General features: G+C 40.4%; 3 protein-coding genes across 12 annotated transcripts; 2 read left to right on the top strand and 1 right to left on the bottom strand.

The window, feature by feature from the left end:
• The first annotated feature begins 9,419 nt into the window (after positions 1 to 9,419).
• On the top strand, positions 9,420 to 52,610 carry LOC102683618 (V-set and transmembrane domain-containing protein 2-like protein). The gene is made up of 4 exons (XM_006639432.3): positions 9,420 to 9,776; positions 43,210 to 43,379; positions 44,876 to 44,920; positions 51,620 to 52,610. Exons 1-4 carry the CDS (start codon positions 9,659 to 9,661, stop codon positions 51,953 to 51,955), a joined length of 669 nt encoding a protein of 222 aa, XP_006639495.1. The 5' UTR covers positions 9,420 to 9,658; the 3' UTR covers positions 51,956 to 52,610.
• Positions 52,611 to 55,333: 2,723 nt separating this feature from the next.
• Positions 55,334 to 71,214, bottom strand: tti1 (TELO2 interacting protein 1). 2 transcript variants are annotated; one of them, XM_015364621.2, is made up of 8 exons: positions 71,126 to 71,214; positions 66,146 to 68,461; positions 63,347 to 63,520; positions 63,015 to 63,160; positions 62,008 to 62,148; positions 61,318 to 61,522; positions 58,930 to 59,017; positions 55,334 to 58,312 (listed from the first exon to the last, which is right to left on the bottom strand). In XM_015364621.2, exons 2-8 carry the CDS (start codon positions 68,424 to 68,426, stop codon positions 58,129 to 58,131), a joined length of 3,219 nt encoding a protein of 1,072 aa, XP_015220107.2. In that variant the 5' UTR covers positions 68,427 to 68,461; positions 71,126 to 71,214; the 3' UTR covers positions 55,334 to 58,128. The 2 variants fall into 2 exon arrangements, with proteins under 2 accessions (XP_015220107.2, XP_006639457.2); XM_006639394.3 differs by lacking the exon at positions 71,126 to 71,214 and adding an exon at positions 69,988 to 70,111.
• rprd1b (regulation of nuclear pre-mRNA domain containing 1B) lies at positions 71,145 to 84,999 on the top strand. 9 transcript variants are annotated; one of them, XM_006639395.3, is made up of 8 exons: positions 71,145 to 71,295; positions 73,967 to 74,096; positions 74,813 to 74,952; positions 77,524 to 77,574; positions 78,352 to 78,470; positions 79,117 to 79,243; positions 80,644 to 80,819; positions 82,850 to 84,999. In XM_006639395.3, exons 1-8 carry the CDS (start codon positions 71,145 to 71,147, stop codon positions 82,997 to 82,999), a joined length of 1,044 nt encoding a protein of 347 aa, XP_006639458.2. In that variant the 3' UTR covers positions 83,000 to 84,999. The 9 variants fall into 9 exon arrangements, with proteins under 9 accessions (XP_006639458.2, XP_015220113.1, XP_069035769.1 ...); XM_015364627.2 differs by having other exon boundaries at positions 78,349 to 78,470; XM_069179668.1 differs by having other exon boundaries at positions 77,521 to 77,574.
• The last annotated feature ends 44,864 nt before the right edge of the window (positions 85,000 to 129,863 follow it).

Genomic DNA, 129,863 nt, shown 5'->3' with positions numbered 1-129,863 from the left:
CTGTCTCCAGCACTTAGCTGGGGGAAGCAGGAAACCTGCAGGTGTCGTGTCCCTTTCTCTTCCCAGACATCAGCTTCAATTTAACCCACATCGCTACAGACTAAGTGCTGACACATCAGGAAGAAAAGGCTTTTCAGGAAAATTGTGAAAAGTGCATTAGGTTTCCCAGCACCTTTCCTCTCAAAGTAGAGAGACAAAGTGAGAAATTGCCTCTAAGATCTCTTAAGACACAGAAGGTCAGATTGTTTTTCTCTGTTTTATGTTTTATAGTTTTAGATTTTTCTAGTGTTAATTTGCCCCTCTTTCTATTCTTTCTCAGCTCGCCGATGTATCACTTTTTTAATAAAAGGAAAAAAGCAATGATATTAACATGATTTACTACCGCATGCAGCAGAATGGCAACACGAGACAACACACTCGTCTATTAAAGCCATAGCCAGCAGCCTGCAACTCACAGCTGGCATCCCACTGAAGCTCAGCAGGTGTGATCCTGGTCAGTACCTGGATGACAGACCTCCTGGGAAAGCTAAGGTTGCTGCTGGAAGAGGTGTTAGTGGGGCCAGCAGGGGCGCTCACCCTGTGGTCTGAGTGGGTCCTGATGCCCCGGTCTAGTGATGGGAACACTATACTGTAAATAGGCACCATCCTTCAGATGAGATGTAAAACTGAGATCCTGATTCCTGTGTTCACTAAAAATCCCAGGGTGTTTCCCTGTGGGGTGTTACCCCAGTGTCCTGGCCAAATTTTCCCATTTCCAGTCATGGCCTCCTAATAATCCCCATCTATGACCTCATCACTTCAGCTTCAGCTCTCCTCCCCACTGAGAGCTGGTGTGTGCTGAGCAGACTGGCACACCCTGGCTACTGTCACATCATCCAGGTGGGGCTGCTCATTGGTGGTGGTGAAGGGGAGTAGAGCACTTTGAGTGGAATGTCCAGAAAAATGCTATACAAGTACAAGGAATTACTATTATTAATTAAAGCTCACTTACATTCAGAAAAAAATGTGTACCAAGGAGCACACATTTTACAAATTAAACTGCACAGCTTCAGCATATGGAGTGAAAAATTCTCATGAAGTAGAAATCCATTTCTGTCTTTAAAATGCAAAATCTGCAAAAGGATTTGGTCCATGTTTGGTTTTGCAACACCATATTGGTAGAGCAATGGTGCTGGGTGCCACTTGCAGGAGAGTAACTGTAGATGCACAAGTATCTGTAAAAGGTTTGGCATGTGGTAGCAAAGATCTTGATCTTCCATTACTGCTCATTTGTATACAGTACTAGCAAATATTAGCCTGGTGAACATGAATTAAAAATCAATTGGCCCCTCTTTAAAAAGGTTTGTGATCTAGAAGTGAAAAGGCTGATGAAAACACATGGAAGTGGTATTAGAAAATTCATAACATTACACTGGCAACCAGCACAAGCAGGTATTGTACACTTTCAAGGTGGGTTTCTTTAGTTTGGGCAAAATGTTCCTTATTGTTAATGTACATTTACATATGAGAAAATACAAAGCAAATGAGCTTCTGATTTGGAGCCTCTGGATAATTTCTCATGCCTGTCCCTGAGTGAAAAGAATGAAAAAAAAATAGCAATTGTATGAGAAATGCACAGCAAACTAAAATTTATCTTCCCTGGGGGACCTGTGCATTAACTACAGCCTCCAGTCCTGCACAAGGACATATGAAAGCAAAATAGACCCATTTCTTCAGGTTGTATAGTGTTAATGCCTTAGTGACATTTACTTTTGAGCTTTCTTTGTAACCTTTGAAGCTGAAGATGGGAAGGGAGAAAGCTGTCAATCCGTATAATGGGGATGAAACAGCAAACAGAATTTGATTTCTAAATGAGAGGCCTATAGTTTCTGTACAGTATCTATACGTGTCTCTAAAATATTTGAAGATCTGATAAATGTAGCTGCTGTGTATGAGACTTCATTTCAGAATAAAAGTATAGATTACATCTTCATACTCAGATCTTTCTAGGTATCACTTATCTTTATCTCCAAACAGAATAATACACTACACAGTACTGATCATCCTGCACAAACCAGATGCTTTTCTATGTGTAAAGTCAGCTTTGGCATGCTTCTGAGATTTTCAAAGTCCTTTTATTTTATCTGCAGGAAGTGGTGGCAGTCGTGGGAGTTTGAGATGTATTGATAGAGATTTAATAGAGCACATGATTAATAGGAAAAAGACAACAAAGACCAAGGACATGTACGAGCACAGTACTCCTAGAATCTATTCTGCATTTGCACATTAAGGAACAGATTTCTGTCAGTAACAACATGGTTGTCACCTATTTTATATTCTGCAAGGTAAATTTAATTGCAATCCAAAAGCAATTATAATTACACACAAAAGCCATGTGTTTCATAGTGCTATGTGTGGTAGTTGTGTGATTTGTTGCAGTTCTGATGTGACTTTAGGTCCAGATTGTATCTCCCTGGCAATCTTTATAATATAAAGGGTGAGCTACATTATTCTCTAAGGTGTACTGTTATCTGATCGTGAAGCAGAGGCACAGTGTAAGTAGATGTTGCTCTTATTCATCTCTGAATAATCACAAAGCGAACCCTGAATGCAGAACTGGGGGTCGTTGCTTGTCTGTGCATGTGTTCCAGGGGTTTGTTATCTAAGGATGCCCATCATGCTTGCAAGTAGTCTGCTTAACAGTCACACTTGGTTGCCACTCTGGCATTTGTCAGAATCAGGTGGAAGCCACTGCCATGTGTATCCCAACAGATGCCGTATGAACATCCTGCATTCCGTTATAATAACGCTCATAAACAACAAATGGTTCTTGTTGCACACTCATTCCTTTTCTGAAGCTCTCACAGTACACGCCCATGATCACTGATTATTGCATTAACAGCAGTTGTACAGCAATTTCACAGCAGAGCAGTCATGGAACACATATCTTTGAAAATGATTGAATCAGGCACAGCATTAAGCAATTTCAGAGGTTTTTTAATACAGACAAGGCAGTGGCTTTTGCATTAGTGAGTAAAGAATTTCTCAGCAGAATAACAGTAGAAATTATGCTATAATGTTGATAAGTTACTGTGATGATGTGCCGGACTGCAGAGTATAAACAGCGAGGAGGTGATTAAGGATGTTAATTGGCAAGATGATCAAATCAGCCAGAGCTCTAATTCTCTGCTGATTTAGAAAGCCTGTTTTAATTAGTCAACCAAGTTGCTGCTTTTCCTTGTCTTGGGGGATAGTTTGGGGCAAAAGATGTGGCCTTTTTGTTAAAGTTGCAATTCATGTTCTTTTAAATCACTGCATTTTATTTGATGTTTGAACAGCGCTAAAACTAAGGTTGTTAAACTATACTATCATCTGACCTAGGACTTTTTTTTACAAATCTGCTCTGATGCCAGTAGAATTCATTAGTAGAAACTGATGCTTTCAGTGCCATTTCATTTTTTAAGCCACCTTAATGTATTCTGAAAACAAATTGTACTGTTTTACTAGGTTGATGTAATACACTAATTCCTGACTTATGTTATAAGTTTCCCTAAATATATAAGAATCGGAAAGCTCACAACATACTGGATTGTTGGATATTATGAGGAACTGATATCTAAAAATTGGGATTAGGTAAAAAAAAATGTCTTATATCTAAACTTGTTTTCTTGAATGATATTAGAGGTGACGTGCCACAGTGGTCCGCACTGCTGACTTGCAGTGCTGAGGATCCAGGTTCAATTCTATAACTGGGCAATATCTGTGTGGAGTTTGTATGTTCTCCCTGTGTTCACATGGCTGCAGTTTTCTCCCATAGTCCAAAGACATGCTGGTAAGGTAGTTGGCCTCTAGTAAAACCGGCCCTGGTGTGAGTGTGTGCATGTCAGTGTGTGTCCTGTGATGGACTCTCATGCTATCCAGACAGTATCCTGCCTTGGGCCCATTGCTTGTTGGGATAGGCTCTGGCTCTCCATGTATTGGATAAAGCAGTTTGAAAATGGGTGGATGAATATATATTCAATGTGACCTTTAACAGTCTGTTTAAACAGTGGAAAAACAGAATACACAAGGTCTCCAACAACCTGGGCAGTAAAGTGTTCCCTGACTTTGTGATATTGGGAGTGCCTCTTCTAATGATTAAGATAATTATCTAGCTAATGTCTTTTTGCTGCTGGCCTTCTCGCTCCACAAGGCAACAAAGACATTTTTAATATTCTCCGCATGAATATTCATTAGTTTCCAGGATGAGACTAATGTGGCAATCAGTTCCAGATAAACATCTTTAATGTAATTGGATGAATTGTATTAATCATGCAAACAATGGCAGGAAAGAAATACCTCTGCTGTCTCCGGTGTGATGAAAGTGATTGACACCCGCACTTGGTTTCTGGGCCACGGCGCCCTGTCACTCAGCTGTGAGATGTTTCAATTCCCTTAATGCAAAAGGTAGGTAATCCCAGGCAGTTGAAGAGTGGTGTTGACCCAGGCTTGAACCCATAGCCATCCAGCTCAGACAGTCCTCAGGCACCAGTTCCCTGGTGGAGTCACACAGGATGTCCACTTGTCACTCTTTTTATGGCCACTACATATGCAGCCAGCAGAAGAATCCTACTCCGTTGGGCCCCTAAGCAAAGCCCTTAACCCCAGCTGCTCCAGGGGCGCTGTACAATGGCAGACCCTGCACTCTGACCCCAGGCTCTCTCCCTGTCTGTGTGTCTCATGGAGAGCAAGCTGGGGTATGCGAAAAGAGAATTCCTAATGCAAGAAATTGTGAAGGGTTAATAAAGTGACGTTATTATAAATAAAAAAGGTATCCTGTCAATGGATATTAACCATCTTGAGTTACTGTGGGGAAAGACTGTTAACAGTCAGTGACTAATATCTTTTGTTTCCATAAGTGCATATTATGGTAGAATATCATCAGGCTCTGGTGATTTCTGCATTTATTGTTATTAATACCTGTGACACCTTGCTCTTTTCCATGCTAATACAGTTTAATATCAAACTTCATCTTCGCCCAGCCAAAGGAATTTTTTTCAATTTCTTCCTTGGTTAACACGTGAGTATTATATTACCCTTTACCTTTCATGGTCTAAAGGTTTCCATTACTATCTCGCAGAAACTTAATTGTTTACAGCTCTTTTAGAAATGGTCAATTCCAGCTGCCATAATGGAAAGAAAAACATTTATTTTAGCTTTCATTGCAATATTCACTTCTCTTTCCTTGTCTTTTTCTACCTGTGTTTGCAATTTATTGTACTGTACTTCATTTGTTTAAATAGATCCTACTTTTCTAAAATGGTTTTAGTTTTCCTGCTCCTTTTAGTTTGCTTTGTGATTTATTAAGCCATTTCAACCAGTGTTTCTGCCTTGGATTTAATTAGTGTAGGAATTAATATTTTGCTTTTAAAGCAGAATCTTTAAACTGTTGCCATTTGTTCCTTGTGGATTTCATATCTATCTCCGTATTCTACATGTCTTAAGGTCTGCATTCTCGAAGAATGCTTGTGGACTCCAGCCATAGAGTTTCAAAATATACTTTAAAACATATCATGTGCTTACAATATCGGTTCTGTATTAGTCCTCTAATTTCTCTTTTTGTTACTCTATCTTAATTAAAAACCAAATCTTCTTTTATGATTCATAGTGCTATATCTCCACCTCTTCCATCTTTACTGTCTGTCCAGAATACTGAATATCCATTAATGCCATTTTCCTCACTAGCTCTCTGTTAGCCATTTTTCTACACTACTTCAGATTTTCAGGCTGATGAAATAGGTTCTAATTCTTAAATTGTGTTCCTAATTCTCCTGGCATTTAGGTTCAGCCACTAACTTTCTTGTACCTTGATGGTTTGGTTTACAACTGTGTTCCCTTGTGGACTCTACTGTACATATTGACACTGTCAGAACAGTCAACATGTTCTAATCAGAGTTACAAACTTTTGTCATTTTGTTACATGTTTTATAGTTTGTATTATTTGTCATAAGGTTATTAATTAAATGCATCTAATGATCTCATAAACAACATTACAGGTTGAAATGTTACATCATAATTGGAATTTGTGAACTATCCTGTTTCATAATGAAGTGTAGAGTCCCAAAAAAAGTTTCATTGCAGGTTAATTGTATTTCCAGCTTTTAGTTTGAAATGACCGCTCCTTTTAAAAGGTCAAATGCAAATTTAATATTACTAATCAGGGTGATATTTTCCATCTCAGGGATGGGAAAGTAAACACGGATTTCTATGTAAATTGAAAGCAGCATATTGATCATACATTTTGATTAGTAAGATGAAAATTGAAAAGCAATATGGTGTATCCTTCAGGACAATGTACTGTAGGACAGCAGGCATGACCAGTACGTGACCCTCTGCTTTTGCCTGAGGAATTCACTGCAGTGCACAGCCCTGGGTAAAAGCCCTAAAACACAGCACTTTATCTAACACATTTGCGGTGAAGGCCATCTGAATATTTAGCAGCTTATTGTGGAAATGTTAGCTTTCCTAAAAAGGAATAACCAACTCTTCCTTCAACATTGAGTGTATAAAGTGGTTTTCAATATAATATTTTATGTGAACCTTTCCTTAAAAGAGATTTATGTTTGTCTTCATAGATTCAAGCATTTTAAGGTACATGTTTTGCAAAAGAAAAGGCGTTAATGTGAGATTTTATCTTAACGCCTCTATATGTAACTAATTTGTGACTTTGCAGTAGCTACAGTATAGCTTTCAGGGATTGTTGTCCTGTTGTCTTGTTCCATAAATCATTTGACCATTTTACCAGATGAAAAAAAAAACTTACCAGCCTGCTAACGGAAAGTCTAGGTATTCCCCACCCTGGCATCTTTCTCCCGAGCTCTAATTAGCAAGTACAATTAGACGGAGGAGAACAAATTTGAAACACGAAGGTACTATCCGAAGCGAATACAAGCTTGTAATTAGTTCAGAACAAAGGTATCTCTTTTCCATTTTTATGGTGTTGTTTAATTTGTTAACACTTACAATAAATATTCATTTGAGCTTCCATAGTTTTTACCACGCTGGAATAACACGGACTAAACACGCGAAATGCATGCGTGGAAATGCTTGTGGCGAAGCTCGACTATTTAATCAAGGCTAAACTACATTGGTGAAACAACATCGGGAGAGACGTTTCTCGTCAGTTCGCCGTCGGCATTGATGCATTTCCTCACAATCTGCCTCACCAACAAACGCACTAGCTAAAAACTTAGGAGATGCGACCACTTATTGTGTGGAGGTTATTCCTAGACAAATAATGAACCAATAAGCTCTCTCGGTTTTACAAATCGAAACAGTCTGAGGGGACTTCAAATTGGGCTTCGCTTGTATGAAGTCCTAGTTAGCAATCAGAGTCCACACTTATTTAAGTCCATTAGCAGCACATTGTTATTTTTAACTAGTGAAACGGCCGTGTACGCGTATCCTACCAGTAACATATTTCAGGGCTCAAAGGATGTTTTAAAAGAACGCAGTCATAGACATCGTATAGGCGAACTGGAATTGAAAGTCTTCTAAGACGGTTCTGCTTCAAAGCTTTCTGTAACTGCAAGAGATGATTAATATTCGTTCCCATAATTCATAGTATCTGCACGCTCATAACACACCGTGACACTGAAAGGTGTTCCTTGTTAGTCTAGTATGACATTGCTTAAGTCAAGAGACCTAGACAATTCTACAAACTAAATATGGTTTGTTTTTTTTTATATATTTCAAAATGATATTTTAATTTTACCTAGGTTTCGCTACACACCAGGAACTTTTATTGCGGAGATCCGATTGTAACTTCTGTATGTTTGACATTTATGTCTTTTCAAGGCCAGTATTTCAGTTGCGACACTCTTAAACCAATTCCTTGTTGATTTTTAAACCTTTTCATATTCGAAGTTGGAAAAATAATGCCGTTATGCATAGACAGTTGCTAAACCCGATGATGAAGTCCTGTGAGGCCGACAGCCTCCTTCTCGCCCACTCTCCTCCTCAGCTTCCAGGGAGCTGTCCGGCGCTGTGGTGCTGAAACTTGGAGTGACCGGCGCATCCTTGACGCGCCTCACATTTTCCGTTAGTGTGATGTGGCAAATGACTTTAAATTCGTTTTATTCCATCAGTAAAATCAATTTAAAAAGTCCACAATTTTCTAATCAACATAGTATGTAAGTATTGTAAAAATGAAGGCACAATTATTTAAGATCCCTTAAATTTGTTCACGCAGAACCTGGGTTGCATCCAATAGCTTATTCTTCATGAACTGAAAGCTTTGAAGCGTTAGTCATTTTTAAGAAAATGAAAGAATACGATATAGTATATCGGATTGAGTACAATGCTCTGAATAATTCATTATTGGATTATATGTAGCACAGCGTATGACGGATGTATTGTTTTCTTGCTAGTTTTGCTGCTCACATTTTTTTCTCAAATGTCATCACAGCCATCTAGTGGAATAGCCGTCATTAACGGCGCGTGACACCGCTGCGTACAGTTTGTTGTTAAAACGTTTCAAAGCTTGCCTTCATGCACAATTTTAGTCCTGCGTTTGGCGCTCTGTTAAGAAGGCCTTTCACTTTAAGTTAAATTTGAGAACTTTTAGATGATATTATATTATATATGCTATCAAAGTAGAGCCTGCTACTAAACCTTCAGAGATTTATTCTAGGTTGTACATATAAGATCTATTAAGCCGTCAGCCGGCCATTAAAAAGAAATATGTTTGCAGACACTTAAAAGACTTGCTCTTTGAGAGTACAACAGCCTTCTATATTCGCATCGGATTCTCTCCGTAACTCAACCTGAATCGATTTCTTTCTATATCGTAATAATTATGATAAACAATTTGTGGCTGCAGGCGTCCGGCGGTCCCATTCCCGAGACAATTTCTCGTAAAGAATCAGGGTTTGAGAATTTCTGACCAAAATAAGAAGCATAACAGTCTTGCTGAAGATAGTCACAGTAAGAAGCAGTTTCTGCTCATGTATAATTACTGTATATTTGAGACAATTGAGGGTTTTATCTGTAATTATTAGCTGGCCATTGATAGACAATTAGTAAAGTGCCATGCTTTCTTTATTTGGACAGTGGGCTTCTTTGTTAATTGTTTAAAATAAATGTCTATTGTTTAAAATATGTATATTCATAGTTTATCTTTGTAATGCACTTGTTGATCACTAATGACATACTGCTCATAAAATCCATATTTGCTGATGTTGTTGTCACCTTCTATATGTGAAGCATTTACTTGTAATTATTTTTACAGTTTTACAACCGATAACCTTTCCGCCAATTTTAATCAGGTTGTATAATGTACCCGTACAGCTTTAAGAATTACTGCCTTGTAAAAGTTTAATGAATAAATCAGTGGATAGGATCCCTCCGCCTAATTGATATCCCCTTTGCAAGCCTGGGCACTCCCCCTTTTTCTCTTTTAGAACGCATCTCCTTCCGCCGCAGCTGGGAGGCCCGCAGAGTCGAGCGAGCGAGCAGCCGCGAGAGAAGGCAGTGGCTGTCGACAGCGGGCGTTTGCAGAATCTCCAGAAAGGCACTTTCCTGCGACCTGAATCGGGAGTGATTTCTTTTCGAACCCGGGAGTATAGTTCCCTGGATTGCTGATCCCCCAGCCCCTGATGTGAGAGAGTGGCAAAGAGTCCTGGCACCTCAAACAAAAGAGATGGGAGCCTTTGGAGCGATAATAGGGATTTTACATTACATGGGACTCTACATCCAACTTAGCGCTTCTTCCAGGCAAGCTGGACACGCCGAGGTAGAGAACCACATCACTGGAAACGGTAAGTGCGATTTACTCTAAAGCAGACAACTCGTAGCTTGGAAACAATCATTGCGCAAAAAGAGCTCCAGATGTTGAATGAAACCAAAGGAGGTGACGATCCTAGCGGGGCGGGCGACTGGTGTTATACTGTACCTAATCTTCACAAGGCGTTAAGCCTTGAGGTGAGGTGATGGATAGTGCTGAATTAACACCTGAGCGTAAATAAATAAAAATGCCGCCGAGATATGTAAATACTGTAGTTTTACAAATGTATGACTCACCTTGTCACATTACTCCAGCAGCTGTTGGCTTGGAGCTACGGCGTCCTACTGTCAACGATTAATTCCGGACATAACTGTTATTTGTGTAATAATATTAATTATGACAAAACCTCTAGCACGGAGAAGTACAGGAGTGTAGAAACTGACCTTTCCGCTTCATCTAAGGTCTCCAAAATGTATTGAATTTTTTAAAACATCTAACAATACTATAATCATGCATCTTAAAAAAAACAGTTGTTGAGAGTATATTAGCCAGTTTCATGCCAGTGGTAAAAAATTCGGAGACAACTGTGCAATAAAATCAAATAACATTGCAGATATTGGCGGGGCTGTCATTTATGATGAGACTAAAATGTATTTTTTTTCCTTCTCATCCGACTTTTTTGCAGATTGAGATGGTCTTTAAGTTTTATTTTTCTGTTTTCTCTAAAAATCTTCAGCTAATTTCATGAGTTCTCGATTTATGATTATGGTGTGAAAAGCGTGTGGCGGAGGCATTGTAATTAGAGCATAATGTTGTTGTATTCAAGATACATTTGAGTGTTTCCATTCGTATTGAATTTAATTTGTTAAAGTGGCGGATTTAGCGAATTCCGTTGCTTTAAATTGAGGAATGCACTAATAAAAAGGAATATTATATTTGTTTTCCCCTGGGGCGAAGTGTCAATAAACCCAGACTGAAGAGTGGATTCTCAGAAAATCCAAGATGAGTGTTTTCAGGAGACCAGGACACATATTGTGCGGTAACCTTAAAGCGCTACATTTTTATCAATATGAACTGGGATCTTGCTCTGACGCGTGGATACATTTAAACACCGAGATTGGAGACGAAGGTTCAGATACCACCGTAGGCAATTAACCATGCTGTGTCCCCATTCCCCTTTAAAAATCTATTTTATTTGAACGCCGCATGATGCAGCTGTTCTCTCTTTTCACATACTGTTTGTGGGATTGTTTTTTATCGGCGCTTTTATGTCCGAGTTTGAACTGCAGTTTGAATATGAGACTCTAAACTATCTGGGAATGATGAAGGACCGGCGGGTAAATCAAAGTATAAAAATTTGCCCTGGGGCATCTGAACCTGAAAAGTGAAACAATTAACATGATTAACAAGTAATATGAAAAGACGTTTTTGGAGAATCCAGTCCCAGACCCAGCAGCAAGAACGTCCAGACTCTACAAGCACCGAGCTACGTTTTCTATGTAACGATCTGTACTTTACTGAGGTAAATTAATACTGTAGAAGAAAACGACTGCAGCGCTACTGAATTTTGTGTTTAACGAGACTGCCAGAGGTCAACACCTGCAGGAAATGTGCATTGTTTATTGAATGACTTAGCTCATTTACCGCTGCAGAGCGTGAACTGCACTGTCGAGCTTCGTTGTCTTGTGGGAGTAGTGGGGGTTAGGTTCGACTCAATTAACTGTATAGAAGTCAGGTTCAAGGTCTTCTCCATAAACGAAAAGGTCCGATTCGAAGACAGTTGAGTTTATGCAAATACATAGAAAGTTAATGTACTATTTACGCACTTGGAACACTTTAGGGAAGTCCTGCTTTTTTGCGCCGTCATGCACTGGAATATCATACGAAGACTTACCACCTCCTGTAATTTATAGCGCAATAACTCAAACATTTTTTTCTAAGAGTTGTGCTCTACATAATTTGCGAGTAGGACTGTATATGTTGTGAAGCACCTAAATTATATTTAGTTCAGGTGGGTAGCTGCGTTGGCATGCGTCGTCTGTAAAGGAACAATAGGTTTATTCCATCCTGAAAAGAGAAGAGAACACAACGTTTCGGTGGGGAGCCTTCTTCAGGTGTGAGAAAGACAGGGCAGATAGCAAAGATTAAATAGCACAGAAGAACAAAAGCTCGGAGAGGGGAGGAGGCAGGAGGGGCAGAGAGGCCACTCAGGAAGTGCGAAGTGCAGAAGGGTGAAGAAAGTCAAAACCTGCAAGAGAATAGAGAAGATTACACGTAAACTATATATAGGTAAATTATATTTAGCTTTGAAAGAGTTTTGTACTCTAAAATGGCAAGTTCTTTACTTTTTCTATAATGTCATTCTTGCACAAAGGGTTAATGTGGTACTGCCAATTTGTCCATTGCAAAGTCATGGGAAAAACTGTATATGCATCTGATGTGCATTTTTACTGAGAAAAAAATGTGTCCAAAACTACTCCTGCTGTTAAGTAAAGAGTTAATCACCACAGCTCGCCAACCATTTCATACCTGTCAAAACGATGCACGCTCTGGTAGTTGTAAGCTGGGGTTATGAGTGTAGGAAGCAGAATATCTTGGTTTCACCTCTGCTAGGGAATAATGCACAGAGCAAGTTGGCATCTCCTTGCAGGCAGTGCAGCACTTTTTGAGATGCCCGTGTGTGCTAATCGCAGATGGCAGAAAGCAAAGGGGAAAAATGAACCAGTAACTCAGAAATGGAAAAATCAATTAATCTTTCAGTCCAGCTGTGAGCATTTAATGCAGTGATGGTAAAAGAAGCAAAGGGATATGTTCTTTTGTTTTCATCTAGGTTACACAATAAGTGATGTGGAGGGGAATGGATTAGCCATTAATGCCTGATATCAAAATGAAAAAAGGATTTTTATTTTTATTTGTTTAAAGGTTGTGCATATTGTTTTGATTTTTATTTGTCATGTTGCCTGAGTTGTTTTTCCATCACTATGAATAAATGGGTATGAACAAATCAAGATTGAACTGGTTATTGCTTCTTTCTAAACTGTCACTCTGTTCGTGTAGCTCTTCCAGGGCTTGGAAACCAGAGCTATAGATACTGATTATGTCTAGTGTCACTTACAATAGGTTTGATGTTTTAATAACATCAATTTAATTGTTTTTCTAAGAGATGTCATTAATATATACTATAACAGCGCTGCTATACGAATATGCAGTTTTGCTGAAAGGCATAGTTAAGTTGTAAATATTGTATTATTTAAAATGTGCAACTTTTATTGATTTTTTTCTTTAGTGTTTTTCCCAGTGGATTACAAGTAGAAGAAATATAGCCAAACCCACAGTAGTTTCTGTACTTAGTCTCAGTGACAAAAAGGTTAATACCCTTTTCTGGGTATGTATCTCGTAGTGTCAGCACTGAAAGAGAAACAGTAGTAGTTAGCAGGATAAGATCTATTTCAAAACCCTTTGTGATGATGGAGAAAAACCTTCAGGATGATCTAACCTGCCTTTTAAAATGCCATCTCTAAACACCTGCCTTCCCTCTGGTGTAACTGTATCTGTGCTGTGAAGAGTCACACGGTAGTCAGTTTGAGTCAAGGGATTATTGATACTTTCACACTGTGCTGTAACTGAGAGTGTAAGACTGGCTGTGGGCAGCAGGCTGTAGCCCACCTACAGTACCTGGTGACACCTGCCTGCCATCTCCAACAAGACTCCAGATGGTACAGAATCGGTTGGTGTAAAAAAGCACAACCTGAGCATCTTACTTCTGACAATGTTGTGCAGACCATGCTAATGAGCTTGTCTAAACTCTGTTCACGGGAGCTCTGTTTTCTCTTTTGTCTCTTATGGCTGATAGTGCTTGTTCATGTTTGATGCATTTGATACTATGAGGCACAAAGTAATTCTCAACATCCTGATACTACTGTAAATGCCAGCCACCACAGATAATGATAATCTTTTAATTAGGTTTCTCTGGATATTGCTAAGAGCAAGACTGGCAAACCTTTGAAAGGATCAAGTCTAAAAAACAAACTGTATGAGGGTGTCCATGTCTTCCTATGTTTCGAATTTTACATATGGCTTTTTTTTAAAAAGAGGATTGAGGTTACTGGTGTCTTTAGAAATGAGATCAATGTGAGAGACATGGTTTGGTAATCAGAGAAGGTTCTGTCCATTCCCTGCACTCCCCATAATAGGACTTCTTTAAAGTCTCCAGAAAATGCAGTTTTTACAAAAAAAACAACACTTTGCATTATGGTGCAATTCCCTATTGTCTGCTTAAATAACAATATCACCTCATATTATAAGACCTATAATGAAGTGCTGGTGAATATTAATTAAATCCTTCTATTCAACAGTTCACTTTATTTTCTTTCATACCAGTTTACCAACATGAACAGTTTATATTCACTTTTATATCACATAAAGTGTGTGCTGTTAACTGAAGCAACAGATCTGCATTCAGTGTCAGGCTAAAATCCTCAGAGTAGGGTACTTGCACCTGCTTTTAATTGCAGATGAATTATATGGCTATTCTAGAGAGTCTAATGTTTTGCTCTGATTTCATTTTGCTTGTGACTTGAGCTGGATTTAATTGAAGGTCTCCAGAGACAACAGAGAAGAGTGGGAATGAGGATTAGTTGTCTGAACCACCCACAATCAAGTCATTCCCCTGTCCATACAGTACATGTTCAAAGTGGTTTCTGTTAAAAGTCACTCTGAAAATCTGCAACACTTCAAGAGCAATTTAATCCAGCAATAAATACTTTTGAAAAGCAATGGCTTACCTTAAAGTTATGTAGTATTTGTATTTTTTATTATACTTCATATACAGTAATCAGTCAAGCTTTTATTTGCTATAGTGACCTTCACAACAGTTTTCGGTAGAGTACTTTTAAGAATTACAGTAGTATAGCAGTTAACAACATAGTAACAGCTGACAGTGGGCACAGGGGAGAGGAAAAGAAAAACTCCCAGTGGGTGAAAATAAATCTCCAGGTGTCTCAGGCCTAATGGTTGCTCCCCTTCAGATAATTTGTTTGAGGTACATTTATCATAATAGATCTTCAAAGTCCTGGGCTGCTGTCCTGCTCTCCTGGGTCTGCCATCAGGTTCTCTGAGTGAAGAAGCTGAGGTTCCCTGGGTCTATTATTCCAGTTTATAATGTCCCAATATAATTGCAAATATCTGCACAAACCCAAAACAGCAAAAACTCCCCCCCCCCACACTTCTCAGTTTTAATATGATCTTAAATAAGAGTCCAGAGTATTGGAGAGATGTGGGCTTCCCAGCACTACTCCTTATGATTTAGCTGTTGTAGTCATGGTAACACATAAGTTTGATATCAGTCTGTAAACAAGCCTTCACTAAGACCGCATACATTTCAGTATCCTTGCCTTAAAAAAACATTGCTGAATATCTGTGTAGCTGCTGAAGAAGTTGGATTCAAATCAAGGTCTTCAAACCACTCCGTGTTCCATTGGTGTATTTGGGCAGGGCACTCAAGAAGGCCACTGATTGGGCTTGGGTAGTTTAGTATGGGTAGCTTTTCGCCGTGGATTTGGTCATTCTGACTTTGGGAAAACCTTTCTTGTTACACCTGCTAGGAAAATGAAAAATTGAATAATTCTAATTTATACCTGCCTTAGTTTGTAAGTCAAGATGTAGTAGCTGCAAAAAACCCCCAAAAATAAAGGAAAAATCCAGGTGCCCAGAGTGAGGTGTTCTAAATCAGTACGTTGTGGGTGAATGACGTCCAGGCAGTGTCTCTTGGAGGACATGGGCCTGTGCTGAATGAGCAGTGAAGGGACAGGGCACACAGAGCAAGATGGCAGCAATGAGACATAGATCAGAACATTGTGAGAACTGGTCCGAAGGAACAGTTGACTTCAGACGGATTAAGAGAATTGATTTAGTTGTAGTGAAGGAACAAGGAAAGTTGCACAGGGACATGATGTACAGTAGAAAGCCACAGCAAACACAGAGAACATCTTCAAGATCAACAAAGCCCTATAGACAAGCGGGTTCTCTAGATTAAGCATAGAAAACAGGAAACAGGGTGTCATGGGGGAACAAACTCTTTAGCCCAAACAGTAGCTGAATCTAAAACATTTGAATCCTTTAACAAATAGCTGATTCTTGGATCATTAAGCTGCCAAATTAAACATGTAAGATGGGCTGAATTTCCTCCTCTCTTTTATCACCTTTTAATGTTCTTACTTATCTGGTAAGATCAGTAATTATTTCAGGATAAAAAAGAGGAAGATTGATCAGCTTAGCTTTTATTTGTCACTTTTTCAAGCTGTGCACCACCTAAAAAATCTCTTCACAGAGGGAAGGTGCGATTGAAGGCCAGTGTTTTATAATCAAAATAAAAAATCGCCTCAAAGCTTGACCACAGTTTACCTGTCCTTTGTTGTCAAAGCCCGCTGAGATAACTGGATGCAGAGGCTGTTGTAGTTAAACTCTCAGAGGCACTAACACCATTGTGACAAGGAATGGAGCATGACAGTTTATCACCATGAGCCATGATGACATTCAGCCTTTCTTTCTGAAGACTGTGACCTCTCCATTGTCATTTTCTGGTTGCAGTTTTCGAAGCATGAATATACAGTAGTCCTAGTCTAGTGCCAGAAATACACAGCAGAAGTGTGCTGTGGGGTGCCTTGGTCCTTTATAAACTTTTGCTGAGGTACTCTAGGGTACGAACACAAAGAAGTATTAGAAAGGAAGGTGAAAACATTGTATAGGTATGATAGAGCAAAGTTACTGCATGGCAGTGTGGTAAAAGTGTCTAAAATACCATGCAAGGTTTTATACCATAGGGTGTCAGGTGGGAGTGTTATGATTGGATTACTTCTGATTGGATCACAACAATGGTTTGATCATCCTGTTAGACATGGGCCCACTAAAACATTTGTTAAAATAAATTTTCTCGGGCTTGCTTGAACATAGCTTGAATTAGACGATACACTTCTGCTGAAAACGCTCTATGAGCACTCCATAGCATGTGTTGTGTCAGCAGCCTGTTTTCTGGGGACATATTGTTGATAGATTTAAGGCTTGATATTTTCTTGAATAAACATCTGCAGAGCCAGTGCAGTTTATAAACCAGACTTGTTTTATAGCTCCTGAAAATAATGATATACATATTATGTTTATGCACTGTGGTCAGTTTATATTATGGGCAAACTAGAGGTGCCAGAAACTACAGGATTTAATATTAACATTTGTTTCATACAGAAAACCTCATTGAACACTGAGGCAAAGGAAAATAATAATCAAATGAAAATTCCATTTCCTGTCTAGATCCATTAATACTGCAGTAAATTCTTATCCTCTAGTACTTCAGCAGAATGTTTAACAAGCACTTGTGAGATAAAAGTGTAACTGGATATTACTGGATATAGAGGATAGCTTGTAGGACAGCAGTATTACTACCTCATCAGAACTTAGAACTCTGGGCCTGGTAAATAATGGGATGTGACACCCTTTAGAAAATCAGGTTGTTGCTGTTAGTGGTGCTGCCCTTCAGACAAACTGTGAAACCAAGGTCCTGTCTGCTTGGTTATTACAGATTCCATGACACTTTTTGTAGGAGTAATGATTTTAACCCCAATGCACTGGCTGACTTCTACTCAGGGCTTGTACAATCCGGTCTACCTAAAGTTTGCCAATTAATTCCACTGCTGAAGTAATTTCTCACTCCAGCCCTTGATGTGCTGTGGTGTCCTGGGCTGGCACAGCGCAGCTTCTGTGTATCACCCATTCATGGGCTGCACTACAGGGGTGGATTAAGTGTGTCTAACTTTGTATGTAAAGTGCTTTGGGATACTTTGGGATGAAACAAACTATATGAAAGCAATTGGTTAATTATATGATTGTAGTGGTGGGGTGGTATGGCACCTGGCACTGCTGCCTCTATGTGAGCACCTTCTTCATGGAGTTTAAACCCTCTCCCCATGTCCCTGTGGGTTTTCTTTGGGTGGTTACGTTTTTGTCTATCTTGTCTATTTTGTATATCTTGTTTAGGCGAACCACCATCAAGAAATTGCCCTGGTGTTTTTGTCTCTATGCACTGTAGTGGATTAGCATCCCATTCAGGTTGTGATCCTTTCTGGCACCGGATTCTTGGGATAGACTCCAGGTTGCTGCAACCAGTGTCAAAAATAGGCAGCAACCTGCTGGCATTGTGCAGCTAGAAGGGCTGGCCTGAGTGTCTCCTCTTGTTTGTTGGCTTTCTCAATTTCTTATGTCCTGTGGACCTAGAAGGCTCCCATTGAGATCTTTGACAGTCTTAAAAACCTCACCACCAGGTTTCTGAAATCCGTTCTCCTGGCCTGTATGCATCTGCACACCAAACGGATAATCTAACTGTGGTCTGTGCTTTTTTCTCTCCCCCTGGAGACCTCTCTGGAGGTCCAAATCATAGAGCATCCCTACATTGTCACCTCCAATATCTTAACCTTTTATTTGTATTTCACATTATGAAATACACCTTTTCAATGCAGTGCTTTGCTAGATTTTGTCATTCTTTTCCAGAGGTTGTACTTGATCTTTTTGTTGTAACTTTAGTACCCTAGTTGATGCCACACATTTGCTGTGTGAATTATTGAATCTTACCGAATCTTTGTTCTCTGTCTTTCTGTGAGATGTCATACCAAGGTACTGCTGTTACAGACTAGTTTCCCTCAGTTTGGATAGGAGTACCTGTTAAATGACAGTATCATTATCAATTTTCTAATACACAAATGAGAGGGTGTAAATATATTAGGCTAAAATTACAATTAAAAGTCAATCCTGAGACAAGCTTACCTAGCAAACAGGTTTATAAAAGGTAATTAATAACATACCCCTCTAGTCAGGAAATGTTGTCACATGAGTTCTTTGCTCCTTGGCACAGCATGGTTTCAGAGTAAATAAGCAGGCAGCAACTAAATGGTCTGTACTAATAGACAAACATCTATTTACAAAACTAATTAACTAAACACCAAACACACAACCTATTAGTTCTATGTTATTTACATAGAGTGTGAATGTCTGGGCCTATCCTTTTACAAAAACCAAGGGGTGACTCACAGATACCTTTATCCTAATGAGACAGACATTAAGTAAAGAGTCAACAAGGAGAAGCAGTCCCTGACAAAGTTAGGCTCAGTGACTACAGCCTGGCCATAGAAACTGTGCAACACAGACACACCTGGCTGCCCAGAAAGGACAGACTCAGTGACCACAGTCTCGCCATAAAAACTGCAACACAGACAGTCCTGGATTCTCAGAGGACACTGTGCTCCCACTGCCAGCAGGGAGAAGCAAAGACGGATGCACTTTCTATTACTGTGCAAGAAATAAGAAAGGATTAGGAAAAAAAATCTTTCCTAAAATAACAGATCAAATTCAAGAATTTCCACATCTGCCAGAATCAGAATAAATAGCACTACTACTGGGTGAGGAGGAGGAAATTAAAATGAATCTGCAGTCCAGTCCTGTCACAGCATCAGGAACAGGGTGTAAGTCCAAGTAATAATATTGTATCCTTAACATTTGTAGATGTTTTGCTAATTGTTATTGCTTAGGTAACACTATGATTTACCATTAAAGCTCATCGAATTTTTATGAAAATTCACATTTAAAAAAGCTAGTTTTTTAAAATAAGACGCATTCAGGACACAGTTCTCTCTAAATCGATGCTAAACCAGAGAAACTCAATTTCTCTTTAATGAATAATCCACCAAAATATGACAAAAAGAGATTTCTCTTCCTGAATGGATACCTCAAAAATAAAATAAAGATTTCTACAATTATAAGATGACAGACTTTTTACCTAATTTCAAAGTTGGTCTCTTCAGATCGCAAAAACCAGGCAAGCGTGTTTTGTACACAGAGAAGGCCCAAGGCATGGAAGTCTGGCCTGTGATGAGGAGCCCAGGGGGAGGGAGAATCTTCACCTGATGGATCTCCTGAACCAGACCTTGTCTTAGCGGTGATGTTTTTATCACATAGTGACGTTGAGAGGTTTGGTGTCCTCATGGGGAGACCTGGTAGTTGTCTGGGGTCTAATGATGGACTCCATGGGTGGCCATCACAGACATCCTGTTGCCCACTGAGACACCCTGACAGTAACTCCTGTACCATATAGGTCTGACTGGAAAACCTGAGCTGTAATAAACTGAACAGTGATAAAGTTACTGTATAGTGGCTATAATACATGTATACAGCCTTAATATCTCTTTGTTACTATTATTGTGTTTTTGTAGTTCAGTATTAGTTTAGTGATTTAGTTAAATGTCACTTGAAAACAGTGACCTGAAATACCCATGAACTACCATTGTAATAACTCTACAGCTTAAAGAAGCATCCAAACCACAAAGACAATAGAAGCTCAAAAGCCATAGGAAAAAAGCTGAAAAGAAAATGTAATGGACAGGATAGACAATGTGAGTGTACATTGCACTACATCCATCATGTAGTGAAGGCAGCTGTGGCAGCTACTGTATGTGAGGCACTTTTACCAGTCAGCTTTTAAAAGCTGCAAAGCTAACAAAGAAATAAGCAGCATAAGATGTAGATCAGAGCTACAGATGAGGAGCAGCACCAGTGCTTTAGTTGTGTTAAATGGTTAATCAGTTTGTTAAAGGTACGTATGCCACCTTAAAAATATTTCTGCTTAATTACATTACAGGGAAGAAAAGTGTTTAATGCACATCCTTTGATGATTCTATACTGAGCATCTATTCATCTTCATCAATTTCCCTACGGGATTAATAAAGTATTATCTATCTATCTATTCCTCAGATTCTATACTGAGTATCAGATCACTCTGTGTGTGCATGAGTGATTACCTTGATTGTTTGTGACTGACTGTGTCGCATTCGAGTGATTTTAACTGTTGCATAAACACTAACTCAGCTCATCAGGGAAAGTGTTGACTGCTCACAGGTGATGAGTGATTTAGTCTGTTGAATGTGAGTCTGGTAAAAATCAAGAAGAATAAGCAACCAATATTTACCACACTTTCCAAGAAAACAACAGTGTTTTAGAGGCTAGAATAAGACTGCACACTGCTCGTCCAGAAACCAATTTTTATCCCAATAGGATGTCACATTCAAACACAATCCATCAACGATAGGCCACGATCAGGGAGGCCATTAGTCATGACACCTCATCAAGATGCAGAGGGAGATGAGAATGTAACAGTTATGCCGTAGATGCCCTGCTCACCAAACTTGAACTTAATGAAACATTTGTCGAATAAGCAGACATCATGTGTGGCATCTATGACCTGTGAACAGGTTCTAAAGGGATAAGATAAATGGAAAGAGATAAATAGGAAAGAATCCTAGAGGACAGCATCTACAACCTGGTGCAAAGCATGCGTCACAGATGCACAGCTTGTATAGCTTCCAACAGTGGCCACACACCTACAACCAGCCTGTGACTTTCACAGTAGAAACCCTGTTGATCAGCCCTCTTGATGAGAAATGTTTATGAGCTTTATGCATTAATCTGTGTCATGTCTGTTCAATAAAATATCTGTGTACCTGCTGCAGAAAAGATTGTCACTTTCCTGAATGTAGTTTAGTGAATTTGTTGTCGTTACTCTATAAGTGAACATACTTTCAGTACTTAGTATATAATTTGTGACTTGCACTGTACTTCAGACATGGATTAATTTAGTCTTAGGAGTTTCATGTTTGACCTGGAGCAGTGTGTTTAATTTTGTGTTTACAGACATTTTCTTGATTGCTTTACTAGTTTCACTCCCTGGTGATTCTCTCAATTACCCAGCGGGTGCAGGCGTGCCGGCAGTGCGCTTGCTGAGGAGGGGCGTGCTCTGCAGACACACAGAGACGCTCCTCTGCTCGGGAACTGTTGCTGCCTCTGATACTGCTTCACACTGGCCAGGGTCTGCAGGTCTCTGCTGGACATGTGCAGTCGAAGATGTAATGATCCACTTCACTAGTCCAGGAGACATTTGGATCTCCCAGTGTATGATGTTTATATAATTGCATAGTACTTCTCAGACAAGGAGAAACCAATTAAGAACTTGTAGAGAGCAAAATGTGATGCACTGCCTTTTCAACCTACAGATTTAACATATTAATCACTGATAATGAGGCACTTTATCTGAAACTGCCACCTCAGCAGTGGGCTGCATTGTACACTGGGAAAGGTTTCATGGGTTGCTTTCTGTTTGAGTCTGTCAGACTAGTGTGACGCCTATAAAAAGAATGAACTTATGTCACACAGTGTGGATAGCCCACACTGTACATCCCATTTCAGTGGCCAGCCTGTTTATTGAGCAGGTGTTCTCTCTGGTTGGCACTAACCCTATTCCATAAACTACTGAAGGGATGTGTCTGCTGAGACAGAAACTGCCCAGCCTTTACATTACTGTCTTTAAACTGTGCATATTCATTTGCTACTTTGAGAAAATGATTTTTCTGTGTTCAAATGGCTAATCTTAATTGTCCTTTTTGATATACTTGTAGACGAAATAGCGATTGTAAGACTGCCGAAAAATAATGGAATCACTAGTGTTGCTTCAGTTTTCTGATGGTCAGCTCCATGCCCCTTGCTTTTAGATGTATAAGATATAGATTAATATGTGCAGTATATATAGGTATATGTACTGTTCATCTGAAAAAAAGTTTACATGTACCATCCATTTTCTAACTGCTTTATCCAATACAGGGTCATAGGGCAGCAAGTGCAGGATACAATCTGTACAGGATGCCAGTCCATCACAGGACACACATGGACACAGACACAGACATACTCACACCACAGCCCATGTTCCCAGAGGCTAATAAACCAGTATGCCTTTGTACATATAAATTGTAAGCAGATAGTACTCCAGGAACTGAACCCAGAGCCCCAGCCCTGTGAGGCAACAATGCTGACCACTGAGCCACCCAGGTACTAGTGTTTACTAATTGATTATACATTTTAATTGCTAAAATCAAATTTCTTGTTATTATAATATTGCATCTAAGTTTATTCTTCTATTAAATGCCAATGCCCCCATCTGCAAATAAGTAGATATTTGTTAGTTTGATTTCTCACTTTGCAAGAAAACAGACTGGGCTGTTTCTCTGTCTCTCTATACTAACTGATGGTCAGGCTAAGCCTTCCTCAGGACATTTAGTTTTCAGCTATTACTTCCATATGCTATTCAGTGAGATTAAAAGAGGTATAGGATTTGCTGGAAGGCACTGGACAACCTATTATTCTGAAATGCAAAACACATTCATTTAAAAAAACCCAATCATGGTTCTTAGTTGTTCCATATCAGTTTGCATAAGTACAGCTATCAATAATAGTAATACTTTAGCAGTTATAATTGTTTTTCATGCTAATAATAATAGGAACATTATTTGTGCGGTTCAATTCTTTTCCAAAGTTAAATATAATTTTATTTTACCAAACATGTTTTAAATTCCCTTGTACACCGTGTAACTTCGCAACCACAATATCTGATAGTGTTAAAGTTATTTGAAAAGATATGTCAGGGCAGACTCATATCAAAGGCAGTGTTATGTCAAAAGCTTCTCCTTTGGCCTGACTTTCACAATGGCCTGGAGTGGGCTGAAGTGCTCTGTATATTACAACTATATTCTATATTAATATACTTAGTCTATGTGCTCATACAGCCAATCAAATGCATGTTTTGACTGAAATATTAAATTTGCTTTTTGTAAGTACTACAATCCCAGCTTCCCAGTAGTCCTATCCCAGCTCCTACTAGCACTAAGTTATTGATCAATGCAAACACAATGTAAAAATCATATACTCTAATTCACTATTGAAGACTAAAAGTATTCTTATAACAATGTCTCATGAAATAGTTAATATATTACTCAATAAAGATTAAGATTGCAAACAGAGCACCTCTGTTACTGTCCTCACAGATCTGCTACATTAAAAATTGAGTTCATTTTCACTATCCTTCTAGGCTTTGTCATGTAACATTGGTAAAAAAAAACTTCCTTATGATCTGACTTTTGAAACTTTCTTCAGTAATTCCTCTTCAATTTCAGGTTTAAAACTATTAACCAGTGGTCTTTTATTTAGAAACACTGTTCTTTCTTTCCATTTGGACATGTAAAATATCAATTTCGAAACCAATACACATATTCAGTACCAGGAATGTTTTATTTTCTGCCTCACAGCTTTCTCTTTTACTCCTTAATTGATTTAAACACTTGGATGCAGCATCTCAGTCGTGCTTCTTGATGATTTCTGGGTGGTACAGAGTGCTGAACAGCTCATGCACTTGATTTGATTTCTGGCATGCAGGCTGCAGCTCTAATGTTATTGAGGAGTTAACTGCTATTGAATGCGCTGGCTCCATAGCTAATGCTTTCCATATTGAAGGAGTGGACTCCACATCTTTGATTCCTTGTTCCTTCCATTGATTTGCTGTCTCTGAGGTCTCTCTCTGCATTAAGTGCAAGGTCTGAGGTTTTGGTGTGGAGAACCTGTTTTGAATCAGCTCATGAGTATACATTGGTTTTCATATGAGCTTTTGGTATTATGTAGTGATAGACTTTCTAGCTTGCTAATACTTTAGTTGCTCTCTTATACAAGAGATCGGTTGCCTTACCTGTGAGGTATTTGTTGTCTAAGTTGGGGGAAATTGGGGGAGGTATTCTATGAGTATCACATATCCAAATGTGTCACACCTGTTCTGTGGTTTAGCAAAGAGGTTCTCACAGAAATGGGCTGGAAAAGATTGATCATATCACTGTCCTTAGTGTCACGTTCACAAAAGCTCGAGCTGGTGCCTGAGCTGCCAGATCTAAACTGAATCTGACAGCTCGCAGATCGATGTGAAGCACAGGCTGAATGGAAAGGCAGGCTGACAGAACAGACCAGCCATTTAGACTGACAGACTCTTCTGCATCAGTAATCATTTGCTGTGGAAATGCCTGGGGTGCAAGTTTGTATGTGCACGCTGGTGTAACGATGTACAGATTTTCTCAATCTTTTTTTTTTAGAGTGTTCATGAAAATAAAACTTCTTGCAGTCCTTTTGGGCATGCACGCAGAACTGCAGGCCTTACTCTAAAATGATGCTTTTTAATGCTTTTTTTGATGCTTTTTAATACTTAATGCAACATAGACTGTACTGTATCTAGGGAGTTATGCTTTAGGTGTACAGAGTTGGCTAACATAAGTAATATTTTATAGCTGAGAATGGAACCCCCTTTGGTGTAGACTTGTAATCTGACTCTTTTATATGTATCAAGCTATAAAGTATTTATAAATGCAATGAATTATTGTTTTTATGGAAACATACATGAAGCTAAATTATACTAAATATTTTGGTGCTTCATCAGTTTTTGCAAGCTCCTGTGGCTCAAATATTACAAATGAGACCATAATTTTACATCCTTGTGTTGCTGGAGTCACAATGTCCTGACAAGTACAGTTGCTGAGGCTTGAGGTGACTGAAACTCATGAACACCTCTTGAGGACTGGAGTTACCTACTCCTGCTCTATACAGCACAGGGTGGTTCACCCATGCCCTTTTGGATTAAAGCACAGTGATGCCATGTTATATTTTAAAAAACTGAGATAGAACTGTGGTACAAGGTCAGTGATAAGTGGTTTCACTAAGACGAGTCCTGTGGCTCAGTGTTGCTAGTGTCATGAAACTAGTTGACTGTGTGACCCATGTGGCTGAGAGTCAGAGGGGCAGGGCTGGGATTACTCAGACAGGACTCTCGGCTTCTGCAGAACAGCCACTCCTATGACTTGCAGGGTGCCCGCAGATCTGCACTAATACTCTGTCCTCAGAGAGAGAATCCCGGAGTCTACTTGATTTAATTGGAATTTGCTACATGCACCAAATGGATTTCTTTTAATAGCAGTTTTATTCTTGTCACGATTATAGTCCCCCCTCCTTAAGGGTGCTCCAGCCCTTTCACTTGTGACTTTATTCTGTGCACCTGCTCCCTATCCCCAGCCCACCTTAAAAGCCAGGCGCTGACGCTCATCCGGACTCTGCATCTGATTTCCATATCGTGCGAGTCCGGGACCTGGAAGCGCCTGGTCCCGTTAAGATTTTAACCTCGGTTCCCGTTCCTGTTCCCCGTCCGCCGGTTCCGACCCGGCCTTCGTGGTTTTTATCTTGTTCTGATGGATCTTCTGGTTTTGGACTTTCTCGTGTGTTTTTGGATATTCCCTAGGACTACTCTCTTGGATTGTTCGCCTCGGCCACACCTCCCCCGTGCACCAGCGCACCTTGGACACGCCCCCTTGTCTCCAGCCCCGTATTCCTGCATGACGTTTCCCTAGTGTTTCCCCACTCCGTCGGACTGTGTCGTCCGCATAGGGTCCGGAAAGAACTGTTTGTTACAATTCTTATGTGAGTGTTGTTACCTTTTTACCTTTCATACATGCTAGGACTATAGAAGTCCAGGACTGTAGATGGTATCTTATATCTGGTGATTGTAGGTCAGGCACAAACATTTCAGTTTCCCATTCCTTGCTTAGATTATTTTACTGGCTGTTTAGTTCAAATACCGATCAAAGTTGCCCGTCTAGTGTTCTCATCATTACTGTCACTTCTGTGCTATAGAAGTCGGCTTTGAGCGCGTGTCTGCATCAGTCTCTGCAGAGGTTCCAGACGAAGTGACCAGATACAGCTGCATTCACCGCATTTTTCTTTATTGTCTCGCTGCTTGGCTGCCGTGGGGTTATCTGTGCATTACAGATGCTCACTTTAACCACTGGCAAGCTAAGGCCCTTTCTGATAAATAATCATTCCTTGTGTCTGACCTATGACATATCAGGTGGAGAGAGGAAAGATAAAAGGCATCTTTCGTAATTTCACTTCTGTTTAATGAAGAGGCTCCAGCCTCCTTGCAAAGCAGCGCCAGCAGCGATACCTGTGCCACAGCCAGGAACTGCTTTTTTCTGTAATGAGCAATAAACACAAGGAGGCTGGTTTCATCACCTTCAAAGTGAAGAGAAAAAAAGCAGAGTAATTCCATTAAATCCCCTGGACTCAATGTCTTTGTATTTGCAGTGCTAGCAGATCTCTTTCCCTGTGATGAGCCCAATCCCACCAGGATTTCTAACACAATCTGGACATTAAGGGTGCTTTTGTTTCTCTGCAGACTTCCAGTCCCCGCATTTCGCCTCTGGCCTCCTGCTCTTGTGTTTTGGAGACTAAGCCCTTGGTGCTTAGGAGGCAAGACTAGATATCAGAGTTCGATACCTTTACAACAGCCGCAGTCATATGATTTTTGTATTTGTAGTTTGTAATGTGGGGAAACGGAAAAGCTGGCATTTTCACTGTCTTATTTTTTTCCTCAGATGGGAGATTGCAATATCGCAGGGAGGGAATGTGAAGGGAGGAGCTGCTCCAAATGAGTAGACAGTGTCCCCTGGCCAAGGTGCAAAATTCGACCATGCCTGGTAGAAGATGTCATCTGCTTTTTTAGAAGGAATGCAGAGCTGGTTTCTTAGGAATAATAATTGCAGTGCAGTCCGTCTGCTGGAATTAGAAGTTATTCAAACATTTTGATTGCTTAATGTTGCTAGCATTTCCAGTAGTACAATGTTTTGGTCCATTGCCTACCAAGAAGAGGAAAGTGCAGTTTTGCAGATGAACATGGTAGGAGTGGATTATGAGTGACTATCGGACAGACCCGTCCTGATGTTTGATTCCAGCAGTGAAGCATAACAGCTGCCTGATTTAAATTGGACTGGAGCAATCAGCAGAGAGCTTTAATTAAGAGGATTCCAACATTCCGAATTTCAGCAGTTTCCCCCAAATCCCAAGATATCTTTTCTACCTGTGGCAGGCACCTTAATTAGACAGAGCTGAGTTGCGGTGTGAGGCTCCTGGGGTGGTGACTGACAGGCTGATGGCATGGAGGTGCAGACATGTTCCTGCGCTCTGCCTCTCCGGATACTCAATCAGGCCAATTCGCCTCTCATACAACATTCCTTCAGCTAGAAAAATAAATATTGCGTTTCAGGTGAGCTTTTTTTGTCGGTGGGAGTTTGTGTTTAAGTGTGGAGCTAATTCTCTTGACTTTTGTATTGTGGTGTTATCTTCTTCATCAAAGCATTGTTTTGGGCCTTATTATGAGCCTCACCTGGTCCTGGTCCTGTCTGGGCCTGTCACACTACCATGCAGCTTGTTATGAACAAGGCTACAGAATGTTAGAGTGTGGTTTGTAGTTGTATGCTTTCAGACAGATGCCTGTTATGTTTTATTGCATGTGTTATCGTGGAGGGCTAGTTTATATTCATTTTAACAGTGCAGAGGTTTGCAATGTGCTGGAGGTGTCTGTACATTACAACACTACCTTTCAAGTCAAGCTTCCGTAGAGGCTTCTGCCAGACTAGTTAACAAAAAAAAACGAGGGCAATATTTCCTGTAACAGAAATTGCATAATAAATTTGAAAGCTGAAGTCAAAATATGAAGTAGGAGCCACACAGTTTTCCTGGCTTTGCCATATAGTCTCTGCGATAAAACAGGTGTCTGCTCCTCTTTTGTTGGGTTTAAATGGAACAAAATACAAAAGGGCACCCCTGCTAGAAAGTGATGGAAACTGGGAAAAGTTGCTTTTTGCATGCAGCATGCCTAGATTGTTGGATCCGAACTACCACGGCTCTCCTTGAGTGAGAACAGTGTCTGTGTTGAAGACTAGTCATCTTCCACTTTGCTCAGCCATGCCAAATTCCCTAAAGTCTTGTTTTTCGATGACCTGTGTGCTGCACAGGTGCTGTTGGGTTAGGGTGGGCTTGGGGTAGTCTGGGTGTCCCCACTGCTTGCTACCCAACACCACCACTGGGACTTTCCTGGGCGCCCATGAGGTGTCAGTTGACATCAGTTTCTAAACTGGATTTATATGAGCGAAATTTTATATACAGTATAGAATGTGTACCTGTTGGTGAGTTCATGTAGAAGGGTATCGCAGTAAAGGAAAATGACCAGGTATGTTATTTGAGAAGAACTTGACTAGAGCTTGGATGACAATGATAACAAAGCCAAACCTTACTCAGTTCTCTATCCCCACTTGCTGAACTTGGTCCAGTAGAGTGGAGGCTGAGGGTTACACTGGAGCACAGTCTTGCCAATCAGTGTGCTCCATCACATCACTTTGTGCAGAGTGATTTTGCTTCATTAGACATTTTCCTGAAGAAACCGCATACAAAGCAATGGAGGTTCTACCTCTTCTGTCACAGAAACTTGTTGTTTTTCACAGTTTATCCATATTTATTTTTGAGAACAAAAAATAAAATGCAGTGACCAATGCACTCAAATAAGGACCACATACAAAAATTGAGAGGTCTCACAAACGCGCTGTTTTTATCACTTTTCATCAAATTTAAGTTGCGCGCCCCCAGAAATCAATTACGCAATAGTTTACTGGAGAATATTTGCACGGTAATTTGTTGCAATCTGTTTTCCCATGCTGTGCACAAGCTGAGCACTGCTGCAGGTTGTCAAGACTTTCATCAGAGGTTTTAATTTACCTCTCTGTTGTACTGTGGTAAATTCATATTATATCTTTCTTCAATCCAGTCATATAATAACCATGCTTAAATCTTTATACTGAAAAGGGAAAATGTCAGGGGAGGATGGACATTGCTTCTGGCTCACGGAGTAGATGTGCAATGGAAGAATGAGAAGAGAACATGGAGCTGCAGGGGTGAAAAGCAATCTTGCAAAGCAGGGTGATTGTGAAGACTGTGTGCTGTAATAGCACAAGGTGCCGTGGACTCCCAATTTTACAAGGCTGTTTAAAATGTCGAAGGCAATCTAGTCCAGTGGTAAAACCATTTAGTACTTTTACTGCTTGTTATAGCAACTGCCCGTTACCCATAGAACTGTTTTATGACTGTCTTTATTATAGCAGCTACAAATTGCACAGTTAGGACTGAGTTCATAATCTTTTTTTCTGTTCCTATATGGTGGTATATGAGTAGTGTTTTACAGCCTGGCCTCAGACTGACCTACAGCATGGCAAGGTATTCTGAGAACAAGACAAAGGGTCCACCTTAGGTTGAGCCCATTTTAGTATTAGTCTCCCTTGCTCACTTTTCACTTTGTCCTTCCGATATATCTTTCAGATTTGTTGACGTTGATGGACTTCTTTATTGGTTTTATGATGCACAGCTCCTGGAACCCGGTAAAAGTGATTAAAGTGGCAAAATTAAGCAATTTATCAGTCCATCCGGCCATCCATTTTCAGTATGTGCTTCATCCTGACAGGGCTGTGGTGTTAATCAGTCCAATTATGTAATTAGATCTAATAAGGAAGACATCCCAAAGGAAACTGTGGCCCTTTAGGACTAGCATTCTGTGCAACTGTGGTCTGGTGACAAATTCTAGCAGTCACCATCTATATAATTCTCTTGGTGTTTTTGTGAAAGAAAAACAAGCAAGTTACAATCATGGGATTGTCATTGAAGAGCATGAACAGTAGTGAAGATTCTTGTTATACAGAAAACTGAAGGACGTTTCCTTCCCATCTTGCCTGTTGCTTTGCTGCTCCAGATTGATCCTACCGGCTAGCGTCTTTTTAAGCCTATTATAAAACTTATACTTATACTGCAGAGAGGCGAGAAGCAGTGGCTGGGATCTCTGCATACATTGGTTAAGACAGCAACGCCACACTTCAAAGCGCAATCAAGATGCACAAAAACGGGCACATTATGCTAACTTGTTGCAGACTGACAGCTCCGTCATGTTGCTGTTATGTTTAGTTCATTTCCCACTTCCCTGAGAGGCAGCACCACTGAGAGAGCCTGGATCCTGTCGAGGGATTGCTGTGCTCATGTTCTGGAAGGAAATCCACATCGATGTCAGGTTTGGATGTTAGCAGGGGTCCTAAAGTAATAAGTTCACTGCCAACTGTCCAGAGGGTCCAGAAAATCAAAGGAGCCTATTTGTTTAAGAATGTCTTTTTATTTCAAAGTTGTGTCTTAAAAGATTAGTGGCTGTTAGACCAAACAAGTGCTTTTATTGTTTGATATACTTTTGGGTCCAAGAGTCTCCCACTTCTGATGTACAGTGTTTCTAAGCTGTTTTATTCAGTGTTTTCTTGGCTTGTAGAAAGACCAGGAAACAGAATGTCACACAACGAAACAGAACTACTATTGACTACAATGAGAACTATAAACTGTGAAATGTTTGTGTCTCCCAGTACCTATTTTGTCAGTCATGACTTCTTTAATTGTTTATTGAAGTTAATAACTTCAGCGCAACAAGAGCGATAAAAGCAGCAGATGAAACTTGGATTGGAATTATTATAGGAAATATATCCCGTTTGTTGGATGTTAATTCATAAGCTACTTCTTTAACTAGCTGTAAGAAAGAAGCTACACAAGACAAGGTTTGATTCTGGCCCCCTGTGTTTGCAGGTACCCTTTTTATACCATTAGAAATTCTGAATCATTTTGGTTCTCTCAACTTCCTGCTTTCATTGAAATGCCAATTGCTTTCACCTTGACTTGTGTCAGCACCTTCCCCAAGCAGTCTGTAGAAACCACAGAGATGTCAAGGCTTCTAGGATGTGAGTTAAGGCCCATTGGTTAATTCACTGTGAACCTGAGATACAAACAGCAGAGATCTGGATCAACAGGACACAGTACTGCTCCATCTGAACCCAGCAGTTAATGGACAGTGTGATATACTACATTAACTTCCTCTTCTTCATCATTTAAGGATAGCATTTAGGGTAGCAGTGTGGAGTAATGGGTTAGGGCTTGGAACACTAGATCAGGGGAATAAGTTAGGTTCTTCAGTGAGACTTTGCTGTTGGTCCTTTAAGCAAAGTACTTCACTCACACTGCTCCATTAAATAGCCTGTTGTCTAGATGGATACTGGCAAGGCCATGCATTTAAATGGAAATGGGGCAGTATCTGAGTGTATGATACACCTTCTACTTCTTTGTGATCAAGATGTATTGATTGTGTCATTATATACTTAGTAAGAGAATTCCAAGGATTGTGAAACAAAGAGCTGAAAAAGACCCCCACAACTCTTTGAACAAAAATGCATCAGAGACGTATAGCTTCGTATAGCTTCGTTTTACTTTTTGCTCTCTGCTGCCTATTCTTTCTTGGTTTCCCTTTGTCTATTCTACTGCTCTCTTCCTCTCTCCCCATGTCCTTTCTATACTCCTTTCATTGTGTCTCTCCCCCCTGTCCTTTTCATACATTCTCACTGGACTGCTCAAATGCACTTCCTTTTTGAGCTGTTTTATTTTGTTTAGTTCTCTCAAACCTGTCCCCGAAGCACAGAGTTTTGCAAAGCTGTAATTGCTGTGTCCTGTTTCTTATCTGAAGACAGCACCTAGACAGTAAGTATACAGCTGCAAGGGAACAGAGTTCCATGTCTCACACCCTGACAAGCAGCTCTCCAAATAACAACAAGAAGGAGCACAATGTAATTGATCTTGATCTATTTTAGACATTGACACAAGGATTCAAAACAGTTCCAGGCAGAACAACTTGTAAATGACATGATTACGTCAGATATTGTGCTTGCTAGTTCTGTTCATTATAAACAATGAACAATGTGAGTCTTTACTTTAGAATTCCCAGAGGATTTTAACATCATTAGTGAGCTTAGATCTTGTAAGAGTGATCAAATGTATTTTTTTATTATATACAGATTTTTATGCTGTTTGTCTGCATCGTGGTTAAATTATGATAACAAGTATAGTAAACAAGTCTGTGGATCATTGCGTTTTGTCCTAGTCATGTGAGTCTTCTAGGTAGGATTGGAACATTTTCATAACACATTTCTTATTGTAGATGAAAATTACTTGAGATTTTATGTAAGTGGTCACTATAGGCTATTTAAATTTTGTAAAGCCACAGAAAAAAAAAGTTTTTCTACATCCATAGCATGGAAGAACTGTTGAGGAATCAGAGGTATGCTTGTCAGTAGAGAAACAATAAATAATTTTCAGTTAAAAACCGTAAATGACTCGCAGTCATCATAAAGCAGCTCCAATTGAGATGAAAAACTATTTATTAAAGCAGACGGGAATCTCTCTCTGTTTTAGATCTGGATTTGACTTGGTTCCTCCCAAGGAAGTCTCAGACAGATTTCAAAATCCACCAGAAGGAGTCGAGAAGAAAAGCATGATACACCACAGAAAATACAGGGATGAAAATTAGAGTATGCAGCTCTGGAAACTATGCTGATTGTTAAGATCCCACTGAAAGGCAAACAAACCTGTAAAAAATAAGGATATAGAGACTGTTAAGTAAACCTGAATAATCCTGTTCAGGATAACAGTCAGCTCCTGCTTCTCCAAGGGTAGAAGGAATTAAATTTCCTTGCTGTTCCCCAGCAGAAGCTGTCCATTGTACATGTTCTCCTCTGACATTCTTCTCCTTTCATCTGTGCGGCTTTCCCCTCCATGTGGACTGTCTCCTTCCTGTCTGCCTGCTGTCAGTCATCTTTGGTCTCCGCCTGGCTAGCAGCTCCCACTTAATGAAGGCTTTCAGGGCGGAGGGTGATCACGTTCGGCAGCCGGTACCAGGGCCGTATCCCAGGGGGGATGGAGGAATTGGCTTCGGCTCCTGCTTCTCCGAAATGTAAAGCAGCAGTCGGCGCTTACAGCCAGCGTAAGGACTGCAGGCCAGATTTAGCTCCTCATGGCTTTGAACATCTGCCAGACCCAGCGGGGACTCAGACATCATAAGAGTGTGACAGTGGCGGGAGAGCACTTGCTCTCTGGAAGCGGGGAGTCTGTAATCAGCTTGTATGAAATAGAGAAGGCAGCCCCAGGAGGTCAGAAACAAAATTCCTCAAGGTCCCCAAAGCTCTCCATCTCCTTTTCAGGTTTGATCGTCTTGATCTCAGAAAGTATGTAACTGAAGTTAACCTTCAGGTATTTTGTTAATTGTCGCATGGTTTTTACTGCCTTTTTAGTTTTCCTGGGATTCAGAAGCACATGGTAAAAGAAGAAGAATTGGCTCTACAGTGCCTGTTGAGTTGGTGTTGATGCAATCTCTCATTTGTTTCTCACAATCTGTATCACCTTCACCGAGTCAAGAGCATAACAAAAGAACTCCAATGCTTATAAGTTAGTACTACACTAAAGCACAAACAATGCCTTCATATTGATTATGATGTGGCATCCATAGGCTCCAAGATCAGGAACCCTGCAATTCTTTGTTTACTTATAGAAATGAACCATCACAAACAAACCACCAGTTTGTACAAACTGGTACAAAGCTGTTTGTTGGTCTGTTACTGAGTGTATTTTCCCTTGTGATTTCCAGTACTGCCCCAGAGAGGAGTCTCTGCTCTCCACTGTCTTACATCACCCTGTCAACTGTGAGACAGCGCAATGACTGTCTAACAATATGCAAACCATCACACTGGGTGCTATTCTCAGTACTACAAAGGGGCACTTTAGCATTGTATTATATTTATATACTAATTATGTGGGCAAGTAGTTTCGTATTTCATTATATGAGTAATGTGGGCACATTCTTGAAAGAATTTATTAAACACTGTTGAGCCCTGGGGTGGTTGAGGGTCTTCACAAAGTGGCCCTGCCCACTGGCAATTGAGCTGATTCTGTTTTCATTGGAGTGATTCTCAAGCTGCATGCAGGCTGCAGCTAGTCAATTCAGAGAGAACAGCAGGCCCAGTTCTGAACCAGACAGCTAACTGCTCCAGCTAAAGCACTGAAGCATTTTGCTAATACTGTCTACGCTACCTGAACAAGAGATGGGTATTTCAGCCATGCATGTCAGAGATCCATTTAGAATCCACTGAGCAGTCATTTTAATCACTTGCCGTGCTCTAGAAGATGAGAGAACCGCACTAAAGTCTCATCAGTCGGCCCATTCATCTTTAGGCAGCTGAATTTAATTGTGCTCTGCTCTTGTCTCGCCACTAATTGTGTGTTGTGATGGGGTGTGCACTGTGTTCTCTCTGCTGGAGTGCTGTGCTCTTTTTGAAGCAGGAGGCTTGCCACTCATTTTCACTGGCAGGACTTGTACCTGGCACAGGGCAGAATGGTCCTGCAGCTGCAGCTGAAGAGGTGAACAATAAGGCAGCAAAGCCCATTGTCTTGACAGCGCTAATGAACAAAGCACCTGGCAGGGCTGTGAGAGCTGTACTGCAGTACCCCAGCGCCTCTGAGGCAGAGCTGCTGCTTCTCATTGGTCTCGAAAAATCGTTCTGTTGTCAACAGTGATAAAAATAAGAAAAATAATAGAAGGAGAACGAAAGTCAGAGAAACAATAACAAACAGAAAAGACTATGGACAGTCTGAAAACCCTTATGTGTCTGATAAGGATTTTTTAAATGCAGTGAAAACACACTCAACAATCTCAATCCTAAAACAGGTGTAAAACGGCACAAGCACAGTGTCATTTCATATCTGATTACTTCTGGATCATGTTTTTTTTTCTCCTCCGTGATCATTATTCTTATCTGTTGAATGAGCAATTGAGACCTTTTTTTTTTCCTGGTTGATTTGAGCATGTTCTGAATTGCGGGCCTGTGATCGTAGAGGTGCTCATATGGGCAAAAAACATCCCAGATGCTGGCTATGGCTGAAAACAGGACTGCCAAGCACTAATTCTGTTTTACAGCAACAGCCTGCTTATGTAGCAGCCTGTCTCCCCACCACCCCTCTCTGAATGTCTGAGTACAGCAGGGCACAGGGGGCTGGAAGCACTCCATGCTTAAAATGTCACAGATTCTGTGTGGAGATACAATATCAGTAATGGTTTTTCCCACAAAACAGTTCCATGTGCTAACATTCACTTAGAAAGCAGCTATTAAAATTAAGAAGAAAACCTGGTTAGAGCCTTCCCTGGATTTCTGATCATTTGCCTCTTGTTACAAAGCATTGATCTTAATTACTTAATTGAACTGCTCATTTCAATAAGAAATTAAATAACCTGTGAAAACACATACAGAGGGGACATTTTCTTATTATATAGACCAGCTTTCCTCTTTACTAGTCATTTAATATCATTGATTATGCCACACCTGGATACAAATAGCAGAGGGAAAGAATTAAGTCAATAGTAGTTCAGGTGGGTAGCTGCGTCAGCATGCATAGGCTGCAAAGGAACAAGTAATAGGTTTATTCCATGCTGAAAAAAAGAAGAAAGAGAACACAACGTTTCGGCCGTGGAGCCTTCTTCAGGTGTGAGAGAGACAGGGCAGTAGGCAAAGGTAAAGTAGCGGGAGAACAAAGGTTGAGAGGGAGGAGGAGTGAGAGGCGGGAGCAGGGGACAGAAAGAGAGGCCAATCAAGAGGTGTGAAATGAAACTTCCAATGAATGGAGAACATTTAAAAGAACAGTAATCTGTCGTTAAGGGAAGGGAGAATGTGTGATCCTAGCTGCAGAATAATTTTAGTTTCGGTGGTCTTTCTGATGTATGAGTTCGGAAAACCGTCTTTGAGAACACAGATGGAGAGATTAGAGTGGTCGTGGCCGTCAGAGGTGAAATGAGAAACAATGGGCTTGGAGAGATCTTTAATCTTCACAGCCCTGACGTGTTCTCTGAAGCGGTCTCCGAGTCTCCTTCCTGTTTTCCCAATGTAGATGGCTGGGCATTTACTGCAAGAGATACAGTAAATAAGGTTGCTGGAGGTACAAGATGCTGTCTGGGTGATCCGGAATTGTCCTGAGGGGCCTTGAATGAGTGTGGTGGTGGCTTTGTACTTGCAGGTGATACAGCGAGCTCTTTTGCAAGGGAAAGCGCCTGGTGTGGAGGGCGGTCAAGGGAGCTGTGAACAAGGAGGTTACGCAGATTAGGTGGTCGGCGATATGAGATGATAGGGCGATCAGAAAAGAGGGCCCCAATGGAGGGATCATCCTGTAGGATGGAAAAGTTCTGGTTAATGGTCCTGGGGATAGGAAGTGTGTTAGGGTGGTAAGGAATTAAGTCAATGATTGATTCATGTTCGTGTGAAACTTGAAAGACTGTAGATCTGCAGGTCGAAGGTCAAGTGTCACCTGTGTCTTGTCACTTTTCAAGCTTTTTGCCAGTGTATTGCTATAAATCCTATTTGTTTAACACTGTGGCAAGGCTCATAGGTTTTTAATTGTCAGAAGGATGATGACTTTAAGGTTTTTTTTATAATCCATCAGTAAAATCCCCCAGAGACTTTGAATTAGGAAGATATGATACTGTCAGTTTCCTAGTCAATTATTATTATTGTAGCTGTTATTATTATAATTGTTATTAACTTCTGGTGCTACACATTTTTATAATAAGCTAATTAACTGTTGGGACTGTTGGATTGACTTTGATCATTTCTCTTTGGCAATGAATGATTAATTAATCGCCTGTGGTATATGTAAACCACGGGGGCCTGATAACAAGTGACGTTATAGTGAAATATACAGAAACTATGATACAGCAAGCATTGTCCTCCTCAGGATTTTATTATTCACCATCGACCTCAGAGCAGTGTGTAATGTTTCCATTGATGAATGACATGACCACACAAGGTGAGGGGAACTGAAAATGGCACATTCTTGGCCGTCTAAAACAGCTACACCAGCTGGAAGGTAAAACAGGTCTCACTTTCCATGCTACTGTGCTGCCATTTCTATCGAAGAACCAAGTAAAGGTTTATTCCATGCTATAAGGAAAAGAAAAGAGATGACTCTTTTGTTTTCCTTTCAGCATGGAATAAACCTTTACCTGTTCCTTTGTAGCCTACACATGCTGACACAGCTCCCTACTTGAATTTCTATCAAATAGTTGGCTGTGCAGGATGCAGACTGTGATTGGGTCCTAACCAGGTCTGATAGCTGTCGTTTTATTTTAGGATCAATTCTGTCGATCCAGTATTAGAACAATTGTTTATTCCTGGTAAGGACCAAGGTAGCCTAACCTATCCGAGGAGCCTATCCAAAAAGTGTAAGCACAAGACAAGACTACACCCTAGGCAAGATGACAGTCCATCAAAAAAGTGCATGCTTGCACAAGACCACAGGGAAAAATTTACAGACACCAGTTCAGCTAGTTGGTGACTGGACACAGGTCTTACATCTGCCAAAATAGAAATTGCTTAGGCGGCCTTTGTTCCCACAAAACCAGAGGTGAAATGTGAAGTAGAAGCATTACATTGTGAGCAAGAAGTACATCTCAGCCTCTTCCACCCAAGGGAATGTGAATTCGCACTGCATGTCTTCCTCACAAACAGGAGGATTACAACGAGTGTGCCCTGTTTATTTTCAATTCTGCAAGTGTAGCTTTGTATTAAGACCGTGTGTTTACTCTGGGAGCTGTTCTTCCATTAGAAGACATTTTCCAATTAAACCCAGGGACAAAAAAAAAACATGAAAAGAAAAATAAAACGTTTGGATTCCAAGTGGACAAAATAGTTGTTTAAGCATCTCTGTCAATTGAAATAATTAATATTTAAAGCGCCTCACTTATTACAGAGGTATGATATTCATGCGCTGAGCAGCAGGAAAGCTCTTTTATAAAAAGGAATAGAAAACCGGATTCAATTCATCCAGCAGTTAATTTTCCCCTCATTGAAGCAGAGAGAGAAGTCACTTGTTAGAGCACAAAAGAAGGTTTTCCATTGTGTAAAAACTGAATACACTCCAGCTCAATGAAAGATGACCACTGTATTTAGAAATTTTAGAAGGAGAAAGAATGTAAGGCACTGTATACTGATGACCGTTCTTATTTGGAATGAAAAGAATTCAATAATTACTTCTTCTAATGCATTTCAGTTCACTGTGCTTATTATTACTGAAACGTCAGCTGTTGGTCCCTTTATTTTGTGTTAAATTTGCATTATTTTTGCTAAATGAACAGGCGGCATTTTCTCATGACATGACAGACTTCACCAAGTGTTACTTGGTCTCCTAAATGTCATATACAGTCAGTGCTTTTTGCATTGCTTAATGTTTTTCCATTTCTAACTGCACAAAATTCACAGGCATCCAGTTATTTGACAGACACCTCATTATTTCTGTTTAATGCATCTCTTCCTAATTTAGTTATTTTCAGAAAGACAATTCCTCAAACTATCATCCACCTATTTTCTTTCCACTTTTTGCAATATAGAGCTGTGGGGGAGCCACAACTAGGAGTCTACCTAGGAGTCTATCCTAGGAAGAAATGGGAACAAGGCAGGATACACCCTGGATGGGACATCAGTCAGTTGCTGGGGCACATACAGAGACAAACATGCACACACTCACAACAGGGCCATTTTTCACAGAAGTTAATAAACATACCAGTATGTCTTTGGCCTACGGGAAGAAACCAGAACACCCAAAGGAAACTCTGGAACACAAGGAGATCACACAAACTCCATGCAGAAAGCATCTCAGGTCTAAATTAACCTAGGGCTCCAGTGCTGGGAGGCAGCAATGCCAGCTACTGTGCCACTCTGCCACCCATCCAGGCTACCATATTAAACCATTATTTTGGACTGTAATGTGCCACATCCAGGAAAAGACTAAAAATGAAGAAATTAGCACAAGGCTTTATTCATTTGTATTCTCCTGTTTAAAACTGCTTTCCTGCACATTGAGAAGAGCCTACCACAGGAGCAACAACTAGGTGAATTACACCAACTCACAACGCACCATCCCTTTTTTCATCTGGTCTCCAATGTTTTTATTAACATCTTTAGACAGTTAGATAGAAATACTGGTGTCAGAGTGATCAGGTGGTAGGGGCTGCTGCCTTGCATCTCTGGCCTCCTGGGTACAATTCTAGATTAGGGCACTTTCTTGGTGGAGTTTGCATGTTCTTTCCATATTCACATGCGTTTTGTCCTGGTGTTCTGGTTTCTTCCAACCTTCCCCATCTATATCATTTGGTGCCCCTGAATTGTCCCAAGGTGCTTATGCCTGTGTGAAATCTGCAATTGACTAATGTCCTTTCCAGGAAGTCCAGTCTTACACCCTGTGCTTCCATGATAGGCTCTGTGTTCTGTGTACCATGCCAGAAACAAGCAGCTTTCTGGCAAAAGATTAATGCTAAAAATCCACACACTTAGTGCTCACACAGGCCCAGTGTGAGTTTTTTATGTTTTTTTTTTAATTTCACTCAATTTATTTTAATTACACTGATTACTGAAGAAATCCACGAACTCATTTGCCTGGAAGATGGTTTTGTCGCTTCTGCGGTCAGATCTGTGAGTAAGAAGAATGATGAAAATTTGATAATATTCATTGCAGTGTAAGAGAGATACCAATCCTTATTTCATTTGTTCTTTTTCTTGTGATGAAATGTCTTAGTGTTGATATGTTTTGAACCTGTGTATGACAGTCTGAAATTACACTGGAGAAGTGAGAAATATGAGCTTTACTGTTTTCCACTCCAGTGTGCAGAGCTGATGTTTAACTGAAGATTCTGGTGTGGGCTTGAAAAACTGATCAGTTTTAACAAGCCAGGTGATGGGTTCACCCTAGTACAAGTAGGACAGAAACCATTTAACACTTTTCCCCACCCACCATCCACTCATTTTCTAACTGCTTCATCCAATTCAGTGTCGTGGGGGAGCCAGATCCTATCCCAGCAAGCAATGAGTACAAGGCAGGATACATCCTGGAAGGGAAGCCAGTTCGTCGCAGGGCAGAGAGACACAGATGCACACACTCATACCAGGGCAAATCCCAGTACAGTTCAGTGCATTTTTAATCTAGTCCTTATGTGACACCCTTGACTATTAATACAAAGGCATTAAAAGCGGTTGTAAAATAAAACTGGAATGAGTATTTGACCAAAGGTGCAAGCACATTACTATTAATAATAATAAGAATTCATTATGATGTAGCACTTTTCTGGACACTCCACTAAAAGTGCTTTACAGGTAATGGGGACTCCCCTCCACCAACACCAATGTGCAGCCTCACCTGGATGATGTGACAGCAGCCATAGTGCTCCAGGATGCTCATCACACACCAGCTATTAGTGGGGAGAAAAGAGTGATGAAGCCAGTTCAGAGATGGGGATTATTAGCAGGCAATGATTAGTAAGGGCCAATGGGAAACACCCCTACTCTTTTTGAGAAATGGTCCAATTTAATTGCAGTATTTTCTCCCTGTATCTTGACCACAATTTTCTAATTTATTAAGAGTAATAAAAACGTTTAACTGAACTGTAGTTATCTGTCAATAGACGTGTCTATGAGCCAAGGTGAAGCTTAATTCATCCAGACCAGTCTAAGATAAGATGTTAACACAAGAGTGGTCAGCTCTGAGCCTGGAGAGCCACAGTGCAGCAGGTTTTGTATGTCACTCTGAAGCCACTGATTTCAAAACACCTTGAGAATTTTTATTTTGACTGCTAGCGCAGGTGAAATTCAATTAAGTAATGTAGAGATCATTATGAAATGCAAATTCCAATGCCTGTTCACAGGCACCACTCTTCATGTCATTCTTGACATTTTCCTAAACTGATCACAAGTCACAGGTGTTCCAAGTCTGTACAAATTGATGGTTTTCTGTTGGACTTTTTTAATATAGAGGCTGCAGATACAGTATATTTGAATTTCCATATAGAATACAATGTCTTTAAACATCTCATTTACTTGTTTAAGTGACATGTGCTACCCAGTTTTAGTGTTTTCATAGTTGCTTCCATTAGGGAATAATTCAATAAAGTAAGATTTAATCTCAAGGGAAATAATATTTTTGGGAACAGTGAAGCTGTGATATATTGTATACTTAGCAGCCTGAAAAGGAAAAAAAAAACCAAGAGTTGTATATTTAAAACAGGACTTGTCTGTGAGAAGCACTCAACAGTAAATCACAGAGTTAAGATACTCAGCTCTTCGTGTCCCAACTCAGTGTTAGAGCTGTGAGGATTTCCCAGGGTGCTTTGCAGTGATCCTGAGAGAGAGGTCACGAGATGCAGTAGCTCCCTCTCTGGCTGTATCTTCAAAAAGGGGATTAGCTGCAAATTAAAAATCTGTTTAAGGGAGCAGTTAAGAGGATTTTGGCACTGTCTGTTCAGTGGTTAATAGGTGGATGTGCTGGGATCAGCTGAACTGATGTCTTCATTTGCAAAGGCTAGTTTCTACAGTGTAGGATTAAAGACCATATTCTTCGCTGAGCAGAGCCAATAACTGTACCTCTCAGCGCAGGTGCACAGCTTGAGCTGCAGCTTGTTTAAATGCAGCGCAGGTCTCACTCAAGATTTGTTGATTAAGAAGTGTTTTTGCATAGCTAAAAAAGCCATTCATCATGACATTTTTTAGCACTGGGGGACAATTTCCAAGCCTTTTAAAAGACAAATTTTCTAAGGTGCAGATGTTTTTTCAGCAGAGGGAACTGTAGGCTTTCCTCATAAAACAATTGCATGTCTTACGGTATGTCTCTTACTAGTTGAAGCTGCGATTTTGTCCAAAGTTCAGCAATGACGTCAAAATGTCTGAGAGTTTCATTTTAAGTTAAGTTACATTAATGAGATGACATTTAAAATATGCTTTAAAATAGATTAAGAATGCTATTTTGAACATTAAGGATGTCAGAGTGTAAATCATTTTAAAATCTAGTATAAAGGTTAGACAACAGCATTAAGTATGATCCTCCCACGCATTTAGTATCGCCTGCTACTTTGATAAGACTGAAGATTGTTTTTATTCATCTGGGGACTTGGGCCCGGAAGACTTTCACTGTAATAGCAGCAGGAGGAGGGCTTGCTTCACCATTTCAAACCGCTGGATTTAAAACATGTCTCCAGATCCTCCATTTCCCTGCGATTTGTGCTGCATGTTCCTGTGTCTCTACCATTTGTTTTACGGAGCATAAAGCAAAAAACAAATTCCTAATTCTCATTCTGTACAAGAATGAGAGACTGTAGCCTGTTTTTGGCATTCTGAATGTTTGTATTTACATGCCCAAAGATGTCGTGTTACAAACCAGTCAGAAGACTAGCACCTTGCTACAGCTACTGTAGGAATGTAAAACAACAGTTCTGTCCTCTTTCCTTTGGATAGTGTAGAGTCAATGTACAAGGCCAGTCTTGCCAATGGTAAGACTGGAGTGTTGGGTCTTTATGGTTACATTTTTGAGAAGGTATAAAATATGTACAAGTGAGGAAAACAACAGAATATTAAAGCTGTATTACCTAACAGATGAAGAGCTTTTTGCCTGGATGTTTTCTGCTCTGTCCTTTGGATTGAAGTGTAAACTGTGCGGTCTTTCTGTCTGTAGCTTCTGCAGTAGCTTTTGAACTTGTTCAGAGGATTCATTCACATCCCGTTTTAAAGTCCCATTAGACGGTGCCTGCTAAATGATTAATAATTATTTCAAAAATCATTCAGAATGCTAATCGAAGCATCCTTGCCGACATTTCATTTTGGTTTTGTAAGGGGCTGGTTTGCTTTCTCAGCCAAAAACACTTCCACAAACACGGCATTGCAGAAGCCACTTCATGGAAATGACTGTGTTTTGTGTGAAAGCCTAAAGCACGAAATAAAAATGGTGTTCCTCTCCATTTTAATTTTCATGGAAATCGTCTGCAGCGCTCTTCACTGAGGTGCCCCACGACATCACAGCGCGCAGCGGGCAGGATGTGGAGATGGCGTGCTCTTTCCGTGGGGCGGGGTCGCCCTCCTACTCCCTGGAGATCCAGTGGTGGTACATCAGGAACCACAAGGACTGGACAGACAAACAGGCCTGGACTACCAATCAGGTGAGAGCAGTGAGGAGAAGACGGGGAAACCAGCTGTGCTCAGGGAAGCTGGTTTCCAGAAAGAGAGAGGCTTGCATGACCCACATTCTTCGGCAGAGGAATGCGCTGATGCATTGCTTTTGATATGCCCATTGCAGAGCAAATATTGTGCTATTGCTATTTTTTTTTCTTGAGGAAGCATGGAGGATGAGGTATTTCAATATAAAGTAGAGCCTCTAGCATAATAGCAGGTTATGTATATTTGCTTATGTGTATTTATTTGCATATACATGCATTATGTCTTTACTGCCTAATTCACAGACTATCTAAAGGTTTTTAAATGAAATTCACTTTACCAAATATTAACTGCCTAGTTTTTCGTCAGGTGCTTTCTTAATTAACTTGCTGTGTTTTAGCAAGGGTCATCTCTCTGTTTCGAACTTTAGCTGCAAAGTGACAGGGCCAAAAGTCTAGAAATCCAGACAGCACTAGAGAAATCCATAGAGCTGTATTCCAAAACTCTGTTTGATGCATATTTAGCCAATAGACACCAATATGCTCTCTAGATATGTTGTACTTTTTATAGATTATGTTGGAAATGTTGCACAAACTCCTCTTTTCAAAAGGAAAAAGAAATCCAGTACAATTTTTACAAAGCGTGGAATATCGGTTTTAGCGCATTCACCTACTGTACATATAAGTAGGGGATCTTTCTCCAAATTCTCCTTGTATTTCTAAAAGTAGAACCAGTCCCCTGGAACAGAGGGTATAAAAATTTCAACATGGAAAAGCAGGGCAGAGTTTTAGAAGATGGAAAGTATCCTGGCTCCCCACTGTGCCTTCAAAATCTCTAACTTGATGAAAAAGAAGATTAAAGAAACTTCCGCTGTTTGTTTCCATTTCTACAGAAATTATCTCTTTTCCCATTTGATTCCAAAAGTATTGTTTCCCATCAAGGTCTGTATTGTATTGCTCCTTTTAAAGTATTCCTGAATACAAGCAGCACAGATACAATGAGCTCTGCAGGACCAGCCCATTTTAGGTGGGTAATAAAATTAGCAATTAAAAATAATTAATTCATTCCCCTGAGCAAAACTACACTTCCATATCTTATTGTCCTCAGCTGGTTTCATTGATTCCAAAATGAAGTAATGTCAAAGACCAGGATTCATAAAATACCATACTGAATTCTGGAAAAACAACTAATTAGCATTTCATAATATCATAATGTGTAATACAAGATGTCTTGTGGCATTTTATTTAGTGTAACATTGCGTCAATGTGACAATCTGTTGTGGTAGTGTAATGTTAAGATAAAAAAAACCTGCTAAATTAAAAAAAGCAATCAAGGGCAATTCCAGGAATCTTTCGCTAATTAAACTGAATAACAGTAACTATTTTAAAAAGCACGAATGCACATACACATACAGTATCTCAGGAATAGCAATGTAATTCTTCCTCTGTCCCAATTTTCTACTTTGAATAGCTGATTTGTTTTTTCTTTCCTTTCAACCCAGGTTACACCCCAAGAGGAGATATCAAAAGATGCAACCAAAATAAGTGTGAGTTTGCTTTCTTTCTGAAACCTAAAGAAATCTAAAGAAGTGCTTCCTTCCGTTGTTTATAATCAATAATAATCATGTGACTGTAGTTTGATCAAATGCTAATTAAGTTGGAGAAGAGGTGTGATTTGAATAATGAGCATTATTGGAGTAACTCACCTACCTGAGGAGATCAAGACTCCATCTGTAAGGACATGGCTATCAGAAGCCTCCGTTTTGATTTAAAATCCAGAGAGCCAGAGAGCTTCTGCAAGGAGAGGAGATAGGGTGCAGGCAAGGCAGCAGGAAGTGTGATATTTACAGTATGTGCAAATAGGCGGAAGAGGGTGAGACTATGGTTCAACCTTCTCCTGAACATTGAACTGCTCTTGGAAGTTCATGGCTGGTCATGGCTCAGAGGGACAGTGTAGCTGTGGTAATGACTAGAATATGGGTGGGCCATTGGACCCAGTCTGTCTTGTCAATGACTTGTCAGGGCTCCTTCAGTGCAACAGAGAGTGACCTAAATTTCTACTCTTCTCTGAGCACAAAAACACAGGTACTTATCCTTTTCAGTCTCTCCATCCTGATTTATTGAGAAAATAATTTAAAACGCTTTAAGACTTTCCGATCATACAGGGCCCGAGGCGTAAGCGAACTAGGGAACTGCCTAGGGCCTCAAGACCGCCAGGGACTCCCTTGAATGTGCAACACAACATATTTTTAATCGGCACGTTCAAATGTGAGTGAAAAATTCCTTTCAGTCAAAAAGTGACCAATTATAATCGAGTACGTAATATTTTTCTGAAGAGCAGAAAAGAACACAAAACGGAGGTACGCCAAATCAAGTCACTGTAATATGCATAATAATGTAATTTGCATTTCATTTGGACAGATCAATGCAACTAACGAACGCTACACATGACATTTTCAGGCTAGACACGCAGCCTACTTGAGGTGTCTTTACTAGACGTTAACAGATTCTCATTTCCTGTAATTGTACACATGCCGTGTGGGTCACCTGGTTAAAAATTAGTGCTTTCCGGCCAAACAAAAGCATGAAAGCAATTGAACAGTACAAAATAGTGTTCAGCAATTATTTGTAATTGACATTAAAGCGATTTCCCCTGTATTGTGGATTAATTGCGGTTTCTCCTGTATTTTATTGAACGGTGGTATTGTGAACTCAACCTGTAGCTGTTCAGATTGCAGTTACTCTCCAAGTGACAGTGGCAGGAGCAGTGAGGAGCTATTCACAACTCAAGTTGCTTACAATGTACCTGAGGTCGAAAATACAGGCAAATTGATTTATAGAACTTTTTTTATACAACTTTCTGATCTCCTCAGCCTTACTTATCTCATCTCCCATGTTATTGAGTGCAGTTCTTTTTTTATTTAATTAATTTCACATTTATTTCTGCAATTCCTTTCTACAAAGGTTTCAGTGTAGTCCTTATTAAGTTATGATTAGCAATAATTTTGAAGTTTTTATTTATCATTATCATTATTTATTGTTATTAATGCTCTTTTTATTACTTTTAATGTTAGCATAAGTTATCTTTGTCAAGTGTGAGCCTTGTGTTCTTATTTTAACTTCTTTATTATGCATTCTTCAAAGCTGATATATAAGTTTTCTAGTTATATCATTCATTTATTTAATTGTTCTCAATGGTAAAATAAGGTTGTGTTGGGAGCCGATAATGCACAAATAATAATAATTTAGAATTGCTTCCACTTATATAGCGCTTTTCTTGACACTACAATCAAAGATCATGATCATGAGGGGCCCCCTTTCCAAGGTCTTGACTAAGGTCGGCCTTGCTATAATGACACATTACCAGAGTAATGTGTATTTTTGTCATTTTCATGTTGTTCTGCCAAAATTGTATCATTCAGTTGGATCTCCACCCTTTTGCCAATGACACACTTCACTCTGCTCCCTGCTATACCTCAGTAAATTTTAGTTTTAGTCTGTTTAAGTTTTTATTATTGATTTTATTACTCTGTACTGTAAATGGGGTCCTATGTATTGGGAGGAGTTTTAGATTGTGACCAGAGAATGGGAACTCCTATCCAAAATATACAATTGTACATAAATCTGCAACCATAGTCATTTCTACTAGAGTGAAGACTCACTACATTGCCGAGTTTGGTTTGCAGGGTGGGAACTAGGACAGAAGCCAATACATCAGCTTTACTGCAGTGCACAGTCAAACAAGCTATCTGTGGGAACCCATATAAACTCTTTTTTGTTTTTTATAATTAGCAAGTAGAAGGAATATTGAAGTTCAACAGATTCCAGAACTATTTTCAATGTCTAGAGCTTGGAACAACTGCCTTGTATAATATTTTTCACTCATCCATCCTTTTGTAACTCTGTACGTCTTTGTGATTGTTCTGGTCACCAATAAGAAATGCAATATTCCAAATATCACAACTCTATTTTATAGGTTCTAACCCATTGGGTATTAAGCCCTATCTAAGGCAAAATCCTACTGTGCTGTGTAGTTCAGTGCTTTAAAGTAGATAAAACAGATTTGAAGTTGGCTTCGGGAGCTTCGCTATTTGCTGTTCTCTCACGATGAGGTGGACGTCATGCTGCACGCTGTTTCAGTATCAACCGGGTGTGCTGCCAGAGAAGAAGGCATTAACAGAACAGTCACAATATCATCAGCACCCTTCTGCACATGCACTTAACTGGAGCCAATTGTTCAATACTAATTTTATTTAGTAATCTGGTTAGGAGATGAAAATCATCACATTTTGCATTTAAAAAGAAAGTATGGCACTACTCATTTCTGTGTACAGTCCTGTAATTATTCTTCTGGTGCCAAGAATCCTTGGCTGCTGGCTACAGGTGATCATTTGTTTCCAAGTCTTTATTCAAGCAGCACTGTTTCATGTGCCCAGAATCTCTTTGCAGAGGAAGCAGAGCAGCCCTAATGCATGTCCTCAAGCCAGCTACTAATTTTTAGCCAAGCTGGACTGTGGTGTGGGAGAGCCATTATGTGTAGTTAGTAGCAGTAAACACTATCAGATGAGATGAGCTAAAATTATCCCATCTTCAATTAAATGGCTTTTTCTTTCTGAAGTCTTTTCAAAATCCCAGGTCTCTGTCACCAGTACTGTACATGTCTTCGGATCTATAATTTGACACTGCAGACTTGCAATTATACTTTTTCTTCTTAAGTGTCGTTTGTTCAGGATGTGAATCTCTCATCTGATTTGGCCCAGTCTCACACAGTCCCAGTGAGCACTGGGCCATCTGGTCTCCTCTGCTTAAAGGGCTAACAGTTACTCATGTCCATTGGCAAGGCGCAGAGTGATAGTTTTATCCTGAAACTGAAAGTACGGAAGTATATAGTCTGCTGAAGATCTAGTGTTTTTTTTTTCTAGTTTACACATGATTTGTGTTGGAATATTTTATCTGAGGAAAAGTAAAATCTAGTGTCTGGTTTCATAGGATGTATGCTCAGATTTGATCTGGGAATGAACACCACTTGAGCTATACAGTAACAATGTGATAACACGTCTCATGATGGGCTTTAAATTCAACCAGGCTGGTTTGTTATCTAACAGCTACCCAAATTTTAAAACGAATGTCAGACTGAACTCAATCACCACAACATCATGTCACCTACTATATTTGTCTACATGTATCTAGCTTTATCATCAAATAAATAACAACATGCATAGTATTTTAGTAGCTGAAGAGAGCCAGGCTAGATTTATTTCACCAGGAGTCCGTTTCCCAAATCTTTTGCTCCACCCTGTATGTAACTCTGCTTCCTGTGTTTGGAGAGAATGTGGGATTTAGCAAAGTTAGCAAATCATGTCTCTTAAGAGCTCTGCATGGTTCTTGTGACAGCTAAAAAATGGAGTTCCCAAAGAAAATGCTGAGGAAAGTTCAAATTAAAGATCACTGAGAACCCCAGTTCTTCATCAAATCAGCAGAAGAAGTACCTGCTGAGCCTAGTCTTCAAATGTTAGTTGAATTTAATGAGTGCCTGTCTGCAAGCATGCTTAATTAGTCTTTAACACGAGAAGGTTTATTGACAACACAGTTCTGATGCATGTTTCAAAGACTGCTTAATAATGCTCAAGGAAGGATGGTGTTTCATTAGAGTCCTTTTCTCTTTCAAAACGCTTTTCCTCTTAAGCTGTGACAACATTAAAACTACCTTCTAGAAGTCATTCTTTGTGTTTTCTAGCTGCTTGATAGATAGGTGTACCAGGACTTGGTTTGTATGAAGAGCCTGTTAAAGTGACCTAATTCCAGGCTATCAACTCAGATAAATCCCTGTGTATGAGCTGTGACAGCATGTGCTACATAGGGGATAGACATTTTCACATGCAATAGGAACAATGTGTTGAAAATGTGTACACATTTTGGGACATACCATAAATGCTATATATACAACAATATATATTATCATATAACATAAACATCAGAGGCAAAGCAAAATAAATCCATAATCTAAAAACAGGAAGACTGCAGTTTTTCATACAGGAATGTTTATTTCACAGTTGCATGACTCTGCCTATGTACAGTGTCTACATGTCTTCTGTGTTTACACCTGGGTCAGCCTGACAGTGTGAGGATGAACAAGCTACACCTGACCTTCCCTGAAAGAAGCAGATAAGCAGAGACAGAACAGCATTTTCCTCTCAGTCTTCCTTGGATAAGACCCAAGAGTTGCTGGCAGACTCATAATCAGGAGTACTGAAATCTGCAGTTCAAACTTCACAAGCACTTCTGTATTGGTGCAGTAATTGATATTTACCTGTCCTGTGTATGGTATTGGTGTGTACCTTCTAGTATATGGTGTAGGATCCTGTATACTGTATAGACCTTCTGGGAACACTTGCATTTTCTGGGGTGTTAACTGCACCTACATGAAAAACAAAACACAAAAAATGCCTTTGCAAACACTCAGCGTTCCTCTTGTCAGTTTAATTAAGAGGATTTTTTTATCTCACAGTTAATGAATTCCAGTTGAGAAGCAGGTCTATGCTTTTTTGACAATGTGTGCAGCATCATTAAAAACCAAAGCATGGAGGCTCAGTATTGTCTAATTAAATGTTTTAACAATAAATCTAGATTTCAATTTAGTTCAATTCAGTTCAAGCTTTATTATCCTCTGGGGGAAATGTGTTTATGGCACAGTCCAATACAACAAAATAAGGAAGACAAACAATTTGCATACAGAGAAAACAGTGCAATAATGTTACAGGAGATAAGAGAGTTACTTTATATTGTTTGATAGGCTCAGGAAATCTTTTGTCCCTGCTGCAATATCTGTTACTGTTACACATGGAGACAGAGGCATCTCCTATATGAGTAGTGTAATTTCAAAATGGAGGGGATGAGACACAAACTCCATAATGTCCTTGGCCTTCTTTTCAACCCCTTTTGTAGAGGATATTTAAAATGATTTGATTTGCCACTGCTTACTGTGTTTTCCTCCAACCTATTACAATTAACGATACTGATGTTGCCAAATTAACAAGTGGAAAAAGTATGTTAAGACACTTTAAAAACACGGACAAAAAAGTGTTACTATAGTTCTGTCGACCTCAAAATAGCTGAAAATGTCTCTGTTGGCCTTTTTTATAAATGGTCACAACATTTGTACCATCTTAGGTTTTTGTCTGAGTCCAGTCCCTAATACTTGTAGTCATTGACAATTTCAACAGTTACAGTAATTACAGTAGGTTGGAGGAGTGCTGCATTCTTCCTAAAATCAATGACAAGTTCCTTTTGTTTTCAAAAGATTTCATTTAAAGGAGAACTCCTCACACCATTTAGTAAAATCAGCAGACTTAATGAGATGTCTACATGCTTGTTTGCTCTTACAATCGTTAGTCAAAATGTACAGTAGGTGGGACAAGACTCAGCTCTGTGGAAGTGTAGTGAATGTCAGATAAAAACAGACACAAAAGAGGCTTGTCAAAGAGATCCGTGAGCAATCCAGTGGCTTTCGCGTAAACAAGAGATTTCTGGGCATCCAGTCTGTGTGGTTTCAGAGATTCCTGGTGAAATAAACAAAGCCTGGCTGTGTCGTGAAAGCCCGGAGGAGACTTAGGTAGTAAAACATACATAGACATGTATCTTAGTGCAAACCAAATCGTTATGACTGAACTTGCATAGGCTCTTTCTCTTCTACTTCGGACCATCTCCAACTCTCACCACTCCACTCTTGAACTGCAGTGCGAGTCTTGGGTTCCAGATCTTAAACGTTCAACAAGCGATAGTTGTCAACACTGGTGAACACATTTCTCAAAAGCAGATGTTGACTAACCTTGCCTTGCAAGCCTACGTACCTGCTATTAATAACACCCTTTACCACGATATTTAGGTTCTAAGGAATGCGACAGCAGGATGACATACTGTATGTATTAAGTATTTCCTGTGGCTTGCCTAGCTGAGGGAATGGAAGCCTGTCTGAGAGGATAAGCTGCCCCAACCATAACTATTGCAAGGATTGAGTGAAGGAGTTTGCTGCAAGGGTATAGATAGGATGATGCAAGAGAGATAAGAGAAGGAAAGACCTGGGAGTGAGACTTGTGTATGTAGGCGAGCTGAAGTGTGCAAGATTAGTCTCTAATCTCCCTGCTGAACTTCTGTTAAAAATGCAATTTTTTTTTGTTTCTCATTGGCGCAGTTGTACCAAACTAAAAGGGCCATAATGGTTTCTCCCGTTGGCTCCCTGAATCCAGGTGGTGAAGGTGGCTGGAAGCAACATCTCACACAAGCTGCGCCTGTCCAGCGTGAAGCCCTCAGACGAGGGCACGTACGAGTGCCGGGTGATTGACTTCAGCGACAGCAAGGCCAGGCACCACAAGGTCCGCGCCTACCTGCAGGTGGAGCCCGAGAGGAACCTGGGACCGCACCACCTCAGAGGCGGCCCTCACTCCCAGGACACGAAGCCGGGCAGTCACCCCTCAGAGCTCGGCAAGCACGGCCCCCCTCACAGCCACCACAAAGGGGGCCGGGAACTGAAGAAGCGATCGGCAGACAGCGACAATGACTGCACTGACAGCTGTATCCCATAGTGCCCCCAAACTGCGTATCCCCCTCCCCACCCACCCCATCCCACTGCCCGGCAACCAATCTTCTGTGTAAATTGTATAAAAAGGAGTGCATGTTAAATTTCTTTATAGGAATGTTTGTCGTTCATCTGTGGGAGAGGCAGGACACCTGGACATTTGGGATTTGTTGTAGGAGACGGCATTAAGGAGTAGGCATGATGATTTCGGATTCAATCACTTTGCATTCCTCAGTGCTCTGGAGCGGGCCATGGTTTTTACATATTCCATGTTTTTATAATGCGCAGGGGTGAGGCCAAATTGTCAATTCTGTAGTCAATGGAAGGGGCGACTCAGTGTCTGCACAGAGAGGAGATTTCTCACTTTTTAAATGGCACATTTTTTCATTGGTCCTTAAGAATTAAATAAAAAAATCAAACATATGTAAGAAAATATATACAGTATTTTAATGTTTTCGCTTTCCTATGGACAAACTATTTATTGAGCTTGTAAAAGGATTGTTTGGAGGTTTCTCCTTTTTTATTTTATTTTTTGCTTTTGATGTTTTGTAAGAAATTACTGTAAAAAAAAATGTTGTACCTTTTCAAAAATTACTTTAGGATGTTGGTCTCACCCGAAACTTATGCCTTTAACACATTAAATGGATCTTACATGAATCGTACACCTGGAGTTGACTGCTTTCCATGACACTGCATGCCTAAGATATCAAAAAAACATTTGCGTCTGCTTATAAAGCTGAGATTAGACAATATTTGGCCAAGCTGTTTTTCCAAAATGTGCAGTCATTCTTGCATCTTAAGGTTTGTATTCTGTGACTTGTGAGAAAAATGTACATTCAATTGACCTGTATTACACAAGTTCTGTTACTACCTATCTGCCAACTTAAAAATTCTGCATAAAAAAGCTGAAAACAAAATGAGAAGACAAAGCATTTTCTGGTTACAACAAAACTGCTATGTGCAGTTTTTAATTTTCTAGTTATGCCTGTAGTATTAGTTGTTCAATGACTCTCTCATAGCTGTGTTATTTATAAACAAAGGTTTATGGTCAAACCTCCTGCCATGGTCGTAGTGTAAAATATAAGAATATTAACAAAGGTTAGATTGTAGAGGATTCAACCCATTTTTCTTGTTGATTTATTGAAACTATTTCAAGCCATTGCTAGAAAGAAACCTGGGCATCAGTTTTGAGAACATGGCTGGACAGCTTGGTCCAGACTCCCACCACCCTTTATGTAAAGATGTGCCTCCTAATCTCAACTTTAAATGCACTGCACCTTAGTTTCCACTTGTGTCCTCTGGCTCTTGTTTCACTGTTGATACACAGATGTGCTCAGGTGAATTCAGCAGAAAACAGCCAAATGAAGAAGGGATACTTTTTCAGGTACAATATCTCAGAAGAGGTTATCTTTTGTGCATAATTTCATTCTGGTTTCAATTCCTGGGGTGCTGTTTGTGTGGAGTTTTTATGGTCTTCCCTTGTTCACATGGGTGCTCTGGCGTCCCAGCGGTGTAAAACGAAACAGGATATACGGGAAAGTTAATTGGATTCTGTGAAAAAATGGGCCCTGGTGTCTGTGTGCCCTGTGATGATGTACCCTGCCTTCGGCCTGTTGCTTACCGAGATAGGTTCCAGCTCCCCCCAATCACTGGACGAAGCATCTTAAAAATGGATGGATGATCGTGGCCTGAATACAACTAGCCTGTAGCTTTATTCTGTAATAACACCCTGATATTCCTTGGATCTTCATTTTTGACACAGAACCCTTCACTTTTTTCAGCTCCCCTCCACTCTTGTTACAGTACATTCTGCAGGCTGTGCTGTGGAGTATGCGAGAGTTAGAATTCAGAACACATTTGCCTTATTAATATGTACATTAATCTGATGGAGATACAGGCTCTTCTGGGTCATTACAGATGGCAGTAACTGAAGTTCATCTCTCTCTTGAATACCGTGGTGGGTCAAACACTGGTAATTCCTTTCTCCGTCTGCTTTGCATTCATAATATAAACTTCCTGTAAAAGTCCTTAAATTTGAAAAAAGTTTTATTTTATTCTATATATACCTCAAGCTACATACTGTATAGGTTTCTGTACATACAGCACCTGCAAAAAGAATGAGCCAACTGCAGAAATATTTATGGAGACCATATAAAAAATATAATGCATAGGACTGCAAAAAATTGACATTTTAATATTTTTTAAGAAAGTGAGTGTCTTTAGTTAGGTATTATCATGTGACAGTAAATATGAAGGAGTTTAAATGGTTATGTATTACAAGTAACTTAAATGTAGTACTTTCTACTAGCTTCCTTAGGCGCATTATTGGGGAGAATTAGACCACACGGTGGTCCCGATTCTTAGCGACTATATCGCTAATATCGAACACTTAAGCCAATTATTGGATCAATTAAGTCACTGATCGTTTCACAAAGATGAAAACCAGAAGAACTGGTTAGAGGGATCCCTCAGGTCACATACTGGATTAAGAATGGAAAAGAAGTGGGCAACAGAGACCAGTGGCTGAGGATGGGGACCAATAATTAGAGGGTCCTGGATATGACCCTTCCTCCCACCATCACTACCACACTTCACCCTGATTGCTCCAACTTGCTAAGTAAATGGGAACTATTGTTTCTGCTGGGTTAACTTGTAATGGTCTACTGTCTAAGCAAGAGGGTGTCTGATTCTCTCGGTTTGCTAAATACTGTCCCCTTAAGCCAGTGGCTTCCAAACATTAAGCAGAAATTATTTGGCTGGAGCTCTTTTGTAAAGTCAATAAAATCATTTTTAGCCTGGAAGCCCTTTCCTTTTCTGAGGTGGCGGTTATCCCAGTCGCACAAGGGCAACCCTACGAGCTCCCAACAGCAGACCCGTTCAGTCGGAATCCTCCTTCCCCGAGAGTGAAGAGGCTCTTCGTCTTGGAAAGCTGTTAAAGATGTTTCTTCATTTTTGGTATTGTGTACGTCAAATACGGTTTAATCTGCCAAACAATGCTTTTGTCACATTCACTTGAAATTTAGCATAATAAACCTCCCGCATATTGAATGTGATTTGGAAGGAAATCCCATTACAGCATGCGTCTTCTGCCGGGCTTCGGTGGCAGATAAATAACAGCTAGGCTGTCAGTACTGGCAGCACAATAAGTAATAAAGTACGGGAGAGATAAACTACATGCTGTGCGCGGAGAAAACACGTGGCCCTGCTCTTTGGATCTGCCCAGCAGCCGCATCCGTTATTGTCAGCGATTCTTCCAGCGGCCTCGTACGACTTCCGAAGTCCGGTTACCTCTGCACGGCGGTGTCAGACAAAACGCTCTGCCACAGAAATGTCACTATAAAAGGAATTAATTATGCCCTTAAGCTAATGACAACTTCTACCCATGAAAGGGAAACAAAAAAGAGTTTATTGCCGAGTGTGCTACACACTGCAACTGTGAGGATTCTCCAGCCGCTGTACTGAAACTATTCCCTCTGCTGGTGACGGATTATCTGCACAATGTTATCAGCAGAACCAAGATGCCTTAAAAATAGCTGCCTATTGCCCTTTGAAATTAGGCATGCCAGTTCTCTGTAAGAAGAATTGTATCGATAAAAAGGCCAGCATGGCTCACTGTGTCTGACATTTCAGAAATGGTCTGGGAAGAACAGGCAGCGACAAAAAAAACAAACAAAAAAAACCCATGCTGTTATATAATAATAATTGCTTAAACTTATATAGCGCTTTTCTGGTCACCCCACTCAAAGTGGTAATGGGGATCCCCTCCACCACCACCAGTGTGCAGCCCCACCTGGATGATGCAACAACAACCATAGTGCACCAGAACACTCACCACACATCGGCTCTCAGTGGGGAGGAGAGCAGAGTGATGAAGCCAATTCATAGATGGGGATTATTAAGAGGCCATGATTGGCAAGGGTCATTGGGAAATTTGGGCAGGACACCTGGGTTACACCCCTATTCTTTTTGAGAAACACCCTGGGATTTTTAATGACCACAGAGAGTCAGGACCTCGGTTTTACGTCTCATCCAAAGGACAGTGCCTTTTTACAGTATAGTGTCCCCATCATGATACTGGGGCATTATGACCCACATGGACCGCAGGGTGAGCGCCCCATGCTGGCCCCTTCCCCCTCTTCCAGCAGCAGCCTTAGTTTTTCCCAGGTCGTCTCTCATCCAGGTACTGACCAGGCTCACACCTGCTCAGCTTCAGTGGGCAGCCAGTTGTGAGTTGCAGGGCGACATGTCTGCTAGCAAATTGTATCTCTCAATTTCTTTGAAACTGAAGGAGTTTAATGTACCATTCATTTTAGACTGACATAATGGGAAAATACCTCTATTGATGCTTGAGTTGGTATTATTTTAAAAATATTTTCCAGCAAAATGCACACCCTCTAGGTTCACAGTGCACAAACCTAAGAAAATATTGGATTAAATTCTACTTATCACCTACATTCCTAAACTCTAAGGAGGAAGGTTATTTTGAATTACTATAAAATATATGCCAAATAATACAGTTTAAATACAGTTTGTTTGTCTGGCGCACCGACAGCCTGTAAACAGGAGCTAAAGACTTCAGGCTTCATTTCTGGTGCTGTGAGACTATGAGAGATGAATGACCCCACAAGCAGGGGGCTTGAGGTTCAGGAAATAGACAGAATGGGTAGAAGAGGCTTAAAATGACACTACAAGCCTCATGGTGCACTCAAAGGGGAAAATCAAAGGGGAAAACCAAAAAAAGTCAATTTGTTTCACATAAAATGAAAAAGAAATCAAAATCACCCCTTAGCATCGCACAAATCTGCCATATTTTTAGTCCTTCACTAGCTTTAGAAGATGTCTTTTGCTTTTCATTTTCAGAATTTCAGTTTGACTGCAAAGAAACAGTGTCAGAAAACGCTGAAATACTGAATGCCTTTCAGCCCATCTGCTCAAACACTCAATCAAAACAACTGCAGAAAATTACACAAAGGAAACTGGTAAACACTGCTTTGATGTGCGTTCTTCACATGAAAAGAAATAACCTTGGACAGCAAAGTCACAATCACAGCATCATTCTCTACACTGAGAATCAAGGATGAGATATGATTGCAATTAAAAGTCAAGGTCTGTGCCAATGACAGCTTTGTGAAGATCAGCAAATGAATAGGTTCTTTACAGCTTGAACAAGTGGTTGTTATACAGGAGTTGAAAGCGTGTTTACTTAGATTAGAGATCATTACAGTATCAACACTGTCAAAAACTAATAGAGAAAAAACTAATTTACACTTTCATTGTCATTCTTACAATATCTGAGGCTTAAACCTAGAAGTATAATAAAACAATTAACCAATATGGTTTATTGTTCAATGTACCAGGATTTAAATCTATCAAAATGTTTATATCAAAACTTAATCAAAAACAGATGGTGAAAAAAGTCAAATTAGAGAACACATAAATCAGAAAAACATACAGCTTCAAGTGACCTGGGATGGACATTACAGGACAAGACTTCTTTGAAGTCTACCTGCTTTTATTTAGCATAGCACTGTTCGGTGACATGACAAGAACTCTTGGCTCCTGTGGCTTTTTTTAAAACAGGAACAAAAATTTCACTTCCGAATGCCAGAAGGAACAGCTCAGGGAGTGTGATTAGGACAGAGTCTTTGGCCTGCTTGTGCACAGCTTCTCTCCTGCAGGAGCTCCCCCTTCTCCCTGCCAGGACAGAACTGTTCGAGGTTTCTCTCCAGGTGGGATTTTAACTGCGGTGTCAACCAAAACGGCTTTAATTGCTGCACTGAAGCCTGTTATTCCCCAGGCGCTGGTATTATGCAGCGCAGTGCTGGTCATCTAAATAATTTATAGAGTATTTGAAAAATCCAATTACGGTTTCAGGCAGCACAATTATCAAACCCCCTTTGGCATTATTAATTAAGAAACACTCTGGGTCTGGCCACCTTCATCCAAAAAAGGGACATCAGCCTCAAAGCTCTGTCTTTCAGTGCCTGTGCAAGTTTGAATTCTGTTTTAATGCACCTACAGAGAGACCAGCCTCTTCTTTTCCAGATCCCTCTTCCCTTCACTGCCAAACTACATACACTTAAGAATAACTGCGCCAGCCACCAGCGGAACAGCGCAAGCAGCGGAAAATTCCCTAGGGTAGGCAGCTTCTTTCATAGGTGAATCCTCCCCTCTCCGCAGTCACTGCATCTGAGCCAGTAGCTTGACAATGTTGTCCGTGAATTCGTTCCTCGGTCTGCCCATGCCGGTTAGCCTCACGGCATGCAGCTCTGGGTACTCGGGCTCGTACACGTGGGGACAGTGGAGCTCGTTCAGAGCGAACCACAAGGCATCTGGGTCGATCTGGATTAGATGCCGAAACACACTGTGGAAATAAAGACAATGTGAGGTGCGTATGGAAAAGCATATCGAATCGTTTGAAACAGCTGTTATCAAGTGCAGGTTGTTAAGCAGGATTGAAACGGGACATCATACATGTGGGAACAGACGGTACAGTGGGCGTGTCCTTTTCCAGATGGCCCAGGTAAGGAAGACTTCAGGAACATCCCTGTATTCACTGAGAAACGCATAATCGAAAAAGGGTGGATGTTTCACACTAAAAATTCCAAACGAGTCAAACGTGCTAGGGACCCCTGGTATGGGACATGGAGGAACTCAATGTGTAGGCTGGGTGTGGACACTGCTCCGGCTGGTATGTCAGTATCCAGTAGATAAATGCTGTAACTCTCTCCAACTCAGTCAAAGGGTTACAGTACTGTCATTATGCATGGTTCTTACAAACATAGTCTAGGTCTGAACCTGCAGTCTCCAGGTTGTTGTACTAATCACTCGCTCCAGGCTAAATGAGCCAAACAGGCTCACCCTATAATAAGATTTCACATACACATGGGAAAACTCCTTTTTCTGATAAAAACCAAAAAGATAAGTGATATAGTTGTTAAATATAAGTGATATAAGTGGTATAGTTGTGTGTGGCCTCACCTGAGGCAGGCTTCTTGCAGCTTGGGAGGCTGTCTGCAGCTGAGGTAGGGCAGGCAGGCTTCACAAACAGCAGCCAGGTCAGCATCCCCTACAGAGCAGCGGACACAGGTAAGCCAGGATTGGGAAAGCAGCTGAGGGAAACTGAATTCAATCTTCTCACCCTCCCTTCTTTCCAATACAGAAAGAGATGGTGAATAATTTGATTTCAGTTTTATTTTTGTCCATATTCAGCCTGCCCTCCTTCCTGTCAAACGGAGAGAGCAGTTGTCTGCTAGCTTATTAGCCCTTTGTCAATCAGACTTATGATTACCCCCCCGAAAATAGCTACACATTTCCCCTGCAACATCTCTAGTAATCTCAACATGCTAGCAATGGATACTTCTGTTTTTTCTACTGTGTATTCCACATTTCTGTTCTTCAAGCAAAACAAAAATGATATCAAACCGCATACAATACAGCCTGAAGAAGGCTCCACAGCCAAAATGTTGTGTCTCTTTTCGTTTCCTTTCAGCACGGAATAAACCTTTACCTGCTCCTTTGCAATACAGCCTGTACTTATCAGTGTATCTACAGAGCTCTATCGTCTGTGGATAGCAGAGGACTGGTATGAATTAAAAATCAGAGTGACATTAGGGAACAGGCCGTTTGCCTCACTGTGTGCCAATGGCATTATATGATGCTCAGCTCCAACACTGTATTTCAAATTTATGTGTATTCCAGCAACAGTTTGGTGAAACTGGGACCTAGTGGCACAGATGTAAAATGATATTTGTTTCATCGAAGAAGCAAGTAAAAAATCCATCCCCATTTCGACTGCATTATACAACCAGAGAACAGTTCTCCATGCATGTGACCCAACCTACCGGATGAACCTCACAGCATCAGCATCCACCTGCAGTCTCAGAATATCCCAAGTAAAAGAATAACAATAAAAAGTACATTTAATGTTCATGCAAACCCCCCACACACACACTTCCCTTGGTGATTTCAGAGCAGAAACAATAGACTTAGAGAATCAACAAGGGAGAAGCTCCACACAGCTTTTAGGCAAAAGCTAAATCAAAGAGTTATTGCATTGCGAGCTTTCATAATGCTGACTGTAATTGCATTCTGACTGTTCCAGAGAGAACTCCCTACGGTAAAGTAAGACAGCATGTTTACAGACTGCAGCGTTTCTGTCTCAGCTCCAGCCTATTCAATTAAAACCTAGAGGGGGATTTTGAGAAGCGTGTTCTTTTAAGAAAAAGTTTCCTTGTTTATTGAAATTGATTTTTTTTTTTAGACAAAAAAGTCTTGAAAGGCAATGGGAGCCTTTGGAAAATCTCCTGTAAACAGTAACTTCTGCTTTGTCAAATATAACCATGATCTATCCCTTTTGAAGGAAGGCAATGCCACTGCCAAGATTTGAGTGATGCAGAATCATTTTACAACCCCACACTGACATCTAGTGGTTAATTTTTGAAATAATTTCTCTCAACTATCACAGCCAATGTGGTCTGCTGCCCTTTTCAAAGGATTCAGTATACAAAAAGGTGCAGAAATGGATGCTAAAGGACTGAAGCTTGTTCTTCAGGTTTGTTTTACAATTTGAAGGCCAATGAGATAATCAGACATACCTCTCCCTTAAAACATATATTTGTTTTGTGAAGTAAAGTTTTTTTTACTGATAATGTAGGAGTTACAAAATCTGCAAGAGCTCAGTTTTTCAGTCTTTCACAAAATGAGTAATACATCAAGCAGACCCCTTGATTCAAAGCCTCCCCTATTGAGACACTTATAGTCAAAATACTTATAATTCAAAGGACAGGACGCCAGTAACTCTTTCATGAGACACCACTAGTCTATGCAGGAGCAAGGCCTTAAACGGTGAAGCTCATGGTGACTAAATCATTACTTTAAACATTGTGCTTGGTTTATCTGTATCTTTAAGCTTGGTACTTTTCGCCATTTCTATTTTGGCTTTGCAAAAAAAACCCCAGCTTTTCAATTTGTTTACTTTAAAGCTGACTTTGAAAACCTGTTTCCTTTGTTCAGAGTTCAATTATCTGTTTTCTGTGTGTGAGTGAGAATTATAAAACTAAAACTGCCACCCTCAGTCAGAGTGTGAAAGATCAGTCTTTTTAGTCATTGAAATGAAACAATGATCAAAATTGGACTTTATAAAAAGACTATGAAAATTGTTAAGATATTACATTTAAGATGAGTTAAATAAGCAAATGAGAAGTCCTCTTCAGATCAAAATGTTGGTGTTATGAGCAGAAATGTAAATGTTCAAAAGTATGAAGCTTAGAATTCTTGTTTGTTTCTCATAAAGTGTGCTATAATGATTCCCTAAATCCCATGGTACTTTTGGAGTCCTGGTACTCTTCACAGTATCTGCTGAGTTACCTAGATCCAGCCGGAGACACAGGGCCCCCAGACCCTCCAGCACGGCCAGCTGCAATTTGTAGGCCAAGGTGTGGGTGTAGATGGGCCCAGCTTTGGCGCTCACTGGGGCCTGCTTCACCAGGGAGCCTGTGACTTGTGGCAGCACCTCTCTGGACACTCTGCTCCTCAGAAAATCTCCACAGCTCTCTCCCAGTGTGCACAGCACCTAAGGGAGCACACACACAAAGGCGAATACCAGCAAACGTGAGCATAAAAACAGGACTGTCATGACAACAGACCGAGAAAGAAAAAAGAGAAAGTTTGAAACGAGAGTTAACATCATTAAAAGCAAAGTGCTTCTGTCTGCTTCTAAATAAGCTTGTGGATAGTGAGGAGGTATAAAAGAATAAAAATATGAACATGTGAAGTACAAAAATTAAGGTGAATTGAGGTGGCATCCAATCGTATTCTAGTTTTCTAAAAGACGCAAATTAGAAGATGGAGCAAGTCGGCACTTTCTATTATGGAATTACTCCCCAAGAAGAAAATTTTAATTAGTCATCTGTTCATTGATTAAAATACAAACTTTCGAATAAAAACAGCAGACACTATAAAAGCAGTGGACACAGAAGGAACCCAGAGGGAAGTGGAGGCACACTGCTCTTGCGCTCTGCCCTCCCAGCGTGCCCTGGGGGACGGGAGGGCCCTCACCTTGAAGGCCCGCAACACAGCCAGCGGGTCGTCGCCGGTCAGCCGGCGCAGGAGGGGCGGCCAGACGCGGTGGGCCATGGGCAGCAGCTCCTGCTCCCGGCTCCGCAGCACGCCGACGCTCAGCTCCAGCACGTCCAGGACCTGCAGCCGAACGAGACCTCTCATCTTACAGTGCAACGCCCCCTGTGTGTCACTGAGACTGGTGGAGGTGTGTCCAGTCCCATCCATTGTTTTTTTTCACAAAAAGAGATATAGTCGTGATTCTGTCACAGTGACAGTGCACGTGGGCTTCCTGCTGTGAAAACAGGAGGTATTGTGTGCAGGGATTTAAGACTACATTGCTGCCAATGAAGAAACAGTGTGCTTATGAAACCCGCAAGACAGGAAAGGACACTGGAACATACGAACCAAGTCAGAGCCACTCGGGTTCCTGTCACAAGTCAGTGAACACTTGCAGCTAAAGCCCACTCATTTCTGTTGTCTACAGAGGGAATCTTGTAATTCTAGATTTGCCAGTTTGACTCGGTTGCCATGACAAATAAATGAAATTTGCTATTTTCAGTCAAGGGTGCCTTGATACTTATTTCCCACTGTGACAAAACTATATCCCTACCCGTGAAAATGTGACATTCTAAAGCGCTTTCAAACTTGGCTGCCGTGACCTTTCTGGTGATCACGTCCTAACGCGTTGCTTCTGTCTCGGGGCTCCCTGAAGACAATACAGCTCTGAGCCACTCCTAAACCCCGGCGAACAGATGCTCAGCTGTGGACATTCCACTGGTAGAGAAAAGGGGCTGAAAATGATAGTGAAACAAGAACACTAACTTCTCTTAGTTTAAATATATATTTTGCACTAGAAATGGGGGAGCAAGGCTTCCTCTTACGCAAGCACCAATAGTGAACAAAGCTTACTCTTCTGCCAGGCAGCTCTGGTGTTGAGTATATTATGTTAGGTACGAACTGCTCAAGGCCCTTCCTGGAGGCCGTGCCCAGATCTGTTCTTTCACCTTGAGCCTGAGCTGCAGGCTGGGGTCCGACAGCAAGTGGATGCACCTCTCCATCACTTCCTTGGCTATGGCAATGTGGGGCGGAAGAACAGCTTTCCCATCAGGCTCCAGATCCACCTCTGGCTCGGGGGCTGGTGGCGCTGGTTCTGGAAATCAGGGCGATCCAAAACACATTAAAGAAGATGACGGACCAGACCTCCTTTTTTCATTCAAACGACAGGAGCAGTTGTACACTGGACGGTGTAACTGTGATAAGTCTCAGTGAGAGGGTCTATTTCAGCAGCACAAAGGCCACCTGTCTCCTACATGCTGTGCTCCTCAAAAGCCCCAACCTTTATCTTCCATATCCGCCTCCTCTTCCCCAGCGTTGCCTTCTGCCAGCTCCTTCTGCCTGCGGTAGTCCAGCAGAAACTGCCTCGCATCAAACACATCCTTCCGGTCTGCTGCCTCCTTCTCGCTGGCTGGTCCAGTGTGTTCTCCCTCTCCCTTGGCTGGGAACCACCTCGCTGTTCTCAAAAACACAAGTGTCAACGTGGCCTTGATCAGTAAGACGAAACAGAAGTTATTATTGCGGTTTTACAGGACTAACTTCTGATCCAGCGCAACGCTGCCTTTCTTCCCTCCAGCCTGGCACATAAAGGACAACTGGAATAAATGCTACCATGAAGAAAACCTAAAAATATTGTCATCCACTGAAACCAGAACAAAGCTTTACACTGGAAACATACAACTGACCAGGTGCAAAAGAGAAATTTACCATCAAAGAATCAACATTTTAATTAAGAATTAAATAAAAAATACTTCCAATATAAAAGCTTTCTTCTATGAACATATGTTTCTAGAAGTAAAAACTTAATCAAACTTGCTTTTTTTAACATGGTATGTTTTAATTTATTTTGTTGGGTGCTTCATAGACTACAGCCAAAATAATACAACAGAGTATGCGCTCTGATTCAAGAACAAACATTCAAAACAATTGAGCTAAATATACCTTTTACTGAATTCTACTAGAATGGTACCAATCCACAGTAATGCAAAATAACCAACCATCTTTTTTTTTAATCGCTTTATTCAATTCAGGGTTGCAGCGGAGCCAGAGCCTATCCTGGCAAGGAATGGGCACAAGGCAGGACACACCCTGGATGGGATGCCAGTCATCACAAGGCACACACACAGACACACACAACAGGGCCCATCTTCCCAGAAGCAAATTAATCTACCAGTATGGGAAGAAACTGGAGCACCTGGAGGAAGCCCATGCAAACAGGAGATAGAAACTCCAGGCAGACAGCACCACAGGTACAGAATTGAACCCTGGGCCCCAGCGTAGCGAGGGAATAATGCTCACAACTGCATTACTGAGCCACTATCACAAAACACCCACTAGAAGTCATTTAATATTGGCTGTCACAACAATAAAAATACCTACTTAAAACATTTTGAACCTTTAACTTAATGCTTGTCAAATAATAATTATTATTATGTCAGAATAGAACTTACAACATACACAGAAAGCTCCAGTGTGTGAAGAATATACAAGCTTCCCTACTCTCCTTCTATGAATAAATTCTTCAACTGCAGTGTAAACCAAGAACTGTCACTACAGAATAACCAACTGAAATTTATTGACATTTTAATTCTATAATTTTGTCTGGGAGTGTTTTAGGACTATAGTACTGGTCACTCAGCAACTACGCCATGTTGTGCTCTGTGGTGGCCATTAATCGGTACTGGTCACCAACAGTAGCACTAGCGCTGTGTGTTATGAGCTGCTCCCAATCTCCTGTTGTCAGGAGGACTACAGCTGGTGATACTTCTGCACTCCTATTTTGCCTTGTGTTTTAAGGTAAAATGTTAAAGAAATCCTATCCTGTTTTGCTCATTGCATACAACCTTTTTTGTATCAATTTAATTATTTATAGATAAATCCTTGTTATTCATTCATGGATCAGAGACAAACTGTTAGATCTGATAGATCCCCTCTGTCTTAATAATAATAATAATTGCTTGCACTTATATAGAGCTTTTCCGGACACTCCACTCAAAGCGCTTTACAGGTAATGGGGACTCCCCTCCACCACCACCAATGTGCGGCATCCACCTGGATGATGCGACGGCAGCCATAGTGCACCAGTACACTCACCACACATCAGTTATCAGCGGGGAGTAGAACAGTGATGAAGCTAACTGATAAATGGGGATTATTAGGAGGCCATGATTGGTAAAGGCCAATGAGAAATTTGGCCAGGACGCCAGGGTTACACCCCTATTCTTTTCGAGAAACACCCTGGGATTTTTAATGACCTAAGAGAGTCAGGACCTTGGTTTTACGTCTTATCCGAAGGACAGCTGTTTACAGTATAGTGTCTCCGTCATTATATTGGGGCATTAGGACCCACATGGACCGCAGGGTGAGCGCCCCCTGCTGGCCCCACTAACACCTCTTCCAGCAGCAACCTTAGTTTCTCCCAGGAGGTTTCACATCCAGGAACTGACCAGGCTCACACCTGCTGAGCTTCAGTGGGTTGCCAGTTGTGAGCTGCAGAGTGATATGACTGCTGGCTGCTGACTTGACAGAGAATTAGTGTCACTTCCTTGCAGGTCAGTGAACAATTTCCAGTATAGCATTGGAGCAGTTTCATGGTAATCAGTCTACTGTATACCTATAAACCTTTCATCTCCCATTTTTGGCATACTAGACAGCCATCTATTTTTCCTACATCTGCTGGACTTGGCCGCTGACTTATAAATTGTTTTATACCCTAGAGCAGGGGTTCCCAGTCCTGGTCCTGGAAACCCACACACCTGTTCCAGCCAATTACACCACTGAATTTGTAAAAACAGGATTAATTTGAACTGTGAGATTGCTTTCCTTTTTAAAACCTACTGGAGGTAGCCTTTTAACTAACAATCCTCTAGGACCAGGATTGGGAACCCCTGCCTAAGGGGATGGTGGTTGCAAGAGCAGTCTAAAATACCAGATCTAGGGAAATTCCCCCCAACTCCAACACTGCATTTTGTTTAGTCATGCACCTTGGCCTCCTTTTCAATTAGAATCCCTGAAGACAATGACATGTATCACATGAAACCCATTCAAAGAGAGTAACAATGACTGCAGTGTTACACCTTACCTATAGCCTTCATAAGTGAAAGCAGTACCGTGCAGAACATCAATGCCCTTTCATTGTAGCTGTAATCCAAGGCCATCAACACATCCTGAATGATGTCCTCCACCAATGGCAGCAGGTTGATGTCTGAGTGGCTAAATATTACACTAAGGACACAGGTGGCATGGGGGTGCTGGCTCAGCCTCTGTAGGTTCAGAGAGATATCATTGACCAGGTAGTCTGAGTTTTCACTGATGAGGTCCTTTAAGGAGTCATACCTACAGGCACTGCAGAAATCCCTCATCGCACCCAGAGCTGACTGGCTGATCAGCAGTGTTGCATCCCCAGCCTTTTCCAGAACAGGGTATAAGGTTGTCAAGAGGAGCAAACGAAATTCGATCCCCATAGCGACAGCAAAACATCCTATCCCTTCCAGCTGGATGCAGATCTGCCAGATGTTGCTGTTCATTTGATGAACAGTCAAGACTTTGTTCACAGATGAGAACTGAAGACAGTCCCCTTGTGCTTCATTTGTAATGGATAGCATGTGAGACTGACCAAAGAGGTTATTCTCCCCTTTCTGAGACTCCTCTTTATTGGTAGCTAAATACCAGTTGCTTGGGCTGATGTATTCCTCAATGATAGACGTCACTGCTGCTTTTACATCTTCCTGGTTTGTTAGATTCTGCTTTTGAATCTCTTCCATATCTATGCCAGCAGCTCCTGCAATGACTTCATTGAGAACTAAGGCAGCTTGCTTTCTGTAGATAGAAGATTCCCTGTAGAGGTCTATGAAATGGTCCACCAACAGATAGAGATCTCCATAGTAACCAAGCGACCTGCAAATTTGCCGAAGCAAGGTGAATATCTTTACATCTGTGAAGCACTGGAAGTATTTTCTCTGAGTCTGGGTTTCGTAGGGCCTGGATTCTAGTTCTTCCACATCCTGAGAGCTCCTCCCCTCCACAATGTGGACATCGGTCACATCCAGTTCCAGAACCTGCATCAGAGCTTTTGAGACACGCTGGAGGTGAGCTGCCGAGTTCAGCACCACTCTCACCCGAGGCCCAAGCATCTTCAGGTACCCCAAGAAAACATTCAAAGTGAAGATCTTGTGACGATCATCTGATGTCCTCATCAGGCGAGGAAGAACAGTGGCAAGCGAGTGCAGGTTCTCTGACAGAACATCTGTGAGTGTCCGGTTCTGCTCAGTCAGGTTCCGCTGGGCTATCCCATGTAAGGCTTCATTACACCTTTCCTGGACTGTTGTGTTGTCATCATTCACCAGACCCACCAGAGCCTCCAGAAGTAGTCCAATACAGTCCCCCAGGTAGCTATGGCAGCTAGAAAGGAGATGGTTTGCAAACTCTGCCAGCTCCAGTCTTACTTTCCAGTGCTGATGAGCAGAAGTACATGCAATAATTTTCTTCAGGAGGATTGCCAGTTTTGCTGAAGTGTCCTTGGCCCATTCCTCGTTTACCTGCACCACCAACTCTGCAGCCCTCCCCAGCTCCACTGCTGGTTTCTCTATGTCATTTGTCCTAGAGAATTGGTCATCAGCCATGACCAGGCCTACAGTCTTGTACCAGATCCTCATTGCACTTACTGTCACTGCATGACCTTGCTTGACATCTCCAGTAACAACTCTAGACAAGCTAACAGTGATTCCCGGTAGAAAAGAGGCAAAGGTGCTACCCAGGATCCGTTTCTCATCCTGAGTCATCGACACGTGTCCCTCAGGGCAGTCACACTGCAGGAGCAGAACCTGCAGACACTTCAGCGCAGCTGCCTGGACATTCCTGGCCTTCTCTCGCTCTCCCAGTTCGAGCAGCAGGGAGATGGCAAGTCCCACACCAGGCAGCATGGCTGGCTGATAGAGCTGTAGGAAGATGTCTCCGTAGGCGGCGTGCAGCAGGGCGTCCAGGCTTTTGAGGACAGCCATTTTAAGCTCTTCGGATACGGGAGCCGGCTTGCCAGGGTTCGTCGGAGAACACAGGCAGAGGCAGAGCTCTGAGAAGACGGCCCGGAGTAAGTCCCAGCTCTGCACACACGTGTTGGCCAGGACGTAGCCAACGCACTCCACTACGGCATGGATCAAGCTCTCCTTCTTGGAGCCGGGAGACTTGAGGATGAAGCGCAGGGGGAAGAGGACATACTCCTGCAGCTGCTGCAGGGCCGCATCGCTCACCCCTCGCAGCTGCCCGCGGAGCCGCTCCACGTTCCCCACTGTCTGCTCCCGCATCAGAGGCACACACACGGGCCGCAGAGCGGCAAAGGCCGCCTTGGGGTCATCGATCAGAGCCATCCGCGGGCACAATCCTCCAGCTCAGCGAGAGCAACCTGTGGACAGAAAGAGGATTCAGCCGGTGCTGTAAACCTGCACATGTGCAGCAGGGTCCAACAGCAAGTGCGCTCTAACAAGCCTGATTCCAGAGTGACGTAAGTTTATCCAGGTCCGTTTCCAAAAACAATGGAAGCTCCAAGAAGCAGCTTCTGTCTTGAACTCAAGATCTGCAACTTAATTGTCTTGCTCCATGGATGCTAGCCAAGTCACATCATGCTTTGAAGTATGTTTATTTTAGCTTCAGTTGCATATTATCATGGCACAACCAAATCCGTGGTCTTTTGGGTTTATAATTTTTTTTTCCTTGGAAACGTCCTGCAGTTTGTAAACCTATGTTCTCCTTATGCAGGTAAGTGAGAGATCTCGCATCTGTATATAAAATACAATTCAAGAAAAAGTAAATATTGCTTTATATAGTATTTTTCTACAGAAGCGCATTGCTGCCACCAAGGGAAAAAAATCGCCCCTCTTATCTCGTAATTACGAGATAGCAATAATTACTTCAGTGTCCGTACATCCTGTTACGTTGTGCATTGAATTCATGTTGAAGCTACCGTGAACTTGTCTGGCACTTTCGGTTTATTAATTGTGACAATGTCCCGCCCTGCAGAATTTGTACGGATTTACTTTCGACCGGGGTTTAATCATAATAAAATCTTGCAATTTTTAGCACATATGAACAGAATCATTATAAGCACGAGGATCAGTTTTGTGGGATTAAGAGAGAAAATCAACGATGGCTCCGTTGTGAACAGGTATACGTGTAATCAGTTCCACTGCTTAAAACTGCAAGTCCGGACCCAGCACACGTAGCGATATAGGTATTGTATGACAAATGTAATATCGCGTGATCACATGAAGTACGCGAGAATTAATATATCGTAATTACGAGATAATTTTCTCGTAATTACGGGATAAGGGGGCGATTTTTTTCCCTTGGTGGCAGCAATGCGCTTCCGTACTTTTCATCCCTGAATGTCCCAGTTCATCTGCCCCCCTGGTGGTGATAGCCAGTAAACACAAGAAGTGCTCGGTAGTCTTATCGGTATCCTTTCGTTCACCGAATCCCCTTTTCCTACATAAAGTGTCTCCTTTAATGGCTGCCTGTGTGGTCTTACGTTGTATTCTAAATGATCCAAACCTACTAAGTTAGACTATTACATTTTTGTAGAACAGAATATTGTAATAAATTACGTCGTGGTAGGATATATAGATGCTCAGTACTTCACGGTAAAACAATTGTTTTACATCGTATAAAAATACAACGTAAAGAAAGATCTAAAACCAAAAATAAAAACAGAACTTGAAAATATACTTGGTACTTAATAAAAAAGCAACGTTACATACACCTTTCCTAGGAAAATAAACAGGAGATGTATTTTAAGTTAAAAAACAGACCACTTGCATAAGAGCCAGTACTAACTGTATAGCTATGCATATTCATATTCTGTCTGTTTTTGTTCTCTAAACTAGTGCAAGATAACTGTTTTTCTCCAATAAATAAACATTGCATTCTTCTTACCTGTTTTAACTAACATTTCTCCACAGACCACAACACGACAGCAAAGAGCCAGCCAGAGCATGGTCCTGCTGCAGATACGTCATTTCTCTGCGACACCTAGCCTCTGTAGAATACCGTATGTCACAGCTCAGGTGAAGGATGTGTAAACGTATATCTCCTGAGCAAATATTGTGACATAGCTTCTGTTTTCTTTTCTGTGCACTTTCAATAATGCAAAGCTAATAATAATATGAAATAGTTTTTTGACGTTGCACTACACTTAGATGGTATTTTCTTGTGACACAATCGCTATAATGAAAGCTAAAATTGCCAACTTCAAGGATCTTTATTGGTCAGTGTCAGTTGTGCTTACTGCCCCAGTCAGTAATATTGAGCAAGTCATATTTTGTTTAAACCAAACCTGTAATGTGGCTAGTTTCTCTTTTACCACGTGTGTGTTTGCTCTATGAACTCTGGGTAAAAGGTCACACGGCCATCTTGTTGGCAACAGATTCAGGTGTTTGTTTTTACTATACAGGAATATTGCTAGAGTTAAGCAACTGTCGCGTTATACTTGGGGAGACAGTAAGAAAGGGGGGAATCCTTAGCCTATTGATAATGGTTTGTTACTGGAAATTTTGCTGAAGCCGAAACGAAGTTCTGAGTTCGGGGGATCATTTTCTAATTTGTTTTCTAAATTGCACTATAGGCTAGAACCCGTAAAGCTTTCGTTGAGTCGGGGAAAGAGTTGCTGAAGCAAGATAAGAGGGAAAAACAAGTCTGGATGCATGTATAGTGTATTTAGTAACAGTAGTAATTTATGAAAAGTATTGGCTTTTAGCTGTTTCCACTTTTTAAGTCTGTCGATTGTCCGATCAAGGCAGTTACTATTTTGGATGGTAAAGGACAGGAAAGTAACGCTGTAACAGTTTGTCAGTTGAGTTCATGCGGGGGGGGTGAGTGGGTAATTTCAGTTGGAGTTTTAGGAAAAAAAAGCAAACTAATAGCAACAGTTTGACTTGGGCTACACGGGGAATTTTGCTTTCCCGAGTGTCGGGACTGCGGCTAGTTCTTAATGCCTCTTCCCGGATACTGATGCCAGTGCACTCTCGTGCAGCCGGATAATAAAGTAAGACCAAAACGGCCGAAAAGGGAGTACCAGGTTCTGGAGAGAAGAGATGTCGTCTTTCTCCGAGTCCGCCCTGGAGAAGAAGTTGTCGGAGCTGAGTAACTCGCAGCAGAGCGTGCAGACCCTGTCACTGTGGATAATCCACCACCGAAAGCACTCGCCGCTCATCGTGCGCGTCTGGCACCGGGAGATGAAGAAAGGTACGGGAAAGCCACACTCGTCACATATCGAGGCGCCGTGTTATTGCTGTGTGTGGCGGGCATCTGCTATATGTGTGCGCGTTTCAACCCCGCTTAAACCAAATACACAGCTGACATATTGCCAGTCCTCCGCAGTCCACGGGTGTCGAAAGAGTTAACCGAGGAGCTGCTCCAAACATTGAATTGCGCATCAGAAGTAACGGTCAGGGTCTTTGATTTTCTGAGTCAGATGAAGAAATTGTGACGCAGTTGGGCAAAACTGAAACTCTGCTGTCTCCCGATCTAAACTGAGGAGTTGTTTTACGTGGAACAAATAGGCTGGTTGTGTTAATTTCATACCTAGTTTTACGAATCCTCCTGAAGATCTGTACAGCCTAAATAAAGTTTGTCGTTTGTGAGGGGTTGTATATTGGACACTCAGAACCAAATTGAGTTATTCAGAGGTGTTAGAAATATATACAGTAACGTGTCGTTGTGAGAATATTCCAATATATTAGTAGATGTAAAAAAAAAACAAAGGTCCGTGTATAAGAATGTTAAAAGAGAGATCAAGGACACGTGATTTTCTTTTACAGGTTTTCTCAGTATACAGATCAATTAATCTTCTCTAGTGGAGTGTTAATCATCTCATTCTAACACCCTCGGCAATGAGTCCGAATATTTGAATACAAAAACCTTTTTGTATCTCTCTGGTTGACTATTTTTTTAGATTGAGGGGAGCACTGGACTGCATGCCAAGCTTTCACTCAGGCAACGTGCTTGTTGCATAAGGACAGAAGCAATGTTGAATTCTCCCTCCTGTTTGGCAAATGCAAAGCGTTGTGGTGTTACACTGAATTATGTCCTCCACTTGCTTTCCTGTTTGTATTTTCAACATGGTTTTGGGATGTCTTCAGTGTCTGTATAGGGAATAGGAAGTGTAAACTAGAAAATATTTTCTATGTGCATAGAATGAGTGCAAGTTAAGGACAAAGCACAACACATTTCTTTTTTAAAAATTAAAGTGATTTTCACCTTTCTTTAAAGCCTATCTCATGTGTGCTCCCTTTACTCCTGCTGAAAAACCCTGTCTGTGATGGCTAATATGTAAATATGTATGCAAATACCTGAGAATGGTTTATGTTGTGATTTATATTGTGTATATATAGAGTCTTTATTATCCCCAAAGGGTAATTTATTTTACAGCAGAAGACAATGTAAAGAAACCGCACAATTCACATAAACATGAACAGCATCTCCTGAGCAAGGACATAGCTTATGTATGGATGAGAACTTAAACCTGTTTGTTTTTAAACTGGAAAATCTGTCTATTTTCTGAAGTCCTCTAGTATGGAATATGCTTTTCATAATTAATAGAAGTGACATAGGGCTGAAAGATCAGTGACAGAGACTTTCGGACATAGTTTAACAATACTCCCATAGTTTGTCCCCTGATTCAGATTCCATAAAGAAGGTTCTACAAAAAACTGATAAAACATTGTCAATTACAAATTATTACCCCTAAAACGCTTAAGCTTGCTTAAAAAATAGACACTGTTGCCCTTTTGGAAAATGAGTCAACATTTGCCACTAAATTGAACTTGCAGTCCAGAGCAGTCCCCAAATACTTACATTTATCAATCTTTTCCACTGATTCTCCTCTCATTGAAACTAACAATAAGAGTCATCCACAAATGTAATTGTGTGTCCTGAGTGGTTATAACTCTTACAGTCATTTGTATACAGAGCAAAGAGTAAGAGAGACAATACACATCCTTGGGGAAAGACAGTGGAAGAATACAGCTTGTTAGACAGAGCATCGTTGACTCTTACCCTCTGAGTTTTCTGTAAGGAAATCGGTAACCCAGCTGACAAGATTAAAATCAAGACCAAAATTAAACAATATCTTAGTTGCAGTCACCAGTGAGGTGAGGCCTACTGGTCTATAATTGAGTGAAATAGAAGATTTGACTTTTGCAACTGAGACCACAGCTAATTCTTTCCAGATTCCAGATTGCTGGTTTAATGACAATTGGAAAATGAAGGAAAAATGCCCCAGAGGTCTCTCCTTTTCAGTACTCTACCCCCAACAGAAACAGGACCTGGACTCTTCCTCTCCTTAACAATTTATAAACCTTAAAATGATCAATGTAATAACACGATCTGCTGCTATGAACATTGAGTTCACTAGTAAAATCGTGTACATCAAACCAAATATATAAAATTGATTCAGTTCATCACAAAGCTAGTATCTGAATTTCCATCTGTACTAATGCCCCTGCTTTCCTTCCTATGACTTTCCACCATTGACTTGATACACTGCCATGCAGAGTATGAATTACCTTTGCTCATTTCACCCTCATCTTTAACTTGATACCTTAATTTAGCCAATTTCATCTGTCTTTTAACATTCCTTTTACCTTCCCAACTCAAAGCAGCAACCCCTTAGTGAAAATATATGGTGAAAAGCTTTCTGTGAAGCATTATGGGAGGATAGTGTGCAGCAGTTTTTCAGGTTGAATAGTAAGACAAATTCTGCGCACCCATTTTTCTTCCACAGATGGACAGTGATTGTAATCTTTTTGTCCATAAAATTGGATTACGTTAAAATGTTTTTCTGTTTCCTCACTTTGTTTTGTCTTGTGAAATTAATGCATTTTAAGATGACCTATATTTCTCCTCTGATTTGCAGCCAAAAGTAGCAGAAAGCTGACCTTCCTCTATCTGGCTAATGATGTTATTCAGAACAGCAAGAGGAAAGGACCTGAGTTCACGCGCGAATTTGAGACTGTCCTTGTCGACGCCTGCTCCCATGTTGCAAGGTATGCAAGACGTTCTAGCACAGGCCCTCTTTCTGTGCTAATACGAAGGAATTTAGCAAAGCAGCCCTTTTTAATCGGTCATTAATATTGGGGTTGGTATGAATGCATTCTTGACATTCTGGGAAAACTGTAGGTATCCTTCTCCTCCTGAGGTTCTGCAGTATTTTCTGTATGTCTGCGTAAGTGACAAATACAAATGCAGGACTCTTGGACATTTGGTTTGATTCTTCTTTTCACAATAATGTTATCAAAGTATTAAACATCATCATGGATAATTGCAGGTAAAGCCCTGCCTGTGCTTTGAGCAAGAAGGGAGGTACACATATCATAAACATAGTTATACAGTTCATATGATATGAGTCTGTTGGGGAAAATTGTTGTCTTGCAGCAGCATGTCAAATTAGAGGGACAGGATTGGTAAGTACCCTGTTTCAGCTCTTTCTAGTCAGCTGTTTTTTCCAATGTGCCTGTGTGTGCAGTAGCTATATCTGTCCTCCAGGTTGGCTTCCGATTGGTTTTAACAATAACCAAATTGTGCTTCTAGAAGATGAAGCAGAAAATGTATGATATGTTTGTGTCATCTAAGTGTCAGTTGCTCCAATTCAAATGTGTTAACCAAGGACAGGGACTCTGTACTTTTGCAACCATTGCAATATCAGGCACTGGTCTCTTTGGGACGCCCACGGCTGTGCCTGATCCTTTCCTCTCTCTCACAGAGAAGCAGACGATGGCTGCAAGAAGCACCTGGAACGGCTGCTCAACATCTGGCAGGAGCGCAGTGTGTACGGTGCCGACTTCATCCAGCAGCTCAAGCTGGCCATCGAGGACTCCAACAGCCCCAAACACAAAGCTCAGGGTAAGCAGGCCGGAGCCAGACGAGCACAGCAGTCCCAGCCAGGTCCTCTCACAGGTCAGAACCAACTTTTACTCTCGATTGCCACCACTGCCCTTTGCACACCTCGGCCTTGTCCCGGGTGATTGCACGACAGAAATGTGCTTTTAAAAGTGCTTAGGCTTTTATGCTTTTAGTAAATGTATATCATATAGTGGTTATTTAAAGTAATTTACATAAGTTCATGTTTACTTTTTAACAATGGGTTCAGTTTTCTTAATGAATAGTTTTTAATTCCTAGTTTATTAGCTGCATTGCATGTCCTGTTCCACTGAACTGAGCCCCTTTTTACTTTTAGGCTTCCAAACAGCGGAAGCTTATTCAAGTTATAAGGCGTTTTTTCTGCTTGCTACTGCAACAGCTTGTATTTGAAAAGCTTCATTCTAGGCAGGTGTACAATTTTCCCACCTTCTCCTCCTGACCTGGTGTGAATGAAACAGTAGTGCAGGATGTGATCCAGGGGGTAATGAATTTCAGTGGTGGATGATACATAAGCAATTAAAACAAGATACGTGGCCTATGTCAACCAAGATGACAGCCTGACCTGCATCTTTCAAAACCCCTTTACAATCTCCTTATGAACCACTGCTCTAATTGAAGTGAAGTGGCAGTTATGATTTTTTTGTGGTTATAATTTTTAGACCTGTGACAGTTTTTAAGCCATTCTAAGAAATGCTGCTATTTGTGCTGACCTTTCTACCTAAAACTGTATTCCTAATTGATTCCAGACTTGATAGAGATATTTCTGGGACTGTCAGGATGAACATAACTTAAACTGGGGTACCCATATGAACTAAGATGACTGCCATTTTCTTGTTCTTTGGTGGTGAAAGTGTTATGTGATTCACAATCCTAACTTATTTTGCTTAAAAACTGTTTGGCCATCAGTATCTTTTTGGTATCATCCTACTGAGAATACCATTAACAACTGACCAGAACACTTGTTCTTGTTAACACTTGTGTTGAACAGAAACTGGGCAGATTTAGTTATTTAGGTTATTAATACCGATAACCACATACACCAAATCTATCTAAGATATAAAGCATATGAAACCGCAAGACGTGATTGAAAGATGTCTCATTGCTCTGTTACTGTGAAAAGCCTGTTCATAGCCTGTGGGTATATGGTGATGGCTGATGATTGTGCAGCTAGGAGTCAAGGGGATAATATAACAGGGTTTTCTAAGAGCTATTACCAAAATACTAAACATTTGCTAATATTGTTCTTGTAAGTGTTGATGTTTTGTAATGTTTAGTTAAGTGATTTTCTTTTGCAAGGATTTTCCCTCACTGTAGCAGATAATTAACCTTTTATCTCCCAGCACTCAAGCACCGTATCAGTAAAGATCCTATTTGTTTGCTGAACTGCACAGTTATGTGCACTGGGTAGAAATAAGGGGACTGCCTTTTCTTCACAAATAATTTTAAGGTGTCTTTAATTTGGATAAGTTGGATAAGTTAATGTTTTAAATAAAGAATAGCTGCTAAAATTACTTAACTATACAAAGGCATCACTGCCAGGTGGCAAGGGTGCTATTTCCAAATGGACTGCTAAAATAATTTGATTTTTACTCGACCAGAATTTTCAGTGATTCATGATTTAACATCTTAATAGAAATACTGTAATTAGATGCTTATTGCTTCAGATCGTTAAATCTGCATATCCGCTAAATGCACATCTTTTGTTAAAGAGCCACATTAATGTCATTAGACAACTGTGTCCATGATTCGACAAACAGCAGCTTTGAGGCAGCAGTGTGGAGTAGTGTTCAGGGCTCTGGATTCAAAACTGGAGGTGTGTGGGTTCAAATCCACTGTTGTTGCACCCTTTCCCAAGGTACTTGACTCTGATTTGCTTCAGTAAAGTGCCCTGCTATTCAAATGAGCTCAAATGTCAGATTGATTTGAATAAAAGTCAAATTAACAGCAGCACCCACGGGGTCAGTTGCTGTTGTTTTTGGGTGTATGTAATCTAGCCAGGATATTCGGTTTACTGTGCAACGGCAGCCCTTGAGTGTGCTTGTGGTGTGTGAGCTTGCAGTGTAGCCAGTGATACCAGCACTGATCAATGCTAACTACTGCAGTGCACCGTGGGATGCACTCTGTGCTAAATTGTTGAAGTCTCTAACATACTGGAAGAAACTGCACTGTCGTTAGTTATCCAGATGCTGTCACAAGAGGGCATAGTGATGTGCTGAGATGATTAGTAATTGCTTCTATGGGATGGTATAAAATGAATTGGAAAAAATGAATACAACTAGAAGTGGACTTAAGTTCCAACTGTATTCTGCCTTGTGCTCATGGCTTGTCAGGATGACTCTCTGACTCTCCTACAACTCCATATTGGATAAAACAGATAGAAGATGTAACCGTTTCAACTGTAGCCTTCAAAATTGAAGGTGCAGTAGTTCTGATTTTATACTTTGAATTGCACTGACATGTTCTGAAGTGATTCGAAAGTAGAAAATACAATAGAATACAAAATATCACTGACTCCCCCACCCCTCCCCTGTCATCCTGTTTGTGTATCAGCAGTACAGGCAGTAAACAGCCAGCGCAACCAAAACCGGAAGAAGGTTGAAGAAGGTAGGGAAACACACTGTCTGTGTTGTCTAACCCGATACTTAAAACGGATGTACTGGGCTCAAGGTGGCTTTTTCCTAATAAGACTAACTCAATCACGTGGTTGGAACTGCTGTTCCGTGCTTCAAATGCACTTAAATCGGTGTCATTTTCACACTTAAACAAATTCATAGTGCAGAACCTGTCTTCTTAAGAGTCTTGTTTAGCGTAAGGCTTCTGCCCAGAATGCAGGATGAAGCCCAGAGGTGGATGAGAGGTGACTTCTGTTCAGGCATCCCAGTGTCCCCTTCCCTCTCTAATTCTCAGTATTTGTTTTGCACTATTGCTCTTTTTTTATTTGGTTATTACTTATGTCTGCCACTGTTTGCTACACTTCAGTAGCAGTTAAAGTGAAATATATTAATCAAAGTGCAACACAGAAGGTGTTTAAACTTTTAGGGTTTTAAACATCCTACTCTACAAAATTTTCCAATTAGCGGGTGTTAGGGCAAAGTAGGGGATCATTTTGAATATTACTGTTTATATACATTGTCTTAAACCTCCTACATTTAGACATTGCATTAGAGACATGTTGAAAAGTTTAATCTTAAAAAAGCTACTTGTTTATGAATTAAGTAGCATTTGACAAGACTTATTATTTTGACAGAAGAATGGTTTATAAGGAAATAAGTATCATTCTGTGTTTGAGTTGACTATATATCCTGAAAATTTTGTAAGTTGAGCTCAGAGTGCTGGCTCGGCTTCAGTCTGCTTTCTTTGTGCTATCTGTGTCTGCAGTAGAGGAGAGAAAAGCCACAAAGCGCACTTATCAGAAAATCCAGGAGGAAGAAGAGGAGGAAGACGATGATTACAGAGGCCATTACTCTCCACAGGACAATGACACTGCAGGGCCACTGCTGGTACTAATTTTTGCTTTTTACGTCAGAATCTCATGGTCTCTTTGCCAATTTCACCACCAGGTGTCAGCCAAGGGTCCAGCAGGCATCGATTCTGGAGCTGAGTGAAAGGTTTCTGTGTAGAGCAGAGGTTCCCAGTCCTGGTTCAGAAGGCCCACGCACCTGGTGGTTTTCATTCCAGCTTTCCAGAGTTTAATTACTTAACTGAAACATTAGCTGCTCTAGAAAGTTACTTGACTCCAACATACTGTGAAGTTTGGTGTTTCATGCAGCTTCAATTTTCAATTCAATTCAATTTATTTTATATAGCGCCTTTCACAACAGGTTTGCCCCCAAGGCACTTAACAGCTCAAATGCAAGTTTTAACATGTTTAAGCACTGAAAACGATAAAACAGTTCAAATGAGTCCTATTAATTAAGATAACTGTACAGCTGAGAGATCAGATGGAACAAAAACCAGCAGAAATGTGGGACTCAAGGACCAGCATTGGGACTCCAGGTCTAGATTACCAGAAAATATCACTAGCAAATCTATTGGCTAGAGGTGTTGATATTAAATCTGCAATAAGATCTTTTTAACCCCCCATAAGTAATATGATGCATTTTCTCAGTCCGTTCTGGCTGCTGATTCCCCTGTCTTCCTGCACAGACAGAGGAGCTGATCAAGGCCCTGCAGGACCTGGAGAACGCGGCCTCTGGGGATGCAGCTGTCCGCCAGAAGATTGCGTCGCTGCCACAGGAGGTGCAGGATGTGTCCCTGCTCGAGAAGATTACAGGTGAGGCTGCAGAGGAAATAAATGTGTGCATTAAAATATTATGCTATTTTAACAAAGAAATGCCCTTTGTGTCTTTTACAGAGCTCTGTTTGTTTCCGTTATTATTTCCTGGTGATGCTTCCTGATTTTAGTATGCAGTTAGACCTTCCCTTGCACTGTTGTTTTGTTGCACAGTCCCATTACTTTTGTACACAGTTGTGAATTTGCTTTTACACAGTATAGCTAGTTGCAACAGTTTCCCTTTCCCATCCCCTCTATCATGCTGCTGTTTATCAACCATAAGTGTCAAGTGAGGCAGAAAGTGCTGGCTTTAGTACAGGGAGAGGAAAGATTGGATGGGTTTGCCAAGGATGAATTGTCATAAGTCCTGAATGAGTCGATCTTGTGTAATATTAAGAGAAATGAGGCAATAGCTGAAGCAAGTTTTGCTCTTAGCAGGTGCAGTTAAAGGTACTGAAGTGTTGTTCTATTCACATGATACTACTATACAAACAATAGAGAAAGCTAAACGTGGAAGGAGGAACACGCACAGAAGATCTTTCCTTTGGACGGGCTTGTGGTTCCTGAAAGGGTGACGAGATTGTATAATCCCTTAAAAGCTGCTTGACGCAGCCATATCACCCTGCAACTCACAACTGGCAATCCACTGAAGCTGAGCAGGTGTGAGCCTGGTCAGTACCTGGATGGGAGACCTCCTGGGAAAAACTAAGGTTGATACTGGAAAAGGTGTAAGTGGGGCCAGCAGGGGGGTCGCTCACCCTGCGGTCCATGTGGGTCCCTAATGACAGGGACACTATACTGTAAACAGGCACCGTCCTTCGGATGAGACGTAAAACCGAGGGCCTGACTCTCTGTGGTCATTAAAAATCCCAGGGTGTTTTTCGAAAAGAGCAGGGGTGTAACCCCGGCATCCTGGCCAAAATGTCCCATTGGCCCTTACTAATCATTGCCCCTAATAATCCCCCTCTGTGAGTTGGCTTCATTACTCTGCTCTTCTCCCCACTGATAGCTGATGTGTGGTGAGTGTTCTGGCACACTATGGCTGCCGTCGTTTCATCCAGGTGGGGCTGCCCACTGGTGTGGTGGTGGAGGGGATCCCCATTACCTGTAAAGCGCTTTGAGTGGAGTGTCCAGAAAAGCGCTATATAGGTGTAAGCAATTATTATTATTATTTAAACAGGATGCTGTGTCAGTTTCTGGTGAGAGCTGTGTCACCAAGAAATCTGCTTGTGCAGTCAAGGGTTGGTTTGACAGGCTACTTCAGACACCCGTGCTAAAGCAAGCTCCTAGCGGAGAAGCTGATGTTTTGTTGTGACCTTTGGCTGAGGACTTCTGCATTCCTTGTAGAACTGCGTGTGATTTCCCCCCCCCTTGCTGAAGTGTTTTGTGCCTGTCCCCAGACAAGGAGGCGGCGGAGAAGCTGTCGAAGACGGTGGACGAAGCCTGCCTCCTGCTGGCCGAGTATAACGGGCGGCTGGCGGCCGAGCTGGAGGACCGCCGGCAGCTGGCCCGCATGCTGACCGAGTACATCCACAACCAGAAGGACATCCTCACCGAGCGCGAGAAGAAACTGGAAGTGAGTGACCATCCACTCCTCTCTCCCGTCACAAGTTTTTAGGGTCATTTTCAATTTTTATGGAATATTGGAAAAAGTCTCTCACCCTGCCGCTGAGACCAGTTTCACCTCTGCCCAACCCAGGGGATTTTCTTTTCGTCGATCAAATCTGGTCATTTTTAAAACTACTGGAATGTTTTCATAGCTGATGAAAATGAGTTTTCATTTCTTAGCAGGTTTCACAGCTGCTCACAGCTCTAGTGCTAAGGGTTACCAGTGGTTAGCTGGAACTGTACACTTAAACATTTCTGAATAGTGTTTCAGCATGTCTCCTTTAAAATATTTACCTTGTGCAGTATTACTTACAATGTTATGTTTACATTTTCAGTGTTTGTTTTACAGGAACATTTTTCCCTTTAAAATGCAATCAGCATTCATCACATCTGGACTAGATCGCATTGTAAGAAAACTTATTCATTGTCCTCTTGAATACAGTTTACCAGTTAAAAAGTGACTTTATCATTATCATTATTAACCAGAATTATTCTCCTCCTTGCTTGGTCATCCATTTTGGAAGGATCTAGGCAAGGTATGGTGGTGCCATAAGCCTTCCAGTTCTTAATGATGGTCTTGACTGTGATTTGACTTTCAGATTGTTTGAACATTTCTTTTTGACTTGGAGGTTGTGTGTTGCTATATGTAAATAAAGGTCAAATACATTTTGATTTAATTTGTCTTGATTTCAGGCTGTTAGGCCACAAAATGTCTTACTTTGGAAAGGGTGTGTATACTTTCTATAAACACTGTATATAAAATGTATGATATTGACAATATGATAAGTGAATATCAGCTGGAAAAGTTTTTGTTAATTGATAGTTGCAGTTCCTTTAGCTGCAAAACAGAAACAGTCAAAGGATGTAACAGGATTAAAAAAACACCTGAAACATAGTAGTGTGGTGTTTACACATTACTGTTTCAGGTATTCAATTTATACATTTTGTGAAATTCTTATATAAGTATCACTGACTGGTAAGTAATCAGAAGCCGTTTTGCAGAATGTTGTGTGATAGAGATGTGGCATATGAAATGGCATTATGGATACAATGTTAGGAGTTCTGCTGGACTCAAGGTTAATTTGTCTTTAGTTTATTACTTTAAGTTAATGACTTTCACATTTGTAGCTAGCACCAAAACAATAAAATTTGTGATTGCCTGTTTCTTAATGGCACTCCTGACTGGTCTGACTGACTTTTGTGTTAAAAGTGAACCAGAGCAAAGTCTGCAAAAAATCAGCATTTGCAATCACTTTAATTAAATAGTCTTTGGTCTGTTTTGGATAGAGCCTCATATTTCATAAACACAGATAATATAGGAATTCAGTTCCTAGGAATTTGTAGGGGTATTCCTCTGAAATACTGCACAGGGAGTGTCTTGGGAGTGTCAAGCTTTTCTGTCAAACAAAACTGTTGTGAAAGATGTAAGTTGCCGGGAAATTGATGGTTTCTGTCCACCTCTCTGTGAGCCACTCACTATTACTCAGAATACGGACAAGTTGAATATTTGCTCAGCTTTACAGTGATACGTATTATCTTGAATGTCTTTGAGCTGGTGAAATTATCATAGGTTCTTCTGTTATTTATACTTTATTGTGCAATTTTGTGGTGGTGCCAAGTGTTTTGTGAATACCCAGAATAAACTGCTGCTACAGAATCGTGAGAAAATATTTATCCTGCTGAATTCCTGTCCAGTCCTAGGACTCGGGGCACTCGCTCTCAGTCCCTGGTCTTCCTCGGGGGGCTCGCTGGAGCGCTCGCCCAGTGTCCCTGGTCTTCCTCAGAGCGCTCGCTCCCAGTCCCTGGTCTTCCCCAGGGTGCTCGCTGGGGCGAACTCTCCCAGTCCCCGGTCTTCCTCGGAACGCTTGCTCCCAGTCCCCGGTCTTCCTCAGGGTGCTCGCTGGGGCGAACTCTCCGAGTCCCCGGTCTTCCTCGGGGCGCTCGCTCAGTGTCCCCAGGTCTTCCTCGGGGCGCTCATGTTTGCTTCTTGTCTTCCAGGAGTACAAACAGAAGCTGGCCAGGGTCACGCAAGTCCGAAAGGAGCTGAAATCACACATCCAGAGCCTGCCAGACCTCTCACTGCTGCCCAACGTCACGGGAGGGCTGGCGCCACTGCCCTCCGCCGGCGACCTCTTCTCCACGGACTGAGGAAGGCTGTCCGTTCAGGTCCTCTTCCCTCACAGGAACTGCTTCCCTCCCTGGAATGAGCGACATTCAGCTACAACTGACTGGTATCTGAGAAAGAGTGTCCTGAGAACAGCTGCCGACGTCCCTGTCAAGAATAGTGGGGAGAATCGCATTGAGGCTTCAGAAAGTTCCTCTGAGGGAAAGGGGAGCACAGACTCTCAAAGCTATTATTACATGCTTCACCAGCTAAAAAAACTGGAAAAAAATCCGTCAGCAGCCGGGGGAATAATTTTATCTTTTTTATATGAAAATGCTAATAAGATACTTGTGTTTCACCCCACCCCCCAAAAAGGGTAGTAAAGTTTGTCATAAGCTTTCTTAGTTTTGTAGTTTTTTTTATTTATCTGCCAGGTGGTGAGGTGGTTGCTGGTATTTTCAGAGATGTGCTATAAATTAGAGCTCTGACTCTGAAAGCTTTTAAGCTTACTGAAAGGAGTGTGTGAGTCCAGGCTGCTGGGATTTTAGGCTTCCTCTGAGCTAATATTTTATAAAAGCTTTACATGGAGGAGACTTTTGTTCAATTAGCAGCGCTGTGCTTTATTGTAGACCAAGAGTTCCTTAACAGAATGTAAATGACCCTGCTGTAAGAGATTTTCATTTTTGCCTTTTCTAACATTCTAGCACGAAACTGAAAGTTCTTCAATTGATAAGCAAAAATATGAAAACTTAGTTGCTGGTAGCACTGCCCTTTTCATAAGACATGCTGGGTTATCAGTAAAAGTGCATGATGGACCTGAATGTTTAGATAAAAACCTTTCCCAGTTTACATCCATATAGGTCTCAATGTACAATAATTAGAAAGGTCTGAAAGGTTCAGCTACTGGTTTTGTAAGCAGGGCAGCCATTAAACAGTATCTGGTCTTCAAAGTGTGTCTTTAAAAGAATATAAAAACAAAATCCAGTCATCTCTTCTTAGCCCCCTGATGTTTACACAGTATGATACCAGTCTTCACTTGCGCTGTAATTGCTAGAAAGCTTGGCAAGCCTTGTGCTGAGACTATTTTTTAGAGATTTGTTGTTTTGAGAAACTACAGCTGTCTAGTACATTAGACTAAAAAAGGAAAAGTCTGCTCATTATTTGCAGTGAAAGATCTCTCATATCAATAAGTTCTACTTTAGTTCTTGTGTTTATTAAATGAAACCATGTCATCTTAACATTGAACTACCAAAAATGATTGTAACAGTAGATTGAAAAGAGAGGATACTTCATTTAGCATGCTGAGAGTTTCTGTAATAAAACAGCTTTTGATTGTCACTTCTGAATGGGTCTCACCCAATTCAGAGGTTTGTTGAGTTTTAAACACTGGCGAATAATAGTTGTCCAGAACAATGGTACCAGACGACTTTTTTATATTCAGGCTGCTGATGTAAAACTTTCCTGCACTGTGGTGGCTTGTATTTCTCATCCCCCCCCCCCCCCCCCCCCCAAATTCCAGGTTTTCACAGATGATTTAAAAAAAGAATCAGGCTGAAATGCCTGCTCTAATTAACTTGGCCCAACCACATCCTTGCAGTCCGGCGAATCCTGAGTGTGAGGGATTCTTCGGTAAGTGATTGTTCTGCTTTCGGATGGCGTGTGAGTAATCTTATGAAACTCAACCATGCCTGTTTGCCGAGATAAAGGTTTCCAAACCTAAAATTGCGTCTGGGTGAGCAGTTGACTGTGGACTGTCCACTTTGCTCAGAAAACACCTGGTGCCAGTCAGTCCACTGTACAGAGCCAGAATACCAATGGCTCACTGCAACATGGGACTTTTCAACACGTGCTGCAAGGTTTGAATGTGTGCTAATGCAATACAGGAGGCATCACGTTAAATTTGATACCTCATTTCTTTTTAAACTTCTGTTTCTAAAGACAAAAGGCATATACGAATTTAAATTCACAAGTGTCTGGTTTTTAAATTTTGGTGATATTTAAATCATTAAAGTGGACTCCATCTTGGTATTTAAAAATGTTCAAATGGCCATTTTTCTTTTTCTTGTGTCCATGGTCATCCCTTTGAATTGATTTACTTTGGATGTTCTATCCTATGATCCTACGTACACTGTACAGGTAGAAGTTTTTTACTATTCACATTACAACATATTGTTTTATATCTATGTTGCACTTGAACCAGAGATGCCCATAGTAATGGGGAGCCACAGCTGTAGTTGTAAAAAGTAGTTTCAAAGTAGTTGAAAAATAAACTAGGCAACACTGTGAGTGAGGAAGGCCAGTTGTACGGGGATCAGAAAGTTCATGGCAACACTAAAGATAAAACTTAGGTAATTCATCCATTTTTAAAAGCTTCAGTCCCAAAAAAGGAATACAATTTAAGAGTGTGATATTAATTCATTAACAACTACTATGTGTGAACTGAACTGAGGTGGGATGATGAAGATGGATATAGAGTTATTGGGCGGGGAAGAAGAGGTTGTGAGTTGGGACAATGTATAAAAAATCTCTGACAAGCTAGAGTACTGAACAAAAACAGTACTGGCACTTTAAAATGAATGAACTGAAATAGTGAGGTTGAAATTAATTGGTTGATATGGTAATTAATTCTTACTCAAGTTAGTAGAGGCACTAATAAATGAAAGATCATCATGACTAGGCTTTTCAACCAATGCTCACCATACTATGGTATCTATTGATGTATGCTTTAAGTCTTTAGAACCTGAGTCTCAAGGGTTTCGAATTTTAGAAGAGTATGAAAGAATGAAGCAGCAGAGAATTGAGAATAGATATACTGAGTGAATATCTCAAAATTCAGGCAACAAGGAGATAATTTAATGCAGCTTTATGAAGCTCTAGTTTCATGCATGCCACTTAAGTGAGAACTGGAATGCTTTACACTTTAAGCACACTAGAGAGCAGTATTTGAACAGCTTATATATTAAGTAAATGCCATTTTGGTAGTTATGTACTAAAACGGGTAGATTTGAGGGCTAATTGTGCTAATGGGGTGATTAATAAATTGAAAAATTAACAACACCCCTATAAAAGCATGTTCAAACACTTTTAAATTGGTTTTAAGATATCCCCCTCTATCAAAACTTGACCCTCCTAATTACGTCTGTCAACTACCGTCAATTCAGCTGGTTTACATTGTTCTGTTTATGTTCTACTCAACCACTCTGGAACTACTACCTTCACAGAGTGAGAAGACTGTGAATATGCGAGTCTTACTCCTGCAAACCTTTGTGTAAAAATGTCTCTGCTTTCTCATGTCTTAAATCCCCTTTCCCATAGTTTCTGTTTATGTCCTCTGGTCTGTTTCTCTCCCAAGTACTGAAGATGTTTATTGTACTCATTTTGACAATGTCCCTGAGGATTTTGAATACTTGAATAAGATCCCCTCATAATCTCTTGTGTTTATGTCCAAATATTTGTTTATTTTAAATTATTAGAATAATACATTCTTTTAAGCCAAATAACGTTTCACAAATCCACATATTAGTTTCTTTAATTTCTGTAGCTCAATCAGGTTCAACCTGATCAACCCGCTGAAGTGATACAAAGCAGTTCTGGGGTGACTGAGCAAATTCCTAATTTACACATACCTTGAGTGGGTGGATGTACCAGCAAAATAAGATTTTTTACTTTTATTAAAGTAATTGCAATGTATGTAGCTGCCTTTTCTGCAGCTGGAAAATCCAGATGTGTCAAGTGAATTTGCAGTATCACCTCTGCTCTGGCCTGATTTCAGCCACTGGCAGCAGTGCCGGATGTTCACACTCTGTTGCTGACAGCACCAGCAGAAGTGAAGAAAGTTTTCTGCTAATGTCTCCAAGAAGTGGCATTCTTGGTTGATTCCCTCCCTCATGGATGCCTTATTCAGAAATCTTTCACCACTGGAGTCCAGATGCACTATATTTCACACAATATACTGGCTATAAAAAGTACATGGATACATTAATCTTGACAGTTTGCCCATATAGTGCCTATTTGCACAACAACTCGAGTTGGATTCTAAACTTTCAGCCTAGACTGAAAGTTCTGAGTATTACAAGACTTATTTCTTATCTAATTATCACCCTTTCCCTTCTTTCTGTACATGGCAGTATGTGGCTCAGTCTCTGCAACTCCATAGGGAAACACTGTCCCTGTCTCAAGAGGCTGCACGTGAGTTTCAGAAGCTAGCAGCAGCCGTTTGAAGAAAAGTATGCTAATCAAAACCACACATGACCACAGCTTCACTGGAACAAGATTAATAGGGGGCTGCTTCAGTTGTAAAGGCTTACAGTCCGATGTCAATCATGAAATAATGTGAAATCGTCAGATTTTCCATCTCAAAATGGGCTAGGAGAAATTCATTTCAGGAAAGCTGAAAACAGCTCTGTTGTAAACATACTTTTAATAAAGGCAGTGTTATTGTAATGGTAAACATTGAAAAGGTTGAACCTCATCATTTGAAAATAAATTCATCTAGTCTTTCCAGATCTACTCATGTTCTTTAATGCATACTGCTGTAAGAGTTATTGAAATGGAACACATGTACTGTATTGCACATATCCAGCACTACAATTTTACTGTTTAACCACAATGTTGGTTGTGGTTGGTAACCTTTTAGAGGAATTGCTAGGATCTGTTAATTTATCCTTGAAATGGACCATGCTATGTGTATTGTCTATAGTATGACTATATATAATAGTATTACTACTCAATCCTGCTACAGAAGATGTTTAAATCTGTTACCTTAGCCAAGGCAGATCAATGTCGGTTACATATCAAAGGACACCCCCAACACCTATAAACATACTGTACCATAAACAGGACAACCCCTCAAAGATCTACAGACAGCAGGACAAAGCAGAGCAACTTATATCAAAGCACAATATGAATACCCCTAAACAACCATAAAATTGAAATAAACTTATTTCTGAGCTCATACTGTATATATGGTTTGGGAATCCCTTGCAGAGTCTTCTGTTGGGCACAAGTGCTGTGTTGTACTTACTGAGCTCAATAGATATGAATTCTATAAAAGACTATGTCCTGCTCCTCAGATGAAGAAATTCCCATAACAGTTATGTTCTTGAGAATTTCTTTGGTTGTATAAAGTTACAGTTTTGGAGAGATTAAGACTACGTTGCGCCACAGAACTCTACTCAAAAATCGTGAATGATTATTTTGTATCGTATAGGTCCTACTTAGGTGCTGTGGAGTAGTTTTATAAGATAGAATTCAGCTGATGTCCATCTCATACAAGTGTTTTTTTTTTTACTGCATTTAAGTAGAGACCAAGAAAATATTCCTTCTCTGCTTTTCTTCTCAAACAGACTTGGAATGTGAAGGTATTTTAGAGCGTTCTGTGCTGTAGTAAAGCAACCAGTATATTTAGCACTTATAGTAAACAGATGCATGGTGTGAGTTTTTTTTTTACTCAGTTCCTTCACCTAACACTTAATCAGTCATTAGATGAACTGGAAGATTACATGACAGAGCACAACGTGCCATTTAGATTGAAAATGTAATCTGTGTAGGGTCTCTTCTGATTCTGATACAATTCAAAGCTTCCTTGAACATCAGCCATTCTTAGAAGGAATATTTTAGCAAAGCAGTTGTCGCACTTTCAGCTGTTAAAGAATATCCAAATATTTTCTAACCTTTTCTTTCAATTCGGGGCTTGGGCTGGCAAGTACTGGGCACAAGGCAGGAAATACCCTGTCCCTGCAGGACCGATGGACACAGACACGCACTCTCACACCAGGGCCAAAATCCCCAGAACCCAGTTAATCTCCCGGCATGTCTGTAGACTCTGGGAGGAACCCAGAGCACATACAAACTCTATGCAGATAATGCTAACCCCTGCTCCACCCTCTGTCCCTGTTAAGGAATGTATTACATTTAAAACTTGGTTCTCAGATTTTTCCAGCCATTTCAACAGTAGTCAGCAGTGACAACAGTAGTAATAAAATATGTTTTATATACCAGCTTTAAAAACAATTTCTCCAAGTGCTTTACAACATTTAGCAGTAGTTACGGGATCCAGTCAGAGGTTTGCAGATTCAAAACTCCAGGTAGGATACTGATGTACAACTCTTTAGCAAGGTAATTCACTCATTTCTCCAGAGATGCCCTATTGTGACATGAATATGTAATAAGATTGCTGGTGTAAATAGGACTTCATTCTCAACTGACGTGTTGAGTATAATAAAGGCATCAACACCAACATACAGAACTTATCGTTATACAAATATAAGTGCAGAACTAGATATGGAAGCAAAGCAAACCGACTCTAAAGTTTTTAAAAAAGTTTTCAGACCAGATTTACAAACGCTGGATTGGTGATTCAGAGCCCTGGGGCACAGAGAGAAAAGGTCACTCCACAGATAAACAGTAGGGACACAGATGTTTAAAATGACTTGAAATTGTGTTTATGATTTAAATGATCACATCAACATTATGAACAGGAACCATTTTATAACAGAATCATTTGTTTAAAAAATAAGACCAACCTGGGATCCCTCTAAAATTTCCTATATGCCGCAGTGTAACAGTATAGACCCTGTTGGAATCAAAAGAGTTCTGTGTTACTTCAGCACAGTTAATTACATGTGGTATTTAATTACATTAAATGAACACAGCTCTGAATTATTAGATTTCTGTATTATTATTTTCATTAAGCTTAGGTGATTTGGAGCCCTGCTTAGTCCAGGGCTCTCCAGCCCAAGTCTCCCAACCCCAGTAGTCTTATAGTTCACTTGTTTTTAAAGACATTTGAGCTTTTGATGAATCAAGCAAGTCATCTGTACAATTAAACTGTGCAATTGCATTCTGGTCCTTGAGGCCTGGTGAATGTTTAGATTTTAGTCTTAAATGATCACACAATTGCAGAATTCAACTCGTCACCTGTTGAAATGTTCACACTGTTCAATTTCTTTAGAAATTGTTGATTTAAAAGTAAGCTTATTGACAGGCAGTCTCCAGGACCAGAGAACCATACCTTCATCAAAACCTGCAATCAGAAACAAGAAACGCCAACATCCCTCCACCTTTGCCATCCAAATTGGTGGAAACTGTACAAATGTGCACTCCTTACCAAAATAAATCTCCTTACAAGACTTTGAGGTCTACTAGCCAGGCTGTGGTCACAGCTTCACATAGCAGGCACAAATTGTCTGTATAAACCACTGTCTGGAGTCACACGCACTGATTCCCAGCCAGTCTATCTGGCCACAGGGGTTGAGCAGCCCTCACTTTTTGAGTGTTCACATTAAAACATTTAAATGTTGTGTTTCTTAGTCTCCATTTACTGCTCATTTGTACATTAGCTATACCTATATATTTCTGTATACTTGAGCTGTGTACACCTAAATATATATAGGTCACCTATCAAAAGTCCACATTCAAAACACACAGGATAAAACTGTAGATCAATGTGTATAATTGAAAACTATGCACAAATGCACCATTTCTTATGCAATACAAATATATTTGTGAAGCAAAATATATAAAAAATTAACCGACATTACAGATCACTATGAGTTGCTTATTAATGAAAATGCAGCAATAACAGCATTGATTTATATGAATCTATCTGACTCACATCCGTGTGGCAGAAGGCACTGTTAAGTTTGATTGTAACAGCATAATTAGAAAAGAAGGCAAAACCCAAAGTAGTTCAAACATAGCCAGATGCACAATTGTGGTTTTAAAAAAGAATATGATCAGAAACTAAGCTGATTTTTATATGCGCTTCTACTTGTGGTTCTTTGTGCCGTTTCTTACTTTGACTGGTTTGAGCAGTCTGGTTTTGTCTCCACAGTTTCTTGACTTGCATCTAAATCTGGCGGTTAGCCATCCTCCAGACTCCTGTTGGCCTCATTCTTCGCTGCTTTTGGGTCCAGCTCAGTTTTCGATTTATTGACTGAAATTCTAAAGTCCTATTTTTCTTTTATCCAGTTTTATCCAGTTGCTGATCATTTGTTCTGAATATGAGACACTGTTGGCACCTGAGACGTGACTTAGGCTTGACCGAAGTGACTTGAATACAATGCTGTTTTTTATGTCTGTCCTGTGTAATTTTTCCCCAAATGTTTTTTTTCAGTGTACTTCTGTGTGCATGCAAAGGATAAGGCATAGATGTAAAATATAGAGATTGAAGTACAAAGATATCAAAGTAATCCTTAACAATGTAGCAATTTTTGTTTTGCATAGTGTTTCCTATCACTATGCCTTACACAATAGAGTAATGCTAAGGGGGGATATTGTATTTAAAGGATATGATTAGATGCCAATCATCTGTCTCCTCTGTACAAAAGTGAATGAGGTGCAGCAGAGTGTGACACGGTGCCACAGAGAGCTGGTAATCAGTGTTGCTGAGGACTGGCCAGGAGCCTGTAGGAGTCTCAGCCACAGAGCAGCTCTGCCCTGAGCCGAGACATAGCCACACAGCAACCCGAGCCGTGCAAGCTGAGCTGTGTGAAGAATGCTTGCTAGAGTCTGAGATAATCCAGGTTTTCCACAGCTGTTCAGGGGATCAGGACAGAGGAATTCACACTGCAGTGAATAAACACAGGAGACTTCGCTTTGTCCAGCACAAGAAGAGACTTTAATACTCTTCTTTGCATGCCCTCACAGTTAAAACTTTGTTTTAAACAAATGGAAGCTGACTCGAGCAGCTGCACACGTTTTCCCAGTTATCTGTTTTTATTTTCCCTCTCCATTATAAAAGACAGGGCTTCCCCTCTTGTTTCTTCTGAGATTCTACATTTATATAGAAAGGAAAATGAGGGGACTATGTGAGCACTGTCAATTTGATTCAATTGTGATGTTGCTCCTGTAATTTGGCATCCATATAAAGAAGATCCGGTACAGTATGTTTATACAGACATCAAGATTTTAGTTATACCATTGCCTCCCTTAGATATTACAGTTCTTTGGGGCCTGCACTTGCACACTTAATAACAAGTTGTTTAGATGAAAGTTTCGCAAACTACAGAGTCTTGGCATGTCAAGGGGGGAACCTGACTCTGTCCCAGCCCGGGACAGGGCTGTGGATGATGAGGCCTGGACCCAGCGCAGACTGAGCCCTGGTGGTGAAGTGAGGGTCAGCACAACCACAACCAGGGGGCCTCTGCAAGGACTGGGGAAAGGCGAGAGAAGAAGCAACAGATACAGTAACAACGAAGAAATAAGGAATGTAGTCGCAGAGGGCTGTATGCTCCCAAGCAGAAAGCAAGCAGAATTAGGAGGAGAGAGAAAGTGGGACAAGGGAGACGAAGTGACCTAGGTTGCTTAGAGCTCCATGTAGGGATGACGACATCGGGAGTACTGAAGGAAAGAGCCGACAGCTTGTTTTCCCTGGATAATTTAAAGGTAGACGAGCTGCTTGTTCAAGAAGAGGTGAGAAAGCCACCCCCCATCCTAACCTGTAGGAGGCGAACACCATTAACATCAAATCTTATTCATGTCAAGTGTCAGAGCTGTCTGTCTGCAATGAGACCGAAATGCTGCATGCAAGAAAAGATGCACGCAGATCTGACAGGGTATTTACTGTATACATCTGGGATTACAAAAGATTTTCACTTCCTCCCAAACCTCTGTTAAATAACTCCATCAGATGTTGATATTTAGAACAGTGATTTGAATGTTACAGAAAAATACATTACCCAGGACAATACTTGGTACAATAGAAATTCAGCTTTAAAGAAAGTTAAGAATACATCCATCTCCACTTTCTTCACAGAGAGCACAAGAACCCAGGTAGATGTTATTATTTGAAGTTTGCTCCTAGTCCCTTCTGTAAACACTGTCCAGGGGGACACAACAGTCACCTACTTACATATGTTTTCAGAGTGTCTCATCAAAAGAGTGTGGTTAAATTCTGGAAACTTCTCTCTACACTGTTATAATCCAAGCGAGTCCTTGCTCTCACCAGCCCTCCTGCTGTATTAGAGCTCCAGGCTTGGCCTGTCAAAGCTGCATGGGGAGCAGGCTTCCCAGCGTGGGCACAGCTAGGCGGACACTGACTCTGTCCTGGGACCCTGTGGATTCCCTCACTGGTACTACTGGACCCACCCAGTACTGTCTGTGCCACTGCTGCTCAGATTCATGGTACTGGGGGTGGTGAGTAATGGGTGATGAAACATTACATTGTTTTTGTTTTAAAGTTCAAAAATAAATAAAATGGCTTTAATGGATAAATATTTAAAATGATGTGAAATTGTTTATAAGTTATAAACAGTCCTTTCAAATGACACCATAGAAAAAACTTCTTCCCAGTGCCTGGGAGCTCATCTTCTTCAGCAACAGGGACTCAATTTGCTGGATCAGAAAAAGGGTGTCTTGTATCCTTAGTACCCCCTCTCACTATGGCAAGAAAAAAATAGGGGCAGGCACTGGATGATCTAAACATGACCCAGAGCCTCTCGCCTAGAGACATCATGGCAACCCTACAGTGGTGAAACTACTAACCACCCTGCATGTTCTTGCTCCTGCTCCTCATAGGGGAGTGTGGCAGTAGATGTTGGCATCTCCTAGTCTACATTGTCCATAGTCCACAGTGGACTCTCTCTCTGCCACATCCTCCACTCTGTGTGTCCAGATACTTTTGCGTCTTCCACACTCTCTCATCTTCCATCTGATGACTCCTACAGACATAATGTGGACTCTGCTATCTATCATTCTATTCTCTGTTGTTATCCCATCACTGGACTCCCTCTGTCCACTCTCATCTTCCTCTTCATGACTTGACTCTTCCCTATTCCTCTGCACTCTGCTCTACCAAAGACAGCTGTAAAGAAGTGAAAGTGATCTAAATTTGCTCTCCACTTTAGACCTTTAGTGTTGAACTTCTTTCATCCTTCTTAATTGCACTGGACTCTGCCAAAGGTTTTATTTCCAATCTGTCATCCAGTCTTTTAATAAATTTCCACCTAAGCTCTTCTACATCTATCTGTCCACTCCATTCCGATCCAAAAATATATCCTCTCTTTTCACATTACAACCTTACTCCCATCCCTCTGTCTCCATATTGCCATATGCATCTTATTCAGTTCTCACTTTCTGCTCAAACCCTCTGCTGTACCTACCTTTAGTCTTTTTCTACACCCCATCCTGCCCTTTCCACTCCTCCTCTGCCAGACTTTTTGTTTTCTCTCTTGCATTTCCAGAGCACAATTCTTTTTTTTCATCCTCACACCTTAGTGATAGAAAGGGCTACCCACCCACAGAATTCAGAACTGCTCTGTCCCTGACCTCCTTTCTGGTGTTTGCTCAAGACTGTCTGTTTAAATAGTATCTGTGTTCTCTCAGCTCTCAGCTCCATTTCTCAGTGTGTCCTTGACTCTCAATCTGTTGGTTTGCTTTGCTTATTGCTCCTGTTGCCTATGAACATAGAGTTAATGCTCCAGGCTGCTTAATATCCACACTGTCTGCAAACTTGATGAAATCTTATTTCACCTTGCCCGACAGAGTGTGCATTGCATATCCAGCTTGTGTTTAACTTATTTTTTATTGTATTAACTCATAAGTGTTATGCAGGGCCCAACAAGGTGTTGAAACAGGCTTGGTAAAAATTAAAGTCAATGAGCCAAGATACACGACAATCAAGATAATTTATTCGATGAAAGCACTGAAGAGGACAAACAGAGCTGAGACTGAGGAAACAGCTGAGGCAGTAACTGCACAACTGAAGCAGGCAGAGCAGAGGCTGGGGTCTGAGGTGATGAAGAGATGATTAATGGCAATGATGACTGGGGAACCTGAAACTGAGACAACCTCAAAGCAGAGTTAGTAACTCAATGTCTGAGCCCTGAGGAATAGTTCCTCAGGGCTTAAATACTGTGCAAGGTTCCCTAATTGGCCTGATAGGCCCAGCCTGATCTCGTAGAGGATGGCCCCAATGAGTCTCTAGCATGTGTGGAATGCGCACTGGTAATTGTTGGAGCTAATGCAGTGGTGCTGGAGCTCATCGGGGCGTAACAGTAAGTACATGGTTCTATATATCTCATGCACATTTCATCCATGTACTGCAGATTGCCTTGGATAGTAGTGTCTGCTAAGCCACTATTATCAACTATTATTTTAGAAGCACCCCTTGTGTTATATTGAGAATCATAGTAATATCAGAAAATAAAATAATTTCCTGACTCAAAATCTCAGTGTTCCATGAGACCTGATCAGGCCACAGAAAACACAATTCTCTTAATACAAACAATACATAGCTACTTTGCAAATTGTCAAATCAGAAAATGTAAACAAAAAGTTCTGTCAAGCCTTTAGTGTTGGGTTGCATGTTGAAAATAAATGACAAATGACGCTGACGACACGTAGGCCTGCCACAGGGCATAATATTTAAGTGTCTTCCCCTGGGGAATAGAGGCAGTTCTTAAAGGGAATGTCCTTCGGTCTTTTCAGGAAATGTTCCAGGTTGCAGAAGGAATGCTAGAGATCTGCAAGTCTGATAACCCCACGCAGAGAACAAAAGACTGGACCCAGAGGGCTTGGCAAATTAAAACCATATCTGTGAGCAAAGGTTGGGCTGTAAGTTCATCTGGAGGAAACACTTATATTCCTTGTTTCAATGTGGACACTGGACAGTTGCCAGTTGAGAAGTCACATCTGGTGGTTCATGTGATAGCATAAAACAGCAGCTTAATCATGTTGTTTTGTAATTAAGCATGTTGCTCAAAATAATTTTCCTCCTTGGGAAAAATGCCATCATAAACAGGGCATTTATTATAAGAAAGTCAAATTCTAGTGCTTTAAAGTCCACATCTGTGGCATTTCAGTGGGGAAAATGTGGCCAACTACTGCACAAATACCATTAATCCCCGTGTGTCTGTGGCTTTAGAATGTGTGTTTTATAATTAGTTTAAAGGATGTTAAGAAAAATGGAACACAAGATGTAAACTACAGAGGCAACGAGCTCTGTTACAGTTTTCTGAACAAACATTTTGAGACAGAAACAGCACTGTTGCATTTATGTATAAGAGGATACAGGAGAATGTAAATTCAGTGGAATTCGGTGTTACAGTATTGTTAACATTTGATCCTAGAACTCAAGAATACCTTGAAGGTATTTTGAAAAGGTCCTTATGTACTTTCAAATACAATTCATTTTAGTCCGTTTAAGAAACAGGGACACACACATGCAAAATGACTCACTATAAGTAATGAAATGCTCGTTTGCTCATCCAGAGTGCTAATCAGATCAGAAGATGAGTACGTCTCACGTACCTTATTAATCTGCATTTCACGCCAGACTAAATGACAGCGAGAGGATTGAAAATGTAAAATAGATATGCAGTACGTTATACAGTATGTGAAATTTACAACTTTATAGAGATGATTTTATCAGAGTTTTAGAATTGTAGGATTTTGAAAATATTCTCAGATATAAGCTGCGATTTTAATTTCTATAGTAAAAATATCTTTAGCAATGTGTTACAGATCTGAAAATAAAGTTTCGGCTGGTGGGTTTGACAGCCTGGCTAGTAGTTGTACATATTACAGATGTTAAATATGGTGCAGGTTGATCAGGCTTACCTTGAAAAAGGTAAGTGAAAAGTATGAACAGTTCTGAAAGGCTTTTCCTACGGTGCCTTAGAAAACTATTCATCCCCCCCTTTTCACATTTTTTTTTCTTTCACATTTTATTTAACGGAGAATTTTTGTCACTCATCAGCACAAAGTACTCTATAATGCCAAAGTGAAAATCCAGACATTGTACTAAATTAATTAAAAATAAAAAACAGAAAATAATTGATTACAGCTGTGAGTCTCTTTGGGTAAGTCTCTGTCAGCGTTGCACATCTTAACACTGGAATTCTTGCCCATTCTTCTTGGCAAAATTGCTCAAGCTCCATCAAGTTAGATGGGGACCATTTACGAACAGCAATTTTTAAGTCAATTCCACAGATGTTCAATTGGATTGAGGTCTGGACTTTGACTGGGTCACTCCAGGACATTAACCTTTTTGGTTTTAAGCCATTCCAGTGTGGCTTTTGCTGTATGTTCAGGTCATTGTCCTGTTGGAAGATGAATCATCTTCCAAGTCCTAGTGCTCTTGCAGGTTGTAGCACGTTTTCCTCCAGGATTTGTCTGTAATTAGCTCCATCCATTATTCCTTCTATCTTTATGAGTTTTCCAGTCCCTGCCGCAGAGAAGCATCCCCAAAGCATGATGCTGCCACCACCATGTTTGACTGTCGGGTAGGTGTTCTCAGTGTGAAGTGCTGTGTTACAGTAGGTTTGCGCCAAACAAAGTTCAATTGTGGTCTCATCAGACCATACAATTGTCCTCCAAATTGTTGAGTCTCTCACATGCCTTTGGGCAAATTCCAGCCAAGTTGTGATATGAGTTTTCAACAAAGGCTTTCTTCTTGCCACCCTTCCATACAATCCAGATTTATGAGGTGTGCGTGCTATTGTTGTCTCATTTCTCCCATCTCTGTCATGATGGACTGAAACTCCTTTAGAGTTGCCATAGGCCTCTTGGTGGCCTCCCTTACTACAGCTCTTCTTGCCCGGACACTCAGGTTTGGAGGACGGACAGTTCTGGACAGATTCACAGTTTTCCATATTTTACATCTTTTTAATGACTTTTAATCACTGTGCTTCGAGGTATATTCAATGCCTTGCAACCTTTCTTATATCCTTGCCCTGACTGGTATTTTTCAAGAACCTTGATCTGCTTGGAATGTTCCTTGATCTCCATGGTGTAGTGTTTCCTTGGAAATGCACTAAGTGGGGAAGCTCCCAGACTCAGGTGTGTTTAATAATAATTCATTAATAATTTCTTACACTTATAGCGCTTTTCTGGGCACTCCACTCAAAGTGCTTTACAGGTAATGGAGATTCCCTTCCACCACCACCAATGTATAGCACCACCTGGATGATGCAACAGCAGCCATAGTGCGCCAGAACGTTCGCCACACATCAGGTAGTAGTGTGGAGGAGAGCAGAGAAATGAACCCAATTTATAGATTAGGATTTTTAGGAGGCCATGATTGGTAAGGACCAATGGGAAATTTGGCCAAGACGCTGGGGTTATACCCCAACTCTTTTCGAGAAATACCCTGGGATTTTTAATGACCACAGAGAGTCAGGACCTAGGTTTTACATCTCATCCGAAGGATGGCGCTTATTTACAGTATAGTGTCCCCGTCACTATACTGGGGCATTAGGAACCACATGGACCGCAGGTTCAGCGCCCCCTGCTGGCCTCTCCCACCTCTTCCAGCAGCAGCCTTAGTTTTTCCCAGAAGGTCTCTCATCCAGGTACTGATGCTTCAGTTTTCAGGTTGCCAGTTGTGAGTTGCAGGGTGATATGGCTGCTGAAATCATGTGAAACACCTCAATTGCACACAGGTGGACTCCAGTCAAGTAATTATGTGACTTGGAGAACAGAGTTACAGTAGTTACTGTAAATTAAATGTGTCAAAGTAAGGGTGTGTCAATGGAATACTTATGCATTTAATTATTTTCTGTTTTTTTTATTTTTAATTAATTAAGTAGTGTCTGTTTTTTTCCCTTTCATATTATAGAGTACTTTGCGTTGATGAGTGGCAAAAATTCTCAGTTAAATACATCATGGTTCCATGCTGTAACACAATAAAATGTGAAAAGGTCCAAGGGGGGTGAATACTTTTGCAAGGCACTGTATAACCAGTGCTAGAGAAATATGTGTAACCCTGACAATCCTCACTAAAGGAACCAGTAAAGGGTTATTCCATGCTGAAAAGAGAAAAAAAAAGAAACACAAAGTAGGCCCAAAGAAGGCTCCACCACCGAAACGTTGTGTTTCTTTTCTTCTCTTTTCAGAATGAAATAAACCTTTACTTGTTCCTTTGCAGCCTTTGCAAAGGCGATGTACTTGAGCTAATCCTCATTAAAGACACCTTTGACCTCCTGAGCTTTGGAGCCACGCACCAGTTTTTCTTTCCAAAATATTAAAATAAAACCGTGGGCCTTGTGTATTCACAAAAATACAAATCTGCAGTTAACAGAAATAACAAATGCATCTCTACTGTCATCTAAAATGATCATATACAGTAGTTAGTCAAATGCAGCCAGCAACCCTAATAAGAGACACCAGTCTAATAGCCAATATAAAATTCAGTTAGAAACAGTTGATTTTTTTTCAAATTAATTACCTTACTGTGGAAGCTTATTAGTGCCACGGAGAAAAATGGAGAAAAGGAGAAAAACGTTTGGAAAACCGTGTCATTTCTACTTGTCTCGGAAATGGCAAAAACAATATGTGTTTAGCCTGGGAATGCTCACTGACACCGTGTTGTACTTTATGTATATAAACAGACAGTACACATGCTCCTTTACATTTTTTTTCCAAAAAGGGAAGTGTGACCATATTCTACTGTTGTAAAAATCAATGCTACTTTGCAAGGGACAATATTATGGCATATACTGTACAGTATTAATAAAAAACATTTTTCACAAATTAACTTTTGCTTAAAATCAATAATTTTCTCATTTAAACACAATAATTTGCTTGTATTAATGAGATAATTGTCTCGTGTAAACACAATACTTTGCTCATATAAACGAGATTTTCTCAAATAAATGCAATACTGTCTCAAATAAATTCGATTTTTGTTTTTTCTCCATGGCGCTGATAAGCTTCTGTACCATAGTGCCAGAGATATAACATAAAATACTGACTGAGTGACAAAGGGAGAAGGAATACATTTACTGTAGGCTGGCTTGTTTTTATTTATATATATAGTTTTAAACCCAGCATGAACTTTTGATTGAAATAACTATAAACTGTCAGCTAAGGGCCTTAATTGTCAAATGAACATTCAGATGCAGAGAATGTTAAAAGATATTTCAGGAGTCCAGGAAGCAAAAGTCATGCAGAGTTTATCAGCAGGGTAGCAGGCTCAACTAAGAATCTGTCTCAGAGAGTACAGTCTATGATCATGCATTCATGCTGTTTGGATGAGGTTGAACTTGTCCCTTGTGAGGCAATATATTCTAAAGTATTCTTACAAAAAACTGTGTGTGCAAGGAACAAATGTGTTAAAAAAGAATCCAACTTTATGTTTTAATATTCTGCTATTATTTATTTAGTAAAATTAGCCCCACTCCACAGAGAACTTGAGAAAAATTGGAGCTGTTCTAGTTTGAAATTCACTGTGGTTTCTAAGAACAGTAAATATATATCCCCAAATTATACTCAGTGGGCTATCACACTGTTGTTGTTAATGCAACTCAGCGAGAATTATGAGGCCCTTCAACTATGCAGCATTCTGGGTACAAGAAGTGGACCACTAAGATGTTTTTGGGCAATCACTGCAATAATAAAAGAATAAAAGGTGTTATAAAAGTTGAATAAAAAATGTTCAGTGCTCAGCTATACAAAGAAGAAACCATTTTTAAAAAGAACAAGTAATAGGTTTATTTCATGCCGAAAAAAAAGAAAGAAGAAAAAGAACACAGCATTTCGGCTGTGGAGCCTTCTTCAGGTGTCAAGAAGGTGTCACACCCGAAGAAATCTACACGGCTGAAACGTTGTGTTCTCTTTCTTCTTTCTTTTTTTTCAGCATGAAATAAACCTATTACTTGTTCCTTTGCAACCTACACATGCTGACGCAGCAACCAACCTGAACTACTAATTTTTAAAAAGAGTCAGGATTGCTGATCTATTCTAGCACGTGTACTTTAGCTGTAGGGTTGTGATCATTTAAAAGTCCATTATTTGTATTTATGTAAGTTACCGCATCTTTCTATCAGGTAAGGCAATACAGCAGATGTTAAATTGGTGCTTTTGTTGTCCTAAAAGTAATTTCGTCCTATGTGTTTTCAATAGCTCCAAATTATTTTTTAGTGTACACATGGAAAAGCTGGTGTTTTTAATCGCATATGGTTGTTATTATTATTATAGTTGGTTTAACAGGAACATTAACCATAAAACATGTCATTTATGCAGTATTTGATTTTTTGTAAATAACATTCCTAGGCTTTGTGTTTGCAAACCATCCAGACAGTCACAGTGGAGTTTTTGTGCATGGCCAGTGTTTTGTCCTTGAAAACACATAAGAATCAAGGTGAATCGAGGGAGACTGACATTACAGATAGTAGTTACCTAACATAAGGTGATAAAGCCTCTCACCCCTACTGACTACTGTACCTTTAGAACGTTATCTTTTTGCAGAAAATCAAATTACAAAAATAATAAATGATATTTGTCAATTGTTTTATTAATGATATAACAAATGTATATGATATTTCATACCGAGAGCTTTTCATGTAACATCAGTCACTATGAGCCTGAGGAGGAGGATCTGCTAAGAAAAAAACATACTTGTGGCTTTCATCTGGAGGGAGTAATGTAAAACATGGGAGTGCATGGTTATGTACAGAGGGGTATTCTAATTGAAATTCTTTGGTGCAGATAAACCCATTTCCAGCTGTTAGCATCTGTTCTGTATTAGATGTGAGGTGAGGTTTTTTCTGCTTGTTTTAGGTGATAACCAGGCCTCTGCCAAATTCTTTCTTTTATGCATGTCAGACAAGGAGCATAATTTTTGTTTTCGACTGATAACGAAGGGCTTCATGCTGTCCGCATCTAGAGCTGAAGTTTTGGGCTGTAACATGTACTTCACAAATGCAGTGGGAGTTTAGATAAAATGTTACATTTCTTCATATACTCATTACTGGTGAAGGCCGGGTAAGTGTGCTGTTCCACTGTGTGGTTCAGCCATGATAAAATCATGCTGTGCATTGCAGCAGCCTGGAAATACTCTTGAATAAGTGTGTAATACAGCAAGGCTACCATCTGAACTCCAAGTGGACAGTAAAATGTATTGCAATGTGACAGAGAGACAAAAGTAATTGTATTTATTAAATTACCCCAAACTGGGATTTTATCAAAAACAAAAATCCAGCAGTGGTATACAGCGTCTTTGTCTTTGTGGCAGGTGTCAAGCACTGCAGTGCTGAGGATGAAGCGAATGTTTGGAGCAGAGAGGTGTTGAAGTCCCAGTCCAGAGACCATAACAGAAGGAGGTGATGCAGTCCTGGTGTCTGCTAGGAATATTCTGCAGACCACGAAGGTTCCCTGGTATCTCTGACCTTTCACTTCTGTGACATCAACTCATTTAGCCTTTGTTTTTACCTGAACTCACTGCCTCACCATAAACCTGGTGTAAATTCTGTATGTTACCCTTGATCAGGATCCCAGTGGCCAGTCCTAGTTAATTCTTGGTAGTAGGACCTCCTCCACCGGCCTGAGTTATTTACTGTGTCTTCATAATTCCTTAGTGCTGCTTGAGTTTTAATTCACTTCAGTGACAGTCAAGAAATAACATATGAAGGATAAATAATCTTGATAGATTAAGGGAATTATCCTCCATGGAAAATGCTGACGCTCATAGATTTCTCCCTTGTTGATTCAATGGTGTTGAAAGCAGAGCCTTGAGAAGAAAGGCAGTGCTGTCTACTACGGGGAGAGATCCTTAACAGACACAACTGGACAAGTCGAGTGCACAAGAAGAGGCTTAGTCTTTCAGGGTCTAGAATGTGCCAAGAGAAAAGAATAATGCTTGAAAACTGTCATCTTTTTGAATCACAATCCTGATAAGTAGAAATCCATTCCTGTGCAGTCTGTGTGAGAAAGATATTTCATTTTATCAGTGGGCAGTAAATGCCAAGTAGGAGATTACAATGCATACCTTACAGTGCTTTTCTGAGTTAATGACATTTCATTCAGAATCAGAAATTTTTATTCGCCAAGTACAAAATATACAAGGAATTTATTTTGGTGCAGATCTCGACATAAATTCCAAGATAAAAGTAACAAAAAGAAATCTACAGATAAAAACAAATCTCAGTGATATGTACAATTTAAAAGTATATACAGTTAAGTAATAAAATGTACAGTGAATACTATGTATATTTACAGAAAATATCGGAATCATGTGCTGTTAAATGAAAAAATGTACAACAGATCACAGAGGAGGGATTAGATAAGAGTCCATTCTTAATCCAACAAACAAAATGTGAAGAAAATGTAACGGAGGCCAGTGTAAACTCCCGTGAAGCGGGACCCTGTGCAGGCAGTATAATCCAGAAGTAACTAGAGAAGGACAACAGTGAAGAGACGTAGAAGATCAGGACGGCTTGACAGACAGGGGGGCGTGACAGCCGTGATCCGGTGCTTGGGGGGCTTGGCGCAGGCAACCAAGTTCTGACAGTCTAAAGGGGAAAATCCGGGGCACAGTCCAGAGTCCGGGAACTGGGTGATCCATCCGAGGCAAACAAAGTTAAAATTCAGAACAGGATCTGGAACAGGAACATGGAGTAAAAACCAGGGTGATGAGGCCAGGCACTCCGTGCCCCGGACTCAGATGGTCAGGACCCCGTGATGAAGCATATTCCATCGGCTCTCTCCTGGACCCGCTGGTAGGCAGGCTTCCGGGCGTCCATCTCCCAATGCAGAGCCAGGAATAACAGGATCACCAGGCTTAAGTAGTGGTGGGACTGTGGCTAAGGATTTGCACCTGTGGCTGGAGGGTTGCTGTTTCAAATCCCATGGTTGATCCAGGAATCCTACTCTGTTGGGCCCCTGAGCAATGCCCTTAACCCCAACTGCTCCAGGGGTGCTGTATAAATGGCTGATCCTGTGCTCTCCCCATCTGTGTGTGTGTCTGTCTCATGGAAAGCAAGTTGGGGTATGCAAAAAGACAAATACCTAATGCAAGAAATTGCATAGGGCTAATTAAGCGATCTTATTTGATCTAATCTTGAATAATGGCAGACTAAACAGGGGACAGGTGCAGGTAATGAACTAAAATACGAAAGGGTCAGAGCGCCCTTAAGAGGAGGGATGACAATCAAGACAGAAAATGGAAGTGAAAATGTGGATGAGGGCACTGCATAGATGAAGAAATATGGGGGGTTACAATAAGGTACAAATGGGGGTTTATAAAGATGCAAAAAACATGGAAAGGCTGAAGGGATTAATCAATAATTAAAGTAAATGATCAAAATCCCCAAATTGTGAGGATTTTGCCAGAATACACCCGAGCAGTTGTTATAGCTAGAGGCATGTACATTTTTTGTTCTTTGGCACAGCTTTGGTGGAAAGAGTAATAATCCAGGAACACTTGGTTAAATATATATCAACAGTGACAGTGACGCTCACTGATGCTCACGACACTACACTCAACATAAACATACAACACTGTATATTGTGTTTAAAAGTTTATAGACAAGGCATTTCAGAGTCCTATATCTAGTCCACCCAGAAAACCCCAGGCTGCTACCAAGCACTTGACTCTTAAATGATGACTACAGAGGCTACAGAAGAGATAAAACTAAACTAAATCTGCCTTCTAAACTAAATGCAATGCAACCTAATGTTAAATCCCCCTCTAACTGAGATGCCACAAAATAAATGAGAAATCTCCCTATTCTAAAATGCACCCACTAGCAGGACAGGTGGTATTAATCTGAGGGATTCCTCACTCAGGAACACCAAGTTCCCTAAAAGTTACAGAATAGTAAGCTCTCTTAGCAAGATTCAAATTCATAGCTCCTATCAGTTTTTTTGGGATGATCATCAAGTAGGGACTCTCACTAGGCTCAAGCTCTAAGTTCTAACTCCACTTGACTCCTATCTCTCTTGTCCTCTGACCCTCTTTTTTCCTTTTCTCTCCCTTCTTTCTTCTGATCTCATCTTAAAGGTTGTGTTTCTGGACTGCTGATTGACGCTTAATCTTTTACCCAGAACTTAATTAACTAAGGTAAGCTAAGGCAAACTTTATGATTGCTTTGATCACAGACTCTCCAGCCCCTACATGTCAGCAAACATCCCCTCTGCTTTGAAGTTGGAAATGTTTGCATGGCCAGATGTTACATACTTTATCTAGCTTCTTAGACATCTCCACTGTCACCTTACTTCTGCCTGTAAAGTAAACAAAATAAGTATTTTGTGGAAGTTCTGTTAAAGGGTTTTCAACAGTTAAGAATAAGAAACAAGCGATTTTTCTTAATCGGTGGACAGCCAAAGTGCGGCCAAAGTTGCACAGCTATGATTCAGAAAATAGAGATGGACACTATTTTTTGCTGGGAAAGGTAGAAGGCACTTTATAAACTGTGATTAGGCTATAAAAACCACACAACTCCCAGTTAAAGGGGGGCTACAGGATCTCCATTGAAGGGTAAGGAAAACCTCAACCAAATGAATTGTCCCACATGATTGAATAAACCATGTTTATTGTTTATTCAATTCAACGATTGTTTATTGTTTATTATTATAAGTTATTGTTATAAAACCAATTTATAACATGTTAATGAAGAAGTTAAAGAAAGGAAGTAAAAAAATAGATATTAGAAAGTATAACACATCTAAAGCTGAAGAAAGAAAAACGTACTGTTCACATACAGTATAGATTAAATGATATAGTCATAGAAGAGACAACTGTGTTACAGGTATTTGAATCACTTAAGAGAAACACATATCCAGGGTCTGATGGTTCCTATTCATTGTGTTTAAGAAAATACAACCTCAGTTAAACTAATGTGCACAATTATGGTTAACTCTTTCCAGAAAAGAACTGAAAGGCTGGGGGGAGTCATGAACAAGCTGTTGTACCCAGGCACATTGCTGAAACCAATACCTGCCTTCCAGAAACGCCTGAATGATCTTCAGATTCTTAGTTACTAAAAAGCATAGAAGCTAGATGTGCCACCTCTGGTTTGTAAAAGTTCTCTATTTATGTTCTGACATGAAGGCTGTGGAATTTGTGAAATTGGCTCCCAGAGAAATATGCAGCCATTGTTTGCTTTATAAGACAGCCTCTCTTCTATTTTGTATTTTCCGAGACGATGTGGGTGGGACTTGCTGGAAATACATGACTTTATATATGCTGCTAATGTGAATGGAATGTTATTTCTGGAAAGGACAATCTATTTTGGGGTAAGAAATGCACAGCAAGGTGTCTTTTTCCCAGCAACATATGCCATTTGAACTCCAGTAGCATTGAGGTATTGGACAAAATGTCTTCAGCTTCAGTATTTGAGAGCAACAATGCTGCAGGAATTTGGGGGAGTGAAGGTGAAAGTCAGTGCTGTGCAGTAAATAACCACCAGCACACGGTATCAAACAGCCAGCGCTACCAGCCTGTCACTCCTGTTCTTCATGTCTGAGTGCTCTGTCCTTGTATTTCGAACACCCTACAGAATTTTACATCTAACGGTGGTCAACTCTCAGAAAAGACTGCAAGACTCAGAGGCTCTGTTCCTTTCAGTTGCATTGATCTTGGTTGTTTCACAGGGGTCACTATAGTTTCTCTTTAATTATCTGTCACTCTTACTGTAAGTCAGCAGCCCCAGGATAATCCCACTCGATTACTCCATGTCTCAAGGAGACACTGGTGCATTGGTCTGCACTTTTACTGTTCACTAGTGACCTGTCTCAATGGGACACTGGAGTATTGAGCGAATTGCATCCTCCACACAGGTTCTCCATCCTCATTTTAATTAACACTACCATGACAGTATAGTAGTCTTTATTGATCACCAGTTGTTGATTTGGAGCCACTAATTTCTCCCCATAACTATGATTTTATTAGGCCAGGGACAGTGTTCCTAAAAAAAAGTTGCATCCCTGGCACAGCCACTTCTAGTTTGTTTCACACTTCCAGAATGGACATCTGGGGATGTTGGGACTGCAGTCTAAATACATGCTGGAAAAGTGGCCCTGGCTTGAGTGTGTGTGTGTCTTTTTGTCTGTGTATGTCTGCCCTGCGATGGACTGGTGTCCTGTCCAGGGTGTATCCTGCCTTGCACCCATTACTTGGCAGGATAGCCTCTCCTTTGACCTTGTATTGCATAAAGTGATTAGAAGATTGATGGATGGATATTATTTTGATATAAGCCCTTTGTTGGACTGCGTTTCCTTGTTCTTTGTAGGTTTGTCTGGTGGCCTGCAGTACTAGAGCTCAATCATAAATAATAAATACAATAATTAAATTAAATAATAAGGTTCTGTTTGGAACTTGAAAAAAATGTTTTTGCTACTAAAACATTCTGATTTCAATACTTGGGATTTTTTTAGAGATATTCTGCACAAGTATGTCTATTAAGTAAAGCTGCTTAGGACATTTCTATTTGGACTAAGAAGGTCTATTAATAAGTCCTATTAACTTATTAAGAAATCAGGTGGAAGGCCTTGCCCAAGCAAGGCAGAAGGAAATGCAAATGATATGAAGCTGTATCATAGGTGGTAATTTATTTGTCCTGTCTTCTTTGGACACAGTAACTCTGAAATTCTGTGTGTGCTTATTCATGCCACAGTTAAATACTGAAAGTTGGTAGAGTATAGTGGCCCTGAATTAGCAGTACATCAGCTCTTATTTGTGACAAGCTCCGTCCTGGAGGACGACTGACTGAGCAGTTCTGAGGAGGGCAAACTGCTGCTGGTTGCTCTGTGTGAATGAAAAATGAGGATCATTCATTCATTTTGCTCTGCGGCTTTTTCTTTCACTCTGTATTTACCTTGTATCCTTTGCGTCAGAAGGCTCGAGTATAGTGGCCTTTCTGTCCAGTGCTGTCTTGTCTTTCAGCCCCTGCCAAGAAAACCTGGCACTTCCAAAGCAACATGAACAAAATTCTGTCAATATTTGCTTCTCTGTTAAATATCAGCATGTGAAAAGCTGCATGGTGTTGTTTTCATTTAACTTCCAAACACTGATATTTACAGTATGTATTCTGAAGTAAGTCAAATTGCATGCCACTAAAGTTAGTTTTAATTATTTTGTTTTACCCATCCATCTATTTATCAACCACATCGTCTAAAAACAGGGTCACGGAACGTCGGAGCCTATCCCGACAAACAACGGGCGCAAGGCAGGATTCATCCGGGATGGGACGCAAGTCCATCACAGGGCAGTTTATGTATCATTTCACGTGGAATAAATGGATGATTTAATGCTCTATATAACTTAGGTAAGATTATTTGGAGTTCCATTTTAAAATGCATACTTTTAAACAGAAGCTTGTAAAATCTATTCAAAATATAATTTGTGCAGGGATTTTGAGTCTAAGAAATATTCAAAACCAAATTTTCTTATCCAAAGAGGTCTTCGCTGCATTGGGATAATCAGCTGAAGGGCAGTGCATACGTCTAATTATTTCTCTGTGGATCTACTGTATAAGAGATCTCTCAGATACACTGTAACAAGTTATTTTTAGTTATGGGAGCTAATAGCTGACCGCTGTAGATTCCTGGCGAAAAGTATGATTCCGCCCAGCCAGTCTGGCCTCTTTGATTAGGACATGGATTTAACAAGACCTCCGACCCACCCATGAGATGCCACTCCTATGTCCAGTCACTGATGACAGTGTCCTGTAAGGCAGATACAGTCAGCCCTTAAGAAACAGCAGGCTTCCTGTCAGTTATGGGTGTGTAAATATGTGACAAGAGGGTGGGTCCAAGTTTGAATGTTATTTCAACCTAAGCAGCAGCAATAGAGAGAGTCACACTGAGTCTTTATTTCGCAACAGTGTGAAACTGAGGTCAGACACCACTTCATTGGCTCAAGGGTGTAACCAGTTTAGGTGTTCAGCAGACTTTGCGATGTTCCTGAACAGCTGGAAGATACATTCTGTGATTCTTGCCATTCTATGTATGTTCATAAGCCCTTCCTTATTTCATTTGGAGCATAGCAGGAAAACATGTGAAATTAAAAGATATTGTGTACGTGTTATACCCTGTGAAAAGAGCCTGTCTTTTCTTGAGACCTTGCTATTCCTCGTCTGAACCTGGTAACTGGCTTTTCTCAACAACATTTATCAGCACTTTTTTTATGTGGGTAGCTGCGTCAGCATGCGTAGGCTGCAAAGGAACAAGTAATAGGTTTATTCCATGCTGAAAAAAAGAAGAAAGCGAACACAACGTTTCAGCCGTGGAGCCTTCTCCAGGTGTGAGAGAGACAGGGCAGTAGGCAAAGGTAAAGTAGCGGGAGAACAAAGGTTGGGAGGGAGGAGGAGTGAGCAGGGAACAGAAAGAGAGGCCAATCAAGAGGTGTGAAGTCAGAATGGGTGCAGAGAGGTGTGAAATGAAACTTCCAATGAATGGAGAAAATTTAAAAGAACAGTAATCTGTCGTTAAGGGAAGGGAGAATGTGTGATCCTAGCTGCAGAATAATTTTCCTTTCGATGGTCTTTCTGATGTATGAGTTCGGAAAACCGTCTTTGAGAACACAGACGGAGAGATTAGAGTGGTCGTGGCCGTCAGAGGTGAAATGAGAAACAATGGGCTTGGAGAGATCTTTAATCTTCACAGCCCTGACATGTTCTCTGAAGCGGTCTCCGAGTCTCCTTCCTGTTTCTCCAATGTAGATGGCTGGGCATTTACTGCAAAAGATACAGTAAATAAGGTTGCTGGAGGTACAAGATGCTGTCTGGGTGATCCGGAATTGTCCTGAGGGGCCTTGAATGAGTGTGGTGGTGGCGGCTGTGTACTTGCAGGTGATACAGCGAGCTCTGTTGCAAGGGAAAGTGCCTAGTGTGGATGGTTGTTGAGGGCGGTCAAGGGAGCTGTGAACAAGGAGGTTACGCAGATTAGGTGGTCGGCGATATGAGATGATAGGGCGATCAGAAAAGAGGGCCCCAATGGAGGGATCATCCTGTAGAATGGAAAAGTTCTGGTTAATGGTCCTGGGGATAGGAAGTGTGTTAGGGTGGTAAGGAAGCACCAAAGGAATGCGGTTGTTACGGTGGGAGTTCCTGATCGGGTTGATGGTCCAGGGGGTGTTTTTGGCTCAGGCAAGGGCCCTGTCAATCACACTGCTGGGGTATCCTCTGTTGATGAAAAATGAGTACATTTCGAGGGCTTGGTTCTCAAAGTCGATGTCGCCGTGCACCATTCTTCTGTTTAAGAGTGCACCATTTCACCAACTTCCACCCGTCCCTCAAATATACGGTTAACATATCTTCCACCACTCTTCCGTTTCTAGACATCCACTTGTCTATCAACTACCCCCGACTGTTCACTTCAGTTTATTACAAACCCACGGACTCACACAGCTACCTCCTGTACAGCTCATTTCACCCCAACCACACTAAAAACTCTCTTCCTTTTTCACAGTTCCTTAGGTTACGACGATTATGCAGTGACGACATCGACTTCGAGAACTAAGCCCTCGAAATGTACTCGTTTTTCATAAACAGAGGATACCCCATCAGTGTGATTGACAGGGCCTCAGCAGTTTCGGCTCTTGATCATCCATCTGGACTCCTACCTCTCTATCTCTCACCTCCACCCTGACCCCAGAGCGCAGTCTCTCTCGCTCTTCTGACAGTTACCTCATGTTCCTGCTACGGAGGAACACAGGTTTAAACAGGGAGGAGCCCAGCTGTCAGGTATTATGATTGTAAGGACCAACAGCCGGCTTCTCTCAGCAATTATAGCTGACATCCTGTCAGACACATTATCCATTCCATAACTTATATATGATGTTTTTGTTTCCATTTTATCAGGGAGTATAAATAAATCTGGAGGCACATCCAGAAAGAACAGAGCGAATAAGAATACCAGTATACATGTACATATGGCAAATAAACTCCTATCTCTCTCAGTAAGTTCTGGAACTTTTTTTCTCAGCAGTTCCCTAAACCAAATATCCTTATACCCTGTAGCTGTTTAGATACTGTTATCTTTTTATTTTGAAAACTCTACAGCTTCGGTGACATCTCATGAACAAAAGGCACCAACTGCAGCATATCATAGTCAGTGTTTTACAGCAAGTTCCATCAAGTTGCTGTTTCCATGAGTTTAAAAAGGTAACCCCTTACACAAGTTACTGTAATGGATTATTTTTCAGAAACTTGCAGCAGCACTGCTTCCAGTGTGGGGCGATTGGCTGTGCACTGAGAACATAGCAACATAACCCTCACTCTTTCACTCTAGTCAAACAGTGTCCTTGTTAACTCCACAATCCAGCTCGAGTACATCTATTACAGCCCAGGCACAGTGCACTGCAGCACAGCACTTAGTCTTGTCACACTTCCAATACTTCACCTTGTTCACAGCCCTTCCCTGCCCTTTAATAAAACTACATCATAATACTAAGAAATGTGAAATGTGCATCAAACTTCATCAATTAGATTTTTAATACAATAACACCCGTACAACTTTAAAATTTATATTTTCTACTTCCTTTAAAAATCAGATGGAGCCTGAAGAATCACATTTGTGTACATATACCAACTCAAACATGCTTCATCAGCTTGTAACGCTGTTTTTCAAATGGAGCTTTTATTGTTATATGGACTGAATGGTAAAACACCTTTATGAATATTCTCAGCTCATGTCTCCAAATTGCAGGCCCCATAACTTGCACCCTGTTTAGCAACGCATGGAGTGATTTATAAAGAGTTTTCCATTACAATGGTGCAGCTTGCTAGCTTGGAATTTCCTGTGTAACCATTGTTATTGTGAGCAGTTTACAGACTGGACTTAAAATGGAATCAGATTAATAATTCTTAATTTAAAACACTGAATAGAAGATATCAGCCAGATTCCAGATTTGCTCTCTTCTTTTCCAAGACATTTGGCGAAAGACAACAGAGTTGCATGTACTTTCCTGATATTTTACATGGGTGATGTAAGATGTAATTTTTTACTCTTTCCACTGTATATTTGTGTGGTGCTAGGAAAAGTGGCTCCTGAGAAAGAGCAGGTCATTCAGCAAATATTCAGTCTTGCACACTGCATGAATTCTCTCCAAAACCCTTTTATTGATTGCAGATGAAAACTGAACTTTCTCAAGGCTTGGTATCACAAAATCTAAAGCATAGACCTTATGTTTTGACATGATCATATTGCATTGTGTTTCAGCTGAGCACCATCAGTAAACCTGAAAAACTTTTAACACTTTGTAGTTTCTGTGGCTGTAACAACCAAGGTTTTGCAGATACCAATTGTTCAACCAGTAGGCCAGAACATCAAGACAACGCAGCAGCTCATTTTAATGAAGTAATCATCCCATTTCAGCACTGAGGGAGTATGGCACTGAAAAGGTACAGTATCTACTGTGTATTTAGACGTGGTGTGTATCAAAGCAGTGGATCTAGGAGTGTCAAAACTGGGCTAGTCCACAGTATGGTGGTGTAAAAGACACTCCAGAAACAAGGAGAAAATATGCACAAGGTTATGAGAAGGTTAGCATCAGCAATGTTAAGCCCTATATACTGTATATGGCCTTATATAGCCCTATTCTCTTTATAGAAGGGGTAAGAGAGTAGCCAGTCCTTGTCTGCTCAGGTTTGGGTTAGACACTCACTGTCAATTATGCCAGTGAGAATTTGAGTCTCAGAGAGCCTGAAAGATGTAACCTTAGGCTGATCACAGCAGCAGTCCTGGAGGGGACTGGGAATTTTGAATTCTACTGACAGACTCTTCTTGGGGTAAAGGAAGGTCTGAGGGAAGTGTTGGCTCAGGTTTGAGTGAGAGACAGTCTCATAGAGACTCCTGATTATTGTCTGCCAGGGATTGGATGGGACCTTTCGTTGGAGTTTGGGGAGAGACACTTAGTTGCAACAGGCTCAGGAATCTAGGTTTCAGGGTATGTCATGTCAAAGTAGGGTGACTGCTAGGCGGACATGGTTTTGAAAGCAGGGAAGGCTCACAAGGAGGAGCAGCTTTAGTTGTTGCCTGCTGGTAACATAGACAGGGTGGTGGAGTGGGTCTGGCCAAATAAGAACTGTGTCTAGGGAAAATTCCACTTTTACTTATCTGCAAGGTATGAGACGGAGAAACAGTTCAGATTAATAAAGGTAAATTGCAACAGTGGAGGTCTGGCCTTCACCTTAATTCCAGTAAACAAGGAGGTTAATGTGTTCAGATCACTACGCTGCTGCCATCGGATACCATTACCACCTAAGGGCGATCTGTCACAGAGCGATTTTAAAATAATGAGTCTAATGAGTATCTTTCTATAATCACAAGTTTTAAATGCTGTGTCTTTTAAAAGAAAAGGCATTCCAGTGATGTTATTGTTAGCCCCATCACTGTTGTCAGATCCTGCACAAAAAGTCATGGGTTTACCTTGAGAAGAATTTGTTTGTGTAAGTAACTCTTATAATTTAAAATACAACTATATTTAGCATTTGGATTTTTCTTTCTGACTTATTATGTAGCTTGAATCTCTTATTTAATGCTTCAGTACAAGTGACCACAGATAGGACTTAGAGAAAGAAAATAAACCCATTGCCCAGATAGGGGTAACCATGAATTTGTATCAGAAAATAATTGTGTAAGTGCCATTTAACAGTTACAAAAATATAAGCACAATTCTTCATAATTACAATTAGAAAAAAAATATTGAGAAAACATCTGTGTTTTTAGAAAAGAAAGAAAAGCCTTTCTCTGGAAATCAAGGACTTCTTGTTATCCATTAGCTGCCTTTGAGATATATGAGCTGTTGACAGATTCATGTACTGGCTTCACAGCGAGGAAAGGACAGGTGGGATTACTGCCCGCTGGTTTATCTGCATACTTTTCTCTGGCATTATTATTCTTGGAAGAGAATACCCTGATGGAAACCGTACCTGAGAGCATTTAAAAAATGAAAATCAACAAAGAATGTGATAACAGCCCCAACATGTCAGCTAGGGTTCTGGTTCTGAAGAAACCTAATCCCCTCAGCAGGAACATACATACAGTAGCAACGTGTCACACATGAAGCAGTGGAATACTTTTCACAGACAGAGACTGTAAAAAGGAGGCTATGAACAGGCTGAATATTATTTTATTGCGTCGCACATAAGATCTCAGGGATCTGCATTTCAGGGATCAGTTTACTCATCCCAGAACCACATTCGCCCTTAGGGTCAGCTTGCTGGATGCTGGATGGTTTGTTTAGACATTCACAAATGTCTGTGTAAAGCATAGAAGTGCTTCCCATTTACAGCCCCCAGTGTGTTGTATTACAGTAGGTGCAAGTATTTCATGAAGCTAATAAGGTTTGTTAATTTGACCACAAATCTCACCACATTTTACCAGAACAGAATGTATATAGTAGGTATTATTTTGTCCACAAAAGATGTGGAAACTTTATTTTGAATCCCAACCTCTTGATAGGCACAGTGCTCAAGACTCTGTGCTTAAGCCCAGGTGGTTTCCTCACTCAAGATATTACATTATCCCTCTAATGCTGGCAGTGAAGAAATGGGTCCACGTTTTCCAGTTTGTGTAAATTATACCAGTTAAATAATGAACTCTGATGCAGCTATGTTGATCTTCTATAATTTCTATTTTCTAAGTTTATCTATAGTGTTACAACTTTAGGTGACTGGGAAGTGTCTCTTAGATTTTAGATAAAGTTTATGACACTGGGAATACTTCAATGCTAGCTTCAAAGCAGAGCAGATGTTTGCTGAGGTCTGGGGTGTCCCTTGAGCAGATAAAAATGTAAAAGTTACCCTAGAGCACCTAGGTAAGTTGTGTGTTAATGACAACCTTTGTTCGTCTGGTCTCCCATTCATCTCGAAGCTTGTCTACAGTATATGTTGTGGATGTCAGGGCCTTCTCTTACTGCGTCCCAAAGCTCTAGAATCTCATCTCCAAGGATCTCAGAATCACCTTCTCTGAGTGTGTTTAAATCCAGCCTTCAGAAAGGCTTTGACTTAATCCGCTTTGTGTATGCCCTTTGCATCATCTTCTGCTTTCTAAACCGTTGTTTTTAATTGTGTTCATTTGGTTAACTTTTTTCTTACTGTAAAGCACTTTGAGAGATTCATTTTAAAATTACTATATTAAAATAAAGTTTATTATTATTTATTATGTAATGATAACTTACAGACCAAATTCTAATTTACCATACTTAGCTAATGTTTTTGAATATGTGGATACACATTAGCAACTCGCTCATAATAACTAATGATTAGTTTAAACCATTCCAGCCCAGTTTTTCACTCTCATTACCACTCTGACCCTTGTCAGGGTTTTGAATGACTTACTCACTGTCACGACCGCCAGCCAGCAAAGACCAACTCTTACAAGTTATTTATGTTATGTTATTACATGTTACTGTTATTGCTATTGTGTTACTGTCCATCGTCTTATCTTCTGTCCTATTTACAGTATATACTGCATCTGAGTGACTAATGAGAAACACTTTTCATTATACTATGCACCTGTGTAAGTTTAATGACAATAAATTTGAATTGAAGTTGAAGCTGAATTGAAGTTAAGCGATCTAATCAGCACCAGCAGCGGGTTATTATTAACAAACGCCGCTGCACGAATTAACCCACCTGCACACGCTCTACCATGCGGCACGCAGTGCTATTTATACCATCTTAACCTGCTTCCCGCTGCTCGGTGTTGAGTCTACTCCTTGAGAGCTCTACCTGGCGTTTTTTCCCGTACCTCGTTTATTCTGGATTTTGGACTCCCCTTCTGCTTTTTCGACTTTGGACCTCACCTCTCGCCTCAGACTGTTTCCCACCTGTGTTCTCCCCAGATTATGATTTACTTACGCCTTTGGACCACGTACTCACTTATCATTTCAAATTGTTCGCCTGCCTCATCTACTACCCACACCTGCATCTGCACAGGATCCTTGTATCTTCCCACCAGGGATTCCTAACACTTACTACGTCTTACTACGAGTGTGACTGGGGTCAGACGCAGTCTGGGGTCCTTATACTCCTTGATCTTAGTGCAGCTTTTGATTCAGAAATCACAGTGTTGCTCAATCACTTGCACTCTGCACTATTGGCCTGGCAGGCAGAATTTTGTTTCCTTTGGTCCTCATAAACCCCCCATGGCTTAATCAGTCAGGCTGTGGTGCAGGGTTCAGTCCTGGGCACTTGACTTTTTATTATTTATATGCTTCCTCGCAGTCAGATTATATGCAAACATTGTCTTCAGTTTCATTGTTATGCAGATGCTACTCAGATTAGGTTTTAACTATATCATTTTCTGATCACCCATTTATCTTCCATCACTTAGCTCTTGCTTGCATGACATTAAGCTCTGCTTAACTGGTTAACTCTGGTTCACAGAAATGGTGGCTGGGCTCCCCATTCACACATCAGCCACAGTCAGAACTCTGGGAGTCACACTCAGTCCTTACCTGTCTTTTTTATTGCATTAGGCAATTCCCATTAATGTCTGATCCTCAGTGCCTGATTAATACATTTCTAACTTCAAGGCTTGATTTCTGTAACTCTTTACTCTATCTTAATAAGTTGAAATGCATTCAAAAGTGCAGTTACACTTCTAACTCACACCAGGCCTTGGCAGCCTATCACTCATACACTTAAGTCTCCACATTGACTGTCTATAAAGTCACAAATTCAGTACAAGATCCCATCACTGACTTTTAAGGCTTTAAATAATCTGGTTCCATCATACATCTCTGAACTCCTTCATGTTTACACTCCTCCCTCAGGCTCCGCTCAGATGAGGCTGGACCTTTGTTCGTTGTACCCAGGACTAAAACACTGACTGTAGGTTGTGCTTTTTCTGTTATGGAATGCCCTTCCTTTGTTTGAGAGACAAAGTCTTTGACTCTCATCAAATGCAAAGTCAAAGGTCACCTTTTACTAGGTCTGATTGCCCTGCTTTGTTTTTTCTTTCCTTTCTATTTATTGTCCTTTGTATCTACAGTATGTACTGTGTCCTTGGGTTTAGAAAGACATATAAGTAAAAGTTGTTTATAATATATAGACTATTCTTGTTAATGTTCTTATTCTTTGTTATTCTTGTTGTTCTGCTCATTCTTCTTTTTCACACCCTTTTTGTTCTTCTTGTTCATGTCGTTAGTCTCCTTGTTCTTGTTCTTCTTCTTCTGTGCGACATTCCAGGTAAAGCCCAGCTCAGGATGCCTTGGGTGGAGAAAAGAGGCTGGCATAAAGCATTGCCTGCCTGCAGAGAAACTGTTTGTCAACGTCTGCCAACCGGAGTCAGGGAGTTTTAGTCACCAGGGTGTCCACTCTCCTGGCTTCAGAGTGGATTCCCACAGCCAGGCTCCTGGGGAAAGGAGACCACATGGACCTGGTGGTCAGCCCCTTAGAATAGTCCTGGATGCAGACAGGCGTACCAGTGGACTGAAGCACAGGAAAGAGTTGTGCAGGGGAAAACCACAAAACCCACAGCTGTGTTTGGTCCAGCAGGCTTCTCTGTGTGGAGGATTCTGACCTCCCAAGCCAGACAGGGAATTTCTGGCGGTCCAGTCAGGGGGCTCCGGGAGCCGGTCAATTCTAGGCGTACGCTGTCAGGGGGGTCCCCTCGCGGGTTGGCAAGGAGTGAGCTGTCGAACCTAGAGTCAGCATGGTCTAATGGAGGTTATCTCTCCAAGGAAGTGCCTGGATACAGATGGAACCTGAAACCCAGGAGCTATTTGGACTGGGCCAATGGAGAAATCTGCTTAAAAAGGGGTCCTGCATCTGACCTGTCATCTGGTCCTCTGTCAATTACTGGAAGCTTCTGGACAGCACAGTCATGGAGAGAGCTCCCAGACGGAGCCTGAGATGACTGGATCCTTTGAAAATGAAGGGCTCCATTGGGGCAGCGTTGAGAAAGTGGCTCAGGAATAAAGAGTAGGTTTGGGTTTGTCAGACAGAGCCCTGCTTGCTGACTAGGAAACAGCAATGAGGAAAACACCAGTTGTCCAGTCTGTGGTAACTCTCCTGTCAGCATCAGTGAGCTAAGTGTGAAGTAATGAATGGAATTGCAGGAGGATGCATGTCTTTAAAGAGTTATTTTGGGATTTTGCTTTCCAATCCCCATGAAGAATTAAACCTAAGCGGGAATCCTGCTGTGCTATCAGAGGACCACAGTGCCACCCTAGAAGGGAAGGAGAAAAAAGGAGGTCTTTTTCTGCCTTTCAGAGGGAGAATGAGAGACCCCCCTATAACAAGCTCTGCTCTGGAGTGTTCCCCACTCAAATGATTTCCGCCATGTCTGTGTTTCTGCTTCTCTCCCAAGCCAGTGTATAAGAATTTACCAGCAAACTGAACCTCCAGAATAATTGGTGATGACAAATTGGGTGGCTATGTCATTAAAACACTTGTCTGAAAAATTATGATTTCTCCAAAAATTGTCAAAACATACAGATTGCTTTGCATTAAGTATCATGCGCAAATGCCACTGCTTATTTCAATTAATTTTCTGGCCATCAGGTGAAGTAAACATTTCAAAGACTTACAAATGACAGTACTGTCAATAATGGCAGGCAGTACACATCTGTATATGTTTATATAGGAATATTTGTTTACCATGTGGTTACCAGGCCTCTCCTGTGGAACTGCAATGCATGTGCTTTGAGACACTCAGTCCTTCTCATCTTCACCCACTCAGTCACACATTCAATCTAATCACATTTCAGTTTGAAAGTGGCTTTCTGACTCCTGGGCTTATTTGTTCCTACTTGTTGATGCGGTTTGGTGGTTGAGATAGAGATCAGCTTGGCATCTGGACAATGTCATGGCAAATGACTAGTTTTTCTAGAGATTTTCATAGAAAAGGTTTACAGAGTTTTTGATAGTTGATATAGATTTAATATATTTTTTTAATATTAAATATTTTTAATTGTTTTAAAATATACTTTTAAATACTTACATTTTAAAATAAATCTACAAGGCATGTTCAGAATCTGTGAATAAGTAACACAGATATTTTCTATTATAGTAGCCAGAATGCATTAGAACTGCACTGCAGTTCCATCACTATAATTGCCTTGTGGTCTGTAATGAATAAATGACAGTATATGCAAACCACTACAATTTCTCACTTCCAAAAAGCAAGAGAATATATTATGTTTCTAAATATTTATTTAAAGATGATGAAGGATTTTATAATGTTAGCTTGTGATTTTAGACCCTTAAATGGTATGTATTTTTGGTGGTGTAGTCAATTTGAGAGATCTGGCTAAAGCCAAACAGAATTTAATCTTGGAGGGGTAAAAAATAGGCTTTCATCCAGGTTTAATATGTGTTTAGATGGAGCTGGGAGTTTTTCTGGCATTTAAAGAAAATGTCTTAAACGCTGACAGATCTGCATGCTTCTTTGGTACTGTGTTGTCACTGGATGGTTTACTAAAAGAAACCTTAACTGGAGTTACAACAAGCTTGTGGTAGATTTAAGGGCAGGGATATGTATGAATGTGTTTAAGGACAGGGATGTGTTTTGATCATGTTGGTTGCTTAACCTTTACAGACTCATCGAAGCAAAATTGATTTTTGACTTTGTCCATTTTTACAATACATGGGGAGTTGTATCAGCGTGTGTTGGCTGCAAAGGAACAAGTTATACTTCATTTCACACTGAAACATAATGACATATGTAGAAAGTTCAACTGCTGAAATGTTGATGTCTCTTCTTTCAACATTTCAGCATGGAATTAACTTTTTCTTCAAGCATTAATAAGTGTTGCACAATAATAATAATAATAATAATAATAATAATAATAATAATAATAATAATAATAATAATAAACTTTATTTTATATAGGTGGCTTCTCAAAGCACTTTACAAAATGACAACAACAATAAATAAAAAGGATACACAAGATAAAATACAATTACAATATATAGAGGAGACCATGGATGGTGGTACTTAGAAGAGCAGAGGGGTGAAGAATGGAACCAGTTCAGTAACTCTCTGATATCCTTGGGGAGAGAGAGAGTTTCAGAGCTTGGGGGCACAACGGGAGAAGGTCCTGTCACCCATACAATGTAGATGGGCTTGGGGGACAGTTAGGAGAGCAGAGTTAGAAGAGCTAAGGTTGCGAGGTGAGGAGTAGGGCGATAATAGTTCAGACAGGTACTGAGGTGCCAAGCCATGCAGAGCCTTATACTGTAGGTGAGCATGAGGATTTTAAAGTCTACACGAAATTGGACCGGTAGCCAGTGCAAGGACTCCAGAATAGGAGTAATGTGATCATCTGCACTAGACCTGGTCAGGATTCTGGCTGCTGAATTTTGGACATACTGCGGTTTGTTCAAAGTAGACAGTAACGGCACACTTTAGCATGTACTTGCAAAAAAGCCAACAATAGACCAAATGTCCTGAGAATTTACTTTTGTGATTTATTGGTTACAAAAAAAAACATTTCTTGACTCTTTTGACTTCACAGGTTCCATGTCTGGGAATATTTGGTTTCCTGAACGGGAACTATTACTAGTTAAAGACCTTTCATCCATATTAGAAGCAGCCTCTTTCTGGTTCGACATACAGTACATTGCTGAATTCCTTATGGGGGAATGCTGACATTGGAGTATCTGAAAAACCCTATTTATCCATCTTCGGCATGTAGGAGTCAGCGTTCTCTGTGGTTAATTTAAAAATCCACTGTCATTAATTCTCAAACATAGGCTGACACTTGAGGATTAAGAATCCCAGATGTTCTAAATCCCTATTCAGGGAATGCGTTCAAAATGATATTTATTAACAGAGCCTACGTGGTCCGCTGCTTAAGGTAAAGTAAAAAAGTTGGATTTGAGTACCTGGTATGCTATTGTCTCACTATGTGCCTTCCTGAATTAATTAATGTTCCTCTTTGTGTCTTGTCCTTTACCAATAATGACCTTTAGTGTTTGCTGTACATGACTCTGTGGCAGCTGTTGTTAATATTGTAGTTCTGCTGATAGCCTCAGTAGACCCATTCTGGATATATATGTGTTTATGTCAGTGAAAAATCAGCAAATTGGCATATGAAGTCAAATTGAGCTGGAACATAAAATACATTGTCTGAATAAACAGTAAATTTAAATTTTAGGCAAGGGGATAAAAAATGCTCTAAAACAGATGTGATTAGTACTACAAAATTCCTCAACATCCAGAAAAAGAGTTTATATACATCTACAACTATAATTATACATATATACATTTATATATATATGGATTGTATACCCTGCATACAATCTCAGACTCACAACCTCTTTCCTTTGGTGCTTCCCTAACACCCTTTATGACAACTTCACCTTTAATGACAACTTTCTGTCTTCACCTGTCCTCATGTCCTCCTTGAGTGTCGATGCTCTTTCTCCCCTGCTCCCAGCCCCTTCTGAACTACTTTGTCTTTTATTCTTCCACGCTTTACTATGTGCTGATGTCTCTCTCTTGCTCATGCCTGAAGAAGGTTCTACAGCTGAAATATTGTGTCTAATTTCTTTACATTTCAGCATGGAATAAACCTTTAACTGTTCCTTTGCAGCCTACGCATGCTGACGTAACTACAGTACTAAGAATTTGATTTAGTCTGTGGATATTTTAGAGGACAATTTTAAATTATTAATTAACATATACATTGATTTGGAGATGAAGCTCAGTCTTCCTGAAAATATCAGAATTATTATATATATGAATGTGATGTTACCATATAATCAAGCAAACATTACTGAATAAAAAACAAAAAAGCTCATTATCACAGTCCATCTAGTTATGCACACAGATTGGTACTTTGTTTTTATAGATTGCTTTCCTCCTTGACAGCAGCTACTGTATATTACTCACAACTGGCAGCTCACTGTAGCTAATCAGATGTGATCCTTCCTGTACCCAGATGGGACACTTCTTGGGTCGCCGTCTTTCAGATGAGATGTAAAACTTAGGATTTTTAATGGCCAAGAGGTCCTGACTCTCCATGGTCATCGAAAATCCTTGGGCATTTCTTGAAAACAGTAGGGTGTCCTGGCCAGTCCCTTTAGCCTTTACCAATCATGGCCTCCTAATAATCTTCCTGTATGAACTGGCTTCATCACTCTTTTCTCCATCCCACTGAGAGCTGATTTATGGTGAGCTTACTCTGGCTTTGAGTGGAGTGGAGTGTCCAGAAAAGCACTATGTACTGTATGTGTAAGCAATTCTTATTTGTTAAGAAGCCACATCACTAAATGGGTGTACAATTAGACTGGTTTGGTTAGCACAAAAGGTATCATGCCTTATGATACAGGAAGCACTTTCAGGAAGAGGAAGTGTGTTGCATCTCCGAATTGGCATGTTTGTAATTTATAACGTTGCAGCCCTGTATCACCTGATCCAGGTGCTCTCTCCATCTCAGTTTAAGCTCCAGAGTCACGTGTTTGAGAATGGGTATAATTAGAGAATTATGTCTGGGATTCCCCATGCAAGGGTGCATAATTGGCTGAATACTGCTGAGGGTATAGTAGAATTAGTGTCCCAGGTCTCTATCTGCCCTCACACAGCGCCCCCTGTGGACTCCCAGGTGCTTGCAGGTCTGAGGTGCTGTCAAGGGATACACCTCTCTTATAATACGAGCTGAAAACCTGCTGTAAGGGGCTGTGACATGTTAAAAAAAACTGCAACTCAATTTTTATATTTCAGAGTAAGAAAGAATCAGCGTTGATAAGGGCATTTTAATCCACAATAAAAGTAAAATTCCAGTGCCATATTGCTGTCGGTTATTTAGAATGAGGCAACAAAACGTCCGGTGACATGTTGCAGCCCTATTACACTGTAAACAAGCAGACTTGTCATCTCTTTTAATCCAATAGAAATACTTTATTGCTCTCGACTTCAAGATAGTTTTGCCAACTACTGTACTTACTTGTTAACTCTGCATGCAGATCACATTGGAACATTTCTGTGGTGAAATGCCTGCCTATTCAATCATACATCACATTACATCAGTTATTACAGGAACTACTGAGCAGGAAGGGCAGCTTCTGTATTTAATGCAAACTCTCGAGAACACGACATCCATGTTCACGATTTTGTGTTTAATTTGGAATGAGTTAAATTTTGCGATACCATCAATTATTTTATTTGGTTACTGAGATGTAATAACCAGTCTGAGAAATGGGGACTACAGTTACCCTTTAAAGGACTTGAAAGAGAAGTCTGCCCACACTTACCTTTTATTCCCATGTGTGGTGACAGGGTTTGTACCTGCTATCTCAGACAGAAAAACATGACTGGTGATTCAAATTTAAAAAAACACTTCTGAGAACTAAAAGGGACTATTGGATAAGACTTTATTTTGCCTCGGCAAAGAGAAGAAGAAACATATCTCACTAACATTATTAACTGATAGCTTATCAATAAAATTATGATTAAATGTGAAAAATCAGCTTTTATTGATACATTGAAGAGATCTCTGATGTCTCTTATTTCAATGTTTCAATGTCTTCGGTATTAAATCAAAAAAATCTAATTTTAAGATTACATTTCTCTTAAAACTATCTTTTTAAAGGAGGACATTATATATGCATAAATATCCAGTCAGTGAAATTATTGTTATTTTCAATTGTGTTGAAAAACATTTGTTAAGAAAGCAATAGTTTTTAACTGTTTTTATTTTAAAATTTGTGCCATTGCTGCTTGAATACCAATAACTTTCAACATTTTAGTTACGATTAAAGCCAAAACATTTCTGACAATATTTAAAAGCTTAATTCTTAATGCATTTAATAAATTGGGAAATGAATTCTATGATCTAAAATAAAAAGAAGGTGCATTGTGTATTTAGTATGATGTTTTAGATGTATGGAATGTTTTAAACCCTTGAGATTCTGTTTTTGGACTGTTGATAGTGGATCCTACTGCCTGCTGTGCTTTGAAACCTGGCAGCCTCAGGGCATAACTCTGGCATAACACGGTGCCTTACTGCAGGTGTCAGACCAGTGTTGTTTCTGTTTCACATCTGCACCTTGACAGAGTCCTCTTTCGTTGTTTGGAAATTCAGTGGAAATGGGGCTCTGAAATGACCTGCCTCTGAGGACATAATGTATTTCAAAAGCATCAGATTTGTAAGTTTCGTTTTCTTTAAAGTGTTGTTCTGCCTTTACACAATTTGTTACTGTAAAGGATCATGTACACAATACACCCATCTTTGCACTGTGGGGCCCTACTAGGATCAGAAGGAAATGAGAATTAATCAAATTTTGGGTGTAAGAACATAAAGGTAGCAGCTGACAGAAGTCGTGGGTTCTTTCCTGTGCATCCAATAGTAGTAAACAAAATTAGGATTTATACATTAGAGACTTACTGTAGGACTGTTTCCAAATGCTGTTACTGCAATGGCTGGAGCCAGGTACAGTGCTGTTGTGCTGGAACTGTGAAGGCTTTTTTTCCCACTTTGACTACACGCTCTTGGCACTGCACAGGATGCACAACTGCATTTGCTCCTGTGGTTTCCTCTGTGGTTCATCTCCAGTCGCCGGTCTCAAACCACGTGGCTGAACATGCAGTAAATTGCAGTTTACTTAAAGCTGCTACTGAGGACTGGACCGGGACTAATATACACTTTCCCAGCCAAACCTATTTGCTATGGCCAAATGTTGTGGCCTATTATACAGTGAACTTGGCACCATAGCCTTGGACAGCAAAAAATCTTTAGCCTAGATTGAAAGCCACAGAAAAAAAATATGAGCACATTTCTTCTGGCATGACATTATTCTCTAATTCCTGCAGATTTATAAATATTAAACTGGACTTCTTTATCATATTGTTTCAAAGCTAATTGAAAGCTTATTGACTCACTTGGGCTGATTTGCATTGGTGAGTAATGGTAAACATGCCCGGAGTCCAGGCAGGTAAATGGGCACCTTTTGCAGTTAAACACAAAGGTCAACAGATTGTCAGATGACCATCGAAACTGCTTTCATTGTTTCTGATTGAAATTGTCTTTTCCATCGGCTCCCTTTTTCAATTTTTTATTTATTGTAGAAACAATGTAAATGTAAAATATGCATACAATCACCAGCTTTTTTTCTTCCATCATTTTTTTTAGTTTAAATTTGCATGTTTTAGAAGCATTTACATTGTGCCAGCAGACATAGGGGGGTTAAATACAGAAACATAATTACTTCAAATCAAGATATAGAAGGTATACATGTAAATATTGCATCAGTTTCCCAAATAACGGAAAATTCAAAAGTTTTATTTAAGTTTACTGTCTTGTTAAGGGCCATTTGTAAAACTTGCCAATACTGCTGTATATGTGGAGAAGATCAGAATATGTGTGCTACTGGCTCTCCAAATAACCTCCAACACTGTGAAGTGGTTCCCTTCTGTTTAATTTGTGTTTTGGGGCTGATTAAAATTCCATGCCCCTATACATATTCCATGTATATGAACTAGTAGCACTTTGTTGAAAATTGCTTGCTGTAAGTTCATCCACTGATCAGCAGATATCGTATTCTCATTTTCTTTTTCCCATTGTATTTTAATATATTCTGTTGAATCTTTTTTCATGTCCTCACTACTAGAAATTATTTTCTTCTTATTACGGTGTTGAAAAGCAGCAATAAAGATTTTAAGCATTTTGTTATTCTGTTCCATATTTTGTTTCATATAAACCTTCAGTATAAAGTTAAAGATTTATAACACCCATATGTATTTTTTCCCTATTATATAGGTGGGGAATTATTTCAAACGTTTTCAAATGAAATCCCGGAGGTTGTCCATGTCTTTAGTTGGGAGGAAATTTGCTGCACATTTCTCTAAGTTACAATTTTAGCTTTTCTAACCTTAAACCATATCTTAATTGGTGTAACAATCCAGAGTTGGCTGTCTCATATATACTTTTTGCCAATAATTCATCTCCCAGGATTTGCCTGTGACCAAGGATTCTATCTCCTTCCATTTGGCATTATACTGTAATTATGATCACAGCAATAAACACAGATTTGAGCTAAGAGTATGAGTCATAATACATCTCTAGACAAGGTAGGGTTAGACCACCCTTCTCCTTAGCTAACTGTATCATCTTATATCGAATTCTTAGCTTCTTTCCATTCCAAATCAGATCTGAGATTATTTTGTTCCACTCATTAAAACATTCGGTAGAAATCACTGAAAAAATACCACAGTCTTGGTGGCACACTGAATTTAATGGCCTGTACTCTAGATCTTATTGAGACAGGGACCAAATTCAAACTGGAAAATCATCTTTTATTTTGCAGATTAAGGGATTGTGAACAATTGTGAGAGGTCTTTTGGTAAGTGTACACTTAAATATTAAGGATGAGGCTTATTTCCAATTTACCTTAAATTTCCCTTTTAATTTACAGTATCTGTTGGATTGTAATCATAAGTAAAAAAGTCTGTCTTCTCTACAGTTAATTGTGTACTAAGATATTTATTTGTATAACCAGATATTTTACCATATAATAGGATATTCAGTAGGTTGATCTAATTATAAGAGGATCATTGGAATATTAGGCAATATTATATTCTGGTACATTGATTTCTATTGTCTTACGATTTGGATTTTGTCTATTCTGTTCCACTATAGGTCATACAGTATATATACAGAACACAATAGATGAGGTAGAGTACATTGCTGTCTTTTACCTCTTTATAAAAGATACCTTAATAAAAATTGTTGAAAGATAACCATTGATCTTAATTTGTGTGGCAGGATTTGAATAAATTATTTCAATTGCATTTAGAAATTTATTATGAAATCCATCTCTTTCAAGTTTTTGATATAGAATTTCCCAACTTATCTGATCAAAAGCTTTTCTCAATATGTAATGTACATCTAATATTATCTCCTGTTTGTCTGTTTAGATGAAATCTATTTGGTGTAGATTAATCAGTTACAGTAGAAGTAGAATTCTCTCTTTTGGCCATAATTGCATCACAAATTTTATAATCCACATTAAGAAACTGGACGAAAAGAACTACATCTAGTCTGGTCCCTCCCTTCCTTTGGTATAATAGAAATAGCTTCTCTCTATGTGGGGTCCAGATCTCCTCCTTCCTTTATCCAATTACACATGGACAGAAGTTAAGGACCTAATTGTTCTTTATACTGTACATCCTTATCAATTCACATGGAAAGCCATCAGTCCCTAGTGATTTGTTAGATGTAAGGTTAGAGATAGTTTTATACATTTCCTCACTATTTATTCCTGCAGTTAGTTAATTAATTAATCAATTAATTAATGTTTTGTTCAGCACTTAGATCAGAAAGCTCTAATGATTCTAGTAATTTCATTGGAGATATTAGAATACAATTTCAGTTCAGGAGTACACATTTTTTAGGTATTCCACAAAGGTTGCTTGCATTCCTCTAGATTGTGATGCAATTTGTTTGGAACTGGCCCAATAATTTTATGGATCGGGGGTTTGGCTTTTGTGTACGTCGAGTTCTTGCTAATGTTTTCATTGATTTGGTTTCAACTTCATAGTAATTTTATTTGATAAACTTATTTTGTTTCTACTTCAACAGTTTGCAAATTATTTTTGCTCTAAATAATAATTTCTTGCATATCATCTGGGTAAGTGTTTTTTGTGTTCCTGTTATACATATATTGACAGTAATTCAGATTTGGCTTGTATTACTTTTTACTTATACAGTATGTACCAATAGAGAAAGCACTGCTTTTGCTATACCCTATAGTATTATTGGGTAATCCCCTTCTGTATCGTTGTTTTGTACAAATTGTTCAAACTCCTGATTAGTTCTCTCCTTGATATGGCTATCATTCAAAACAACGCAGCTCATCTCCCACAGATTGTTCTGTTTGCTCTAGTTTAAATCGAGCATTAAAGTAATTAAAGTAATGGGTGCACGGTCAGATAGATCAATTGTTCCATTTATACAGTACGTTCCTTAACCTTGGTTCTGTCTTTTCTGTTCATAATCAAGTCTACCATATGAGTTTTTAGGGGCAGAGAAATGTCCCTTTCTGCAGGATACATCTATATACTATATACTATATACAGTACATCTATATCCGGTCTGCAATAGATCTATTTTATATATAATCAGCAGTTTAGGCTTCTTATTATGATTATTGTATGATTTCAATTTGGGCTTATGATAAAGATTAAAATCCTTTCCTGATATTACTATTCCCATTGTTTATGTGGCTATTCAAATATTTTTTGAAAAAAAAAATCTATCACTTCCCGGTTGTGCATGAACACTAAATAACGCGATGAAACAATTTTCTATTTTCCTTCAAAACAAATCCATCACCCATGTCTTTAATCTCTGATAAATATTCAAAATTCACAGCAGTCAGAATTGGTATGGCTGCAGCTCTTTTATGACCCAGTTTATGGGAGGAATAGAATACTTTATTAAAACCCATCGTCGTCTTTTAATTTGACATGCTCAGTGTGGAAAGACGACTCTCCTGCAGAAATATCTTGTTTAGGTTTTGTTTAAGTTTTACTTCTTTTCAATGGGTTGTGTAGACCATTTACATTAAAAGAAATCACTTTAACGTCTTGTAAAGCCATTCTTGTATAACCTTTTTATCCTAAAGTCACTAACTCCTCATCTTTCAAAACAAAGTACTCTTTGTATTTTAAAGAAAACAGTGAACAATATTGTAAATTACTGTATAATTTCAGGCTTCAAATGTGGGGAGCTGTCCAACTTTTCCAAGCACAAGGGCAAATAGGGAATGAACAGACACAAAAGTTGTCTTCTCTAAATAAAGAGGGCCTTTTCTAAATAGTCCTTTTGATCTAAGTCTGATTTATTCTGCAATATTACATTAATCAAATCTAAAGTGAAGCTATAAAGCAGAAATATATAACACCAACATTGCTCACTAAAAATATATAAAGTAAACAGGAATATTTAAGCAAATGGAAAAAAGGGACTCCCTACTGAGCCTGACGAGGCTTTTACTGCAGGTTACTGCAGATATGAGTTATTCTGATCCAGTGGTGCTGTGTCAGTTAAGTCCTACTGGGCTGCTGAAGCCTGCAGTCTGGTACTGTTCCATGGTCAGTCAGGTTCTGTGCACTGTGCTTCCCTCCCCTGTCCCCTCCTGCCAGGTGTCCTTTCTCATCCTCTCCTGCAGCCGAACCTGCGCTCAGGCACTGAAGCCTCTGTGAGTCAAGACTCCTGAGTCAGAAAACATCCCCAGCTGGGCTGGAAAGGGTGTTTTAAATCTTTATGCTATTTTTTTAGCATAAGAGTGTTCTGGGTGGATTACTTGGACTTTTTTGAGTGTTTATTCCTTCATTCTCCAGATGTTCGCGTTACACTGGGCACATGGCCACGATCATATCCTAAAATATCCTTTTATTTTCATAATGTTTTTTTTTCACCCGTGCTTTTTCAGGATTACTTCTTATCTAGGTGGCCTTATATCTCAAAAACCTGATCATAGTGGATCTCGGTCAGCACGGATCCACAGGGTTTGGGCCAAGTCTCTCAGTTTAGAGCAGATTTTTTCCAAGGCAAACTGGGGGACTCATGTCTTTCTCCTGCTTAGCTGGGGGACTTCCCTCTTCATCCCGAGATTCCTATTCCCAGAACACAACTGTTAAGCAGCCATTGCTGATGGTGATATCACTGGGAGCCTCCTCCATCTGCCCCTTTAATGTACAATTTTTGGAAGTGCTGTGTGAACATCTCTTATTTTTGGACAATGTTCCATGCTTTTCAAGGGCAGGTTTCTGGCTCCTCAGTTATCAGGTATGATCTACTTTGCTACTGTAGATTGTCCTACTTTTTTAACAACTAAAAGCTTCAGGTGACATCTTGAAAATAAGCAAATGAGAGAGGCCAATAGGAGTAATGCTGACCAGTGGCCCAGACTATAGGTTTGTAAAAGTCACACTCCAGACTGTTGACTTAAAGCATTCCTAGCCTGTCATCCCAATCAGTCCAGCTCTGTGAACTATGAATTCCTCCTGGCTGACTGATTACAGTCAAGTGCTCGGAACAGTTGACTTCATTGGGGTTAAGAATGTGCCAAAAGTATGGTAACGTATACAGTCATCCATCACCCATTTTCCTTTTGTATTAATATTCATCGCAATTTGTTGTTAGCTGGTGCTTCATTTTTCTTTGTTTATCATTTAAATCTTCAATACTCCAACATATTTTCTGGTTGATCTCTCAACGGGCAATTCTCCCATTTAGAAAAATATTTGTCCAGCTCTGCCAAGTTTCCACAACTGGTACAATAAGTGATT

Source organism: Lepisosteus oculatus, chromosome 16, assembly GCF_040954835.1.
Source record: "Lepisosteus oculatus isolate fLepOcu1 chromosome 16, fLepOcu1.hap2, whole genome shotgun sequence".
Lineage (NCBI taxonomy): Eukaryota > Metazoa > Chordata > Actinopteri > Semionotiformes > Lepisosteidae > Lepisosteus > Lepisosteus oculatus.
Note: the sequence above shows the minus strand (reverse complement) of the source record. Positions and strands in the feature narration are given on the sequence as shown.

What these genes read in the sequence shown, in the direction of transcription:
- LOC102683618 (XM_006639432.3), top strand. Translation starts at nt 9,659, where the DNA reads ATGGGAGCCTTTGGAGCGATAATAGGGATTTTACATTACATGGGACTC. An exon ending in AGGCCTGGACTACCAATCAG is followed by an intron (nt 43,380 to 44,875) that starts GTGAGAGCAGTG and finishes CTTTCAACCCAG; the next exon opens with GTTACACCCCAAGAGGAGAT. An exon ending in AAGATGCAACCAAAATAAGT is followed by an intron (nt 44,921 to 51,619) that starts GTGAGTTTGCTT and finishes CCCTGAATCCAG; the next exon opens with GTGGTGAAGGTGGCTGGAAG.
- rprd1b (XM_015364622.2), top strand. Translation starts at nt 71,145, where the DNA reads ATGTCGTCTTTCTCCGAGTCCGCCCTGGAGAAGAAGTTGTCGGAGCTG. An exon ending in GCCTGCTCCCATGTTGCAAG is followed by an intron (nt 74,097 to 74,812) that starts GTATGCAAGACG and finishes TCTCTCTCACAG; the next exon opens with AGAAGCAGACGATGGCTGCA. An exon ending in ACACTGCAGGGCCACTGCTG is followed by an intron (nt 78,471 to 79,116) that starts GTACTAATTTTT and finishes CTTCCTGCACAG; the next exon opens with ACAGAGGAGCTGATCAAGGC.
- tti1 (XM_015364621.2), bottom strand. Translation starts at nt 68,426, where the DNA reads ATGGCTCTGATCGATGACCCCAAGGCGGCCTTTGCCGCTCTGCGGCCC. An exon ending in TTCACTTATGAAGGCTATAG is followed by an intron (nt 63,521 to 66,145) that starts GTAAGGTGTAAC and finishes TTTTGAGAACAG; the next exon opens with CGAGGTGGTTCCCAGCCAAG. An exon ending in CTGTGTTGCGGGCCTTCAAG is followed by an intron (nt 61,523 to 62,007) that starts GTGAGGGCCCTC and finishes GTGCTCCCTTAG; the next exon opens with GTGCTGTGCACACTGGGAGA.